Source organism: Botryllus schlosseri, chromosome 5, assembly GCF_051294905.1.
Source record: "Botryllus schlosseri isolate E-star chromosome 5, Bs_hap1, whole genome shotgun sequence".
NCBI classification, from domain to species: domain Eukaryota; kingdom Metazoa; phylum Chordata; class Ascidiacea; order Stolidobranchia; family Styelidae; genus Botryllus; species Botryllus schlosseri.
Window position 1 is genome coordinate 13,441,128 of NC_137240.1, and position 142,583 is coordinate 13,583,710.

Genomic DNA, 142,583 nt, shown 5'->3' on the forward strand with positions numbered 1-142,583 from the left:
GGCATTCATCATTGGTTTATTAGCAATTTTATTGGTTCAATACACCACAAAAATGCGATACAATGGAAAGATAGCAAGGTTTCGAAGCGACTTGGAGTAGTCTATTGAATCAGGCACCCACCTTGGCCTAGGCAATGTAAAGAGGAGGCATGCACACTGAATGAAAAGTAAAGAAGATAGTATAGAAAAAGGCAAGCAGCAAGAAATGGGGTGGCATGTCTTGGAAGGCGAGGTCGATAGGTCAGTCGTGGTCCGGTAATCTTGAGAATGGACTAATATTCAAGATTACATTCAGTTCGAAATTTATGCTGGAATCATCAGATCATTGTGTGGAATTTCACACGATATAATATGAATACGCAGATTTACAATGACAGTTATATTTCGGGGAAATTTATTCAAGATATCTCCAACCTGAGGTGCCGTTCACTGGCTGTAGCAGCCTATGCATGATGCGAAGGGATATTGGAATCTCTTAAATATTGAAATTATGGTCATTCAAGAATCATATTTGGAGCGCTATTTATCTGATATGGTGAATTTTGAACTTGCCTCAAAACGTACAACTTCCGCTTGTATGGGCATGGGCAATTCCCACTGCACAGTACTTCTGCAACAACTGCCCCCCATTTCAATGACTACCGCAGATATATGTTATTTGCGTATGTCACATTTACAAAAAATAATGCTGCATGCAAGTCATCATCTGTGTCTATCTATATGTGACGCGTCACTTTCCATCCCAGGCCGTTGCAAGCGCAGGAGACCCAGTAGCAATGCTATATATATTGTTATTAATTGGCGACTGGCCACATTTCGCGCAAGTCGAACTTCAACGTATGCTAGCTTAGCTATTGGCTACGTTTTTTTAGTGGACTAAATGTTCACTCAGTCAAGTCAGGCAGTCGTTTTTTGAAATTGTTATCAGATCAAAACGCCACAATATTGCGATATAATTAAAGCAAAGATAGGAGGGTGTTGAAACGACTTCAAGTATATACACTATACAGTCTTTTATACAATCAAACATCCACCTTCGCGTAGAGCAGTGTGTTCCTGACCTTATTTCTAGCGCGGACCTCTAAATTTCTTTGAATGGATGCATATGGACCCTTACCCCCTAACCGCAAACTTGGGAAGCTGCAAAAAAATCATTACTTTCGCTAGTGAGCGGTGAGAATACAGAACAAAATATAATCATAAGTCAAAATAAGGACCGATGTTATAAAGGTCCCCAATGTAGTTTTGTAACTGTCGTTTTAATTAACACTGGTCTTTATTCACGGAGCCCTTAAAACTCGCCCGCGGACTCCCAAGAGGTTCACGGACCCCAACGTTAAGAACCCCTGACCAAGAGACAGGCACAGTGGATGAAAAGTACTGACACCAGGGATATCTAGAACGTCTATAGATATCCCTGAAAGACACCATACTATTTCCTGTGGTCAATTTGTCATTTAGGTCTACTACGACGTCACTGTGTTGGGCACTATAGTGATTACTACAATATGGTTTGATCATTAATATGTGTCGACATTTTTTCTCACACAAACTGGTTTGAATTCATGATAAGATTTGTCGGGCATTGGTTGCTCTGAAAAACGCCGTCGGAGACCGTTGGGGTGCTTTAGTGTAGGGATAAGCAACGAGCGGGTACGGAAATATTATGCGAAGGTATTTCGGGGCCAGCCCCTATCGCGCCAGGACACATGAAGGCATGGAGTTTTGGCGGGCATACGGCTGGATATGGATATAGAAACTTGGCCGATATTGACCGTCGTTGGTTGGCCAAAACTTTCGATATTCATATATCCGGTCGTCGAAATGGTTGGCGCCGAAGAGTCCCCTCCTTGCAATCTGAGTAGACAGTAGTACAAATGCGACCCCCATAGGACAATATAGTACCCCAATTTTAAATAGCGTGGGCCAGACATGTTTCATAGAGCTGCGTTGCGTAGAATTGTTGTCTGCGCGTTCGTGATGCATGTCCGTGAAAATGGCGCATACCAATATTGAAAATGTATTTTCTTTATGTGTGAGGCTTGGGTCGCGAGATGGCATTAAAACTCGGCTTTGCGTCGAGGTCTAAAAGTTTATGAACCACTGATCTAGAATTTATTCAGTTAGGTAGGCCTACTGACTGTGTGTCGACTCGAATGTACATGGGCGCTGGGCAATAATTGGGCATGCTCGGCGATTGTCGGATAGCCGTCGAGATCCTCTTCCACGTGTAGGACTATATATGGTTCGGCGTGTAGGCCTACTTGATTGAGTGATGTCCTTTCATGTAATTCGTACTGATCATATAGCAGTTGGGCGACGAGGACGCGCATGTGTCGCACTCACTAAACACAGACACTAATAGCCCATACCACTGGTTCTCAATCGGGGTACCGCTTGAAGATGAGGTGGAGGGTCATCGTGGTTGTCATATAACAAAAACCAAGGACATCCAAATTCCAGCTTCCAAAATCTTTCGGTCATGGTACTGGAAGTGCTGGAGTGCCGCGAACTATCTTCCATACCAGAGGACGCCGTAAGGTCAAAAAGGTTGAGAACCGCATATATTCAAGTTCTTTTTTTCCGGTTATAGGAATCCATATTTTGGAATAAATTTCCACGTGTCCATCCCATATAGAGGCCAAATTATCCTTTTTTCGTTGCGCTGAAAAACGGAGGCACGTCTCATTGTATCGGTTCAACTCTTGGCGGTTGGTGTGACGCTTTCCACAGAATGTGATCGCCGAATAATTTCTTCGTAAAACCATTTTAGTTTGTTTGCAGTTTTTTGATATTACAATTTCGAATTTAGCAAACCCGGATCCGAGAGATTGCTCTTCCCACTAGAAAATTATAGAGCCTACTGAACCCCGTTATCTTCAATCAAATATGCTACCTCACATCACATAATGCCAAATGTCAGGAAGGTCGAAGGTCGGAGAACTCGCCTCTGGCTACGACGGGGCTTTGAAAATGCCATAGGGCATAGGCCAAATCACGCACGCCAGGAATACAAAACATACATCGCATGTGACAATGAAAAATCACTTTTAAACCAACTTTACATGAAATCCACGATGTTTCCCAGAATATCGAAGCAATACTTTGCGAACGAAGTTCCTTATCGACCTCTATCAGTCGTAGATTTCTACATTTTACGCATTTTTTTTACGCATTCCTTGATGTGAATAGGTTTCTACACTTTCCTCATTCCTTCATACAACCAAGATGTAAAATAGAGGAGTATGGTGTAAATTTGTGAGCATGCCATGAGTGGTGACATGCATAAGCATTGAGCAATGAACCCTCAACATTGAATCTGATATGCAAATGAACGCCCAAGTCATGCACGACCATTTTTTCTGGCGTTTTTTTGGAATGGTCAAATCTTGAATCAACCGATGCCTTGATATGACCGACAGTTCACATTATAAGATATATTTGTATGTATCTTTAATCTTCATATAAATATAAATGAACATCGTTTTGTTCGCCGCCCAACCCAACATGTCAGACTGTCTTTCGAAAGCGCTGCGCGAGTGGTGACGTAGTTACACAGCTGATTAGTATAACAAACGTATTGGCGCCGGCGCGTTCAGTTTGGCGCGCGATACGGCATTGGGCGCAACTCTGTTCTTGGTGGATTCGCGGATTGCAGAAGCTGTATTACAAGAGAAACAGCGGTTTGAAGGTTGGATTTGCCTTGGATTGATAGTTAATACCTCTATAGACTGTGGTGTTTCAATAAATCGCCGAATGCATGTGCATTTCTGCTATATAGTATCAATGTTCCGTTGCCACAGTACTCCCATGTTTCTGTACTGCCCGATTCGCAAAAAATGTATTCTTATAGCATGTTTCGAGATATTTTTGCTTAATAGTCTCAGCATCATGTGTGCTTAATGTGATACCACCTGAAATAATTGATGCCATAATGAAACACTTGCCTGACGGCCCTGACCCAACTCACTGCATTCACTGAGCAATGGGCATCCATTTTGCATCAGATGTAGCAGCAATGTCATAATGACGTATACGTATATTTCTTGCAGGATATTGGCCTTGAGAGGCTGCATGAAATTACACTGTGGATCAAAATACAAAGATGAAGAGTTGCAGGTAAAATAAAATCTCCTGAAATTTCTTGGAGTTCACATCTGATAACATTTCTTTCTTTCTGTCGATTGCAGAGTTCTCAAGTCCCTGGACCGGCAAGCAGAGCCTCTAAAACCCAACAACTCGAGGAAAAGGCACCGTTCAAGCGAAACGACTGTCACGGCAGTAGAAACTATGTTTGATGTTGCACCTGAAAATTGTGCTCCTCAGCCCAAAAAACCAACGCGATCCCGGGTAAATATGAATTCATCATACCGACAACACACTCCAAATGAAAAGCACAACCAAAATTGAGTCATGATTTGAATCGTTATGTATTTATCACAAAACTGGGATTCATAACGGCTATATATCATGCATAGTAACACCTACCCTCGACCAAGATACAATTTCAACTTGTTGATTGTAATTACAGTTTACATCTAGCTGTTCCTGCTGGTGGATCATTAACCTAGTGTACCCACCAGTGCTAATACCACAACAACTTGCATTTCTATAAACCTTAATTTCAGAAGTTGTAGGGAGAATGGATGCTATCCATTTTGTGGGTCCAAATTGCATGCATGATATCATGCTGTGTTACTGAACTCTGGTTGACAAGTTTTAACATGAAATTCCGCATGGTCTCTGTTATCAACTGAAATAGCCAAGCTAAGCAAGGAGGGTTTCGGGTCTTCCTAAAAAAGCCTGTACCATCCAGCTTCTTGATACTGTAGTTGCTTCTAAAAATTGCTCAGCATTGCCTGTGTGTTTGTATGTGTGCGATGTTGTCTACTTGAAATCGATCATTGTATACAGTAGTCTCGATTTATAACCGTAAATAAGACATACTTCCTTGCGGTAATCGTCAGCAGCATGTGCAATTTGCTCATCTCATGACAGACACTGCTCATTTCAATACATAATTTGACCTGTAGTGATTTGTATGCGATGTCACACTATAAGCGTCGCACATGATTTAACCTAGCTTCTATGTTTGTTTAATAACCAATGTAAGTTTCTGCTGAAAGCATTAACAGTTTCTAAATAATCTTGGTTGTTTCATGTCGGATGTCTATCCGCTAGTGTTGTAGTTCCAATTCAATGAAACGGATAATAACCATTTACTGGTCCGACTATATAGCCTACATTATGCCTGCAAATTGAGGAGAACTTTGTTGCATTCGATGATGATTGCAGAGATTCTATTCATTGTGTCATGTCCATTATTTGTGATTTCTCAAAACTAAGAAACAGGATCTCAACTTATTTTGAACGTTCATTCATTTGTTTCTCCGGGCAGTCCTTTTTTACGTGTTTTAACACAGTCAACTAACTGTTAAACGCCGTGTATTTCCATTAAGGGTTACTCGGAAGCGGATGATGAATTACAAAGTATATTAACGCCCGCCAAAGAAAGTATAGCCGAGCCTTGCGATGATTACTTAAATCTAACCAAAGAAAAAGATATGAAGCACGTTGTTCAATACACGTTTCGCAATATGATGATTGGAGATTTGAAGCCTCAACCGACTAGCGAACCACTGCCAGAGTTGAAGTAAGTGCAATGATTTGATATTGGTTCGTATATTTTCTTGATATAGATTACTTGCCCAACAGTATAGTTAGTGAACATTTCATTTTCAAGGCGATAGATTGACTTGTGGCAATTCAGCAGAAGTCTACTTGAACTGAGCAGTGCCTAGAGCCAAAGTCTGTTGTTGAGATGAAGGAAAAGGGTCAAAACAACTGGGGTTCAGAAGAGTGCTTCCCTGCTAGTTTAGGCCCAAGTGGTGCTGACAAAGTGTGGTGCTGCCATAATAATTGTTCAAAACTAACCCCTTCTAAGCCTTGAGCATACTGACGTCTTCACATTACTATGTCTACGTCCTATATCAATTCTAGTTTTTCTGGTCGTTGACATTGCATTCGAGTATCAGAATCAGTTGAATTAACTCGTATGTCTGCTTGGTGATACCGTTGCCTGCTCCGAGGGAGTATTGGACTGTTGGCTTGATGTACTGAATTATCAGAGCGGTATACTTCTCACTGATTCATTGTAACATTGAAATATGGTTTCTGGAGTTTGATGGGGCGAGAGTCTACCCGGCACCTCTATGTTGACAACTTCTTTGTGATAGACTGATAGAGGCAGGGAAGATAAGATGTGTGCAGATTGTACAGACATGCATGAGTGTCTTGCGCAGGTGTAGTTTAGTATATTTCGATATTATTGACAATGTGCAGAGGCAAGGTAAGGTGAGTAATGTCAGTGTTTTTTGCATGAATTCTTCGCCGAACTTTGTTTGACCCAATACATCGGCGGGATCCTTCGAAACGATCGCTTCCGCCGCGTAACTTCGCGCATTCGGCGTTCGCGCGCAAAACGCAGATCCGAATTTGGCGCTCGGTGTTTTCGCATTTGCGATACGTGCGCCTTTGGACGTCTGGCGCCACCTTCCGGAGCGGACGCGGATCTCGTGTCAGCGCCATCGCGCGGTGATAGCGCGACGTAAACTTGCCGCCGCGACCTGTAGCTGCTGGTCCGGCGTGTTTTGCGACGCCCACGCTTTGACATATATTGATCTTTCCTTATCGAAAGTATGATTGTCCTATTATCGGAATCTCTCAGCTTTCGCAGTCATGGCACACGCCGACTGTCGCTCCGAGTTGGCAATTAAGTGTCATGCTTCAAGTCTGGTAGTCGTAACAATTTTTCGAGTAAGTAATTTATATGCCCCCTTTCACTCAGATCTGAACTATCAACGAGATTTATAGGTTCACGCATTTTTCCCATCCTGGATGCATTGAAATCTGGATTGGTGGTATCGCAGCACCCAAAACATGTCGTATATATCTACGCACTTTCGCGGAAATAACGTTGGTGATCAAAACACAGCGTTGTCACAAAGGGAAATGAGATGTCCTATGTATGGTCGCATTCGCAAATGACAAGCTACCTTGTGTGGTAGTGGTATATACCTGGAAATTATTTCTTGATGGTCCTATAAAACTTGTACAAATTTGAACTTTACATGTCAACCTAAGCTCTATTTAGTCATGAAGGTACTGGATTTGGTGTTGGATCACTCAAGTACTTGATTTTTCCGCGTGATCACGGCTAGGGAGGTTAAATCCTACTCATTTGCGTATAACGTAGTACAGCTGTCTTCTGCGATTTTCCGCACTACTCAGCTGTGGTCAAGTAACACGGCACTTCGCGTAATCCGCATAATCCTTTGAAGGTATAGTTATTCGAATTTGCATGCGTAACAGTTGCGAGACTGCGAAAAGCTGTAAGAAAATGATTCAAAAACAAATGTCGAAACGGCCGGTTATATTACGGGAGTCGTGTCTTCCGGCGAATTGAATACGTCACCCGATCATCGGAACGGCTATTTCCGAATTCCTTTACACCCGACGCGATTGTTTATCGACAAAGGCTCAACGATGTACGTTGGCGATTTAATCCCGCTGTCTCATTATGGCTGGAAATGTCGGTTCCAACATTTTTATCTAGTGCTCCCGCGGACAGCGAATATCTCGCGCCGGCGAGTTAGTAATCGATTAGTACGGTCGTCGGGAACACCACGCAATTTTGACCGTTCCGTGCGAGAGAATCGCCGAAGTCGTAAACGTCATAACGGTTGATGAAAAGTGTCTCAAGTTGTCGATTTATGATACGAGGACTTTCTTGTTTTCCAGTCTTTTGTTTGTATACGTTCAAAGACCGTTGTCCTAGTCCGGGCTAGCCCCAGGTTTTCTGTTGAACTCGGACGTAGGCGCGCGACACGCCTTAGCGGGATATGCGCGAAGCTGCAGTTTGATAGTACTTCTTTAATGATTGCTAATTGCTTCCGGATACGCGCTTGATGTGCGTTTTACGTCAATATATCATGTTACGTCATGTATCAACCTTTCTCGGCGATGCTTAGCCCTGGCACACGGCATGTGTTGCGTAGTATTCGGATTTCGGACCGACTTGTTTTTCAGTTCAGTTTTATTGATATTTTCATCCTTTCAAATCCCACAAGATTACGATAAAGTGAAACGATAATAAAGAATCGAAACGACTTCGCGTAGTCTCCAATCAACACGCACATACCTTGGCCTGGAACATGCAAATGAAACGCATTCTCGCTGAATGAAGAGATGCCCACTGAATGTATATTAGCACAAGATTACATAAATGGACATGCGATGAAAATGAATCGGCACTTGTCGGTAGTCGAAATGTCAGCGTCGTCCAGTAATGTCAAGCTCGAACTAGTATTTATTTTTTGCACTGATATATATATATATCAATAATGATCAATGATCGGCGCTATCATTATTTTAATTGCTCAAAAGGCGCGATGTTCGTACAAAGACATAATGTGCTGTAATCAACAGATAGGACATAGGAGGATGCCGAAACGACGATGCCAGGTATATCAATCAAACAACCACCAAGACCTTCCGATATCAAATATATCATTATACATCTGCCCAGGGCTCAATCTGTTCCAACTTCGTGAAATGCAGTGGCATCGATTACGCTTGCACGGTCTGATATTTAAAATACTACCCGGAAGGTTGCGGATCGGTAGGGTTGAGCTCACCTTCGTTTTTCCATCAAGTAGTCTAAATGCGAATGCACTTTCGTTAGATTTGATACTACGAATCGGGTGTTTACCTCATCCAACCCGAAACCGTAGCGGCTACCGACCACTTCAAAATATGATCGCCCGCAGATGTTTAAAGGGCCGGTTGTTAAATACCCATAAAATTCGTCCTCTCTTTTCTCCGGGCAAAGAATAATTGCATTGTGCGCTCATCAAGTTACGGTTAGCTCGCGTTTGTTCGTTGGACACTTCCATCTCATTCAGAGGGCGGTCTTTTGTTTGGCTGCATTGTGAGCGCGCAGTGTCGGCCTTTTCCACGAGTGTGTTGACTTAACGGCACCCTGTCGGGTTTCCCAAGACTCGGCATTGCGATGTTTAATCGCCGACCGAACTTTTCTCTCGTCCGGTGAAGCGGCGAGTATCATTTTTTCCGAAATGCCAACACACACATATTAGACTGTTATCTTGTAGCGAGACCATTAGTCGTGCGAATCTAACCGTCGTTTCGTGGTTGTTTCGTCGACGTGGGTTACTATAGCCGGCTCGCGCAAAAGCGAAGGTTAGCGGATACGTTAATCATGATTATGCAAAACTGGATACACTCGAAGACTTCGTCCGACAGTCTGCTGATTCAAAGGTGAAGGCCGTTTTGAGGCAGTGTTTACAGTTTGAGCTACCTGGCATTTAGAAGACGGCCGGATTAGGCTATTACCATCAACTTCAACAGCGTTCCTTATGCAAACGCATATTTTTCTTTCAGTTGGGCTGACTCGCGCGAGCTATGGAAAGGCATGGTCAGCAAGGAGATGAAATACCAATGCGATAACAAATATATGATCAGACATCCAGACCTCCAACCAAAGATGCGTGCAATATTATTAGACTGGCTTATCGAGGTACCGTCGCGCCGTCTGTTATTATATCTTGTTTTGGGCTAACGTTGTCGCTTTCTCAGGTTTGCGAGGTATACGCACTTCACAGAGAGACGTTTTATCTGGCCACGGATTATATCGACAGATTTTTATCGAGAGTGGAGCAAATCAGGAAGAATCAACTGCAACTCGTCGGAATTACTGCACTTTTCGTAGCTGCGAAATTGGAGGTGCGTTCTTGGAAAGTTGCGTCAATATATTGTGGACTTTTTCTGAATCTATATTCTCTGCTTCAGGAAATCTACCCTCCGAAACTCGCCGACTTTGCATACGTCACCGACGGCGCATGCACGGAAGACGATATTTTAAAGCTGGAGCTGCTCATGTTGAATAAACTGAGCTGGGCGCTGTCGCCCGTAACTGTAAACTCCTGGCTGAATGTCTACCTCCAAACTGCACACCTGTCGTTCATGTCAAACCCCGAGAGCACATTCGTGTTTCCCCAATATCCGCAACATACTTTCGTGCACATCGCGCAGGTACAGTTTTAATCGCGACTCTCGGTGCGTGCGCGCAGAATTACCGTGTTTTTCATGCGCTTACAGCTTACCGACCTTTGCGTGTTGGACATGGAGAGCTTGGAGTTTTCTTCTGGAGTGATAGCGGCATCTGCGTTATATCACTTTTCTTCGTGCGAGCTCGCCACCCATGTGTCCGGGTACGAGTACAAGGACTTGGCGAAGTGTATACATTGGATGGCGCCGTTCGCGGTGACCGTGCGGGACATAGGGCTGCAGCCGGTGAAACAGTTTAACAAGGTTGACGATTCCGACGCGCACAACATACAGACGCACGCCAACGATGTGTCGGCATTGGTAGGTGTTTATTTGGATTGTTTTGTGTTTATCTGCCCGAATATTGAAACTTGGTGTTAATCTGCCCGAATTTTGATATTTTGTGTTGTAGAATTTACATATTCCGGACGTTATCTGCTTGAATTGTTTTGTATTATTAGCTCGAATTATTCTCTTATGTTATCTGCTCCAATTTGAATTTTTCTACAGTGGTATCTGCTCAAATTTAGGTTCCCGGTGTTATCTGCTCGAACTCGTATATTTCCGGATGTTATGTACTCTAAATTCATTTTTCCCGTTGTTTACAAATGCTGCTGATTTTAGGAACGGGTGTACGAAAGAAGGCAGAGGCATTTGACGACCTGCTCTTCGCCTACGGAAATCGCGGGGATCATAACGCCTCCCAAAAGCAATCAGAAACCGCCTGTGGTGGAATCTTATCAAAACCGAGCTGGTGTTAACAACTGCTGAGCGCATCATGACGCTTTACCTCAACCAAAGGAGCGGCTCTGAGCCTTACGGTTTTGCGTAAATAGAATTGCGTAGCCGCCGACAGGGGTCCCGGGGTATTGGACCGTGTCGCGCGGCAGTCGATCGTGGAAATTGATTGTTACGTGTCGGACTTTATTGCGGAGACACGCGGGTGTGCCTTGTCGATTCGCCTCGACTTACTGACCTATGCTGCTACTACTGTTACTTTTACTACGGCCGAATGTGCCGGGAGAAGGCACTGATTTTGTTTCGTTTGCGATGTTTTAGAATCCCTATTTTGACCGCTTGCTGCTATTATACGCACCGAGACTTGTTTTTATGAAATTTATTAATATATAAAATCTGTTTTGGTTGGATTTTAAACTGAGCTTGTGTGGTGATGGTGAGAACGGGATGTGGGTTTATGGTTGTCATCTTCAGGCACTGGAGAATAACATCGAGTTTTTCGCATTTCCGTGTTTTGGGCCTGGGATTTCGTAGACAGCTACGGATATTTTAAAAGTGCTTGTATTGATGTGCGAGGTGTGATAGCATTGGCGAAGGGTGTGCCTAATGCAGAAGTGAGGTGCCAGTTTCTCGAAGCGCTTTAACCCGACTTATTTCATCAGCTGGACATTCGAGACCATTCGACCAGACTTGTACAACTGAATAGTTATAATGAAAGCGAAGTGTCTCTAATCTAATTAACGAAATTTTTCTATGATCTAATTTTCATGAACATGTGCTACATAAAAACTATAGAGAATGAACTCCGGTTTCATATGAACTGAACTTGATTAATTTCCAAGTTTTTTCGCGAATTCAGTAATTATAATCTAATTTTAAAAAACTATATAGGTAAAATTCTTATCTAGTTTGGAGAAAACTGTCGTGATTAATCTAATTAGAAAAAGCAGGGAATTTTCTAGTTGTACAGATTTGCATAAGACGTACGAGACATAGGAATTAGTCGAGATAACCATTTGCGCTCCGTTCATCCAAACAGGTATACTAATACTGAGGATTTACAGATCACTGGGCTGACGAGGGTGTCGTTATGATATCTGTGCAAACGATATTTTCTCTTCTCTGCGTCATTCAGTCTCCATGGATTTTCAGTATAGACGCCACATGACATGACCGCTGGTTGACCAAATGACCAGTTACCACCGATGTAATGAACGTCGAAGCCTAGAAATTAGAAACCCGACCGCTGCAGCCGCGACTCAACCTACATTCTTTCTCCCCGCAACGTTAGCACTATAGCCAATATGCTGCTGCGACGGCGACGCTATACTACCAAGGCTACCAATACTACCGTTGTTAGGTTTGAGGTTTTTTCTTGGCCGGAGCCGGATCAGTACTTTTCACTAAGAATAGGACAGCCTTACCTTCATCCACCCTCGAATCAATAGTTAAAGTGAATCGTTCATGGAAATAAACCACATGTCCAAGTTGGCATAATTACTTCAGATAAGGGTTGGGCTTGATCTTTGAGTTTCCTGTTTGCATTGTTTCAATCAATATTCAATACCATCCTGTGAGTAGCTAATTGTTATCGTAGTTTTTCGGATCTCGGTTATTTCTGGAATCTGGCCTACGCATCGGACCGGAGTCGGACCAGATGAGCTTTAAAAAACATGATCGGAGTAGGACCAGAGAATTTGTCGCTATCCGCTTCGCACTACCATCTCACGCCTATGTTACCGCAACTGACGTTCCAGGTTAGTGGGTGTGGGAGAATCGTGGTTGGATCAGTTTGCAGCAAGTGCTGCATAGGCTATACATTGTGGGTGAAGAGCTCTTCATTGTTACAACTCGTAATGACGTGACTCAAACACATACGTCTGCTGCAGGGAAGGGAGTGATCAATGTGACTTGATAAGCGAGGCGTAACTGACAGACCATATGAACGTCACAATCGATCTGGACAAAAAAATATTTGTTTTGCAGGGTTAGGGGAGAAGTCTGCAAGTGCGGGAATTTTTGATTTTTAGGGGAAATATGAATTAGGATTGTAAACTCTTTAATGGTGTAAGATCGCTATAGGCCGCGGTCGTATACTGGCGTCAACCCTGGGCAAGGGCATGTATCGTAAGGAATACTAAATATTCAACTGTAAACACGGACGTTGGAATTTTCTTCATACTATCATATATCACGATTAGGGTTTCTCTCGTGGCCGGAGACCTCAGATATATGAGTTATATTTCAGTGCCGCTATTATATTCTCAATGTAACCCGCATTAAACAGTTTCGCATTGGCGTTTTCGCTTCTGTGAATAACTAGTTTTTGGTCAATTTTTCCGAAAAACTCTGAACTCAATATCCACTTTTTTTCCTTTTCGGAATTGCGTGTCAATGTCAGCGACTTGCTCGCATAGTGACTAGAAACCACAACACCGCTATTAGGTGGTTATAATGTGACATATGAACATACTCGACATTTGTTGTCTAGAGGGCTTATTTAAATGGAATTGTTTGATAGAAATGTGCTCTATCACACGATCGAATTTTTGCTCTAAGCGGGCCGGATGAAATCATCTGACGGGCCGTGTGTTTGACAACCCTGGCGTACTCAGTTATTAACAACCATACTGTATTTCATAATCATTGCGTCGCTCAAACGTAAATCCGCAAATGGTACATAAGGGTTCTCAGGTGAAAAATTACGGCCGTCTCATTTAATTACTGCTCATTGGAAGTCTATTTTCTACACGAATATACGATCCTGCCGTGAACAGCTCCGTAGAAAAACACAGAAATACTTCGCGTGTAGTGCTTCGATGGTGCAAGCCAGTGACGAGCGGACTGTAATATTTTTCGTTCCAAGTCCAGTCCTGAAAATTTTCAATTCAGTCCTAGTCCATCCTGATCCAAAAATCTTTTCAAAATTTTCTGTCCAAGTCCAGTCCTGAAAATTTTCAATTCTGTCCTACTCCACCCTGATCCAAAAATATTTGCCAGATTTCCAGTCCAACTCCATCCTGATTCAAAAGAATTTCAAAATCGAAAGTACAATTCTAAAACTGAAAAAACAGAAGGACATGTTAGGTCGGTTATAAACACTGCACATCAAATTCGTTTCAATTCCAGCTTGTAGAAGCGAAGTTATTACAACACAAGAATTTTCAATATACTAAAAAGCATACACATTTTTTTATAGTGGCTGCCCGTCCCTATAAAGTTCTGTAAGAAATTGGTCCTTTAGGCTGCAGAGAGAAGATTGTACCACCACGACTTGGTAGAATTCGTGCTCTTCTACTAATATAGGGTTGAATTCAACTCAAGTTAAATCAAGAAGTCTACAACAGTGAAAGTGGCACGAATATAGCATACGAACTATAGGCAAACTTTTCCTATGGATCAGCAAACGTAGTATAGTATCTCAACTCGACCTAAATCCATGTCTCCGAGAAAGAGAAACACATGTCGTAGCCCAGATGGATTGTTAACATTATACAAACAGGCTGTTGCACTTGCGCCACTTGTACTCGGCACCTTGACAGCAGATAAAGTGACCTGGACCTAATGTTTCGATATGCACCTATATACGCGAACATCAATTCCATATTTCTGCAATTCTAACATCAAATTATTCCTTAGGTCCTCGTGTAAACAGCACTTGATAAGATCTACGGTAATGTGCTGTTTACAAATTTACATTGATTGCTCTGGTTGAAGAAATTCGAAAGTGCCATACGGGCATCCCTAAAAGACGGAACAGCGGAAACAACGGTGCTAACCAGCATGAAAAATTGAAAATGTGCCACAATTCAGTAATTTGGCTTCTAAATGCGTCAATTGGCAACACTGGCAATAATTCGTCTCTCCGCCGCCCCTCACTTCTGGTTACGAAACCAGCGTGCCCGAGTCCGGATTTTGGAATGCTCAAAATCCAAGTCCAACCTTTTTTTTAAAATCACAATCCGGTCCGATAACAACGAAAATAACCCATAATCTCGATCCTGTCCAATGCTCATCTCTGGTGCAAGCAAACATAATTGCTATAGTTAGCCTATATCATGCTCTTTACAACATGTACTTTGTGACATTTGTCTTGGCTTAGTGGTGCGAAGATTCGTAGTCAGCCAGCAGCATTTCCACAAGCTACACGAGACAACTGACTGTGACTAACAACGTCGACGGCTGGTACAATATTTCCGAGATTCCGCCGTCCGGTTTCTTAGGACGGAGTCGTTGATATGTTCGAAATGCCTACAAGTGCTTCAGTCGGCAGCAACATCGGTCTGGTGTAAATGACCATTGTAGTCGAAAAACTCTATGAATACCACAAACAACAGCTATCACAAATGTGGACAGGCCGTCCGTACCAAAATTAACATCCCCGGGCACACCGACTACAACTGGCGTCAATTACTTCTCAATTCGTTAATTATCGATACGACGCCGTTCGTGTCTAAATCATTTATTAAACAGTGCCGGTAAAAATCCGCCGCGAGCAGCAAATATTAGAACACGACAATGGATTGCTCATGAACATGGGAGCGTCAGCTCAACGAAATGCGGCCAACCAAACAGGTATCGATCGCGGAGATTTGGGGGACGGTAACCGACAATTAACAGACTCTCGGCGAGCAAGTTCAAGCAAACATGTACGATCTTCACGCGTTGCAAGCTTGGCCCTCTGCTTCCGCCCCTGGTGTTTCTGGCGCGCCGTTCGGCGTGTCGTCGGCCGTTTCGAGGCCGGGAATCTCTGCGACAAAAAAAAAACGGAGGTCAAATGATGACTATCCGCTTACTACAGATTAGTCAGAGGTCAGGCGAAGAGGCAAACTTTGGGTTCTAAGGGACAGGGCGGGGATATCAACCAAAGGTTGTCAAAGCAGCCATCGTTGATATTCATATAGAATTAAAGGGGTACTGCACTCTAAAAATGATGTGGTCTCAAATTGAAGGGAAAAACGAAATGTAAATTTTGGCCGCAGCCGTTTTCTTCGGAACGCCACTGTAATGGAGCTGCAATTTATTGAAATTTCAATAGCAACTTCACGGTCCAGCAGTCACGCAGAGATCGAACTTTATATAGTTGTTAGCCGATGTTATGAAGGAGATACGTCGTACACGCCAAGGTGGTTTTGGTTTAGATACCGGGTTCAACGGAAGATGTTCAGTCAGGAGATTCATGTCAAAATCGGGCCTAGTGCATTCTACTTCTTTAGGACATAGGGCATGTACGACATATTTGCTTCATAACATCGGCTGACATTCCATTTCAAGAAGTAGCAATATTCAAGAAAAGAAGTAACTTTCAGGGTCATTTTTCCTAAAATCTTAACCACTTGCTCAAGTATTGCAAGTAGACAATAACCTACTTTTCAGTATTTCAAAAAATAAATTACACTATTCAGGGATATCGGTATTTAGATATCCCTCACTTTGTTACTGACAACCTCCGGTCTATACTCGAGCTTACGGGTTAAAGTTAGGTCGGAGTCATAAAGTGACATGTTCAAGTCCGGTTATTCCTTGCGTTGCATTGTGCTCAAATACCGGGCAACGTTATAACAAGATGGCGTTATAAAATTCAAATATTGTCACCGACACAAATTTCCTTTCCCAGTAATTCCTGTCTGATACCTGAATAGACCGAGCTATTGTCACTATAAACTACGCATAGCAGTGTCGGGACCAATTCACAACAGCAGAGTCAGAAGCCACGGAAAATTTAAACATCAAGTCCAGTCGCGAAGATTTTCAAAGAATCTCGACTCAAGTAAAACCACGTAAAATATTTCAATTTCAAGTCAACAAATATTTTGTGTCGTCGATTCAACGTGCGGATGCAGATTTATACGCATACTGGGTAGACATCTCCAAGCCTGGTTGCACGCCGTTTCTAAACTATTAGGATGATTTGAGACGCGGGTTATTTATGCAAGTTGTCAGAACCAGTAACATCATTCAAGTCATTACAGGGCAGTGAGTAGAGTTAAATGAAGTCATTCAAAAATTATGACTCAAGTCAACCCGAGACTGCAGCCTAGTAGTAAACTCATTCAAGAGAAAAAATATGTCCGACCACATAAAGCTAGCAGGGTTGTAACTAAGTCACAAGGTTACGAGTCACAAGTCACTCTCACTTTTATAGTTTTGACTCGCGCCAAGTCGAGTCATTTTCAATTCGTCACCAAGTCGAGTTCGAGTCATAGTGTTGTGACTCGAGTACGAGTCCCACGTCATTATGCTCACTGTTCAGTTGCGATTTCAACCAACTTCTTCAGCTCTGCTCGAGTGATTTAGGATGGCTCGCATTCATGATATATAGTAATTTTCTCAGTCTTAACAGTTTCTCGCACTCTTTTCCAAGTACCAGGACTGATAGACGAAATACCAATGATGTAGTAACTTTACTATTCTTTGAAGTTACAATGAAATGTCTGTCTTGAGTCATATGACTTGGTTCGACTCATGCAAAATGACTCGAGTACAAGCCGACCAAATAAACAAATTGACTCGAGTCGATTCGAGTCATCTTACACATTTCAAAAATGACTAGTTTCAAATCGAGTCACAAAAAATCACGACTCAAGTCATTGCAACCCTGAAAGAAAGTATGTACAAACTCTTTGATTGCTCGAAGCAATAAAAGCCTGGGGAAAGGCACAGGAGAAAAATAATGAACTATGTCTGGGTAAGTCGGCGTAGGCCTACTGATAAAGGGTCTGTACAAGCGGAGAACAGTCTCGTACCGTCGTCATCACTGTCATCCTCGTCATCATCTTCATCGCCCAAATCTCCAAAGTCGGCAGCTCCAGTGCCCCGTCCCATTTGTGCCATCATCTGAAACCATTCGAGGAAGCGGCATTAAAGAAGGCACGACCATGACAGATCGCTCTCGGTTACCTGCGACAGGTCCGGCTGTCCCACATTGGCTGGCATTTCGTCTTCTGACGATTCGTCGGAGTCTTTCATTTTGTCAAAATCAACTTTCAACCAGTGTTGCTGCAAAGCGTTTCGTAATAAGGCTCGACGAAATTGGATATTGTTATGGCGACTTGTGTTACCGCGCACCCATTATTTCAACAACGCCGATATTCAGACTTTGATGGCTATTTCGGTGTAATATCATCACTCCGACCAGATTTTAATCTTTATTACAGAAACAGCACGACACTAGCTTTTGATTGAGACCAGCTTTTTTGCACTCGGGTCGCAAACTATATATAGCAAAATCAATTATGCTGTTTTTAGATTGCTCACCAATAAAAAACAGTGTTTGCTCGAGCGTAACGTAATGTTAGTGACTATAATTAATAGAAATCAATACATCCAACAAGCATTGCACTGATTATTACGTTTGACTGCACTTTGGCCTTAACGTACCGCAGCTGGCGCAGCCCAAAATGTTTTCTATGCGGCAACAACAAGCCTGATCGATCATATCCCATATGCAACGTAGAGGTAAGTAGAGTCGCCATAAGAATAAGAACACGGGCTGTTTTTGACATCCCTGCTCAGTGCTCTTGAAACCATGTACCATGATACGGCTGTTTCAAATTTTAATTGTAATAATATGCAAACCTTGGCTTTTGTTTCTAAAAGTCTTGGCCAAAATGGTCCTGCTTCTTTTTTGACGACAACCACAGTAATGAGTCTTGATGTTTTGTCCCATTTGCTTGCCTGTAAAAATGAAAACAAAATGATTACAAATCACACAATCTTCAGTTACCTTCGCACAGCGATGAAGCAATACTAAATCGATAGGCATGATTTAGTAATAGAAGTTATTACTTTTCAAAGCAACCAACTCTAGTCATTAGGAGATCCACACATCTCATTTTGTATTGAAAAGCATAGTATTAGAAGAGCTTTGGAGGTACAGAACTTCAATATACAATTGAATAGTATATTCATATTGAAATGAACCCGAATATTTTCGGCTGACACTCGTCAGGGGTAATCGTCAGCAACTAGTAGAGCAGTGGTTCTCAACCGGGGGTCCGCGAAGCATTTTCAGGGGGTCCGCGAGACCGCGAAATTTTCAAAATGGTGGAAACATTTTTTTTATGATTTGGGAAAACACGAGGCAGTTTAACTTTATTACTTTTAAAACTTCATGACTCACATAACCAGATTGGCCGTCTGAGATCAAATAACATATATTGCAAACTCAATTTACTTGCCAATAGCCTACTAATACAAACATATTGCTGCTTAGAGATGTTTTGTGGGGGTTTGTGCAAAAATAGGAAGTTGGAGTAGTAAGGTCCATCAGGGTGACTTCGAAGTATTTGCAACCATTCACATTCTTTTGTGACAGTGGTTCTCAAACTGGGATGAGGTGAAAACATCTGAAGGAGGGCGCAAAGCCGCGGTCAACGAAAAAAAATTTTTGCGCGTAGATCATTAGATTAGTACTTATTGCTCTGTGTATAACTTTTCATTTCATATTTGACAATTCTCTCTTCGACAGCCATAACCCTCCAGCCTCCATGCCATCAAATTTTCCGCTGGGCTTGTTAGCATTCCGATTGTTTTATCACTAGCATGAGATCGATATTTGCACAAGACAGATAACGGTTAGTCGATAATCGAGATAAATTTGATCTGAAACTTGGGGGTCCGTGAAAGTCCCAAGGGGGTCCGCAGAGACAAAAAGGTTGAGAACCCCTGTAGTAGAGAATTGGAAAGAACATTGTATATCAACAATCGTATCACAAAATATGACGTCACCAGCATGAAATTTTAAAAGAGAGAGCGTTCAATGTACTATTTTTAGGTGATACACGAACTCCTTTTGTTGACAGAGTTTTGGTTGGTGTATTTTGATAAAAGTCGACTCCAAGGCACACAAATGGAATTGTGAACGGCCCCGCCCAACGATTCGAAATCGGCCGTCTCGATAATTATTCGCACAAATCGGATTATCTAACAGATGTTTGCCGATGGCAGAATTAATGGCCTTTGATCGATCAGCATCAAGTTAAGGGTGAGCTTTTCACCGAGCGTGATGCACAGCACAGCATAGCTACCACTAAAACTTGGTAGAAATTTGCAGCAGTATATTAAGAATACCATTGTCGGTTACCTGGGTTGTAATGACTCGAGTCGCGATTTTTTGGTGACTCGACTTGACTCGAGTCATTCTTTCCCATGCGTATAATGAAATAACTCGAATCAATTTTTGTATTGACTCGACTTTGACTTTAGTCATTGCGCATGCCTCGAACCAAGACATATGACTCGAGAACTTCGAAGAATAGTAAAGTCACCACATTATTGGTATTTAGTTTATCAGTCCGGATACTTGGAAAATAGGGTCAGAAACTGGTAAGACTGGGGAAAATTATTGTATTATGAATGCGAGCCATACCATATCACTAGAGCTGAGTTGAAAATAGTAGGTTGAACCGGACTGAACTGAAAACCGAACACAATGACTTGGAATCCGACTCGAATCAAAACACTATGACTAGGACTCGACCCTCTAATAGCTGACTCGGACTCGGAATTGGCTCGGTGATGAATTGAAAATGACTCGACTTGACCCGAGTCAAAACTATAAAAGTGAGATTGACTTGTGACTCGGTTACAACCCTGATGATTACTGCCACCATTGGACAATTTATTAGCCGAATGACATCGGTTTCATAATTGCGGCATGTACCCAAACCATACGAGTAGTCAATAGCTTGGTGCAAATCACTTTCACCACGTTTACACACTGATCCTATAGCATCTGATGATGTTGAAATAAAGATCTGCCAACAGAAACCTATATGCTCTTTCAATCGAAATTAAAATATGCTAGAAATGTTTTAACACTGGCAACATATATAGACAATACAGTTTTTAGGAACACAGCTGTAATGTAAATTCGAATATAGATCATTTTTAGTGCCAGTACATATACAGACTGATACAGCTATTGTGCATGAGACAAATAATCAAATGATGAAACTTCAAGAATTCAGGCATCGATATTCAACAAACTAACAATGCGCGTGTGCGCTTTACAGTCAGACAGTTCGATGTGGAGAAGAATCAAAATTATATTATTTAATTTTGAAAATTGTGGGAAAGTTTGTTTAAAAGTGGCACAAAGAAATGAAGCCAAGTGTATCATAATTAACAGTTTGACATTTCCAGTTCATTTCAGCTACTAGAAAATGATACAACTATACACACATCACATTCGATTTGTTTCGATATTAGAGTTTGATTCAAATTGGCTGCGATTTGGTTGTGCTCATTGATCTGGTCAGCTCCATGAGATCAAAACCAAACAGTAGCAGTAGCTTATATAGAATGACACTTACCTCAGGATCAATATCTTTCAACAATTGAAGATCAGCTTTGTAAGCTTGGTTTGCAATGCCTCCTGTGCATGTGAATGTTATACTGCGTTCTTCAAATTTCATTTCTACACCTTTGGTGTCCTGTACGTTAAAACTCAGCAATATGCGATCTTTGGTCTGTGCCCAGAGAGTTGGTGGACAGCTAGAACAAGAAGTTTGGATGGTTTACGGTCGGTATATTCCGGCACGTATATCATACAATATGCATTCTACTTACATCGTTTTGGCTGCGTCTCCCATAATTTTTATATTTTAGGACTGTGGACTTGGATAAATATTTATATTGCTATACTTTTGATTGTCTAGAAAAAATGTGTCAATGCTAATGGAAATTTGTTCAACAGAATGGGTTCAACAAATTCAGCTAAATCTCATTTCAATTACAATGATCTAAGCGAGATTGAATGGCCGACAACCCTCGTCCTCACATGGTATACGACAGTTACCATACTACGCTCACGAGATGGCGGTGTTGCAAAACCTGTGACCAGCGGAACAAAATTATTATGGAAGTCATCGAACCGTTCATAATTTGAATTATTGTTCGTCTGCAAAAGTTTTACATGCCGTCGAAAAACTGAAAACATGGGAAAACAGAACTTGAAATTCACCTACATCGATCTGAAATTCACATAATCCACAAATGCCAGCCTTGGCCTCTCCCAACCAAATTGTTATGCGAAAAGAAGATGTCTAACAAATTGACTACACAGCTTAGTATCGTCTTTAGGTGTTTCCTAATCTAAGGCAGGGCTCGCTAACACGCGGCCAGCAAACTGATTTGAGATATCGGAAGAACGATTGATAAAGCATTCTGAAATGCTTAAATTGAATTCGTAGTTTAAAAATATTGTTGTCGTTGTTCAATACAAGCTATTCTCCGGTATCCAAAATTACTATTCCTCGCGAGCTGATATGGCTTCGGCGATAGTAATAGTATTCCATGGAGGAATGATTAGCTGATATGAATGGCCGTATTTTCTTGACGTGCAGTGGCCCAGACACTGCCTAACTCAGTGGTTCTTAACCTTTTTTTCTCCAGCGCCCCCTTTCAAAAATTGCCTTAGTCTGGCGCCCCCCCCCCCCCCCCCGCCCAATTTTAAGTACTGTAGTAAAAAACAATGGGTAACTGCCTAAGTGGTGAAGTCCGTTTTCGGATTTGGACTTTAGTATTAAAACACTCGACTAACTAACGGTATAATTGTATGTGCTATTTTCGGGATCAAATCCAGGTTGTTATAACAGCCATCGGGTAAGGCCTACGGGCTCATAGAATTTGGTTCGAGATCGCTGTAGACATCCCGAATTCTTCTTTTGTTTTGTTTTATTGCTTTGTGTGAATACTACATCAACTACGAGTGTAGTGGAGATTTCCTCACATTAATTTTAGTCCTGCGCCAAACTCTAAACTTTAACATGAATGCAGGGCCGTAACAGCACTTCGTCAGCCCCCCCCCAAACGTTGGTCTTGGCCCCCCACAGGGTGATAAACCTAACTTATGGGGGGCATCGCCCCCCCAGACCCCCCTCAGGCTCTACGCTTTTTACCGCTACCTGACACCTACATTGGGTGTCCGTTTAGTGTGTCAGCTTTACTCGGCTGACCGCGCGAAGCGCGAAGAAATTTCTATAATTCATGACTGAATCGGTCAATATGATCGGGAATTGCATATATATTGCTATTAGTTTTTACCCTCTCTCTGCTCACGTAATCTGATATACCGGTAGAGCTGAGTGAGGTGTGTTTGAAAAGGTAGGAACCCTCAATAATAGTTAAACATCTCCGGGTGTATACCCGTTGACAGGAACGAAACAGCACTTCGTCAGGCCCCCAAAAAAACTTGAGTCATGGGCTTCCATTAGGTGATAAACCGCCCCCCCCCCATCACGTTGTTCACTTTTACCACGAAGTTATAGTGGTACCGTTTCGTGAGCCAGCGCCATGCGCGAAAATTTTCGATAATTCATGATAAATCGGTCAATAAGATCGGGAATTGCATATATATTGCTATAAATTTCTTGTCCTCTCTACTTATATTTACCGGTATAGCTTAGTGAGGTGTCTTCGAAACTGTAGAGCCCGTAAATAATAATTAAACATATTCGGGCGGGCGTACCTGTTGGTATGACTTGGTTACATGATGTTATTTCGTTACCTCCTGTCTGCTATATCAAAAAATATAGAATCGCCCAAACGTACTAAACTAAAAGTACACACGATTTCAAATTGGTATTTCTTCATTGCCATATAATTTTTCTCTGCGGGATGGTATTTGTCTTCTAAGGTTCAGGTTGCCAAGACATTCGGCGCCAGTCATTCAGGCACCTATGGACAATCACTATGTGTAATTTGTATATATAACGAAGTTTTAGGTCAGTATAAGGGCAGTCCCTTTCGGCAGAAGTTTTCTCGCTGCCGATCGTTCTGGCACACTTCTTGGAGTCGCATATTGCATGGTCTAAGATTTTATACGTCTTGGTTCGTCGTGGCGCGGTAATGGTCAACGCTTATATGCCCATTTCTATAAATGTTGCGTATTTTTTCTTGGGGGAAAAGTACCCAATAATAAAGAAATTTGGCAACTTCAAATCGCGTGCAGCGCGAAAAATTATTGAAAAAGTTGCACAAATTTTCAAAAAATACTCTATAATTTATGCTAATTCAGGAAATAATTTTGGGCCCCCTTCGAGCTCGCCCCCCCCCAATTGGGGGGTTTGGGGTGCGGCAGTTACGGCCCTGCATGAATGGGATAACAACACTAAGCAGTATCATCCTTTGTGATACGATGAAGAAATATTCTGACGATTTATTTAGTATCTCTCAAATACAAGTATATTTAGGTAATTATTTTGGCCAAAAAGCTCCAAAATATCTTTAATGTACAACGGGCATCACTCTCAAAAGCTGCAATGCAGCCTACAGTGCCTTTTCGATTTCGACACGCAGTGTGCTGCAGGACAAAATACCTAGTTTAATTAGTTTTGTGGAAAATAACGCGAGCTATCAGTATAAGTATCAGTTAAATAATATATTTTCATCATTTCAAAACACCACAAATCTGCGATACAATGAAAAGATAGCAGGATGTCGAGAAGCAAGCGTGACGGGAGTGTTATAACGGGGAATTGGCAATCCAAAAGTACTCCAAATTACTTTTACATGAATTAAAACATGATCGCTGGATATTTCGCAATGAGCGCAACGAAAAACGTGATTCCACAGATTTTGTCGAATGTCAGTTTGCAATGAGAACTCAGGGATATATAGGACATTGTTCTACTATATAATCATATGTCCGTTGTAGCCTACACCATCTACTGCGAGGCCATTTTTCTTCAGTGCCCCCCCCCCCCATACCGCCCCCTGAACCCACCGCCCCCCATTTCGCCTCCTGAGCGTTTCCGCCCCCTTCAAAATCCAAATCGCCCCCAGGGGGCGCTGGAGGCAAGGTTAAGAACCACTGGCCTAGCTAAAGCGAGATGCTTATAGAAAACGACTTCGAGCTTTCCCACATGATCAAGCTTTACGATGGGATGGATTCAATGCAAATACCAGCTAATATTCCCAATAGAGATTCTTTAGTCGCTGAAAAGTGTTGTAATGGATCGTGCGCAGCTCATCTCCTGCAATATGGAATCGTAGTATGGGGAAGTGCATGCAAAACATTTTTGTACAGAATTCGAACCCTGCAAAACCATGCGATACGGCTGATCTCATCTGTTCCTTACGTACCAAACTATCGCCTTACTACCGTAAGCACCGAATTTTGCAAGTTGACAAACTATATCGCTTTGAAGTATCAAAAGTCATTCACAAATATTTTTCCAATAGTTTGCCTCCTGTGTTTGAGGACTTTTTCATACCTGCCAAAAATGTCCACTCCCACTACACGAGATCCTCGTCTAAAGGAAATATCTACTTACCCCCACCCAATAGCAACCTAACTAAGAGATCTATCGACTACTCGGGACCTATCATCTGGAATGCATTACCACCACACATCCGTGAATTGCCTTATAATAGATTCAAAAAAGCCCTACTTGATCACCTCTTGTCGTTACAATAACACTGTTGCCCTACCTCGCCCAGACATTGCTTCATTGATCATTTGCTACCATCGTTTAATTTTTCTTCTATTTTATTTTTTTAACTACTGTAACCTTTTTTACAGCCAGACTGCTTCGAGTCAAGTGTACCTGTTTGATGCTGGTGTGATCAGACTAGATGACCTTCACGGTCTTATCGATCATTCCTATCTAACACCGAATACTGTGCAAGCATATTTTCTGTACCACCATCACTGCCGTGTGTTATGTATTTTGGTTGGATGAAAATAAAGACTCTCTCTCTCTCTCTCATATTTCAAAATAGAATGAAAGTGATGATCAATTGATCATGATATTTTTTATTTGTATTTCTTCGCTAAAATACTATTTCTTTTGTGGTAACTATGCCTGTTGCCCATGTTGGAGAGCACAGCGTTGTACTGACGTAAATTTATATAAACGTGGCTGTTATACTGTAAGGTCTATTTTACATCGATATTGAACTCGTGCGGCCCACAGTCTTTACGAAATTTCAAAAGTGATCCGATACCCGTTTTGAGTTGACAACCCCTGATCTAAGGGCTAAGGCTAATTGGTCGCAATTAGGGTTGCATTTAAAACAAAAATCACTTTAAAACATGTTTTTATTGTTTTTTAGCCATTACGTCACGAATATTGAATTGTGACATCACAGTGGATTGGCATTGAAAATTGATAATATAGGGTAAATATGGCTCCTTCGACAAAAAGGGCTACCGATCACTGTCACAAACAGACCAAAAATATTTTGAACCAGGTCTACATCGTTATGCAGCATTTTTACGGTCGGCGGTCATCATCATCATCAGAACACCCTTTCCGTACCAATGATCTATATCTACGAGCAAAAGCTATTGAACCGACGACGATTTGGAGTGTTCCAGTCACCCCACATCGTATACGTCGACTATTTTGGGTGCAAATCGTCCGTAGGCTCATGCTACATGGTTTTTCGGACGAATTTACACAATTATGGTTTGAAAAAAAAACGTATGTTAAAAAAAACGTGTTTCAAACAAAGTGTTTTGAGGGAGAGGGAGATGATATTCTTTTTCGCCTGCACCATCGAGATGCTTTGACGACGGAGCTGCGATACGGCCGTGTGGTCATCCAGTCTGCGCCCCCGTTTTTTTTTCTCCTCCATGCTATCCGTGATTGCTGAGCGCCTATAGCAGGATAGCTGCGGATACCAATTTTCGAGTCTTTGGCATGACCCGGCCGGGGATCGAACCCACGACGCATAACCATTACACCATAGTGTCCTATATGGTGTCGACACAGGCAAATCTCACGCCTCAGTGAAATTGTCACACGTCACAATTTCCATTTGGCTACAGGCAATTCGACAGTCATTTTTGACCGGCTTGCCGAGCATTAAATTTGGTAATACGGTTATCAATCGAAAGCTGACTCTGCACTGATTACGAAAATATAAATTTTATTCCGCTCGTGGCCCTGGAACTCCCACAATCAGCCTCGAATTTTTCATTGTTATGGAGATTGACATTGGGACGCAACAATGCTGTCTGGCTCTTTTTCTCTTGGGCTACTCTCTCGTTTCGCCAGACAGCATTGTTGCGTCCCAATGCCAATCTCCATAACAATGAAAAATTCGAGGCTGATTGTGGGAGTTCCAGGACTACACGCGGAATAAAATTTATATTTTCGTAATCAGTGCAGAGTCAGCTTTCGATTGATACCCGTTTTACCAAATTCAATGCTCGGCAAGTCGGTAAAAATGACCGTCAAATTGTAGCCAAATGGAAATTGTGACGTGATACAATTTCACTGAGGCGTGAGATTTGCCTGTGTCGACACCATATAGGACACTATGATTACACTATCTCGCTCGGAACACCGTTTGTTTTAAATGCAAGTCTAGACGCAATGAATTACAGTCAAATTGTTATTGAGTTCATAATAAACCAGCACTCATAAATTTTTCCATTCATGCATTAGGATTCCGATAATAGTACACATTAGTTGAGTACTTTCCATCGCATTTATTTCAATTTCTTCCATAATGCTTTCCATCATGAAATAATGATCTTACCATTTAACGCATCACCGTAACATTTCAGCGAAATGGGCAAGAGATTATTTCTAAACTAATAGATCCCGCATCCTCCTCACACCCTGCGAGTCAAAGTGAGTTCGTGTGCAAAGCACTACCCACGACGAACAACACCGCGTAGGCCTATACTCGTGACCCAACAATTAGAAGACTTTTTTTCGGAAGGAGCATTCATGGGATGTGTTGGCTAATAAATTATGCACTCGAGCGTGGAAGGTGGAAGTGTAGGTTACGAACCTTGAACCTCGGCGAAGGCTATAAATCTATAATGCAGGTTGTTGATTTTGGACTATTACTGAAACGTGATGTTATTCTCTATGACGTCACAATCATATCCACAAAAAATCTTTTTCCCCGCATTCGCCAGTGCAAGTCGGGTATAGCGTGCTTTTCGAAAAAAGTCAAAGGGGCGTGGGCGGTGTCATGTAAAAATCTTGCGACGATACAGCCCCATACTGGGAGCGCTAGAGTGAAAATATTTCATGATGATGCTCCATTCAGTAAGAAGGCGGCTACGCCAGGTAATTATCCGAAATTGTGTCTTTATACAATCTAGCAGTATAATTAGGTGAAGGAAATAGTATTTTGAAATCCCATCTCATTAGTATAGGTTTTACATCAGGTATAATATGATTCTGCGATTGTATTATACATCAAGTTATTCCATTATCAGCCTGGGAACGAGTAATTGGAAGTTGGTTTACTCAGTATAGTGCCTACAAATGTTAGTGTTTATGCGCTTATCAATAGCGCTATTGTCGCACGATAAGTTGTGGGACTCTTTCAGTCAACGCTTGTCGACGGCTAGTTTCCATCAAACAAAGCACTTGTCATTTACCCTAACGCCAGGTTTACAAGCGTAGCGCAATAATGGAAATCTGTAGTGGGAATTCTGAAGCTATCGTGTTGTCATGTATCGAGTTGGTTCGCTGAAGTGTGGTTTATACCGTCGTATTTCTTAATGATTCCGACGCCAACTATACTGAGGTATCAGGAGAAGCGCCGATCTTTGGATTGGATTTAATTGTAAAACAGACAAACCAGCGTTTAGTAGCGATTGCGATATATTTTACTCCTAAAATGTCTTCATAATCGCTCTCACTATATATAGTGAATTTTCATCTCAGTTCTTAGTTAGGATTGAATAATTGACAGATCTGATAGTAATGGAGGTACCATTTTAAGGCCTATATTAGTAAACGTAAGCTAATACAAACTAGGTATTTTTATGGAGGAAAATGCATTTGCACATATCATAGTTAAGTCCAATTTAGCAGGGTTATATTCTGCCCATTACTGAAATAAGTGCGGATGAGCGCGTAGAAACGATACCTAATCACATAAGCACCCTGCGCAGACTCTGATGGAAGACTCACGACAGAATCTCATTAGTCTTCAAAGAAGATTGAAGTATTTGACGCAGCAGCAATTCACATTCATCGCGGCTTTGGACAGATGCCGACAACAGAATTTCGAGCCCTCGAAATCGATATCTACAGTGTCTCAAGTGAGTATTGCAGAGATATGGGGTAGAGTCTCTGTAGATACTGAGACAGACATGAGACATGCTATAGTGTTCTGAGACCAAACGCCGCAGCGGTTCGCAGCATACATAGCTACGTTGCGAATATAGATGATCCAAGTATATGCATGACTCCCAAGAGACTTTGCATATGACCGGATTGCGATAAAGTTAAACACTTTTCATGGCTTGCTATTGTTTCGTTTTGGAAAAATTGAATCCGTCATCGACTGAGCATCGCCCGGGAGTTTGGTATGCACATTGCACATGCACAGCTATACAATTGTAACGGTCATTGGTGATTTCTGAGTCCACAGGTGACAATAGGATCGCATTTAAAACAAACGGTGTTTTAAAACACTTTGTTTAAGATATGTTTTAAACAAAGGCATTTTTTAAAAGAAAAATTGTGTTTTTTAAGTTTTAAAATTCTGCCATAATTGTGTAAATACCAAAAAACATGTTGTATGAGCCTACTTACAATTGCCATCCGATATAGTTGACGTATATCGATATGGGATGGTTGGAACCCTCAAAATATAGTGGGTTCAACGGCAATAGTACAAATATTTCGTCAAAGGAGCTATATTTACCCTATATCTTCAATTGTCAATGTCAATCCACTATGACGTCACAATTGAATATTCGTGACGTCATGGCTTAGAAGAAAAAACAATAAAAACATGTTTTAAACAAGGGCCTTGTTTTAAACATTTTTGTTTTAAATTGATTTTTGTTTTAAATGCAACCCTAGGTGACATGTACTATTTTTTTGGTTTTTAAACAACAGCAACAACAACAACGTTGTACACTATACATGTACTGTACAATGTACTTGTACATTCAGGCGTTGTCAATACCATTATGGGATCGAGTTATATAACGGTAGTAAGGTTCAAAGTTATGGTTTTTGTACATGTCATCAACTGTCGGTTGTCGGATGATATTTCCAAACTCACACTGTTCTGTATAAGAACTTTATAGACTTTATCAATTTAGAACTTTCTCAATGAAGGGTTAGGGGCAGGATAGGGCATATACAGCTTCATAAACGCTTATTGATGTTCCAACAAAAGTCACAGAGAAACGAACAATTCTCATCAAGGTACAACACTACAACGATGCCGTCACGGATAACGCAACGGACAAGCGAATATTTGCAATATTCTTGTCTTTGATCTACGACTTGGACGGGTTCAGACGAAGTTTGGAGAAGCTGGCCGGCAAAAGCATCGATGGCAAGCTACAACAGGTGTTTCGCATGTGGAAGAAATCATTACATCCTAGGCAGGTTCGTATTTATGTAGTCTCTTCCGTGCATCTGGCCCACCCTACGCTACCTATCCAAGGCCATGTGCGCATTTTGAAAGACTTTAACTAAGTATATGTAGGCTGAACTATTGTTGTAATTTATTGCCTCGTTATCTAAAGAATGTATAATTGATATTGATGAAGGCACTGGAAGCGTGTCGGTAATTAATACGCAACACAAAAAGCAATGGCCACCTGGTCAATACGTGAAACTTAAGAAATGAATCATTGTTGTTTTTCCTTGGTTAAGTGCTACGAACAGGATGTTTCGATATAATTCCAGGACATATCGAACGTCAGAGCCCGTTTTCCAAACGATCAGATCAACCACTTGAGCTGCAACGAAGCCAAGAACCACTTTGGCGGCATAGTCAGCCTGGCGCCGTTCGCCGTTGACTGCGCGCAGGAAGCTGTCGAGCGTCTGGAGGCGTTGTCCAGCTCTTACGATATTGTTCCGCGTGAGTACATCACAATAGACTAGACGTCCCATCACGTGATCATAACAATGTGTAGATTTCAAGCGACATAGCAACAACGAAGTGCCCGCTGTGGCACTGCCACAGCGAATATATATCCAGCAGACCGTCTTCATATCTGGGCAGATATATACATGGACGTGTTTCGTGTTTACGCTATATGCTAGGGCTGCCATACGTCCGGATTTCCCCGGACATGCCCAGAATTTCCCTGTTCTAGCTGCAATATGACTAATTGTCCGGAATTTTGAAGGCTTGAAGTAGGCTAAAAAAATCGTAAATCAACTCAAACAATACTATTTATTTGAAATTTTTTTTGGTCGAATAAAACAAAATTATGTCATTATTGCACGGGTAGCCTATGTATGTGAACGTTACCCATACTGCATTTCATGGTTTGACGAATAAAAGAATTCTCGCTTAGCTCTGCGCGCGTGTCACCAATGTTTATCGTTGATCTTAGTATGGGGATCACCACCCTCGCCAAAAATGCAAAATAGATAAAATTAACCATCATTTACTGAAATAAGTCTGGGTCACAATTTGAAAACGGTATTTTCCTTGGAGTCGGTTAAGGCCGTTTAGATCAGGGGGTGTCAAACATCCGGCCCGCCAGACGATTTAATCCGGCCCGCGAAGCAATTTTCAGTAGATTGTATAATGTTGGTATTATCCGCATATTTGTAATTATAATGTTGAGATTTTTTTGTGGGATAGGCTACGTACTTCCATCACAGGAAATTTTGATCATGTTCGTAGGCCACGCCAGAACCACCCGGCTGCGGTGTTGCGCTGATTAACCGAATCACTATTCAATTCAAATTTCAACGTCCGCATTTACAGTCAAATCTTTTGTATCTCACAACGCATATGTGGGGTTAACGCCAGATTACGACTAAAAGGGAAGCATAGAAATATGCCAACTTATATCGTCGTTAGCGCCTCTGTTTTAGCGGTTCATAACTCTGTTCGGTCAGCCCATCACAGCACATTTTGTCAATTCCATTGTGCACGAATAAAGGTATGCTAAAATAGAACCCCTATGATCCGTGATAAGATATAATGCAATATACTACTATGCAGATATGCGTGATAATAAAGTATTCATGTGGAAATCGAGTACATGAGGGGGAGGAGACAATTTGGAATAAGTTGTGAGTCCGGACCGCGAGCGATTTGAAGGTTTGAATTGGGGCCCTTTCGGTCATTCTTCGTGGCAATTTCGCTCGGAAAAGTGATGCGAGCATACCCTAAAACTATTTTCTTTTTTACAAAACCCAAAGTGTAAAAAGCGAGTATAGCTTTGCCTAAATACTGATCATTAGGCTACAAGTGCAAGTAACGCTAAAGACATAAGCATCTGAGTAAGCAGTGCAAGTAGCTATAAAACCTACTTAAGTACTATGAAAAAGTACCTAATTACTGACCGCCTCGTGCAGATTGGATCCTGCGTCACCAAAACAGAGTGCGACACACCCCATGTATGTGGTATGTATCTGAGGGTGGACTTTCTACGTAAATTTATTTTCCTTCTCTCTCTCCCCCTCTCTCGCTCCCCCTTCCTCTCTATCTCTCTCTCTCCCGCGGAAAATATGAAAATGTGCAAATTAATATGACGTTTTCAACCACTTCTTGAACTTGAGAAAATGGACCATAAATATACGTAGTTGAAGTATTAAATGTAAATTAAAACTTGCGTGACTATATATTGAGAAAAAGTGCACACTGTTACTAAACGTCTCTCATGCAATCCGCAGCGAGTTACGGGTACGGCGAGGAAGCACCAGGCCAACATCGGCTGCGATTCCGGCCACATTCCGCTAAACCGCGCTCGACCACGCCTAGTTGTGACATGCCGCCAGAAGGCGACGGAAGACGGATCACCACGCCGATTCCCAGAAGGCCGCAATCGTCCTGCCAGTCGAGAAGATCATCTTCATCTCTCTCCCAGGCCTCGTCTCGCCGTTCGACGCGTCCCCAGTCCTGTAAACCATCAAGACCCGTGTCTGCGCACCCGACGACCTACGTGTCACAAGCAGTTCAGACGACGAATTCGATGGCCGCTGGCGAGAAACCTGGCAAGGCTGTTCAGACCCCCAATTACCTGGGCAGCACTTTGAAGCCGGACTTAAACTGGGCACATCAGACCGTATCGGAATCTGAAATGAGAAAAATGCTGAAGAGCAGAGGGAGCGTCGCGTCGAAGCCAGGATGGAGGCCCTGAGTCTGCTTCTTGTATTCTGTGACTGTATAGCTGTGTCCGTTATTTGTAGAATATGAACTATTTTCTTATACCACGTGACTTTTTGCGCTTATATACAATGGTCCAACGATACCTTCGACCGTGGTTCATAAAATTCGCTCAGTATGTTAAAATCGGTAATGGAGCTTTTTGTTCACTGATGCAAATCAAGAGTGACATAAATGGCAATTGCTGTTTTATTTCACACTTGGATTCGCGAGTTTTCTCTTGGAAGAGATTAGATCAGTTCTTTTGCAGAACTGGGTTGGTATGTCTGGTTGTATTTAATGATCCGCCAGTACTGTCAGTTTTAGAGAATTACTCTGAGCACTTTTAAAGCTGGAGCCATAGTCGAAATATTTCTTGAGATCAATCGCACGCGAATCATGTATTGATTCGTTTATATCGTCGTTGAAAGGCTATGGGATCGTATATATCAGGGGTCGGCAGCCTCCGGCACGCGTGCCATTTGTGGCATGCGGAATGAATTTTCAATGGCGCGCCGAATGATTTGACGAACACGACAAATTATAACCTTGTTTTTTTTGCAAAACATGTAACATATGTAATGTTTTCGAAATGAAAAAAAAAGCTCGTATAGACGACGGGGTGGTGCACGACGATTAGAGTAGTCCAATACGAATCCAGTATCAAATACAATTATTTGAGTCTCTAGTGAGAGACTATTTTGTCGTGCGCACAAATTGTACACCCCCGGACACTAAGATGTATTTTATCCCTGAAAATTATAATTTTGTTATCGCCATACGAATTATAGGAGTCTTGAAACCACGATAGGTCGTATCTAGGGTTGCATTTGAAACAAAAATCAATTTCAAACAAACATGTTTATACATATGGTACTTGTGGAAACATGTCTTTTAACCATGGCGTCGCGAACATTCAATTGTGACGTCACAGTAGACTAATATTGACAATTGAAAATTAGGGTAAATATGCCTCATTTGTCGAAAAGAGCTTCCGACCTATGTCTTACGGACCAAAATATATTTCTTGACTGGGTCTATATTACTGTATCATTTTGACGGCCGGCGGTCATCATCATCATCAGAACAGGCATTCCGTACCAATTATCCAAAACTCTGTTGAGCCGACAACGATTTCTAGGGTTCCAGCCATTCCATACCAGTGGGGAACGGTCCGTCGGCTCATATACCACATATTTTTTCGAAAATATTCATACAAGTATGACATAATTTTACAGACTTTGTAGAAAAAAAACATTTTTGTTCATTTAAAAATGGAATGTTTTAAAACACTGTTCAAAATATGTTGAAAACTGTTAAAACGTGTTTTGAGTAAAGTGTTGTAATGCATTATTGTTTTAAATGCAACCCTAAAAAACAATCGGTGGTATACTCCGCATATGGAACGAATATATATTATATATACAAGGAAAATAAATGATTTACCTTGTGGTTTCGGGAGACTCCACGGTCAACACAGTACACTTACACTATCTGTCATGAGCTATACTGTAGTTGGTTGATCAGATAGACTGATCGACTATTGCGTTCCGTTGAAACGTCAACAACGTTACAAACCTTTGGTGGAACACTGACTGACAGTTGAAAGATGAGGTTACTTATGGTAAAATGAAGTAAAGTTTTAGCTCTGCGACTGCGACCATAGCCTACACCGATGTTATTGTCACGGGATCATCGGAAAATTGCCTAATTTTATGAATTTTGTATGACTTTTGCCGCGCTTAGGATAGGTCGCAAATCTACGGAGTGGAAACTGCTTACGGTGGCCATAATTCGTGTATGACTTTACAGAAAACACACCTTCAACGGCAATGTTCCCTCTAATTTTTGACAAGTCTGCGCACACTCATCAACTCACTGCGCAGACCCTTGGACAACAGTGGATAACAACTAAAAAAGGATCATCACTTCGGATTTTTTGTGCGCAACTTAGATTTTCTGTGCGCAACTTAGATTTTCTGTGCGCAGAGACCTTGTCAGCACTGCGCAATTGCACACGTGCGCCGCTTAGAGGGAACATTGCCTATAGGTGTACGCATGATCATAATACGAAATTTCTGTGAAGAACTGATCAATTCGCGGAATTGTCACAATGCCTTTGTTTATGGTGTATAATCCAGGCTCAAACGAAGCTATTTATGATCAAGTTGAACAGGCATTGTTGTATTTTGGGGTCGAATGAACGACAGATGCACTTCAGCTGTTCCTCACCTGTATGAGGTCATAACGAGAGTGGTATTCGATTTCTCGTTTTACGTCTCAAAGTTGAATGCGGGACGCAAAATCGAATCACCTAGGTGGGCCGACTCGATTTTGCCTACCTCGGCAAATGATGCTGTAGAAGCCCGAGTGCTGCAGTATACCTTGTGAGTAGGGCTGGGCAAAATCGAGTACCTGAGTGATTCGATTCTGAATCACGTAATATGCTTCGAGTCGAGTCGAGTAATCGAGTATCACTCATTATGACGTCACAACAGGATGTACCATGTCGAAGTCCAAATATGAACCTTTTATGCCACCACAAAGAACGTAATGCCTGATATCCATCACATTAAAGACACTTTGGTATTTTTTCGACCATACCGATTTCATTGCACTTCTTAACAATGTTGGTGGATGATAATGACTTCGGAAATGTGTTATTTCCAGTAACGTTCGTAGCTTTAAACTGTGCCTGGTATGCTGAAACACGGCTAATCAAGGTTTCACGGCTTCCTCAGTGGAAAATAGTATCAAAACTATAATTCTCGTCAGTAAATTAACTTTGAGTTGCGAGGACCGTATAATTTCAGTACTCGAAAAAATCGTCTTTTACTACTCGACTCGAATCATTAAAATTACTACTCGATTCAGATTCGAGTACTCGAATCATTTTGCCCAGCCCTACTTGTGAGTCGTGGTCTCTGTGGTTATGAAATCCGCACGTGAGTTATTTCATGTAATCATAAGAGTGACTCTTTTTAGTGGGTTGGACATCGTATCAGCCGGTCGCATTTGCAATCAGAATACTGGGCCGCTATAATATGATATTCCTCCGGCGTAAAGTTACGGCGAGCAATAATCGAGATATTTTAAATCACAGTAACAGCTACTGAATATTCATTTAGCGATGTTCTATAACACTATAATATTTCAAAACTTGTTTGTGGTATGGTCATTGGTCAGAATGGTCACTATCGCTTGTCCACAATAACTAGTGCACCCATATTTCGGTATTGTGAGTCTGTGATCTTCCAAAATCCACTAAAATAGAACGCGTCTAAACGTCAATATAGTTAGTGAAACAATATGAAAAGCTCCATTTCAGGTGGCAATGAATGCAGCTAAACTTACCCCACCCATATCAAATCCGTACTAAAAACAGCAACACCACACATTCATATATATTCCAAACATGCTTCAGAAACCATGATAAATTCTTTCCTATATATCTTACCCATTAACGAGCTTTATTATTAATATATATTACAATAGCAACAAGTAATAATTATCTGTAAGTATTGTACAACAGAGTCAAGAGTGATGCTCACAAACCATAATAGTCGTAAAAACAAGTTTTGCAAAAGCACAGTGTGGACTTGTAATGAACAACACAAGCGTACAGTAGATCATACATATTTATTAAAGGTATTCCCATCTTCTCTCTAGTAAAATATTTAAAACAACCGTTTTCACGTCATCGTTTCAAAATTCTTTGCATCACATATTCACCGTTACCCGAGTAACGCCTCTAACATCGACGTCATCGTCGGATAGTTCTTCATCGGTTACTCCAGCGTGCCCGTTGTCAACTTCCGTGAACTTGTCGTTATCGAGTTTATGACCTTTCAATGACCTCTCCGTGGTGTTCGGTGTGTTCGGCGGAGGTTGAGAGCTTTCTAAAGCAGCCCTTTCTTCAGTATCGAGCCCATTGCTCTGCGGATCTCTATGGTTCTCGGAGGAGGATTCCTTGATGGCTTGTTCGCTACTTCGCTGTGCCGTGTGGGGCATGGTGGCTTCTTCATCTATACAAAGTTATTGCGATAAATAAGGGACGGTTTGTAGTATATATGAACAAAAGCCAACAAAATATGTCTGGATAGTTGATGGTATGAAAGAATAACATCGAAGAAGACAGTGACATCGGGAACTATAGGCCGAGGTGGATGCCAGTTCAAGAGACCCCAACTGGTTGGTCGTTCGGCATCCCCATATCTGTTCATTACATCGCATTGTGTGTTTTGTATATTGCATTGTATGTGTGTGTCTTGAGCAGAAGAAAATATAATATGTCGATTGATTGATTGATTTCAATCAAGATTGATTGTATGACTTCGCATTCATGTAAATCAATTACTAAGCCTTGCTTGTGTGGTTCAATTCATCTACCTCCCCCTTCTCAACGCGGCTGGGAGGTTCAGAAGGCTTTGGGAAGTAGATTTTTCAATAACTTGAAAACTGGCCCGATTTTGACACCGAGTCACGAGTAATTTCCGGTTTCTAATAAGTCGAGTTCGAGTCAAGTTATTTAGGACAGTGACGCGAGTCTGGTAAAGTCATTAAAGCGAGACTTTGAGTCACCTCAACACTGAAATAGGACTACTTATTTACCATGGCCCAATTGGGGATCATTGATTACGTGCCTCTGCCCCCATCTCTAAATTGGTTGGTCACGTTCTGCGTCGTCGCATGCATCAGCATTCATCATAATATACGGAAGTTAATATGAAACCCTCTCATATGTCGAATACAAGTGCCCAGTTACCTTGCTTTATCGACCTGCTGCTCCACTGTGTCCCAGAATCTTGCACCGAAATATCCGGATGCGCAGAAGACGGACGGACAGTCGACTGTGTATCGACGGTAAGGTCCTGAGACACCGTCGCGTCCGTCGCTTCCGCCTGCGTTTCCCTCTCTGAAGGCGGCACGCTCGGAACGTTGACCGTGATGTCGCTTTTCTGCGAGCTGTGCGACTTGGCTGATGTCAAATGCGACCTACCCGGGCTCTTCAGCACGCCCAAGTCTCTGTAGATGTTGTGGATATTTTTGTCGATGTTCAGCCTGACTTGATCGCCTTTAACGCCAAGTCCAAACGGGCCTGGTCGGCGATTGCCATCCTGAGACACCATAGTCAGTCCTGATCGTCTGCCGGCCTGCGTAGTAAACGGCGATATGTTCGGCGACTGCAAAGACGGAGTGGGTTGGCAAGAAGCGAGATTCTTTCTCACAGAGCGTGGCAAAACGAGAGAACCACCCTTTCCCGAGCTTCCACCCAAACCACGGCCCACGATTCCTTTCTCGTCTATCTGATCGACGCGTTGCTCCGCACTCTGAGCTGCCAATTCGTGCATGTAACTATCGTACATCTTGTTTCCCGTTAAAGAACTCCTGTCGCTTTCCATTACTGGGCGATCGCGGATTTGCAAGGATTGCGTTATTTGAATGAAGTCCGCTGTTTTCATTGCAGTAGCCGTTGGAGAATTGGGAGCTCGCAATTGGAGAGACGGTACTGTGAGACTGGTATCGGGATTTTCGCTGGGCGCCGGTACTGAAAGCTTGTACGGGGATTTAGCTGTTTTTGGTCCGATGCCGTTGTGGTGCAACAGTGGCGCGCGGCTGGTTTTGGGACGGTTTTCAACGTGTTCGGAGGCGTTTAGACTCGATCGGTTCGGGGGTTTGACTCCTAATTGGTTGGGTGACCCTGAAACGAGTGGAAGTCGATTACTTAATCAATATTATAATTCTTATCACATACAATAATATATGAGCGGTAAAAGAAACACAAAAGCAGAGGTTTAGTCAGGAACGAAGTACTTCTAACTTCTCTGAGTACTCAAGTGGGCTGCTCTGGTTCAAATATCCACGGTCTGGGAAATACTAATTTGCCTATAGTTGTGCTGCTTACTCAAGTGGTAACAATTTTAAACTGCTTTTACTTCTAATTGACACTTCCAATTACTTTTTACACTTTTGATTTTGTGAAGTGGAAAGTATCCGAATATTTTTCGGTATCGCGAAAAATACTGTAAATTCTGAAATTCTTATCCAGGATTAGGAAAAATCAACAGCTAAATTTAAACATTATGATTTTATCAGATGAATTCCTCTCATACAAATACTATATTATTGAACGCTGCAGAAATTTTATGAATTTGTATGACTTTGCTGGGTGAACCCAGGTTGAATAGATCCCTATAAATCGCAAATCTACGGGTGTAGGCTACACATGGTTGGACTATCGGATCGTGAAGTTAAATTAAGATTAAATATCCCTATAAGGGTGTATAGGGTGTTTTTGCTTATACCATCTTCGTAGTTGTTGGCATGCACTGTGTACATTATTAATTTACAGTGTCGCATTTCCTCAACTAACATAAGTTGCATTTACGGAGTCCCGAAATAGCCACATGTCCGATGATTATCCAGCTCTCAGCAGTAATCACAGATGGTCTAGGGGTCAGGATTCCTAGCTCTCACCCAGGCTGCTTGGGGTCGATTTACGGTCTGGGCATACCCTTTTTCTCTTAGATATTTTAACTACGATCAGCAATACGTGAATTCAAATTGGGCAGCACTGGCGGATCCCGGATAGTGTAATTGCTTATAGTATAAAAAAGTAGCCTATAGAAGTTTTTTTCCGTTCTGCAACTATATAACCTACCTGGCTATAGTTACGGTTATGAGATATATATCGAAAACTGTCCAGTTAGTAGAACTTAGCTGGGTGGAGATGGGCCGAAGTACGCCCCTATGGACATCAATTCCACGGGGTGGAAATTGCTCACGCTAGCCTAATAGTGAGGGTGAATTTAGAGAAAACACCCCTCTAGAGGTGTAGGGATGTTTTTGCTTCTAACATGTCTGGAGGCCTGGTTGTGTTGTGTGAAGCTTCATATTACAGTGTTCGAAGTTGTTTTACTGAATGTTGGAAATAGAGATCTGCGCGATTATGATCCCGCTGATGCTCGCAATGACAGATGGTCTAGGAGTCAGGATTCCTGGCTTTCACCCAGGCTGCCCCGGTTTGTGAAATTATTGCTATTTTATGAACATACCTGAATAAAAATCATAAAAAAACGGTTCGATTCCCGGTCTGGGAATACTTCTCGTCTTAAATACGAATACGATCAAAAATGCACACTGGCGCACGAGCAGCTCAGATAAAAGACCCCGTACGGATACTGATATTAAGTACATGCTTTTCTCATCGTTTTTTTAAGATCAACAATACCTAAATTAAGATTCGACAGCTCATTGGCAGATCGTATGGAAGGCTCGGTACGGTTACTGACCAAAATACCTGACAATATCAAGTTTCTTGGACGCTTTGCACAATTAAACATCAACACACCGAGCAGTACAGAAGCAGAACTTACGACGGAACACGGCCCATGTTCCATCGTGAGCATTTTATATCATTTAATGCCTCACCGATAATGACCCGATAATGAAATTTCTACTTCCACTCGTAATTACGTAGCAGTTTGCGGCGCTACTGATTAGTAAAACTGACCACTCCGATCACATCCACCCGGGATCGAAAATGGTATGGTATGCATGCAATGAGTATTAAAAGTACACGAACGTAGCTCAACTCAGAACAATCAAACGCTCACCCTTGGCGTCATCGTATACGAAAACAGATATAGGCCTTGAGCTCCAAGTCGCGGCTTGAGGATGCGTCTCGCCAGCGCCGTCATCTTTGTCTCCCGAGCACTTTGTATCGGTGATTAAGCCTGTCAATGAAGTCCTCGGGGCCGTACCGTTTGCGAGTTGAGCTTGAATGTACGGCGTGGTCGGGGTGTTGTAAGGTGAGGTGAGGTCGCTGGACTTCAAATCAGTAAACCGCTAAAAATACCGGTAGGTACCGTCTTTGTGAGAGTAGAATTGCGTGAGATTGTATAGGCCCACACTTGCAATATATATTATACAAAGTCAACATACAAAGTATACAAGGTCCTATATGCAATAGACTCAGTGAGTTACAACTACACGAGTGAAAAGTTTTCACCAAAGAATCACTACAAAGCATGCCAGACCCGAGCATTCGCTAAATTTACACATGAATCAAGTACACTCCTCAACCTCTATATACTCAAGCACTATACCTTGAAAGAGTATATGGGGTCTTCGGTTTTTTATAATTTCCAGTCACAAATGATCTTGTCTCAAATGATCAGAAACAGTTATTGGATGTGTAATGTATATTAAAATTTCCAAGCTTGAATATTTCCAACATATAGAGCTACCGAACTATAATATAAGATATTGTGCTATGAGAAATTGAGCATTCATATATGGAACTGCGGCTGTGACTGGACAGTATGCTTACTTATACGCAGAGGTGGTCAGTAACGGAGTGCTTTTTCAAAGTACGCGTGTTGCCTACTTGCGCTACGTTCATTCATCTACTGACAATTCTATACTTGAGTACCAGCGATCGCTATTTTGACCACCTCCGCATATACAATGATTGTGGCTATATACCGTGGACCAAACATACCTGCGACGAATGCAGAATCGATTCCCCGGCAGAGTCCACATCAAGTCGGGTGAAATCCAGCGATTCGATTGGCTGTTTAGTTCTATAGAAAAAGTATATCCGATCCATCTCAGTTCGCGCCATTTTGCGATTACAACCTCATACCCTTCGTCCGCCGATTCGGTCGCTGTCACTTCTGCACTCTGTTTCCTTTGTGATTCAGAAGAAGGGACTATCTGGTTTTCAGTTTCTGACCTCGCAGCGTTATCTTCGACTCCGTTTTCGCGAACTGGAATCATTTGCGGGAATTGTTAAATACGCAGGATTCTACACGGAAGCGTATTTATGCGGAAAGAAATGCAATTGAAGTTTTTCTCCGCATCATTATAGGATGATTAGATTTGCGACGAAAATAAATCATTTTCCCTTGTGTTTCGGTAGAGTCCATAGTCATTGGTCAACACAGTCCACTTGAATACACTATCGATTCTATACTATTCTGTTGCCGGTTAATCCGATGGGCTATTGCGTTTCGTTTGAAAAGTGAACAACGTTTCGAAGGTTTGGTGGAATACAGGGCACTTTTAATGAAAGTTGGGGTTAGTTCTGGTAAAACAAAGCATACAAGTTTTCCGCTCTGCAACTATCGAATATACTCTGTTTTTTTTTCATGGCCAATTATAATAATAATACTGTATCATTGAAAACTGCTGAAATTTTATGAATTTTGTATGAGTTTGCTGGGTCGAACTTTGAAATATACCTCGATAGGCCTCAAATATACGAGGTGAAAATTGCACACGGCCGCAATATCGCGAAGTTGAATTGAGAGAAAAACACCCCCATGAGGGTGTATAGGGTGTTTTGCTTATACCATCTTTGGATGTGTGGATGTGCACTGTGCATGTTATAATGGAAGTTATATTTACCGAATGCCGAAATGGGCAATTCGCGGTTGATTTTCCCCCTCACGACATTGACGACAGTAATCCCTGATGGTCTAGGGGACAGGATTCCTGGCTCTCACCCAGGCGGCCCGGGTTCGATTCCCGGTCTGGGAACGCTTTTCTCGTCATTTTTCAAATACGATCAACAATATAGACTTCACATGCACACTAGCAGGTCAGATAAAAGACCCCGTACCGATACTGGTCTGAAAGTGTCCGTTCCTCACCTTTTTTTGCGATCAACAATACCTAAATTAAGATTCGGTAGCACATTGGCAGATCGCATGAAAGACACGGTACGGTTACTGATCGCAATATCCGATAATACCAAATTTCTTGGACGCTTTCATTACGGCACTCGCTGCACAATTATACATCAACTACACACCGAGCAGTACAAAAGCAGAACTTACGACGGAACACGGTGCGTATTCCACCGTGGGCACTGGGCATTCTATTTCTGTTAATACCTTACCGATAATGACCCGATCCCGGCTTATTCTGTGAGTCAGCGTTCGCGCGGGAACAATCATGGAGGGGAACGAGTCTGGAGTGACTTGCAACAAGTCGGCGAGATCCATTATTTTCCGCCCGCGAGAACTGGAAGCTGATGTCTGCCTGCTATTATCAGCGGACTGCGTTCTGTCCGATCTAAATCAGAGTGATCCGAATTATCACAAAGCGTCAAATCCAAAGGCTTGCGTATTTTGCGTAGTTAGCAAATGAGGTGGTGGAATACAAGGCGTATAAGAGATCCGTGTTCAACGTGGATTTACACATAGTCAGAAGTATCGTCATCGAGGGGACTGATTTCATATTGCAGATCCAGTACGACACAAATTAAAAAATTAAGGCAGGGCAAAATCGAGAATCAATCATTATAAGGTCATAATAGTATGGGTGATGTTGAAGGTTCTAACTCTGATATGCACATTTTATGCGACCACAAAGCAATTAATGCCAATTTTGCGCCAGCTCCACTAACATACGGAGCTTTGTACTATATGTTTTGGGTGCTGTGATACAACCAATTGAGGTTGCGAGGCTTTACAATCGCTGTCGTTTATCAGCAGCCCGCCGGTTCATTCAACCGGTTCATTCAACTGACAGGAACGCGTTTTCGCATTATGATGCAGCAACAGATAACATCGCACATACCAATAACTTGATTCACAACTCGGGACACCTCGGGTCGCGCGTAACCTCTACCGCGACTTTACGCGTCCCGATTAACATTTTAATCGGACGATTAGTATTCTCACGGATCAGCTAACTTTATGCGCCAGCATACCTGACCGATCTCGGCGTCGACATAGGAGGCTTGTAGCCTCTCGTGGAATCGATGCTGAAATTGACAGAGTGCGCAGAACGTGCCGACTTCCTCTTGTCCAGAACAATCGGATACTTGAACGAGGAATTGAGCGTCGCGGAAGGTAAAAAGTTCCGTTTTCCGTGATTGTAAACGACCGGAAGGGCCGACGAGTCACACTGCAGCGAAAAGGCAAGTGATCACAGCATTGACGGATGTAGTAGACCTACTTTCGCAAGGTGTGATGCTGAATGGTGAGGAACTTGAGGGTGATCGGCCGTGACCAGGTGGCGCGAAAGGGGTCAAATGGTCCATATTTTCGACGTGGACATTATTAGCTCATAATTGCTCACTACGTCACAATAGATCTGTGACGTCACTAGGCCAAGATGGATGTTAGATTAAGTAAACTTGGTCGTTTTGACGTCATCCTATCTGTTCATTACACCGCATTGTGTCTTGCGTACCGCATTGTACATTTCGTGTTTCATGCGGATGTAAGTATAAACTCATGACGTCTGTCTTACCTTTTGCAAAGCGTTAGCCGTCCCTTCCCGCCCCTTGACAATTTTATCGGCCTTTGTCAACTCATCCTCCCAACAAAGCGGCACTATCACTTCCTTTAAGGAATCTTCTTTCGTCCTCGTGCTTGCGCTGGAAGGTAGCAAAGCTTCATTCTTTTTCCCCGACTCATCGCCTTTTTTAAGCCTTCGCAGCACGGACAACTTCTTGTGTCGGGAGTACGACACCCAAAATGTGGGGTTAACATCCTCCAAAACGCGCCACACATCGCTGTCCTCGCCGATGTCGCCGTTCTTAGTATAAAAGTCCGTTTCCACGCCCTGGCTGCGAAGATAATTCTCCAGCTCGTGCGAGTCGTAAGATGTCGTCGACGTGTGTTCTGAGCCGTCCGCGAACGGGTCGCCCTGTGCGTGACGCGTGATACGTTCGAGAAGCTCGACGCGACGCTTGGTAAGGGTCGGTTTTTCGCGGTCAGACGATTCGCTACCTTCTGCATCGGACATCGACGATGCTTCGCTGTTGGATTGCCTGTTTGAGGTTTCTGCTTCGTCCTCGCTGTAAGGTGACAGCGAATCACGAAACGGAAACGATGTCATTTTGATGGCTCGGCAGTGATCGCAGTGATGAGATGTGCTTATTTATTATGCTGCGTTTATTATCAGAGTAACCTCACCTTTATTCATGGAATATACAGCGATAAATCAATAACAATATAAGTATTCTTATCCAGCAAGTGTATAGCTGTAGCGGGTCTCTAAATATGGCTCATATGATTACAGAAACGTTTAGATAATGTGCAGCGAACGGGAGATGCTGTACAGTACTTTGTAGACGTCGGCCCAAGTGTATTTTTCAAATCTGGAACCGATTTCTACTATATTTCGGGGGGTTGCCCAACATATGAGCATGCGACACAATGGAAAACGATATAGTTCAGCATGGGACACTTCAGCATTCGTCACTTTAGCATGTGACTTTATAACCCCAAAACTTACCCTAACCCGAAACATAGCCCTGAAATTAACCCTTATATATGTCCTAACCCCGAGCCTAAACCTATAACCAAACCACAAATCCAACCCTAACCCACCCCTAACCCATAGTTTAATCCACATGCTCATGTGTCGCATGCTGAAGTGTCACGTGCTATAATGTCGCATGCTTATATGTCCACGGACCATTTCGGGGTTCGTGCACAAATGGATTGGACTATTTGGTTGCAATAAAATCTACTATAGATTTATATATTTTTTGCGTATTGATATTTGTGGAAAAGCATTAATCGAGCATATTCCAAACTATACTTCCATCAATGGTGAGGATAATTCAGTTCAAATTATCCATAGAGTATAAGGTATATAATATATATGATATCTCTATATATGAAAGTTCCAAAGGTATCAACGTGGAGAGGTGGTCGAAGTCTTCATCGTTCGCACTCAAGTAGAAGTAGAAGTAACGTTGTAAATTTCCACTCACGTACAAGTAGAAATGGAAGTAGTATAAAAGTAATGCCTACTCCACTACTCCATAGTACTTCATTACTGACCACCTTTGCGTAAATCGGGAATCACAACATAATGTATTATTGCACAACTCAATACGGTACCTACTCTATTCGAATTGGGTCGTCCGACGAGGTAATAGTATCGGCATGGATTCTTGAACTGTCCGGTTCTTTACTGTCGCTCGCTTTTTCGTGGGCATCTTCGTTTTCATCCGGAGACTTGATATGGAGATCTACCTCGGATTCCGACGCCGATGATACGCCGTCATCACAATCGGACTCGTTGTCGGGCGTGCCATAGTGCCTCTTGATTTTCGCCGCGAGTTTTACCGGGATCAGCGACGATATGTCGGCTTCGCTGTCGGTGTCGGAGTCTTTTTCGGATGATTCGTCTCCGTTTTCCGTGTTCTCAAGCTGAATGTACAGCAACTAGGCGTAATCGCTTTACGTTATGAACTAACAGCCTTGGTCTGGGAACTATTATTTTTCGGTATCCGCAAAAAGACTGAACAGTAAAATTCTTGTCTCGCATTTAAGAGGAATTGATATCCAACTGTGAACATTAAGATTTGATCAAACCGACTCAGGACTTCCTCCGTAATCCCAGTGGCTCACCCAGGCTGCTCGGGCATGATTCACGTTCTGGGAAATACTATCTTTTTCGTTATCGATAAACAACGTCAAGGAAAGACATTGTTTTCGGGTAATGTAGGCTAGGGTCATATATAGGAATTAGAACACACTACGGACCCAACAAAGTTTTTATAGTGCAATTCAATGATAGATTCAACTTCCGTAATCCAAATCTCACATTTAGAGTATTTCATACCTGAATTTCAACATCCAGATTTTACCACTGTTTTTATTTGGAAGCTGATTTTCAATATAGTATTCGGTATCGCGAAGCAAAATGCTGCATATTTTATCTTGTATAATTAAGAGCAATTCATCTACGAATTTGAACATTCTCATTTCGACTCACAGTTCATATTATGCAGTTAAGAATAATACCGTTTATTAAATGACAATTCCAATCGGCCTTCGGGATCCCGTACGACCTTCGTGATCCCAGATGGTCTAGGGGTCAGGATTCTTGGCTCTCACCCAGGCGGCCCGGGTTCGATTCCCGGTGTGGGAATTTATTTTTATCTCGTATCGATTTGATATTGAAATTATGAAACGACAGAGACTCTTCGGAACTGGCGCGAAATGCAAGAATGTTTGACAACCACGCAACATCGTAACCTCATTTTTATAGATATTCGTTTATGAGCGCATACATTGGATTAATACGCGACAATATATTTTTACCCAATGTTTCCTCTCTTGCAAGCATGCCACGAGAGTTTAATAGTTTTTCCATTGTGTCACAATCAATGTTCCCTCTAATTTTTGACGAGTCTGCGCACACTCACCAACTCACTGCGCAGACCCTTGGACAACAGTGAGTAACGACTGAAATGAAGGTCATCAATTCGGATATTTTGTGCGTAACTTAGATTTTGTGTGCGCAGAGACCCTGTCAGCACTGCGCATTTGCGCACATGCGCAGCTTAGAGAGAACATTGGTCACAATCTGAAAAAGTTTTAACCATTAGTGTCGTTAATACAGAAATTCTCAACTCACATTTTAGAGTATTTCATATCTGAATTTGAATATTCTGATGTCGGTTCAGAACTAATATTATTATACAGTTAAACCTTTACCCCAATACAGTTATTTATTTGTCAATTCTCACCTATCTTCGTAATCCCAGATGGGCTAGGGGTCAGGATTCCTGGCTTTCACCCGGGCAGCCCGGGTTCGATTCCCGGTCTGGGAATGCTCGTTTTATTTGTTATCGCATTAATAATGAAATTCTGAAACGAGAAAGACTCTTCGGAATAGGCGGCGAAACGCGAGAATGTTTGACAAGCACGCAACCTCGTTTTTATATATATTCATTTATGAGCACATCCAATTGATTAACACGCGGCAATCTATATTTGAACCAATGTTCCTCTCTTGCACGCATGCCACGAGAGTTTAATAGTTTTTTCCATTGTGTCAGAAGCTGAAAAAGTTGTTACCAGTGCCGTTGATACTCAAATTCTCAACTCATCTTTTGGAGTATTTCATATCTGAATTTGAACATTGTGGAATGTTGTCTCACAACTATTATTATTATTGTATAGTTTACCTTTACAGCAATACAATTATTGATTCGGCAATTCTATACCATCGTCGTAATCCCAGATGGTCTAGGGGTCAGGATTCCTGGCTTTCACCCAGGCGGCCCGGGTTCGATTCCCGGTCTGGGAAATACTATTTTTCGCAATCGCGAAACCAGTACAATGAACAATGTACAAATATTATTTTTACAAATTTAGTCTCGCACATATCCGAAATAGAACACACCGCGAATCCCAGTACATTTTTATAGTGTAATACCATCATGGATTCTACAATTCTACAGTACTGTGCCCGGATTTGAATCCCGATCTGAAAAATTCTTGTTTACGACAGCGCGAAAAAATACCACAAATTCAGAAATGAATACCTCGCATTTAATGGCAACTCATATCTGACTTTGAACATTATTATTGTACCTCACGTTGTTTGTTGTGCAATTCACACCAATGCAATTATGTTCGACAATTCTATCATGCATCTCCGCGGTCCCAGATGGTCTAGGGGTCAGGATTCCTGGCTCTCACCCAGGCGGCCCGGGTTGGATTCCCGGTTTGGGAACTGCTTATTTTATTTGTTATCGCATTAATAATGAAATTCTGAAACGAGAAAGACTCTTCGGAATTGGCGGCGAAACGCGAGAATGTTTGACAAGCACGCAACCTCGTTTTTATATATATTCATTTATGAGCACATCCAATTGATTAACACGCGGCAATCTATTTTTGAACCAATGTTCCTCTCTTGCACGCATGCCACGAGAGTTTAATAGTTTTTTCCATTGTGTCAGAAGCAGAAAAAGTTGTTACCAGTGCCGTTGATACTGAAATTCTCAACTCATCTTTTGGAGTATTTCATATCTGAATTTGAACATTGTGGAATGTTGTCTCACAACTATTATTATTATTCTATAGTTTACCTTTACAGCAATACAATTATTGATTCGGCAATTCTATACCATCGTCGTAATCCCAGATGGTCTAGGGGTCAGGATTCCTGGCTTTCACCCAGGCGGCCCGGGTTCGATTCCCGGTCTGGGAAATACTATTTTTCGCAATCGCGAAACCAGTACAATGAACAATGTACAAATATTATTTTTACAAATTTAGTCTCGCACATATCCGAAATAGAACACACCGCGAATCCCAGTACATTTTTATAGTGCAATACCATCATGGATTCTACAATTCTACAGTACTGTGCCCGGATCCGAATCCCGATCTGAAAAATTCTTGTTTACGACAGCGCGAAAAAATACCACAAATTCAGAAATGAATACCTCGCATTTAATGGCAACTCATAGCTGACTTTGAACATTATTATTGTACCTCACGTTGTTTGTTGTGCAATTTACACCAATGCAATTATGTTCGACAATTCTATCATGCATCTCCGCGGTCCCAGATGGTCTAGGGGTCAGGATTCCTGGCTCTCACCCAGGCGGCCCGGGTTCGATTCCCGGTCTGGGAATTTATTTTTATTTGGTATCGAATTGATATTGAAATTCTGAAACGATAGAGACTCTTCGGAATTGGCGCGAAATGCAAGAATGTTTGGCAACCACGCAACATCGTAACCTCCTTTTTATAGTTATTAGTTTCTGAGCACATACATCGGATTAACACGCGACAATATATTTTTAACCAATGTTTCCTCTTTTGCAAGCATGCCACGAGAGTTTAATAGTTTTTCCTTTGTGTCACAATCTGAAAAAGTTTTAACCATTAGTGTCGTTAATACAGGGAATTCTCAACTCTAATTTTAGAGTATTTCATTTCTGTTCAGAACAAATATTATTGTACAGTTAAACCTTACCCCAATACAATTGTGTATTTGTCAATTCTGATCCGTCTTCTTAATCCCAGATGGTCTAGGGGTCAGGATTCCTGGCTCTCACCCAGGCGGCCCGGGTTGGATTCCCGGTTTGGGAACTGCTTATTTTACTTGTTATCGCATTAATAATGAAATTCTGAAACGAGAAAGACTCTTCGGAATAGGCGGCGAAACGCGAGAATGTTTGACAAGCACGCAACCTCGTTTTTATATATATTCATTTATGAGCACATCCAATTGATTAACACGCGGCAATCTATTTTTGAACCAATGTTCCTCTCTTGCACGCATGCCACGAGAGTTTAATAGTTTTTTCCATTGTGTCAGAAGCAGAAAAAGTTGTTACCAGTGCCGTTGATACTGAAATTCTCAACTCGTCTTTTGGAGTATTTTATATCTGAATTTGAACATTGTGGAATGTTGTCTCACAACTATTATTATTATTGTATAGTTTACCTTTACAGCAATACAATTATTGATTCGGCAATTCTATACCATCGTCGTAATCCCAGATGGTCTAGGGGTCAGGATTCCTGGCTTTCAGCCAGGCGGCCCGGGTTCGATTCCCGGTCTGGGAAATACTATTTTTCGCAATCGCGAAACCAGTACAATGAACAATGTACAAATATTATTTTTACAAATTTAGTCTCGCACATATCCGAAATAGAACACACCGCGAATCCCAGTACATTTTTATAGTGTAATACCATAGTGTCCTATATGGTGTCGACACAAGCAAATCGCACGGTTCAATGAAATTGTATCACGTCACAGTTTCCATTTGGCTACAGGCAATTTGACGGTGATTTTTGACCGACTTGCCGAGCATTAAATTTGACGAATCGGGTATCAATCGAAAGCTGACTCTGCACTGATTACGAAAATATAAATTTTATTCCGCTCGCGGCCCTGGAGCCCCCACAATCAGCCCCCAATTATCCATTGTCGAGTACATTGGCAGTGTGACGCAACAATGCTGTCTAGCGAAACGAGAGACTAGCTCAAGAGCAAGGAAGCGGCCGAGCGACGAGAGTGGGATCAGCTGACGTCGCGGCAATAGCGATGTGCAAACGCGCCACAGAGAAACGATGCGCTGTTGATACTTTTTCTATGCGTTTCGGTACAAGCGAGCACACACCAGCGTTTCCTTGACTAGTAAGGGTAAAACTGCGTCCACAGAATGTATTAGGGCCCTACCAATTTTCGCGCAATATCCTTCAGCTGATAAAGATATGTAGGCTACGTCTAAGTAGTCTACATTGGATATGTCAGATTATTATGATATCGATTGCCTTAGCCCGCTTGTTGCGTAGGCTCAAGAGACACGTCGCGCTGTTGATGGCGGGTGTCGATACTTTCTATAGTCGCTTTTATGGTTAAATGTGAGCAAGGAGCATTGAGCATGAGCATACATTACAAGCTTTTATTTGATCCGTATGGGTAGAACTGGGTCCGCGAATGCAGCAGGTAAAATGTTGATTGTTGAATAAAGTTTAACAGCAGGAGTGTCGAATTAAACTGGTATCGCTGTCCGGATTCAATCCGTTACTAGAAAGCTTGCGGGCCATACCTGCCAAATGATTCCAAAATGTTACCACCAAATTCATACCTGTTTTTAACTGGAATATATCTGATATCACTATAAACGTTGACGTTGGAATTTGGTTTAGCATTTTTCAATCACCAAATAGTTTTTTTGAATGCCGGGGACCTTTTGCGTCAAAAGTAATACAGTGGTATCACAGATGTTTGAATTATATTCATTCTGTAGCCTGTATATATATTGCTAATGTAACCTACGTAAAACGGATTTGCAGTATTTTTTTCGCATCTGTGAATAACTGAATGTCCATTGTCCATTCGGCCCAACAGAGTTTGCACTTTTTCGCCTTCTCGGAATTTGGCAAGGTCACCGACGTGGTGCTTACGGGGACTAGAGTGCAAACTCAACACTGTAGTTGTATTACTACAATATGATATATTTACATTATCTAAATTTGCTGTCTTGAGTGAATCTTATTACTTGAAAGTATATTTTTCCTACTAGAAATATCTCTAACAGCTGAAGGATTGCGCGAAAATTGGTAGAAACCAAATACATTCTGTGGACCCAGTTCTACCATTACAAGTCAAGGAAAGGCTTGTTTGTGCTCGCTTTTAGCGAAGCGCATAGAAAAAGTATCAACAGCGCCACGCATCTCTGGAGCCCTACGCAACAAGCGGGCTAAGGCAATCGATATCATAATAATCTGACATATCCATTGTAGACTACTTAGTCGTAGCCTACATATCTCTATCAGCTGAAGGATATTGCGCGAAAATTGGTAGGGCCCTAATACATTCCGTGGACCCAGTTCTACCCTTACAAGTCAAGGAAAGGCCGGTGTGTGCTCGCTTGTACCGAAACGCATAGAAAAAGTATCAACAGCGCAGCGTTTCTCTGTGGCGCGGTTGCACATCGCTACTGCCGCGACGTCAGCTGATCCCACTCTCGCCGCTCGGCCGCATCCTTGCTCTTGAGCTAGTCTCTCGTTTCGCCAGACATTATTGTTTCGTCACACTGCCAATCTACTCGACAATGAATAATTTGGGGCTGATTGTGGGGGTTTCAGGGCCATGAGTGGAATAAAATTTATATTTTCGCAAGCAGTACAGCGTCAGCTTTCGATTGATACCCGATTCATCAAATTTAATGCTCGGCAAGTCGGTCAAAAATCACCGTCAAATTGCCTGTAGCCAAATGGAAACTGTGACGTGATACAATTTCATTGAACCGTGCGATTTGCTTGTGTCGACACCATATAGGACACTATGGTAATACCATCATGGATTCTACAATACTGTGCCCGGATCCGAATCCCGATCTGAAAAATTCGTGTTTACGACAGCGCGAAAAAATACCACAAATTCAGAAATGAATACCTCGCATTTAATGGCAACTCATATCTGACTTTGAACATTATTATTGTACCTCACGTTGTTTGTTGTGCAATTTACACCAATGCAATTATGTTCGACAATTCTATCATGCATCTCCGCGGTCCCAGATGGTCTAGGGGTCAGGATTCCTGGCTCTCACCCAGGCGGCCCGGGTTCGATTCCCGGTCTGGGAATTTATTTTTATTTGGTATCGAATTGATATTGAAATTCTGAAACGAGAAAGACTCTTCGGGATTGGCGGCGAAACGCGAGAATGTTTGACAAGCACGCAACCTCGTTTTTATATATATTCATTTATGAGCACATCCAATTGATTAACACGCGGCAATCTATTTTTGAACCAATGTTCCTCTCTCGCACGCATGCCACGAGAGTTTAATAGTTTTTTCCATTGTGTCAGAAGCTGAAAAAGTTGTTACCAGTGCCGTTAATACTGAAATTCTCAACTCATCTTTTGGAGTATTTCATATCTGAATTTGAACATTGTGGAATGTTGTCTCACAACTATTATTATTATTGTATAGTTTACCTTTACAGCAATACAATTATTGATTCGGCAATTCTATACCATCGTCGTAATCCCAGATGGTCTAGGGGTCAGGATTCCTGGCTTTCACCCAGGCGGCCCGGGTTCGATTCCCGGTCTGGGAAATACTATTTTCCGCAATCGCGAAACCAGTGCAATGAACAATGTACAAATATTATTTTTACAAATTTAGTCTCGCACATATCCGAAATAGAACACACCGCGAATCCCAGAACATTTTTATAGTGTAATACCATCATGGATTCTACAATACTGTGCCCGGATCCGAATCCCGATCTGAAAAATTCGTGTTTACGACAGCGCGAAAAAATACCACAAATTCAGAAATGAATACCTCGCATTGGCAACTCATATCTGAATTTGAACATTATTATTGTTTGTTGTGCAATTTACACCAATGCAATTATGTTCGACAATTCTATCATGCATCTCCGCGGTCCCAGATGGTCTAGGGGTCAGGATTCCTGGCTCTCACCCAGGCGGCCCGGGTTCGATTCCCGGTCTGGGAATTTATTTTTATCTGGTATCGAATTGATATTGAAATTCTGAAACGATAGAGACTCTTCGGAATTGGCGCGAAATGCAAGAATGTTTGGCAACCACGCAACATCGTAACCTCCTTTTTATAGTTATTAGTTTCTGAGCACATACATCGGATTAACACGCGACAATATATTTTTAACCAATGTTTCCTCTTTTGCAAGCATGCCACGAGAGTTTATTAGTTTTTCCTTTGTGTCACAATCTGAAAAAGTTTTAACCATTAGTGTCGTTAATACAGGGAATTCTCAACTCTAATTTTAGAGTATTTCATTTCTGTTCAGAACAAATATTATTGTACAGTTAAACCTTACCCCAATACAATTGTGTATTTGTCAATTCTGATCCGTCTTCTTAATCCCAGATGGTCTAGGGGTCAGGATTCCTGGCTCTCACCCAGGCGGCCCGGGTTGGATTCCCGGTTTGGGAACTGCTTATTTTACTTGTTATCGCATTAATAATGAAATTCTGAAACGAGAAAGACTCTTCGGAATTGGCGGCGAAACGCGAGAATGTTTGACAAGCACGCAACCTCGTTTTTATATATATTCATTTATGAGCACATCCAATTGATTAACACGCGGCAATCTATATTTGAACCAATGTTCCTCTCTTGCACGCATGCCACGAGAGTTTAATAGTTTTTTTCCATTGTGTCAGAAGCTGAAAAAGTTGTTACCAGTGCCGTTGATACTGAAATTCTCAACTCATCTTTTGGAGTATTTCATATCTGAATTTGAACATTGTGGAATGTTGTCTCACAACTATTATTATTATTGTATAGTTTACCTTAACAGCAATACATAGCAAGCAAAATATCTCGTGGCATTGGTGCACTCTATCGCCTGAAGAAGCTGGTTCCAATATCACTTCTCCTACCTGTTTATCATGCGCTCGTCCACTGCCATCTTACATATGGAATAACAGTGTGGGGCTGCTCTTACAAGAAGCATATCAACAAGCTCCAGGTATTACAAAACAAAGCCATTAGGATTATATCTAATATACCTGCACGTAGCAGGGTCAGTCCTGAATTTAGAAAATTGGGCATTCTCAAGGTCTCGGATTTGTATGAATTTGAAATTGTAAAAATCATGAAACAATATAATGAAAGAACATTACCTGAATATTTCAACAACTTTTTTCAATGCCCCAATTCAATTCACCATTATAACACAAGATTCTCACAGAATCAGTCCCTATTTGTTAAATTGAATTCATCAAGACTGTCAAGAAATTCCCTATCTTATATAGGTTTGAAACTTTGGAACAATGTACCAACTTTGTACCGTACTCTTCCTTATCATACATTTAAAGCTCGCTATTGCAAATTTATATTATCCAAGTACTAAGAAGAACATATCTCATGACCACAGTAATGTTGTTTGTTGTTTTGATTCATTTAATATGCTACAATAATATTACCACTGTGTACATGGGTCAAATTGTTATTTTCTGATCACACTGTTAACTATGGTAACCGTCCTTCACTAGTGTTGCTGTCTTTTATTTACTTTTGTTTATTTCGTTACTCTTTGCGGTGCTACTTGACTGAGAGAAAAAATTGATCCATATTATAATTAATACTGCCAATATGCTTGGGTGACTCCGGCCTAGAAGACTTCGGTCATATCGGGTCTCCCAGTCTATACCGTGCAAATTATAGTGAGGAAAAAATTTAAAAAATGTATACTATTGGACGTGAATGTTTGTGGACATTGCCTTTACTATATTTCATGGTTGACGAATAAAAGAACTCTCTCTCTCTCTCTCTCTACAATTATTGATTCGGCAATTCTATACCATCGTCGTAATCCCAGATGGTCTAGGGGTCAGGATTCCTGGCTTTCAGCCAGGCGGCCCGGGTTCGATTCCCGGTCTGGGAAATACTATTTTTCGCAATCGCGAAACCAGTACAATGAACAATGTACAAATATTATTTTTACAAATTTAGTCTCGCACATATCCGAAATAGAACACACCGCGAATCCCAGTACATTTTTATAGTGTAATACCATCATGGATTCTACAATACTGTGCCCGGATCCGAATCCCGATCTGAAAAATTCGTGTTTACGACAGCGCGAAAAAATACCACAAATTCAGAAATGAATACCTCGCATTTAATGGCAACTCATACCTGACTTTGAACATTATTATTGTACCTCACGTTGTTTGTTGTGCAATTTACACCAATGCAATTATGTTCGACAATTCTATCATGCATCTCCGCGGTCCCAGATGGTCTAGGGGTCAGGATTCCTGGCTCTCACCCAGGCGGCCTGGGTTCGATTCCCGGTCTGGGAATTTATTTTTATTTGGTATCGAATTGATATTGAAATTCTGAAACGAGAAAGACTCTTCGGGATTGGCGGCGAAACGCGAGAATGTTTGACAAGCACGCAACCTCGTTTTTATATATATTCATTTATGAGCACATCCAATTGATTAACACGCGGCAATCTATTTTTGAACCAATGTTCCTCTCTCGCACGCATGCCACGAGAGTTTAATAGTTTTTTCCATTGTGTCAGAAGCTGAAAAAGCTGTTACCAGTGCCGTTAATACTGAAATTCTCAACTCATCTTTTGGAGTATTTCATATCTGAATTTGAACATTGTGGAATGTTGTCTCACAACTATTATTATTATTGTATAGTTTACCTTTACAGCAATACAATTATTGATTCGGCAATTCTATACCATCGTCGTAATCCCAGATGGTCTAGGGGTCAGGATTCCTGGCTTTCACCCAGGCGGCCCGGGTTCGATTCCCGGTCTGGGAAATACTATTTTCCGCAATCGCGAAACCAGTGCAATGAACAATGTACGAATATTATTTTTACAAATTTAGTCTCGCACATATCCGAAATAGAACACACCGCGAATCCCAGAACATTTTTATAGTGTAATACCATCATGGATTCTACAATACTGTGCCCGGATCCGAATCCCGATCTGAAAAATTCGTGTTTACGACAGCGCGAAAAAATACCACAAATTCAGAAATGAATACCTCGCATTGGCAACTCATATCTGAATTTGAACATTATTATTGTTTGTTGTGCAATTTACACCAATGCAATTATGTTCGACATTTCTATCTAATATCTCCGCGATCCCAGATGGTCTAGGGGTCAGGATTCCTGGCTCTCGCCCAGGCGGCCCGGGTTCGAATTCCGATCTGGGAAATGCTATTTTTCTGTATAGAGTGAAATTATCCATGCCGGCACAGGTAGGGTTGCTTCTTCATGAATCATGCTTTCTCAATATCATGAAATAATATGATATCATATGCGGTCGAGAGGTATATATATAAGTCAAATTCTACACTTCCACTATTCCCGTAGTTGCAATAAGTCGACAACTCACCTTCAAACTGTGTGAAAGTACCTCCCCATTGCGCGCTACTCTCACTCCCGGGCTTGCGTTGATGTGTCGATTCACACTTTTCCGCTGATTCGTTTCCAGATGATAATACTTCCCGTCTAGAATACAAACTTCGTCATCACAATGCCGCAAAATATCCTTAACAGTGAAGCAAGAATATGTGGCGGCGCATCCTGTTGCATTTCAATAATAAATTCATATTTATGCCTGAAGATTTTCGGCTGACACTCATTAGGGGTCACTGTCACCAATAATGCGAGCATTCAAAAAAATACGTTTAAGAACAATCAGTATCGCTATTATTCAAATGTATTATGAGTTTCTGTACGCAAAAGCGTCTCTTTGTGGCCCACTGCATCATGAAGGAGTTTGTGCTCGACGAAATATCTACGGTAAATAATCTAAATATCATGTATAGCCTATTTGTACCTTTAAACGGCGTGAGGATGGGTGGTTTCTTGGGTGGTGCGCTGTGGTCGTATCTCAACCAGTTAATTGTCGGCGCGAACTGAGCCGGTGCTCCCAATGTCCTTTCGAACCTGCACCCACAACATAGCGGGCGTTATAGGCTTTGACATCTATCGCGCGAGTGTTATAGTATGCTTTACCTCGGCGGTGATGCCTGCTCGGCCTTTGGCACTGAGTCAGCGGCATCCTCCCAACTAATAACTTTAACATTCTTGGAGCCATTCCGCGCCAGTTCTTCAGTATTTGTGATATCGGTGAAAAACGTAGTCGGAGTCGAATTGGACACCACCCATAGGTCTTTTTCGGATACCTGGGCAGATTCGGCAATGGTAAAATAATCTGGCGTTTACCACGAGATCGAGAGAGTGCTTTCAATTTATGGGTGGAAAATAGATGCATTTTTCAGATTACCCCCATATTGGAGGGTGCAAATCAGGCCACCGGTGCTTTGTGGTAACACATTTTGCGATCACACCCATTCGAATTGGTGAAAACGAGTAAAATACACCACCAATCCCCATGAATACATATCCAGAGGTGGTGAAATTGCAATGGTCCCTGTTGGTACGCAAAGTCGTAAATTTTTTAAAATAATAAGTATTCTAGGCCTGGTTTTGCCTAAAAAACTGAAAACTATGAATCCAGGGCGCCCAAGGGATGTATCCCAATATAGGAATTGTTGTGTGTTTGACTCAGGTATATATAGAACTAGTTTGACTATACATAACTAACAACCACAAGTTAGTTATCTACAGTTCGACTAGTCTTCACACATTAGAGTGGGGGTGAATAGAAAATTATGCACCCCCTCCATCCAAACATGATACATCCATGATACATGAGTTACGTTTACAGCACATGCGCTGGTATTTCATCCCTCACCTTTACCGTCATGAAAGGTCCGGGGATTTTTTCGCTTGATTTGAGCCGATTTCGCCTTCTACGGCTGTAGGAGGTTCTGGCCCTTTTCGAGCTTGATACAGACGTCCATTTGGCGCTTTTCGTGGCCGATCTAGGGCCACAGGATCTCGTTCGTCCGGTAGGCGGTGCGCTTTGTGACTGGTTGAAAAAGTGCGAATGGTGCATAAGATTTACGATTCGAACTATATACTTCTGCCTGGGCGAATATGAAATTGGGATAAAAGCTTTGGGATTAAAGGAATTGCAGCTTGATCTATGGGGCATCAGGTCGAAGAGGATGTGCGATTGAAATGCCGTATACTTGGTCGTTTCGACAGCTTCATATCTGTTCATTACATTGCACTATTTTTTCCTAGCTTTTGTATTGCATTGTACTTGATATGTTGTAAGTAACCAGATGATAATATTTAACATATGATGATGATGTTGGTGTTGAACGTACAAACGTCATCTTCGAAAATCTATAGCCTAAAAGATATTTGTGCCCAACTCAAAACAATTTATGAGACGAGTTAGGTCAAAATATTCTTTCTGTGAAACAACTAGGGTTGCATTTAAAACAAACGGTGTTTTAAAACGCTTTGTTTAAAACATATTTTCAAGTAAGGCCTTTTTTAAAAAAAAATTGTTTTCTTTTTTCAAGTTGTAAAATTATGCCACAATTGTGTAAATACTTTCCAAAAAACATGTTGTATTAGTCTACGCCGCTACGGACAATTACCACCAGGTATATCCGACGTATATCGATATGGGATGGATGGAACCCCCAAATAGTCGGTTCGACAGATATAGTATAGAGATTTCGTCAAAGGAGCTATGTTTACTCTATATTTTCAATTGTCAGTGTCACTTCACTATGATGTCACAATTGAATATTCGTGACGTCATGAATTTTAAAAAACACAAAATAAAACATGTTTTGTTCTAAATAGAACTTTGTTTTCAATGCAACCCTAGAGACAACGTTACCGCTAACCATGTAGCGCATTATACCAGTAGAGAACATATTTCGCCTGTAATTCGAAAGATTATTGCAAAAATATATCTCGGAGGAGGTTAAGGTAACATGATAACATGATAAATTCAACAGTTTATTATCGATCGTTGTTTGGTTTGGAGGTGAATGGTCGATGCTGATAAAATTCGCACAAAAGGTAGGAATCTTGACCCCTCTCCCCGACTATTCGGGTGACGGGTCATATCACGACCGGGTCGAGGTATCAGTCGAGGTAATAAGCGTCCGCAATAGTGATTGCAATACTCAAGTCACGAGACCGGAGAAATCAACTTCACCATTTTGGCAATTTGAAACTAGAAAATCGGATATTGGTCTCACTGTTCAATCGAAACTATCTGACAGTGACTCTCGACTTTGCAGTCTGATAGATCCTCATAGTCTATGCAGGGCTGACAGGCACCATAGTGTATACAATGTATACTATACATATTAGTTATCGTAGACCACGGGGGTGACCTTTTTTTAGTCATCAACCTTCTGTAAGAGGCCGTCACGTTACATGTTCAAAACTGAAAGTGGGCCAATACCATAAACGATAGGGAGAGGGAACCACTGATATCAATTGATTAGAAATAACATCGCAATCAGATGATGAAGTGGATGTGGAAGTGGAATTTCGAATCGATTTGACTTGTCATGACACCCCCACGGACTATAATTAAGTGTCTTGATCGGAAGAAGAACACGATACGGATTTTGAAGAGTGAAATCGACTAATCTCTGCTATAGGGCTTATACGCGTTATAAGTCACACACGCTTGGCGTAACTTCCAAACCACCCATATATTTACCTTGAGATTTCCCCAGCGCATTGTCATTGGTTTGTTGACTATTTCGTCGGTGACCTCGTCCCTAACGTCCATCGAGCCGACCTTGATCGTTGGTGAGGTAAAGGCCAATCTTTTTATAGATGCCTGTGGCGTGTACTTTGACCGAGATTTCGGCAGTGATCCCAACTGCCGGCGTATCCCTGACGATCTACCGCTCGTTTGAGACGCCGATGTCGCTGGTCGCGACGGTATCGTTGGTCGCGAGCTCTTTAGCGGTGCCGTGGAAGATCTGCGATGGATTTGATTGAATTCGGTCATTTGCGTCACCGCAATAGTTATCGAGAAGTGTAATGTGGTAGCTGGGCTATCGTGTGAAATTCTGAAAACAAATAACCCAGCGTTGTAACCAAGTCACAAGTCAATCTCACTTTTATAGTTTTTACTCGAGTCAAGTCGAGTCATTTTCAATTCACCACCGAGTCAAGTCCGAGTCCAAGTCAGCGAAAAGAGGGTCGAGTCCGAGTCATGGTATTATGACTCGAGTCGATTCCAAGTCATTGTGTTGACTGACCAGTTTTTCGGTTAAAGTCTTAAAGTCCACTTTTTATAACTCTGTTTGGAGATATCGAATGGCTCGCATTTATAATATACTAATTTTCCTCGTTTTTAGCAGTTTCTGATCGCATTTTCTAGTACCAGTACCAATAGACGAAATCCCAATAGTGTGGTTACTTTACTATTCTTCGAAATTACAATGAAATGTCGGTCTTGGCTGTCTGAGTCTTGAGTCATACGACTGGTTCGAGTCATGCCCAATGACTCGAGTCCAAGTCGAGTCAATACACAGATTGACTCTAGTCGAGTCATTTCTGTATTTTGAGAAAATGACTCGAGTCCAGTCGAGTCATCATAATATCGTGACTCGATTCATTACAACCCTGAAATAACCTTCGCGACACCTGTGGTATTTTATGTTTTGTCTAGTGTGGTTTAGGATGTGAATTTTGCAACAACGGTACCAAAAATTTGATTTTAAAGATATCTTCAATCATCATCGTGTTACAATAATTGCGCAACGACCTATAGTTTGCGTGTTGCCAACTTCAAGTATGTGCTTTGTTATTATCTATATCGGGGGGGGGGGGCAATTATTTTTTCCAAGGGGCCAAATGAGAAGCAGAAAATTTTGTGATGGGGAGAGCTAAAAGTTTAAACTATATTCTGCGAAAGAAATGTGCGTTCCGAAGAAAAAAGAATTATAAATGGAATAGGCCTACATAGCAGCCACGGAGATCTGAAGTACAAATTATTTCGGAATTGTATGCAGTGAATTACACTCTTTACATAGGCTACTATAAGTGGATGTGTAAATATTCGGTTACGAATATGTGAAAATTACAATCACTGACCACTGACCAGTGACCATGCAATTTGTAATGCAACAATGGTACCAAACAAGGTTTGAATTATAAATTCCACTAAAACACGCAAATTCCACATCAGTTTTGTTGGCTTTTACATTAGGCCCGATTTTGACATAAATCTCCTGACTGAACCTCTTCCGTTGAACGCGGTATCTAAACCACCTTTGCGTGTACGACATATTTCCTTCATAACATCGGCTGACAACTATATAAAGCTCGATCTCTGCGTGATTGCTGGAGCGTGAAGTTATTGTGGAAATTTCAATAAATGGCAGCTCCATTACGGTGGCGTTCTGAAGAAAACGGCTGCAGCCAAATTTTTTTTGTCGTTTTACCCGTCAATTTGAGACCACATCATTTTTAGAGTGCAGTGCTCCTTCAAGCGTTAATGTTTTCGAATAGTATAGTTCACACCTTGTTTGTTGCCATTGTTACATCACGAATAACGCGGGGCCCACTATTAAAAGCGTCCTCAGGGATTTAGTTGGGTTGATGGAGATCGTTTTCCAAGCAGAATGAGGGATATTTGCAGGGCCGTAACAGCACTTCGTCAGCCCCCCCCCAAAAAAAACGTTGGTCTTGGGCCCCCCATGTGATGTTAAAAACCGAACCGAAAATTTTGGGCCCCCTTCAACCTCGCCCCCCCCCCAATTGGGGGGGGGGGTTGGGGAGCGGCAGTTACGGTCCTGGATATTTGTTCAGACAATGTCATTTTCACTGGTTACAGCATAATCACTTAGCGTCGTCCTGTCACTAGTCATCGCTCGGGCCTGTCCGCTGGAAATTTTCAAGTACGGGCCTGCGTGTTGACTTGTTGAGTGCCGAAGAAATTTGTGTAACCATTCGTGAAATCGGCTGACAATTTTTGGACACTCTCTTGGGGTGTGATTATTATATTTGTGTCTGCAGCAAAACACTAAATCAAAATCAACCACAAGTCATCAAGTTAACGATTAAAAGTTAACCAGCCAGCCTACTCGGCATTCCGCGATGGATGGAATACAACTCACACCGGGAGCGGCAAAGTATACTACCGCATGCCTTGAGTGTAACGTAATCTCATATCGTATGATATCCTTTTCAACATCGTGTTTATGGTAAATCATATAGTGCCAGCGATATGTTGAAGGTTCGTTACTTGAGCTCTAGAAGTTACTGTGTTGGCCTGTACGTACACAATGACCTATTATGACGGACAGTCTGATTGATTGACATGATTTAAACGTGCGTTATTAATCGTGAAGTTGATAGGTCATTATTATTATCGATTGATTGACTGCAAGTTACTCAGTCAATCGAGTTCCTTGCGTAGGTGGGAAAATGAAGTTGTTAACACAAGCGAAAGTCTGTTAAAGTACATCGCTCTCACATGCAGTATTTTGACAAAAGTAGTTTCGTTTTCACTACACTATCCCACTCTCCTTCAACAGGTTACCTTTCATGCTACTTAATCAAATATACTCGGCTAGTCATCTCGTTACATAGTCAATATTCAGACAAGTGATATCCACCTTTGCCTATACGTTAACCTTGCTAGAGGAGAAATTTGGGGCAAACCGCGGACGCGTATGCAGCACGCAAGGATCTGGGATATATATCCCTGGCAAGGATGTATAGAAATAGCTTCTTACTAATTCGCCTACTTCGTTGTCTGCCTCTGAATATCGTTAACTGCATTGATACGCTGTAAGAATCTGCAGTAATAAATAGTAATTACCTGTTACGTTCGGGAGTCCTAATAAGTCTTTCCAAATCCTCTTCGATCCCTCGGAAAACCGTTCCGGCCAAAGCCTGTGGTATGATCTTGTTTTCATTACGGTCTTCTGATTGGCGGGAAGTGTTGTTCAGTAGCTGATAAGATACATCCAGTAGCGGGTCTATGATGCTGTATTTCCCATCAATATCTCCAAGCATGCGCTAGAAAAAAAATCGTATTAATTGTAGATTGCACAGATAAAAGGTAGAGACTCTGGAAGACTCCGCTGTTGATCAACTACGCTACGTCTTGAATCGTTTTGATATCATTTCATTAGGGCTACGATGGAAAGCATTTCGAAACCGGATGAGTACGAACCAAGCGAGCCCACAGTCATAAATTGATAGGATTAGGCTTTTCCATTGTACACATTAATTTTGTTATTTCATCTATCCGTAATATAATTGAAAATTTGCCACTGTTTCTCAAGAAATAAGATGTCTCACTACGCTACTGATAAGCTGAAATACTTTCTACCGCGCAAGCCTAGAATACGTTGCAAACATTTTGTTGTTTTACCAGCAAAGTATTATACGCAATACATTCGCTGTTCATGAACACTGAACATATAACAATATCTAAAGAGCCATACAACATTACATACGGCTCCCAACTAACCTATGCCATGGCAACATAGTATCAAACTAAGAAACAAGGTTTGCTGACTTACTTTCTCTGTACTGGAATCATACATCATTAGTATGGTTCAGAAATCGGTTAAAAATGATATAGCTATAGCATTTAGGGAATATATCCACCAAAATCTTCCATCCAGATGTTTCACCTAGCTTCGAAACGCATTCCTAACAGAAACAGCGGTTAACGGTGACGTAGAATAAACCGTACTCAAACCGCACCGTCCGGGCGTTTAAATTGTAAACTTTCCAGGATAAGCCCGCTGTTAGGAGCAACAAGACTATCGAACGTTTGCAAACAAGCAATCCGGGATATCGACCGTTTGCCTTAGCTTACCTATACGCTTCAAGCTTAGGAATGTAAATATTGAAATCATCCGACGTACGCAGATTTTCGTATCTAAGTTTAAGATAAGAATTGGTGTATTTTGAATATGAGAAGTGTCAGTTTGGTAATGCACACCAGAGTTTATCCTAAAACAACACACGTATTAATATTGGTGGACACGTCACATGCATACCTGTTTGAATTGCTTTGGATGAGCTTTGGTAAAGGCATCCAGGTGATAGTCCATGGCATTTATAATTCTTTCCGTCATGGTTCAGCAAATACGTCCACCAAAATTCGCTAAAGCTTCATCGCGATTAACTGACAAGACGAAACAGAGGTGTGTAAGCGGATTTTACAAATAAACACGCGTGTTTCTATGCGCCATCGATATATACAAATATAGAGCTAAACAATTGCCAATACCAAGGGTCGAGGTGAGGACTCGTGCTACACTGATTTCAATAAACCAAACACATCTAGCTACCTGTCTTAGTTTGCCTTTATTCCCAAACGTCTATCTTCCGGCATGGTCCTGTCTGGAGCGCTATCCATTCACCGGCGCTGGGAATTTGATCTCCTCTACCACAACAAAAGCTATATCTCGATGTTTTATGGAAACAAAAGATCAGCCCTCCGTAATGTTATTCCATAGGCACTTCTTCCGAGTCGAACGAGACAAAACTATTGGATACAGCTTTTTAGCCCTCCCATTTGTTGACCGTACGCTATCATTCAGTGGCGTAAATCTGGCAGTTGGCAGGTGGCATTTTCTACGAATGCGGGGACTGTTTTATTTTTTTACAGCCGCGCAAATGAACAAAGCAGGCAGCTATTATGCGAAGCATGTAGTTTTGGTCGAGTAATCTACCCGACTCTACGCGCTGAATGATCTTATCACGAATTAAAGGAGTCACACCAGCATCACGCTCGTATCCGATTCATCAGATATATTGGTTTCCAACCTTTTTCATCTTGCGGACCTTCGGCCAATATTTGAGCTGATATTCCCCCCTTACAAAAAGCAGCCCGCGGCGACCAAAAAGAGAGCTTTTGTGGACGCTGGAATTTGTATTATATCATCACCATTCATGTTTTTACTGAAGTCGCGATCGTTTGGAATTATAAGTTATACATCAGGGCGACCACATAGATATTTTCATTATATTCTTTGTGTAACCTTAATATTCTCAATGTAACCTGCATAGAACGGTTTTGCGTTTTCGCCCATGTGGCTAATTAATAAACTTTTTGTTCATATACCAAGAAAGTCAGAACTGAGTGTGAACTTTTTTGCCTTCTCGGAATTAGGTGACGATGTCACCGACTTGCTAACAATAGTGACTAGAGCAGTGGTTCCCAACGTGGGCGATTTTGATAAACTAAGGGGCGAAAATACCAAAGGTGTGACTGAGGGCGTTGGGGGCGAAAATGTTAAAACGTACAGTGAGATATGGGGTAAAAAATGCACGTGTAGAAGGCTTACTCTACATGACTCGAAAAAAGGACAACTCTACGGAAAGAAGACGCGAAAACTGGTTGTCCGAGCACCTATCACCTCGGCAAATGGCCCTTTTTTAGTAAATTCACCAGCGATCAGAGTTAGGTGAATAAATTTCCTGATGGCATGTCCTCTTTGTCAGAGGCCTGGTTGTCGGGGCCTGATTGTCCATCCAAAAAGTCGCTGCTGAAGAGATTCGGTGTCTTAAACATAGAAGATATATGCGGAAACTAGAAATCGCCAAGTTTATGTATCAGTTCCATTGCGGTCATAGCCCCGAATATTTCAATGACTTCTTTACCTCGGAATATAAAGCGCACAATACGACACACGCGGGTCCACGTCGTCCAAATATCATATGATCGACCGGAAAGATCATCGCTCCATCAAATATGCCGGACCTGACGTGTGGAACAGTATCCCGTGGCCATCCGACAGTCGACGAGCATGTCCACATTGAAGTCGAAATCAAGCAATTACTACTAAATAAATACTAGTCCATTCTCAAGATTACCGGTCCACATGTCAAATTGTAACTAACCCACGACAGAGTTGCGTTTTTACTTTAGTCCAGTGGTTCCCAACGTTTTCCGACTAATCGATCGCCCTATTATCAATCTCGACACATGTTTTCGCCCCTCCTCCATATTTACGGATCATCATCATCATCTTTGGTTTATTAGCAATTTTATCAGTTCCATACACCACAGAAATGCGATACAATGAAAAGATAGGAAGGTGTCGAAGCGACTTTCAGTAGTCTATGGAATCAGACACCCACCTTGGCTTAGGCGATGTAAGGAGGAGGCATGCACACTGAATGAAAAGTAAAAGATGATAGTATTGAAAAAAGCAATCGACAAAATGGGAGTGGCATGTCATGGAAGGCGAGATTGATAGGGCAGGGTGTGGATTCACACCCTGCCCTACATTTCCTGTCTTGAGGAATTTTTCGTGAAAGGAATTCTTATTTGAAATCTCAATATTCCTCAAAAATGTATTTGATAATACGAGCACTTTTTCGTTTACTCAGAATTGCTTCGCGGGCCGGATGTGACCCATGGACCGCATGTTTGACACTCCTGCCGCTGAGGTTTGTTTCATCATTGCCACGGGTTGATTGGTTTCACTGTCAGTGATGCTAATTAAGTGGACTTGTCGGCGATAGTTTACTCTTATACCGACGACTTGATTATGGCGATACGATGGGTGTAAAATTTTTGGTATTGGTAAGTACTTGAACAGAGTGTGAGCGAAGCATGTTTGATATCATATAGCCTACTCAGCGACACACGCATACAAAGTAAAATGAATATACGAGGACATCGCGCGGGGTGTAGTCAGGCGGCTGGCCAATATTCCGACGCGAAGCAACAGAAGACAAAGCAGACTGCCGCTGCGATGGGTATAGCTTTGTTGATTCGTTACGGTTATGCTGTATCATCTTGATCCGGAGTTATGTTGGGTAATATGAGACGAATATGCCAATGAATTAACACGGCAAAGGTTAAGCATAAGCCTCAGCGCAGACGGTGGTGTTGCACTGTTGCAGTGCCGATCACGGGGAAATATAGCCAACTCAAATGCTGATATGGATATGAAGTCTGCTGTAACACTACAGAGATGGGCAGGCGTTTTTGATAAGCAAGGGTAAGTCCAAGTCGCACTTCAATAATACGTAGGTAGGCCTATCAAATCACTAACGCGGGCCAGCAAAGGAGTAGATGTCACTTGCAGATTTGTCTGTGAGAGATCTGTATATTAGCTAGGCCTTACGTACTGGCGAATTGAAAGCCACAAAGCCGGTATAGAAGTGTATGGCGAAGTTAACGAACTCGACATTGGTTCACTTCTCCGACTGCCTTTTACAAATTTGTTTGCTTCCGCCTTGAGTCTCCTTCGAACTGATATCTACGATTTGACTACAATATGCCGACGGAATGAACCTGTACCTGTACCCGCTGGAAATGACGTCTATGTTTACGCCCGTCGTTCATTATATTCACGTTGCAAAACATTAGTTAGAGTAGAACGCGTACCTGTATCTGTGCGTTCATTTTACATACACGATGAAGACATAGTATGATGTATTTCAATATTATCACTGTCTGAATAAAAACTCAAAGCTGCAATAATGTCCTAATCTCGTGGTCATCGGCATGAAGGTACCTTCGTTCAATCTCATGCATACAAAACTTACGACCATGATCAGAGGTGATCAAAGTAGTCATGTTGTGTGTTCCGATGTACCAGTTGAAGTAATGTAGTTGAATTCTAATCATTTACGAGTAGAAGTTTGTGTTTTCAAGCCATATCAAAGCCACAAGTAGAAGTTGAATAAGAAAGGTCCGAGAAGTAGGCCTAATCAAGTAAGTAGTTTTAAGAAGTAGATTGGAACAAGGAGTCGCTGATGTTTGTATGTAAATGGTCTCACTGGTACCATTTTCATTAAAGCAGTGGAGAGCATTAAAGCTGCCAGTTTGGTCTGAGGTATAAAATAGTTTGGTCTGTCTGGATCTGGAATACTAAACTTACACTTACTTTTTCAGAATGCATCTTCCCGAATTCAAGTCCGTAAGTAACCTTTCGCTGTATTGAAAAGTGATACAATGCGCCACTCGGGGTGGATTTCTCGTCATGTTTCATGATTCGCCACTTTCTACCATTGAGAATTCAGGCTTTGTCCAAGTGTCACTGGTGACATTCGAGCACAAACGACGATGTAAACACCCACGACGAGTATAAATGGCGCATTGAATAGTACATTTCACACCTAATAGTAAAAATGGCCGGATTGCAAAATATTCACATAGGCGACTACAGATAATAAGATCGAGGGTAAATGGTATTATTCGACAATATCTATTCCATAGGACTTTTATGAACATGCGGCAGTCTATAAGAGGACCCCAGCTCCAGATCAACTTCTTGAGGTTTCGGCATTTCAAAGATCGGTATAAAATAGCAGTGTCGAATAAATGGAAAGTATAACGCATGTCAGTAATCGTATTTATCCTAATTCCCGTCAATCCAATGCACTTATACGTTCTAAAATTATAACTTCGATTGATATCATGGTAGGGAGCAATATCCACTATTACAAATTCTTTTATACATCTTTGTTACGCATATCAACATATACCCCCCCCCCCCCGAGTAATTACGAAAACAACGTCATAGGAGGTTTGTCACTACAAGCCCTGCAAGTCCGCAAGTTCACGAATCGAACTGAAATTATATTTAAACCTGTATCATTTCAAAGCTACCATCGCTTTTATTCTGGAAAGGTCAATATATTTTTAAAAAGGAAAGAAAAGTGAGATTTCCCAGACCGGGAATCGAACCCGGGCCGCCTGGGTGAAAGCCAGGAATCCTGACCCCTAGACCATCTGGGATCACGAAAGAGTAGTGGATATGACGAAGCCATCATCGTAGTAGTCTAAAATGCACTAAAAAGTACTTACTGTATTCGTTGTGTGTTTTAATTTGAATATGTATCCCGCTTGATGGCTCGGAAAACGTCTGGTAGTTGATATTGTTTGGGTATGTTTCGGAAAATGATAACTTCCCAGACCGGGAATCTAACCCGGGCCGCCTGGAAGAAAGCCATGAATCCTGACCCCTAGACCATCTTGGATCACGAGGGCCGACTGGATATGACGAATGTATTATTGTAGTGGTCCAAGATGCACTACAAAATACTTACCGTATTCGTTGTGCATGTGTTCTGGTTTGGATATGTATCCCGCTTGATGGCTAGGAAAAAGTTTGGTAAATGATATTGTTTAGCTGGGGGAGATAGCGTAGTGGTGAAGATAAGCGCCTACCAAGCAGGCGGATCCGGTTCGATTCCCGTCGGAGGTTCATTTGGGCTCCTCTTCCCCGCTGTCGCCGTTCTTACAGCGACAAAAAAGCCCAGAAAAAATACCCGAAAAAAGAAAGCACTCACAAGGAATGGAAAGAACTAGTAGAAAGGGCCGCGGCTTCAAAAAGATCAACATCGAAAAAGAACTGTGACATCGGGCACTCTAGGCCGAGGTGGATGTTTGAGTAAAGGTTCGCTACTGATGTGTGTCGTTCGACGTCCTCCTATCTGTTCGTTACATTGCATTGTGTCTTATCGCCTTGTACATTGTGTGTAGCTTGTCCAGATGAAAATTATAACCAGGGCTTTGGAGCAGCCGTAAATTTGCATTGCTCCAGCTCCGGCTCCGGAGCTTTATTCTATCATAGATTAGCTCTGGCTCCAGCTCCGGAGCCGCATTATTACCACTGCTCCGGCTCCAGCTCCGGCTCCGGCTCTGAAAACTATCGAAGGTGTCTGTCTATCAGGGGTGGCCAACCCGCGGTCCGCGGGCCATATGTGGCACGCGAGAAGGTTTTGAGTAGCCCGCGAGCTAATTTCCCACTATATTATCAACACTCTGTTATATTATTGAAATTGAATTGCTCAGATTGTGAACTTGCAAGGCCAACCAAAAATATGATTAGTCTGACGCATTGGCAGATCCAGGGTCCAGTCACATTTTTAGTAAATCGTCGTACATCAAAATAAATTAATATAGGCTAGTAGTAAAATTTTTCTTCACGCTTCGCGTGTTTAATTGTCACATGATTTCTTTCTTTGTAGCCTACCCCCACCTGAAAATGAAAAAAACGCCTGATTTAGCCGATTGAGTCTAACTATATTCGTAATTACGAGAGAAAGTATTTTCGCGTTTGCGCTCGCAGAAAGATCGTCGCCGATGAAATGTAGGCCCAAAATGATTGTCGTATATCAGAGGAAGACTTCGATATCGATATGTGCAGATGCCGAATAGTCCTGTCCTTGCAAACTGACCCCAGCGGGTGGTATACAGTCGACCCGCAATATACCCAAGTAATAATAATAACTTTGGAAATTTTACACGCCTGGCGCGGCTAGTGGGCAGCGCACTCGTTCGTCAATTTCATGTGGCCCTTTAGCCGAAAAGGTTGGCCACCCCTGGTCTATATAGATTACTAATTTACCTGTAGGTTAGTTATCTATAGTAATCTAGAGTCTTTCAGCCGTCAGTAACAACGGATGCAGGCTTGTGACGACATAATGAATACTTGTCAAATGCCGATAACATCATAGTTGCACTAGAACGCACTTCACTCCGTGCCATTGCTGTGTACAGCATTAAAATTCTGATGCGGCGTTTTAACACTGGCACTGTAGTCGTTAACATTAAGCCATACATCTCAATTCAATTTTTAAATGTGCGATTATTATTCAACTGTAACTGTAGTAAGAGCAATATGGTCGGATATAACGACGAGATCAATAGAAACTCGATTTGTCCCAAATGGCCAATGGTTTGACGTTCGATATTGGTGCACTCGTTACCAGTACATCCGGTGTCGATCAAGTTTATCTGAATATAATATTTTCCGGTTCAAACAAATCGAATAATCGAATTAAACACTGCGCCATGCACACTGTGCCATGCACATTGAGCCATGCCCATAACGAATTAAACTATGCAGTATGCACATTGCACATTGCACATTGCACATTTACAAGTCACAGTGCCCGATAATCCGGGAATACTAGAGTATCAAGTAGACATCAAGAATGAATTAATGAAACAGATGATTACAAATTGGAAATCGCGTATCAAATCAGTAATTTGTCTCCAACATAAAATACCATGGGGTTTTGGGCTACTCTTTGCCATCCCCTATTTACGCTCAAAAATCCTTACTGGAGTGAATGACGATGATGTGCAGTAATGAATTCTGATTAGCATGCATAATTGCACACTCAATAACACTGTCCAATATCGCGGCCCGATTAGAGAACTATCACAAAAGAACGAGTATTTGCTTATCCGATTAATAGCAACGATAAGATGGAATTTCTCGGCTCGTGCTCATCATATCGACATGTGTAACGAAATCACGTTTTTATCCTCTCTCCCATTTCGCGTAATACATAGTGATCACTATTTTCGAACCGTATACAATTGGCCAACAAAATTGTGCTGATGATGAATTTGCGGGTATGCCGAATACCCACAATATTCACAGGCATATTTCGCATACCGAGGTTCGGCATTCATGTATGAAAATTGAACGTTGAACAAATGAATGCTCTGCTGTTAAATCCCCAGGAACATGGTTAGTTGGAAAAAGTAGCGCCAAAGAGGAAAATAGTCTTGATTTCGCGAAGGCCTGCTGTTGAATTATGTGAACTCAGCAGATATAGTTGTTGCATATATAATAGCATCTTATGAAATACGTCGGAGCCGGAGCTACCCCTCAAATAACTGGCTCCAGCTCCGGCTCCGGCTGAATATTATGTAGAGCTCCGGCTCCGGCTCCAGCTCCGGTAAAAATGCACGGCTCCTGGGCTCCGGCTCCGGGCTCCGGCTCCGGCTCCAAAGCCCTGATTATAACCCAATGTATTTTATTGCATAGCTATATTCCAAGAAAGAGATAACTCATCAGACCGGGAAACGGGTGAGAGCCAGGTATCCTGACCCCTTGACCATCTGGGAATACGGATAATTGTCGAATTAATAAGTATATTATTCTTAAATGCACAATAAAATTGTGATCCGAAATTAGAATGGTTAAATTAAGATATGAATTGCTCTTAAAATGCGAGATGCATTGATGGTCTTGTTTCGCGATACAAAAATAGTATTCCCGGATCGGGAATCGAACCCGTCGCCTGGGTGGAAGGCGGTAATCCTGACCCCTACTCCCCAGTTACAGTCTAAAACCGGAAACACTACTGCGATGAAACATTAAATGTCAATATGTCAGTTAGGGGCGCAGGTCTATAATAATTACCCTTTTTCGGAATCTCGAAGTTTGATTGCCCGGCGATCGTTACACGAAGAGAGTGCGAAGTACTGCATTTTCAACTCCTACATAATACATATATAGGAGTATGGAGAATAAATGAGTTTGTGAGCAGTAAATTGACCGCACATTTTTGTTGGCAGTGAAAGTTATAGATAAGGGATGTTTATAATTGAAGTGAATATACAGGAAACCAAAGCTGCATATCTTGTGTCTGGTCGGAGTGAATCGCAATCCATCTCCGGTCCAACTCCTCCGAATTTGAAAACAAAAAACGCAGGAACTCCGATAAGCCTACAGACGGCGAGGGTAAGGCCAATAAATGAATGACCAAATAGTTCAAATCCAAGTCGCATTCTGGCAGGAGTTGAGGAGAGCTCTATTCGGAGATGCTACGCGTACGTTCACAAAGGACTGGGAACAATGCCACTTTGAATTCCGTGACTCAAACTCATCGATTCCGTACGGACTTCGTGCGAATTTGGTAAGATAAAATAACTAATGAGATGCAGACAAATTTCTAGTCGTTTGATGAATCTCATATTGCGTAACAACCTGCCAGAATTATATGCAAAAGCTTAAGCCAGCTTAAGTTATGTGTCCCTTTGATGTTGCCTCCCAATAAGGACGCGGATGGGCTGTGGGATTTACATCCTTTACGGAACTAATGTGAACTCATGCTGTTGCAGGCCGGGCCCAGATCGTTGATTCTCTGCGTCAATGCCTACGTTATAAAGCATCTGTTGTCGAATATTACAGGCGACGAAGAAAAAATCGTTGGCAGATCGTACGTCCCATTTTCACGAAAATTAGCTTTTTCCATATCGTTTAAGCTTCTAATATTAGGCGACAAAGTCAAAAATCAAAGCGATTACGATAATACTTTCAGATAATATTGTGTATCCAATAAGAATATAAGTAGGGTATTTTAGTTTCGATATAATATAACACGGTACGTGCCGTGCTGACGAACGGGATACAGTTGTGCAGATAAATCAATACTTATACATACGTCTTTCAGAGGTCGCATGTATCGAAGTATACATATACTTTTTTAGGGTAATCAAGTAGACTTTGCCTATAATTGCATTACTTACTAAAGTAACTATGTTTTTCGACTGATTGCACTTTCGCCCAACACTTATGATTTTGAAAGGTAGAAAGTACTTTTGCGATAAGTTTGCATCAATTTTATGAGTGAAATTCTCATGAGAACCGCACAAAACACTGTCTGTATCATGGTAACTGAAAATATTTTTCAAGATTGCAACTATTTGTAGTGTAATACATAGATACATCTTGTAATTTCAAAAGTGACCGCCTAACGGCCTACGACCTCAACGTATGCGACCTCTACCAAATATACCTTTTGAAATTACTTACTTGAGTGTTTACGGTCACGGAGCTTTTATTTTTTACTTCTACTTGTAATTGAGTATATATTTACGCAGTACGTCTTCGTGAATAGCAGAGCTGACTATTAAAAAATATCAAGGCAAAAATATAAATCGTCTTATTCCTACTTAACTACCTCTGCTGTCATTAGACCACCATGTCCAAGCGCTACAGAACAAACAGACGCCTTGGTCGAGGCATTGTGTGACATCTTATGGAAACTGTCAAAAGAAGTAGACAGTTCGCCTTCGGAAGATTGTGGACGTCAAGTAATCATTTGTGTTCCCGGCAAAGTGGAATGTTTCGATACTCTCGGATATCTGTTGGCGGACAACATTATTGAGAAGGTACTAAAATGATAGACCTTGTATAATATAATATAAAATAAGCGTTGTCTTCATCCAGCTATGGTTGTATAGCTTCTACGAAATGAAAGACCTTAAAGTCTTCATCAGGAGAAACCTTGACGTTGTAAGTACACGCGCGGTCTTCCCTGCTCTTTTTATACTCTACTGATAACCGCGTTGATTCTTTGGGATGGGTGATTTGAAGTTCGATCGCCACGCCATACACAATTCTACACTAGGCTAGTTTTCTTGGTGGCAAAATACGACCCTTGCGCTTAGATTGTGGATAGCTAGCCTCATACATTCCTTTGGATTGTAACAATTTGGTGCTCAACTGCATATGTAGCCAATATCTATAATATAATTAAGAATAGGCCTGTTCGATTTGGCGTGGCTTGGGGAAAGGAGGCACGCTTCCAATTTTCCAACTCACGTATCATGGCGACACAGAGGTCGGTGCAAACTTCGAACCACCGAAATACACGCGACGTATTATTGGCGGATGCAGTGCTGAATACCTTGACATCATACGAATGAATCAATTGGATCCAATTTCATTCTAGTTTTGTGGTCAAGGTGGACAAGGAGCTATTCTCTTTGTATATAGCGTGATACTCACACACGGAACGCAGAACATACGTTCTGAGCTTGGAGACTGTCAACAGTCGATAATGACCGAGAATGCACGGCCAACACAGGTCAGAGCATATCACAAATATTACCTACAATATAATGTACCTCTCTGCTCTATACCATGATGGGCTTGGGCTTAATATATTGTATATATTACATCTTCGTATCACATTATCTTATCGAATTCAAGCGTCAATATTGCGAAGATATATAACTATATTATGATTAATTATGCACTGGTCAACAAAATGAGAAAACAAAATTTTCGCAGAACATCTAAGAGCCGTTTCTGGGGTTTTCGAGGTTGCTGATTACGAATATCACATTAGTTTTTCCAGATTGGCTCTTGTTCGGGAGATATTTATAGCCCTAAAAAAGCCCAAAATTACTGTATTTAACCTTGATTATTTCACTTGATAGGAAGAAAATCGTAGTTTTTTCTAATTTTATACTGCGCATAAATAGATAATTGATTATGAAGAACCCTCATGTCGTTCTCAGCCATTTTATCAATATTAAGTTGACCTGGTGCGAAATATTTGTTTGTCAAAAAAGCAGTTTGTCAAGCCTAAGAATTGTACTTTTGCACAACAGAAGTATATATGCCCCTGTATCACTTGGTCATTCTACCAAGATTAAAGAGGAGTATAAAGCTATAAAATTTGTCCTTAAAAAGCGTAACTACAATACTCATATGCGTTTGATTTCTTTTGACTCGTAAATGGATAATTTTCCGCTGAATCAACAAAGTGGGTATACCCATAGTGTCCCTATCAAACGAGAAGCTTAAATCTGGTATCTTTGATAGATTTCCGATTCGAATACGGATGAAAGATTCCAATTTCATATGAGCAAGGAGTTCACTGCATGGCATATATCAATTTTTAGAGGATCACTGATCACAAAACACTCAACTGCAAACAGTTGGTCCGAAAATTCGTCTCTGCATATGGAAAACTTGGAACGAGCATAAAAGTTCACGTCCTGTTCAGTCATCTTCATATATTTCCTGATGATCTTGTTGATTAGCAAGTGGAGAGGTTCCACCAAGACATCAAAACAACAACAGGAAGATATTAGGGCAGATGAGATGAATATATCATTGCAGACCATTGCTGGAACCTTTCGAGAAACTGCACTAAATTGCTTTCAGGCGAAAATCGTACAAGAAACAATTGTGCTTCATAATAAATGAATAATATTATATTCCAACTAATTATTTCAAATTTACAATAGGTGTTTGACGTAAAACTGGTTGAAATAATGCCACGTTATTTGAGTATCTATGTAAATACTTATATACATGACTGGCGTATATTTATGTACATGATATTCGTGAAAGTGTATAACTACGATAAATCTAATACCCCTAAATACAGCGCTGTGCTGTATTTTGATTTAAAAGAGTCTATTGTGTGTAAAAAGAACAAGTAGATTGAATTTCTAAACTTTATAGTGCGACAGAGCCGATTTTCTATCTAGCCATTATAGCGAAAATGGGAGATTTTGGTCAAAATAGCCCCATGGGTTATCTCCAAAACAAACGCCAATTTGAAAAAAAAAACTAAGGTCATATTCGGAATCAGTGCCCTTCAGACGCCCCAAAACCACTCTTACTTTGTCTACCTAAAAATATGTGTTGACCAGTGTTATAATTGATAAATGACAGAGAAATGTGCTTGATCTCATAATTCTTATTCGATTTCGCTCGTAACTATAGTAGGCCTACTGCTCCGCAGCTGCTACTATTCGTACATTTCTGTCTATTGTGGTAACAATCGCAATTTATGCGTATTATACCTTCGTACTATTCGAATAGTAATCACAACTTCACAAATTCACAGGCATTTCACAATCTCATTATAGCTGGTACAGCATCGTGTTTTTTGCACAGCGGCACCGTGCGGTACGACCGTTTAGGAAGAGACTTGCCTATCCCTCTTGTGGGGTTACACAAGCGAAGTGAAGTTGGATTTCTATTCTTTGACAAAACTGAAGAAGATTCAAAGAGAACGCAGGTATGAATACCCATGATATATGGTGATTACTAGTATAGCCCAATGAAGCTATAGATGTAATGACAGCTGATCATGGAATTGCTAATTGTATTTATTAGCCACTATGACGAAACGCAGGAGCATTTCCTTGTAATCAGAGGTGGTAACAAATTACTTCTACCTCTTAGAATCTCTCAAGTAGATTCTGCCTAGTTATACTATAGCGTATAGCCTATTACTTAAGTGGTTATGTTTTATGACTACTCCACTTGTACTTGAACAGTTTGTAGGCAAAATTACTCACCTCTTTTTACTTATTTTTTTTTTATAGTAGAAAATAATTTATGATAAGTCTGGATCGCTTTTACAAGAGAAATTGTCCGCAACTGGTTTAAATAGCACCTGTATCAGGGTGACCAAATATATTTTTCGGAAATTCCACCCGTATTTCCAGTGTTATCAGTAATTTTGTGTTGGATGTACCAATCTTCGACTTACTGCAACTACTTTCTTGAGTAATTTCCATAAATTCATTTTCTACTTCCGCTCCAATTGGTTTTGACATGTCTTCAAAATCGCTACTTCTACTTGTAATCGAGTATAATTTTCTTAGTACCAAAGCTGACATCTTTGACCTCCTCTGCTTGTGATTGTGCACAGGTGGGCTGCATGCTTCGCACACCGCTACAGCCGATATGGATCACAAAAGTTAACGGGTCCTACGGACTTATATTTTGTACGATGAAGGATTTGGTAGCAGACTGGAAGACGGAGCGGTACTTCTCGGTTCATTATTACATCGGTCACGACGCCCAAGTGAATCCGACATGCATTAGCATAGGTAAGCATATCACCCCTGAAAGCCATCTCGCATCGTGGCTTTCAATTTTTTTACAGACACAAGGAAGAAGGCTTGTCTCGATCCGAGTATGGAAATCTCATACTGGGATGACGAGGAAGAAAAAGAACGAAAGCAGCCATCACTGGAAAGATTGCTCGGAGCCAAATGGCCTGATGCATTGATTGATTGGAATGGCGAATCACCGTACTATTGAATCAGCAAGACATCAACCCCACCAAGTCCCGGGACATGTCTTTAGTCAGCGAATATCAAATAGTTGAGTGGTTTAAATAATGGGTTGAATAATACAACCATTTTTCATGACTATACTGCTATTTACTTTTATCACTCACAGAAGACCAATAAAAATGTGAGCACTTCGTTCTGTCCGAATGCAATTTTCATGGATTTTATCGGAAGTAGGTTGGTTATGTTAGCCACAGGTGAGCCTATAGTTCTACTCAGGACGTCTCAAGTTTTTTTGCTCTGCGTCTTCATTTTAGAAGTTGAATTTTTACGCGACCCCAGATTGACATTTACAGCTTAAATGCATATGAAATGTGAATGAAATACATGACATTGGCCAATGAAAGTACTAAAACAGCGGTTCTCAACCTTTTTTGACATGCGCCCTCCTTGGCGATGGTCAAAAAATTTGCGCCCCCTGCACTTATCGTCATGTCAAAAAGAGCACATAGTATAGTTTGTTTGTTTGTTTGTTTTGTGGTATTCATCGACTACTATGGTCATGTACACCAGGCCGATACTCTTCATTATTTTCCGTAACTGCCGACTTATAGCACGGCCCACCTCTAGGCTTTTTATAAGACACCTCTTACGTGGATGAGGTGGCGAGAACGAGCCTAGGTAAACCTCCAGCACTTGGGTATCGGAATTCTGAAGTCGACCTCGGTCGGACTCAAACCAGCACCCATTGGTGTTGCAGCCGCGGATTATACCACTGCGCTATCTTGCCACATAGTATAGTAGTAAATTAGCATAGTAGCATGGTGTACTTATGGCAGGCCGGGGCAAAGTGCGGCCCGCAGGCAAAGGCGGTCCGCGGAGCAATTCTGTGCGGCCCGCGAAAGGTTTCTTGAAATTCGAAATATAAAACCTACTTTTTAATGTTGCCGCGAGGAATAAAGCAATAGGATGTATAAACTGAACCGGAAATTCGTTTACTATCAAGCCCGTTCATTAACATGCCGCGATTACGCAGCCTATACGTAGCCTACCCTACCTCATGCGTAAACCAGATTCCAAGTAAAGTCAATGTAGCAAAGTATGCCATTGCAATTAAAATGACAAGAAGTCGCCAAACCTTCCTTGTTGCCATTGTCACATTACGCATTGCGCGGTCTGTGTTTCAAATTTTTACGTGATGCGTTTCCAAATCCCGAAAACAAGTCATTCGGTGCCCGTGATTTCTATGAGTCACGATCACTCGTAAATGATGTCAAAATAAGAAATCTAAAAGTCGAAATTCGAAGAAAGTTTGGAGAACTAATTTGCTTACTGGAGTCAGGGGTAAACCCGTCTTTTCAGTAGTTAGTGCCGAGCACGTATCCGTGTTGAAGGAGCATAATTTAACTCGGGTCTATGACAAAAACACGAAGACATACACTCGGTCAAGGTCCGCGAATTTCAGAAAAACTGCGAGCTTGGCTAAACAACCAAGCCATTTCGCCAAGCTGCACACTTCTCGGGATGTGTTGAATATTTTGTCCGAAAACCACGATGTCCAATTGTTCATAGGCCATATTTGACAGTGAAGAAATACCAATTTGGAATGGTGTGCGTCTATTAGTTTAGTAAGCTTCGGCGATTTCAATATTTTTTCACATAACAGACGAGAGGTCACAAAATAACATATGTAACGAAGTAATTATACCAACGGCCCTCCCAAATATTTCCAAGACAACACCTCACTCAGCTCTAGCGGTAAAACTGAGTGCGTGGGATGAGAGAGGATACAAAACATAGCAATATATATGCAATTACCAATATTATTGACCTACTGAATCATGAAAAAAATCCGTGCTTGGCGTAATTAGGGCATGAAACGTTACCAATTAATGTAGGCTATACAAGAAATTTCGTTCAGAAGTAATGTTAAAAACGAGTATCCGGATGGGGTCTGGTTGATAAAGTTTGGTTTATAACTCTATTGGGGCCCAAAAATACGTTTTTTTGGGGGGGGGGGACTGACGAAGTGCTGTTTCGGCCATCCCAAATACATTTTATTGTATTGATAGAAAAACGCAGATAGGGGTTTAAAGAGACTTCAAGTGTATCATGTTTAACATTGTTTCAAAATATGACGGCAACTAAATATTTTTGGTATATAGTAAAAAGCCGATAATGCAAGTCTTCTCGCCCCGACGAACTTGCGCGTAAGCTCTACTCCCGCATGCTGCGCGTGCGCACACACGTATACAACATACAGTCACTAAAATTTGACGTAGTGGGGAATTTCGGCAGACTGGGGTCATGGGCCACATTATCATGTAAGACGAGAAACCGTCCGCGGGCCGGACAAAATCCAGTCACAGGTCGGATCCGGCCCGCGGGCCGTATGTTGCCACTCCCTGTTTAGGCAGTGCAGTTCGCCAGCTATTAACAACAACTACCCAGCGCACCGAGCCTGGGCTACTGCCAAAGCTATGAAGCTGGAGTTTGTATTCGGCAAACTTTCTTGACTACGAAATATGTTTCATCTTCAACATTCGTATTCTCAGAATGGTTGTGAAACACATGTTTCGTCACAATTTATACAGACTTTGTCAATTTCTCGCGCCCCCCTGACAGACCACCGCGCCCCCTGGTTGAGAACCACTGTGTAAAATGAACGTACCGCTTCGAATATCAGTTGCCTTGATCAGGACAACCGACGGATAACAAATCATGAAAACAGTCGTCTATTGTGATGGATATGTCTGATGAGTTCGTAATCAAGGCATGCATTCGCGAATTGAGACATGTTTTTTCGTGATAGTGAGCAGCGTTTAGGTACGTTTCACCGCTGTAACACCAATTGACTGTAGGCTCGAGTCCACCCATTATATATGATTCGTTATCGTCAGTACTCAAACCAAGCTTGATTGATCGGATTACCCCAGGCAACCGAGCGTAATGGCGATACGTCCGTCTTCTTGATCAGTAGGCCTAGGTCGTGGATTCAATCTGCGACCGGGTCAGACCAAAAACTTGAAAACTGGTGTCTACGGCTATCTCGCTATAGGCGCTTTGCATCCATGGATATCAAGGTGAAGAGAAATGGCGGTAAAGACTGCATACTAGATGACCTTTCTTAAATTTCGTATCGCATCTCGATGGTGCAGGGGAAAATAAATCTCTCGCAGTCACCCAATCACTAGGGACCCTCGGATACCCTGTTGCCTCACTTGCAGCTGGCTGGACTGTGAGAGTGTACGCGAGACATGCAGTGCATATGCATTATGCAATCTGATGTCCAGCTTCAGTCGGGTCAGACTTGAGACTTGGTCGTGAAACTGGTATATCCGCGACCAGGCGATCGGCACTCCGGGATAGCATACATAGGAAAATGGTGGTGAAGACTCGAGAACCTAACCAACGACTTCGCATATCCACCTCGAAGAGGCAGACGAAAATTAAATCGATTCCATCCCTCGTAACGACGCGTGCGGACTGCTGAACTTTTTTACTCGACACTAACGTATCAGAATGCATTTTCGGACAGCCCTATTCGTACGACACTAAACAGGAACGAATAAGTGAACTATTACCGGCGTAATCGGTCTCCAAGCTTGAAGGCCCCACTAGTTTCAAGACCCAGTTGCGTGCCGACCATTTGCGCGATGACGTAGACACCCGGAAACTTACAGCCTTACATAACCTACCACACGAAAAAAAAACACCAACGGTAAACAGTTCAGAAACATATCTTTCGAGCCGATACCAATCTAAAATAAGGAATGAATCAGCAAGGGCATAAAAGCCCATCTACATCGACCGTGGACATCGTATAAGAGTTCACAAATCCATACTCGGCAAGCAGATAACAAACACAACCTTAAAATAAATACGAATCGTCACACTGGCAGGCACATTACTAAAAAGATTCTGTATCGTAGTAGCACCACGTAATAATAGCAACGGGTCGCTCACGACCCAGGACCATGTACACGATCATCACAGTCAACATGACTCCGGACAAAAGACGAGCCCCCAAGATGTCATCGCGAACCATAAAATTTCATTGATAGTTCGATCGACTGTCGTCGTAAAAACAGTGAAAAAGCGACTTCCCACCGCGCAGCCGTCCTCAGCCTCTTTGAAGAAACGATTTGTACACAAAAAAGCAGATGAGGTTGAAAAAGCATATAAATATGAAAAATATTTGATAACTATCGTTGCACGTATGTAAAATCGGTTTCGCGCACTGCCTAAAAACGGTAGGTACGTCACGCCGAAAGAACAGGTCCGTGGGCATACGAGCGCGCGACATAATAGCATGCGACACTTCAGCATGCGGGCCAAGGACAAGGTTCGGATATGGCAGGAGTTCCTAAACTTCTTGAACTGCACAACCATGGTCTCAATGTGGATCAACAAATTAAGGACAGTCAAAAATCAGGAGTAGCCTGATGATCTTGGGAAGCAGATGACGACTAAAATTGGTTATCATTATCACTTTCATCCTAACCACGGCCTCATTACTGTCTGGTTAAGTTGATGCCCCATAAGCAACCTGATGACTAAAGCAATATAGAACAGTGGTTCTCAAACTGGGGGGCGTGGAAGTATCTGAAGGGAGGCGCGAATCAGCAATCACCTGGAAAAAATTTCAACCTCTAATTTACAGTTATTGCTGTGTGAATACTCCGAATTTTGATTTTTGAGAACGCACTCATCAACAGTGATAACCTCCCATGCCATCAAACTATCCGTTGGGATTGTTAGCATTCTCGTCGCATTTTGCGATACGACGATAAGGGGTGTGTGAATTTTTTTACTATCATAAAGGAGGGCGTGTCCAAAAAAGTGTGAGAACCACTGATATAGAAGGTCCTCACTTTTGCCCGGCTCTTGCCATGGCCCGATTACCAGTGTGCGCAAGTTTTATTGTGTACTTTAAACATAGGGGTCTCGTGGAGCCCTTAAAACTACTCCGGGGAGCTTCAATGGGTTCACGGATCCCCATTTTAGGAACTCCTGGGTTCGGGATAGGGTTTTTGCAAGGTGCAATTTTGAGATTATGGTCGGTTTTGGGTTTGTAAAGACAGATGCTCGAGCATCGCATGCAAAAGTGTCGGATGCTCAAGTGTCATGTTTTATGGCGTCGCACGCACGGACGACGGGCAACGGACAGAACGGACACTAGCAATCGTCTCATGAAGTAGGGGGCTCTCGGTGGTACGCGGCGGCACCTCGGACATCAAAGGCGCCGGCGTTAGGTACATCTGGTACGGCGACTCGGCCGGCAGTTCAAAATCCAGGGTGCATCGATGGGTTGGGGTTCACGTTGTCGGGAAACGGCATGCTGAACGAATCGCCCTCGCCAGATTCCTGGGGCGTCCGCGGATTCGTGGCCGGCCCGCCGGAATGCACGGGCATGGGCGTCCCGCCTGGGTTTGTCATATTAGTGTTCATCGGCGTCAGGCTGCCAGGCGAGCTCTGTTGACGTAACACAAAGGCGTCTAATTATGAGCCTCTCGGCAGAGGTGTGCTTGAGTAGTCAGCGTTGGTGCTCGAGTACAGGTAGAAGTAACGCAGAAAATTTGTGCTCTACCACGTAAAAGTAGCAATTTCCAAGACAAAACTACCCTACTTCAAGTGAAACTAGAAAACAAAGTCTGAAAGTCCTCGAGTAAGTAATTTCGAATAAGCATAGTAGCTAAGCATTGGTTTCTACTATCGAGATTGCAAGATGATTCTTAGCGACTAATGCAAAACAGCTAACAACACTGAGATAAGTGGGCTATTTCATGTGGCTCCTCAAAATAATTTTGATGCGATGAACACTTTTCGCAAAATCACTTTTAAAATCAAGAGTGTTGGCCTAAAAACTATTGGCACGCCCCCTGCTACTATTTTGCGCGATGTACGGGGACAATCACGAAAATACACTTAACTACCGCGATACAGGGGCTGTTTCGCAGGGCTCTTCCGACGACATTGCACTCGTAAAAGCGATGCAATCTCAACAGAAAACTACTTTCTACTTATCACAAAATCAAAATTGCAAAAAGAAACCACTTTTGCCTAAAAGACTGTCAAGTACACACATACAGAAGTTTATTTCCAAAATAAGGGAAATAATTCAGTGAAATGGTGGCCAGCAATACCACCATTAGGCCATAAAATGAGCACATCACCTTATTTACACGTTAATACATAGGCCTAGATGAAATAATATGTATACGATATATTTGAATGTCATATGCACATTACATACATATATCCCACATACGTGTAGAAGTGGAAACAAGCATGGAATACTTGGGGTGAATATCAAAAGTCACGCTCAGCTGCTGTTGGGCACATGGCGCGTTATTATAGACTTGCCGGGGACCAAAAGTGTGTTTTTATAAAATCTGAGAGCGATAAAATTTTTCAATATTTTGCCTCATGCAGACTTGGACAACTAGAAAATTTTCGGCTTTTCTGAATTAGATTAGAATTAGAATTAGAGCTTCATAGTTTCTTTTTTAAATTAGATTAGAATTAGAGCTGCACAGTTTTTCCAAATTAGATTAGAATTAGAATTAGAGCTACACAGCTTTTTCCAAATTAGATTAGAATTAGAATTAGAGCTACTAAGCTTTTTCCAGATTAGATTAGAATTAGAATTAGAGCTATACTTAGTTCGCAAAAAGTTGGAAATTGAATGAAATTGTATATGGGAAATGAATACAGCAAAATGCAGTTCACATCAAATCACAGTGCGTGGTGCAAAAGGCCGTGAGGCGATAAGCGCTACACACTTTTGTCTAATAAACAACAACAACAACAACAGTGCATTCCCATAACATGAGAATGGTTAACTTCTGTACACCAAGCTTGGCTCGATTTTTACTATACTTTAATAAAATATTACTTCTTTTATGGTAACCGTGGGCATCGCCCATGTTAGTCAGAATGGCGATGTACTAACGTAAAGTTTTAGAAACTAGAATGTTGTTCGCAGACCATAAGCTACTCTAGCATCCTATATTCGCCATAATATCTACTATGACTGCACGGTGTAAGTAAGGCGATGTCGGCTTGGCACTGGATTTCCCTGCGCAAGCGGGATATTCTTTTCAACTCACTGCAATAGTGCAATAAACCTCGGACAAAGAGGTATTTTCAGGAAAACAATAGTTAGATTAGAACTAGAATTAGAGAATACGGACATTTCATAAATTAGATTAGAATTAGAGCATAAGAACATTTCACAAATTAGATTAGAATTAGAATTAGAGCATGGAAGCATTTCACAAATTTGATTAGAATTAGATTACTGGCATTTCGCTCTAATTTAGTGGAATTAGACAACTACAATTATCTAGTTGTCCAAGTCTGGCCTCATGGCCTTATCTTACCAAAAACATAACTTCATAATTTCGATTTTCATCAGCACCGGTTTAGTATCTTTTATTACTGGTAAAATGTTTATTAACGTTTTTCTCCATTGTAAAATTTTGTTGAACAGCTTCATGGTGAATCAAAAATTTGCATGACATGTCGCATAGTGTTCACTCAGGATTTTTGAAAAGCATCGAGACTTATGTTATGCTAAGAGTCGTTTGGCTTAGGTCTACATTGCTCTGAATTACAGAGCTTCACAGCAAAATTTTTGAAAAAATGACCAAAATTTGAAATTTCAAAATGAAATATCTCCAAGAGGGGTTGCACATATTCCTTCAAATTTTAGCATAACACAGCACTGTCCTAGTACTTCCTAAAGGAGGCGTTAGATTGAAAAAAGGGCTTCACAATTTTGAGATTTTGCATTCCCCGTGTCGGTGCATTTTTCCTTCTTAAAATCCACAATCTGCAGGGTAGAGCAAATTTTTTTTAGGTTTTTTGTGTGTAGCATAGCGACATCTAGTGACTGTGAAAATTTCATGGTGATGGGGGGTAGCCATCTGAAAGTTAGGTTTTTGACTTGCTAGTCCCCTCAAACCACCTTACCCTTGCTGGTGTAGCTGTTAAGTCGCTCATACACCACTGAATGAGGCACTAGGAAGAAGAAAGTTTGCGAAAAACCAAACTGCATCAAATTCAGAGGCAGTATCTTAAGATCAAAATAGAAAGAAGCAGTTAGATTTGGGACGAAAATTCTCATTAGTTTCTTACTTTTATGACTGTTGATTGAGTTGTTCGTGAATTTGATTGAGTTGAATCTATTAGTCAAAGCATTGCAATCTGAGATGTCAAGCCCATTGTAAGTTAGCTTATATCCTTGAAAATGTTAAGACGGAGGTGGACCTATGACAGCGTAATGCTTTCTTATTTGTGGTGGTCCACATTGCTATCACACGAGAGAGAAATATCTCGCCGAATCAACTAGTCGGAAACATACATGCATATAATAATACATACGGTCCTGCTAGTTGTATTCTATACTCCTCCTATTCTGACAAAGTGTTGTTGAGACTAGGCTACATTTGTTCATGCAATATTGGTTCAAAACAATGCACAGTACGACATGATGTAAAGGTAGACGGAGTCACAACGACCTGGCCGTCAAACAGCAATGATGACGTACTCCAAGTGGTGTGCAGGCCCGTGGATTCAAGAGTCGGCACTTTTTTCTCATTTTCAGGCTCCGCTTAACCAGTTACAGTCATCAACATTGGACACCGCTTAGCCAAGTGTTTCAGATTGATTTACGGGAGCGCGTTTTTGGCGTTCAGCGCCCGATCTAACGTAAAACTTTTGGTCTACGCCGTTCGTTTTTTTACTCACTCAGAAACTGCTACTGCCGCCTGACATCGAGCACAAACTTACAATGCTACTTGTACTCGAGCACCAACGATGACTACTTTGACCGCGTGTGTGCGAAACCTACCTTGGGCATTCCTTCCATCCCTTGTTCAGACGCCGAACCGTTCATTCCATTCAACATTGACATGCCAGAAGCGGGATTCGTCGGGCCAGACATCGGCATACTCGTCGGTGGGCCTGCTTCAGATTGAAACTGCAACGACGACGTGATATGTAAGCGAGTTATATTATAGATAACTAACTCGTGACTGCGCGGCACTGCAGGCACCCATAGAGGGCTAGAAAAATCTGTTTGCGAAGCTACGAGAAATTGCTAGCACTCTGATTGCCCAGCCGTGCCCATCCGTAGGTTAGTTATCCGTAGGATCTCAAGAGCGCAGTCTTACCTGGCCGGGCATTCCACCGTGGCCCATCGGTTTACCCGGAATCGGTCCGTAATCCGGATTCATTGAATCTGAAACGCAACAAGTAGTCCGGTAATTCAGAGGAGGCTAAAATCTGAGAGATGCTAGGGACGCCGTCAAGATAAGGTTACGTTAACTTGGACAATCGCATTACCCACGCATTACTGGTGATGATTTAGACCAGTGGTTCCCAACCTTTTTCGACTCATCGCCCCCTTTTCAAACTCCACACCGATCATCGCCCCCCAAATATTGGAAACACAAAAATGGGCAAACACACTAAAATCACCGTTGAGGTGACTAAAAAAAAGGTCAGCTTTTCGGCTCGACCTCGAAATTACACCTTTCCAGCTAAATTTTGGTGAGTTGACTAACAAGAAAGGTGATTTCTCCGACTTGATTCGAAAAGGACCGTAACAGCACTTCTTCAGCCCCCCCCCCCCAATACGTTGGTCTTGACCCCCTCTATAGAGCGATAAACCAAACTTCTGAACCCCTCAGACCCAACTCCCCCGATACTTCTTTACCGCTACTTCTCAGCACAAATTGTTGGACTCTTTAGTTAGTCGGCTAAATTCGCGCGAGGCGCGAAAAATTTCCATCATTCATGAGTGAATCGGTCAATATGATCGGGAATTGCATGTATATTGCTGTTAATTTTTTATCCTCTCTCTGCTCATGTATTCAGATTTACCGGTAAAGCTGAGTGAGGTGTCTTGGAAAATGTAGGGCCCGTAAATAATAATTGAACATATTCAGGCGGACCCGTTGGTATAATGACTTCGTTACGTAATAACATTTCGTGGCCTGTCTGCTATGTCAAAAGATATTCAAATCGCCCATACGTAGTAAACTAAATGATGCATACGATTTCAAATTGGTGTTTTTGCACTGGCAATTAATTTTTCTCTGCGACATGGCATTTTTCATGGGGTTCTGATTGGACAGGACGGGAACATTTGGCGCCAGCCATTTAGGCGCCTGTGGACAATTAGATATATATGTATATCATATATATATCGAAGTCGGTAAGCATAAAGGCAGTCCTTTTCCGCAAAGGTTTTCTCGTTCTGGCACACTTCTCGGAGTCGCATGTTACATGGCCTGAAACTTCATATGTCTTGGTGCGTCATGGTGTGATAATGGCTGACGCCGAGATGCCCATTTCTATACCTCATGCGTATTATTTTTTGGAGGAAGGGTATCCAATAAGTAAGAAATATGTGACTACGAAATGGCGCGCAGCGCGAAATTTTTTTGAAAAAGTTGCCTAGATTTCCAAAATAATACTCTATATTTATTGTTAATTCAGGAAAAAATGTGGGCCCCCTTCGAGCTCGAGCCCCCCATCTCAATTGGGGGCTTGGGTGTGGCAGTTACGGTCATGGACGCCAATATAGCCATTTCAACGCGCCATCGCCCCCCTATCGCCCCCTTCGTCCGTTTTCGCCCCCTTGGACCAACAAATCGCCCCCTGGGGGGCGATATCGCCCACGTTGGGAACCACTGATTTAGACAGAACCGAGAGACCAGAACACAAATACCTACTCACCTGGCGGACTGTTGTGCATGCCGGGTCCTCCCGGCTGTCCCATTGACGCAGGTCCCTGAAGCACACAGTTGAACGTTTTACGTGTAGAACACACGGCAACGACCACAAAGCGATAGAAAACTAGCAATACGAAAATCATGGAGAGATCGTTTCACTTTAGGACTTCAAAGATTCAATTCTCGATCTGGCAGTTTTCGCATCAAGTTAATATGTATTCAACAAGAATCGCCTCATTGGCTGGACTTCCAAAGCATCAAACACCAAGCTCAGAGCTGCATTTGTAACACCTTAAAGTTCCCTTACGACTCGAATTCAGCAATAATACTGCAATAAAACTTGAGCTACTTACTGACGATGCTACCGGGTTAGGCCATTGTCTGCCAGGCCTGAAAAAACAGAGACACATGTAAAAAATCTCATATTTAACAAAGCAAAGCCAATTACACTTACATTGATAAAGGAATACCGCCTGGACCCGGACCAGGCATTGGATTGTTCCCCAATCTCATTTGACTGTAAGGTCCCATGGACTGTAAGACAAGCGAACGGCATGGTTAAAACACAGTACAGTTATATCCCGGCACTTGCGTTACTCACCGCGGGATATTGCTCCCCCGAGGGACTCCAGCCAGCTGGATTCATCGGTGTGGACATGGGTCGGGGATGGGGCATTCTGTGCATGTTCATGATTTGATCTGAAAGGAATACGGCTAAATATGTCACCGCGGCGGATTGGGACAAGCAACATCACATCGCGCTGCCTGAAACAAACTCGGAATTTTTTCGATTCAAATTCATTCGATCACAAAAAATCACACAAGCGTGGAAGTTCCAATATCAGCGTCTAATGCGATTTTGATTGCAAAACACCGACAAGTCAAAAAAGATGGGAAAATCCATTCAATTTAGTCTCCAGCTCAAGTTTTCAAGATTTTCCCCTAAATTTAATCCAGGCGCCCTCCTGATGCAGTTATCAGAAACCATTCGACTCTTTTGAGTTTGCAATCCGGATTGCTTGACCGGGCCTCTGCTACCAACCACATCACTTGCAGGGATCAGTAATTAACCAATCATTATCTCCATCTGATTAGCTCTTCTATTCTGTTCGACTGTAGGGTGATCTATGTAGCTTGAAGCTACATTGGTTACCTTAACTTTAATAAGTGATAGTCAGTTCACGACACTACTATGCTCAGACTATTATTAACGAGACTAATGAAAGATGAAGTGAGAATCTTACTTTGTCGGTCCATTCCCGGTAACATTTGCTGCGGCCCCGGTCCCTGAAAGTAACTCTCACGAGTGAGAAACAGCCTTGCGGCTTCAAAACAAATATACACTCACGTGCATGTTTCTTGGTCCGGGTGTGGGGTATCGTGACTGCATGAAAGACTGAAAAATGTGTTACTGTTAATACAGGAAGCGTTTTCTTTAAGTTCAGTATTTCAAAAGATAACGTCCTGAGGATTTAGAGAACCCCATGTCCTAGATATACGGGCTAACCATTAGCTGTACCTTTACGAGAAAAGTCTTAAAAAGTCTAATTGCAGTGTTCAGGCCTCTTCTCAGCTTACCAGTCTCATTTGTAATCGCACATCTAATTTTGCAAGACTTTAGAGATTGCCGTTTTCAAGTCCAACACACCACCTGATCACCTATGTAACTTGCTTCGCAAAACTAATAGAGTCACTGCTACGCATTAGCTTTACCCAAATACCATCCTACCATTAGCGGTAATGCAGTACAAAAATTAAGAACAAAAATCAAGACCCCTCCCGAACCCTTCTTAGCATCGATAATACAAATGCATCGCAACACGCAGTGCCACACATATTGCCAGTGCATTCCAAGAAACCAGGAAATATCAAACTGTCATCCGGTTGCTATCCATGAAGAATAGGAACAGGCGTACTGCAATACTTTTTAGGAAACTATTCGCTTTGGAATACACAGGAATTTGTTCGGCTGTTAATTATTTACCTCTTAATTACTTCAATGAGTTGGCGGGGGCCCCTGACGTGGCTTACATCTAGATGATGGCACATTGCATTTATATTTTAAACTTTTCGTAATGCGACTACAAATTCTATTTGTAGAAGGAATTTTAGCTGTCTTGAAAATCTTTAACGAAAAAGCTGTCGCGTTCCTCCGACTACTTCCAAAGTTTGTGAATTGTATACTAAATATGCAGTTAGAAACAATAATGTATAATGTATAACAAACAAATGACTTCAAAATCAATACTAGAAAATCGCAATTGCACACATCTCTGGAGCTGGTGAGGCACTTCCAAGTAGTGTAGCTGGCGCCATGGTCTCGAACTCGTACAGAAAATGGGTAAGATTGACTCTATTTCCTAAAATAACACGGTTCCAATCTCCAGCACAATGCAGCGAGCCTTTACGCACTTGTCACAACCACGATTTTGAAATTTCAGACACAATCCGTGCATATCTGTGTCAGTTGTCTACCGAACCCTATTACCGCCCTTGCCCGAAGAACAAGTGAAACTTGAGATCGCAATAGAAACTCGACTTATTCGCGACAGTCATATGTGTTGCTTCAAAAACGAAAGTGAAATATGACTGACTCAAGTCAGAAATGCAGTCATGAGAATTCCCACCGGTGAAAACTGTAGTAAGGTATAATTACCGGTCTCATAATGCTGGGATTGTGGTGAGGAGATGGCGATGATGCAGAGCCAGGCTGAAAAATGAGAAACGCAGTGCAAATTCGTGCAAACAGTCAGAGCACTCCAATCGTGAAAACACTCCATGATGAAAATGAATTATTATTTTAATTTTTTTCAACAGTCTCTCGTACAGTAACTATTTAGCAGTAGGCCACCGTAACACACAAGTATTACCAACCATCAATGTGGGCACGAGATCAGGTCACAGGTCAATTTTAAGACATCAATCAAGCTGGACAATATTAGATGAGCTTTAACATAAATTGCAGGCATATATTTCATCAAAGGCGAAAGTCATAATGGAATAACACACGACAAAAGCTACTTCTCCGACGGTCACATCGATGCTATAAATACGAGGAAGTGAATATTCTGTCTTAACATTCCCGCTAAATGAAAGACCTGAATACAAAGCATTTCCAGAATAGATATGACATGCCACAATGCTATTATTGAGATTCAAGGAAACACTTTGTCAGCCCACGCATTAGTCAAGACCTTCATACGCAGCATATAAAAGCTATAGAAACGTGTCCAGTCTTAGTATACCAGACTCGAAGATTCGAGGTCTGTCCTGCTACAAATACCAATAGAGACTAAAATATTTGTGCCTATAACATTACACATGTGTTGTAGTTCATGAAAACAATGAGCTCATGCAAAAATCGGCAATTTATGACCAAACTACTTTTACTTGACAGATTGTCGAAATACCTTGAAGTTGCCCAGTCAAAACACGTCACGTACAAGTTAATATAAATCACTCGCACAGGCTGACAAAGTAAAAGCACTTTATCATCAACTATCTGTGGTTAGCCGGTTACCGATTAGTGTAAACGGTGCGGTACGATATTAAACAACTACTCCATGTATTATTTGCATTATCGTAAATAAATACGCGATGAGCTGCGATCAGAAAAAGCGCGAGAACCAACAAAGTTTCCAACGGAAAAATCCGGAAAGATCAGTTGCACAATAGCGGAGTTGAACAATGCAATTGTGTGCTAAACCAGTGCCAAGTATCAAATCAACGGCTGTATCGGGCAAAGGTGAATCACAAAATTCGGCACTCGAAAGATTTGCGCATACCGTGCAAACACATGCACGACGCCTCGTCAAGATTTAGTAGATATTCACAGCGGTACCCACCGGAAAAAAATTCGGACCCATCGGGCCGTTCATGCCGTCTGGCGGTCCAACTGAATTCAGCGGAGAAGGTGCGATTGTGGAGCTCTAAAAATGAGACATCAAATGTTAGCGACAAAGCGAAGCGGAAAAACGTTATCTCGTACGTAGTCGTGAAATGCTTTAGCTTCATGGCTGTGGTCGCATGTATCTCTCCTTTCCGGTGCGGCACAGTACAAGTCCCAGAAAACACTGAAAAATAGCAACATTTACAGTTTTACAGATCTGGCAGATTAAGCATATTTATATACATGGATAAGATACAACAATTCAAGCAACAGTTGCCTGACATTTGAGACTGCAACACAATGAAAAGCGACAGTAAAGCCTACAACACTTTATAACGCCAAAACTAACCCTAACCCCAACTCAACTGCAAAATTTAACCTTATCCTAACCCTAACATTAACCCACATGCATAATGTTGTAAGCCCGAGTGTGGACATTGTCCACGAACCCAACTTTTCAAGTTAAACCTTTAGATGTGAAAAAGATTCACCCATAAGCCGAACCAGGAACGTCGATATGGAGTCTTAATTGAATCATAAAGGTATGTAGGTAGAATTTCTACAACACTGTGGTTTTAATCTGTCTTTCGTGTCGATCTTCCACGTCAAGCTACCATCTGATATGACTTGGGAAGACATTGTTATTGATCAGGTCATTGTTGCAAAAAAGAAGTTATAGGCCTTTGCTTCAGTGCGTCAGTTGAACGAAAACAAAGACATCAGTCACAAATGACTATATTGGTATAAACGAAATGATGGGGTCAACGAGAGAAAATGGAAAAATTTCAGTATCAATTCTACGAACAAACAATAGATAAGCCTCCCACTTCCAGAAAAATAACATTGACCACGATAGATCAACGATTGTTGGTTAACAAATGCACGACAAAGGACGCCAGTGAGACTAAAAAATTGGTGACTTTCATTCAAACTGCGGTACGTGGCTGGGGAACTCCTACCAAGCCTGCTTATTCTCAGATTAAATCCTGTGAGAAATCGGGAGTGAAAAATGAGCGAATTTCATGGGAATTTCCTCCTCAATTTTGTAGGTTCATACACTCAAAACATCAAGAAGAGGAGGTGATGGAAATGGCATTTCATTTCTTGGGAATATAATCCAATACATACCATGTCACCTGACTAATACCTCATATTCCATGTAATTGTAACATTACCACCAATGGATATTAATTGAACAATGAACATGGATGTAACGTGAAGCTCTGCAGGACCCTATAACTGCACATAAGGGCTGTTAAACTATTTTTTCCAAATCACACTTGCATGGAGATTAAATAGCTAGGTTACCTGAAAAATGCTGAGGACTAAATGCATACACAATAAATATATACAATACATAGTGAATTACTGAAGAGTTTACCATGACAATTTGCTGGAAATCAGACAGCTTCATTGAAATTAGCGGACAGTGAGATGAAATACACTGACAAGTCAGAAAAAAGCCAGTACTATGGTACTTATTAAATCTTGCGTTCGACTTACAGAAGTGCCACATCATCCTCCATCCATTTAAATGAGGAAACTCAAGTCATCCCACAATATTATATTCAAGGAACCAAATGTCATCATTTGCTTGATAATCATCACCTTCCCCTATTGAATGATATTGTTATTTTCATTAAAACCATTTCATATCATTCTCGAGGTTTAAAGACGACTATGAAATTGTCTACCACATTGAGCCTAGTGGAACACCAATGCCGTTTAATACACTTTGACAAGAAGAGATTTTAGGCGACACTAAAAGACCCAATGATGATCAATGTGCTTTATAAGCATGGTAAGTTACCATTTGGTTTCCCTGAGGCTCGAAAAGTTTTCAAACATATAAAGAAGTAAAGTATTAAAGCGTAGGCTATGTGAAGTACCAGAAATGCAGTATACTGGCCTGTTGAGGGTTACATCTGATCTTTCTGTGCAAAAGAGCCCTACAGCACTAGTGTGCAGGAGTTCTAACGTTTAGCCATTAAGAATTAGTCTCAAAGCTTAGCCAACTCTTCGAAATATTAGTGCTTTGGCAACTTAACAATAATCCGTTTGATTTACTGCGTAACCAAACAGACGTGGTAGAAAACTGCATGATGAAATAACTTGCACGAAGGGCCCTCCCGGCAAGACAATTCTGCGCAAACCCCAAATTTCAGTTGTCTCAGTAATCTCATGGTCTGACAACTAATAGACTGAGTACAACGACACAAAAGGTACCGTATAATACAATATATATTGAGTCCGGTAATCGCTGATGCCCCCACAAAATATATAAGTTTGTACTCAATATAAAATAAATTTACTTCTACCCTGGAGAAGTCCGAGAGGCTACCATAAAAGCAAGCAAACAGCAGCAGCACAACAATAAACTTACCACCACCATGAATGCAGGAAGCCAGGTGGATCTCCTACAGCAATGTTCTTATCCCACCGAATCTGCGTAAGCACAAGAAAACGACTTGAAAATCATTGCCAGCGTAACCGAGAATACAACTAGCCTCCCCAAAATGTGACAGAAAGGTGTGCATTGAGTACTAGAAAGAGCGAATTCCAGCTCCCACTGGGATTTCGATTGCCGATCACACATTTAAAGGGTAGGATACCGTATGGTAACAAACCGTTTCCAGCAAATAGTTTATTGAAAATCAATAGTCAACGGTATTCCTGCGCAGTCAGGTGAGCACAGTAGACAGGGAAAAGCGACATTTACTAACTCACCTCTGATAAAAACATCTGAGCGGCTTTGGAGGCTCCAACATGAAGCAGATACTCGTACACATAAACAGCAAGCCTGAAATAATTAATAATTCAATGTCAGCTACGCATATCATCAACACAAAAGTCATGTTACTCTGCTACAAATATAACACTATTGGAACCGAAAACTGGGAATAACAACAAGCCATCCACGTGAGAACTTCTCATCGTAGTTTATAGTCCTGTTTTCGAAAAAACTTGTGGAGGTTTGTCAAGTGACTTGATAGCAAACGATAGTCGAGATTCGCAAGAAACGCGCAACAGATTAGAAAAGTTTTGCATATTTTGAATGGAAAATGGATCGTGAACCAGGATGGGGTAATAATAAATCTGCTTATCTGATCTCCAGGTTAGGGTTCGTTGTATCCTACCATAAACACAGATATTAAGGAGTTATATACATAATGACTCAATTAGACTTTCTTAATTTTCAAATTTGCAACCAATTTGGTTGAAACAAATGTCACAACCGAATAGTGGATGCATAAAACAATACCACAACCGTTTAGTATTACGGATGAAAAAAATGCCTAAAGGTGCACAATACCCAATTGCACATGTGTACAAGATTGGAAAGAAGTGCGAGCAGAGCAACTTCATGTCTTTATCACTGAAAGTTATCATCTGGCGATGTTATATTCGCGATAGTATTATTCAGAAATTGTAGAACATTTCTATTTTCTGGCTGACGATAACAAATTTCAACATTGCTTCCCATCTCTGATCATATCTATTTAATTAACTACCGTCAGTACTGTGACGTGGTTCAATTGATATTGTGGTTGCACAAGCTCTAGTGATGATACTAGTTTTTCTTGGACAAACATGTTTGGCGGAGTGTTGCCACATTGTAATGCTTCTGAACCGCAGTGATACAATGTGGACATAACATCATGTTCACGCTAGAATCCACTTCTTCATAAAATGATATGACCATTATTGTGTTTTAGAGTTTCATGAAGCTCTAACATTGCGCTATACATATTTTAAAATATTGAATTGCATCCATGATCCATCCAGCTAATGAACACTTTGGGCTACGATAAAATCAGGAAAATTCTTACCTTTCTCGGGCTTGTGCGTCCGAAGGGACGCTATTTCCTTTCGCCTTGCCATACATAATGGCAAATTAGTGGTGTAGAGAGTATAGATAAGAAATTCCCAAAAAAATCGGTGAGACGATGCTGTGCCGTGGCAAGGTTCTTCAAAATATTTTACGAAAGAATGTATAGAGTTGAAAATGCAGTTTGAGTGTGTAATTTCATTAGACTGTATGCTAAAACCTGTGGTCAACAAAAGGTTCAAACATTATTTTTCAAAGAAATACAGGTTTTTACAGTACTGGTGCGAAAACGCGAACAAAGTACGCTACCATACGCTAGTAGCCCAGTGAAGGGATCCATAATTTTGCTAAACGAACAAGAATACGTCAAGGTCAAGGTATAGTACAGCACTGGAATTTTGATATTTAGTTTCATTTTCAAATATAGTATGCTGATGACAAGTGATGAGGATGACCACATATGAACATCCTGAAATGAGTAAAATTATGTTCCTGTATTCAGTGAAATGACAATGCAAAAATTTACTGTCTTAACCTTACCATTGAAGATTGTGTAAAATAACCTATCATTTCTTACTGCTTTTCAGGGATGTCTTCCAACCCCACAATAGACTGGTCTTTGGAACATGACAAACCTATACATACATACCGTCGATACCGACCAGAGTGGAACAGGGGTTGTTTTTGGCAATAAGTTGCATGTGACAGTAGAGTTCATTGCATAGATTATTAAGGAAATAAAGAGAAGTTGCGAGCAGCATTGCCAACAATACCACACTGGCATACCGACTACCACAAGTAACAATTCATCTTTTCATCTACATTACATGATAAGATGCCACATGCGATTGCCCTTCCTCCTCAGGTCAGCTTAGGCAATCTCGCTCGGGTTGAAATGATAACAAAATGATTTTCTAGTATGTCGTACAATATCAGGGATATGGGATGCAGAGCGGATAAAGACATTAAATTTATACAACATGTATGTGTATACAATGTATCTTTTAATCTCAATGGTACAATATAAATATAATATTTATAGACAATATACGAGAGATGAACCCACCCTTCACATCATACATCACAAGAAAATCTGTTATGGAAATTGTGTTCGTTATCCATCACCATACTATGATTCATAGTATAAAACCAAGTGACCGAAACAATCCTTTTCTCATCTAACATTCTCAAATTTCAATATCGCTCGCGCTCACCATCAACATCCATAGTCACTACAGCCAGTAAAGTAAACGTACTACAACACCGGCGCATCATTTCGGTTACCGGACAATACCGGTATCGTCGAGAAGAGCCATTTATTCGTTCTTGCCATATCCATTTTTTGTCGCTGCGAGTTATTAGTAGGGCAAGTTTTAGCAACTTTTGCAACTTTTTTTACAGCTTCCGGCAGCTTCCTAAATACTCGTAAGATATGTAGAATGCTGTTTTAAGCTGTTTGAAGGAATCTTATAGTGCAACTTTTTGCAACTTTTGTCCATTTTTTCCATGCAACTTTTTGCAACTTTCTCGAATTTTCATGAAAGTATTTTCGATTTTGGTGAAATACACGGCCAAATTCGACTGAAACACCGTAAATCAGCACCGAAGTAAGGCTTTTACGGGTATTTCGGGAGCTGAGCCGGAAAATTGACCTTTTTTTTTATAGTAAACCGACCAAAATGTGGTCAAAATGCAACTTCTGCAACTTTTCAACTTTTTTCAAAAATAAATGCAACTTTCCGCGGATTTAACTGCAACAAAAACTTGCCCTAGTTATTAGAAATCACTTCATACGCAGCATCGGCAATAAAATATCGCAATAAGTCAGTATATTTGTATCTGACACACCAAAGTCTAATTTCCTGCCTTATATAGACCATCATCAGCTATCAATATTACTGAACTATTTATTGAATTGAATGTATTTACCCATCGACTCGACCTCGACCCATTTTCAATTGTGCAAAGCGAGTATCTTCGGAGACAGGAAAGCATGATAATACCACAGCCACACCATACCATACCATAGCCATACCATACCATGATAATCCATAGCCACGGCTATGATAAAACTATGAAGATATTTCGAACAAAAGCGTTGGGTTGTTGGCCACATTGATATCCATAAGAAAGTAAATCTCTTTTTTTGTTACTATGGCCAATGACTGTGTATATTGCAGCAAAATATCAACGACTAAAATATACAATGTCCAATATTCGATATCATGAATATATTGTCAAAGCTGTCTAGAAAATCGGGTACCTGTATTGTCGTTTTCGAGATTCCAACAGATGTCAAGTGCAAGGGACTCCCTGGATGATTTTGCCTCGATTCCAATGAGTAAAATCGTTAGAACTACTGCCTTGGATGATAAGATATTGCACCTGCAAACACTCATGTTTTCATCATGTCCCGACATTTTCGCCTGCCTTTCCAAAATTGCTACCCTGTCCCCTAGGCATGCTGAAGACAGGACCGTAACTGCCGCACCCCAACCCCCCCAATTTGGGAGGGGGCGAGCTCGATTGCCAGTGAAGAAATACCAATTTGAAATAGGGTGCGTATTTTAGTTTCGCACGTGTGAGCGATTTCAATATCATATGTAACGAAGTCATTATACCAACAGTTCCGTCCGCCCGAATAGGCTATGTCTAATTATTATTTATGGGCCCTACACGGTTTCCAAAGACACCTCATTCAGTTCTACCGGAAAATCTGATTACGTGATTACGTGAGCAGAGAGGACGATTAAAAAGATTGAGAGCAACAATTATGCAATTGCCGGATCATATTGACCGATTCAATCATGATTTGCGCGTTTAGAGGAAACAGCCGTCTTACCAAGCAGTAGGCCTACAATACATGTCGGTGATAAGTCGTGACAAAGACGAAGCCCCAGAAGTTCGATTAATCATCCTATGGTCATGGGGGGGGGGGGGGGTTGCAAGACCAACGTTCATTTTCATTTTTTTTGGGGGGGGGGGCTGACGAAGTGCTGTTACGGTCCTGGCTGAAGATAAGGAATTTCCAATTGTCCACTGCGATGGAATGTCGCCTATTCGTGGACTGTGTGTGTTTTTAAAACTTGACTGGCGACCGCAGCGAGTAGGAATAACCTTATTAATCCTATGGCTGCAGAATTCGAGGTACGTGTGGCGCATGTATCGTGGCCGAAATACAATACATTGAATAAACGCGAGTATATGAACCGCTTAGACGCATGTATGCGATTTGAGGGCATATCGATCGTTTTCAGTCGTAGAAACCCTTGTCAGTTTCAAGAGTCGAGTACGGAACAAGCATCGATATACGGCGAGAGAACCTTTTCTTCTCGGCCTCCATTATGTGGAACAATCTTCAAGTTTCTATTAGACTCTCCGACTCACTATATGTTTTCAAGCGCAAAATCAAAACCATTTTATTCACACGAGCGTTCAAACTACAGTAGTGTTCATTCTGCCCTACAACTATGCACTCCGTCTTTTATACATATCGATCTACAACAACCGAAATGAAAAGCCATACCCTAACCTAACTTTTTCCACACAATCTGGAGTTCGACTGGGTAGACCCGAATCCCCTATCCTCTTCAATCTTTATATGGACTATGCCGTGAGAGTTATCCTACACACATCGAAACTAGCCGATATCGCTTTCAGCCAGTATCATTTTCGCACACCGGACTATCCACGAGAAAACAAAAGGGACAAAAACTACCAAGGAACCGCTATCAACATATGGGCTTGGGCTATGCGGACGATCTGGAATTTTTGTTTCAAAGACTAAACTTCTCTTCAGGAAGGTCTAAAACTACTATCAGAAGTTCTTACTGAGTTTGGATTACAATTTAATGAGTTGAACAAAATCTATCATATTTAACCACAATGAAGAATTGGCTTACCCGACTTCAATCTGCTATCTGCATAATCATCATATTGAAAACGTGAAAACTTTTAAATACCTTGGGTGTATCATTCACTATAACGAAACGAATGTGGGGATATCCGAAATCAACAATAGGATCAGCTCGGCTGATGCAGCTTTCCAAACCTGTAAATACCTGCTTCGAAACTTCAGAATTTGGATTGGCACAAGAATAAAATTTTTAAATGCCTTTGTGCGAAGTCGACTCACATATGGCTGCAGTGTATGGTCTCTTTCGGAAAATCAAAGAAGTGTCCTGGATGTCTGCTACAGAAAATTTTTGCGAAAAATGGTACATGGAGGCTACACTCGAAGGGGAAACGATCACGCATTCAAAATTAGCAATCAGAATCATCTTCATAGAATCTGTCGCACTGAAGACCCCTCATCATTCATTGATCACCAACAAGCTAAATTTCTTGCACACATAATTCGAAAACCTAACGACAATGTCGTGAAGTCAATAACGTTTGAAGATGAAAGGAAGATCCTCTGCAGCGCTGATGAACAATGTCCTCAATCGGAACGACACCGATATCAGGACATTCTCAAAAGCAGCACTTTCACGGGAAATTGAATTTATAATTCAAATCTTTGATGCTCTGTTTTTTGATGGATAATACTTTCATCACCTCGGTGATGGTGCTCCAAGTCTGAACGCAGACAGAGCTAGACCTATATATATATATATTTATTTTATTGCCTCTCGTGTACAGCATCGCAGTGTAGTAATAGATATATTGTTATATTAAGTGCTCTATAAATTACATTATTATTACATCGAATTTCGATGCTCATGAACGGCACGAAAACGATGCATGACCCGTACTATCCCAAATTACTGGAACGTTTCAAAACCAAATATTTCTACTTTTCTTCGATTTTAGCTCGTACTACTACTTTTACCCGAGTTAACAGTGTTACCTTTAGGTAACGGAGTAGTACGAATGACTACGATGGCGATAGCCGGTATTTGGAGGACCCGGTGCAGGAGAGGACCACAACGTAGTTGGCGATAATGGCACGATATAAAAGTCCTTCCGACAGTGACGATCCGATGAATAGTTTGCCTGCGCCCAATCCTCGAAATACAAATTTTCTATGCTGCACTCAAAAGCAGTACGTGTTTCTTAGCCGGGGGGTCGCGAAGACGTTTTAAATGTTACACTTTCTTATTCAATTTTCCAAACACTTTATATTCTCAAGATTAGAAGAGTAAATGCACAGTCTTCTCCTCCAAATGAAATTGTTTTGCGCCCATAAGCGCCACAAGCCACGTTGCCGTGCTCACAATAATTCGTGAGCCAGATTTTCGTCACAGTCATATTGCGTGGAGCGTGAAACCAGATAGTGCGTTATCGTACATGCGTGAGATTGAAATTCATTCTTTCCTCCGCGTTGATCATGAAATGCAGCAATCCAGCCCGATTTGTCGTTATAATCAGCAGTAATTGCCGCATCGCAAGCTTCTCATAACCCTTTTGTGTTCGACTTATTCGACGAATTGCTGATTGGATACGCGCTTAATTAAGCAGATCGGATGGCGAGGAGCCTAGGTAAGCCTTTCACGTCTGTAATCATCTGTTACATACATGACCTCAACTGCCGTACCACAACCCCCCAATTTATGCATCGAGCTCGAAGAGGGCCAGAGGGGCCAAAATTATCTCACGAATCAACAGAAATGATTAGGTATTTGTTTGGAGAATTATTGAACTTCTTTCAAATTTTCTTCGCGCCCCACGCGATTTGTCATCGTTCAATGTCTTGGTTTTAATAGGGGTATACGCATCTCCCTAATAAAATAATACGCATAATATATGAAAATGGGCCTTTCGGCGTTGGCTGTTACCGCGCCACGACACACCAAGACATATGAAGCTTCGGCCAACATGCGACTCCGCGAAATGTGCTGCCAAAAAAATCGACAGGAGAAAACCTCTGCCGAAAGGGATGGAAACCTTTGGCCTAATTTTCCATTGGCGCCTAAATGGCTGTCGCCAAAAATTCATAGTATGCAATTGCCAATATCATTGACCGGATGCCATCATGAATTCGGGGGGAAATATTCACGCTAGACGCGACCAGATAACTGTCACGCACTGAAAACATAAAAACTGGCGCCCACGAGCAGTGGTTTAAACGTCAGACGCAATAGGGTATCTGGTGGGCCGCGCAATGAAATTCGCATGAAAAGTTGGTCGCGAACTGAAAAAGGTTGAGAAGCACTGCTCAAAAGCACACACCTGACGCACGAGTACAGCCAGTTTACCGGCAATCCAGACAAAGAGAAACTTTTTTACAAATATATTTTGGACAGCAGTCACTACACTGGTGAATTGAAAATTGTAGGGCATCTACATAAGCACAGTATTGTCACCATGTCTGTGTCACTATTTACCATAATGTCATGAAATGGACACACAATGAGGCATGATTTTCATGGGCAATGCAACATAGTCACACAGAGTCACTCAACAGTGTAGTGGAGATAGAATATTTGGTATATTCAGTATGCTACATATTTGGAATGAGCGTTGAAGAAAGTTTACACCGTTACCGAGTGGGCGACATTGAAAATAGCAGCACTGCACCTAAAAAAACGAACACGAATCTTACAGTGAAAAGTAACCATACGGCAGTGGCATCGGTTAATTCCCGATAACCTGCCGCCTTCTCATCGAATTACTCCAGCCCAGCCTGTCGTCATCTTGCTCGTGGGATGCGTGACCGCCGGAATGGCCCATCATGCCGATTCCGTGAATACCAGCAAGACCGCGCGCGTGACTGTCAGGGCTGTGAGAAAACATAAAATTACCCGCGGTGGATGGGTTAAATCCAGTAGGACTCGACGATTTAACGGGCGGCACACCCCTACCGCCAAAAGCACGGGTAGAAAAGTTTGACGGCGTCGTGGACAACGCTCTGAACTTTCCATCGTTCCTGAAAGCGTGCGTAGTGTTGGGCCGTAAGGCGCCGTCGAAAAATACCCGAGCCTGGTTTTTGTTATCTACTGGTGCCGCGCTGGATATACGATTGGAACGACACTGAATCCTACCGAATTCGACAGACGAATTTTCATTTAGCGACTGTAGTTGCAAAGGAGGTAAAACTTTGGTGTGATACAAGCTGCCTCCCGGTATAGCAGGGGCAGTAGGTGGCGGACTGGTGGGCGAAGTAACATGAATCCCGACCACATCCGGATGATCATCAAGTTGCGATAAACCTAAAGAGGAAAGCGGCATATTCCTGCCTTTAATTGTCCAATCTTTGTGTAATGTAACCGATGGTGTTTTCGAACGATCAATGAGTGGGTGCAGTTTGGAAGGGTGGAATTGTTTGCCCCTCCCGCGCTGCTTAGCGCTAGTCTGCCTACTCATAGTCAGAGGTATAAACTGGTTATAAGTCTGCGGGCTCGCGGTGCCGGGTAATTGCAGCCGCGATCCCGAGCCCCGAGGAAACGCAACCGACGGGGTGCTGATCTCCATGTTGGACTCATTCGGCATTGTGCCGTTAGGCCGGTCGGACCGTACCAACAATTCTTTCCGTCTGATCATCATGAGACTGTTGAGGGACGCAAAGTCGTTCTTTTGTTGAAAACGCCCGAACAAACGGCTTTGCCGAGCGCCCTGGTCGCTGAATTCTCTTGAAGGCGGAAAATTATCCGAACGGGACATGAGAAGACGGTCGTCGTAGAAATTGAAGTGCGAGTTCATCTGATCGTCTGAGTCGAAAGGCTCTTCGGCAAAGTTCCTCAATATTTCGATTCTACCACAAATCGAGCTGTAGTTGTCAAATAGCACCTTCCAAAACGATTTCGAAGTCTTTTTCGCTGCGTCGTTTCTGAATTTCACTTTCCTCAACGAAGAAATCAACTTGACCCAGGCGTTGTCGAAAAGCTGGTTAATAACCGCATCGCGAACGCACGCGTTTGGAGTGATCGGCGGGTACCCCAATCTCCTCCTTCTGGGAACATGATAGCGCTTAAACGTATCCTCCTCGTCCATGTCACGAAGATCAAACGCCAAGTACTCTTCTATCTCACCGTCCGACTCAAATATCTCTTCGTGGAGATGGCTAGAAGTAGATTGCCCCGGGTTATCGTCACGAGGCGGAATTGGTGTTATCGCAGACCCTGTTAACGAAATGGCAGTATCCAATTCATTGGCTGGATTATCGGTAATGGGTGTCGATAGAAAGCTGGAATCGGTGTCGCTAAGAAAACATTGGTATCCTTCATCTTTGGTTGGTAGAGCCTGTTTGCCTTTGACGCGTAAATGGGGGAATACATCCATCCATTCGCGGCACTCTTTCTGTAACAACGAGCTGCCCGATAACACGCTTTCGAACAGCATTCTTTCAATCGCGTGAAACATCTCTTGGACGTCGCGGCTTGTTTTGTGATCTAGCACGTCGTCGCCCCATGAATATATCGAACTCCTTTCTGTCGTGTTCCCAGTTGTGGAACTGTTGGCTCCGTACCAGTATCGCGACGATTCGGAATTGGACAAATCGTCCTCTCCGATAGGAATTCTCGGGGAATAATGATCGCTCGAGTCATCTTTGATAGTGGATTCGTCATCATCGTCTGACGAATTTGGTGAGAAGTTGTGCCCGCTGGGAAAAAGGCTGGCGATTCCGCCCTGGGGATACCTGCGTTCGTTAGTACCCCCTCTGGATATTCCCCGGATCTCTAGAGTGGCGTGCGGGTCCTGGGGAGTTCCAGAAAGTCTAAATCGACCCGCCATCAGGTCATGTTACAGCTGGTTTCAGAGTAGTGCGTCTCGGCCATGTATGGAAATATCGATTTTACGTTACATTATCACATCTTGATTTAAATACAATTTACATAATTATTCAAACAGACAGGCCTATTATTATGGCCTAAGATGCAAGACACAACTACCTGTAGACACAGAGTGATTACCGCGTCAAGCTAGACTAATAATACAAGATTGTGTATCGTATACATATATATTATATACTCCACAATCCACGAAATACTGGAATTGGTCGCACCAAGATCGAGAGGAAAAACCCATAATCCCTAGGTGCAGAGAACCAAACTACGCATGCAAAACTCGCAAAAGTACTTTCAAGGAACTGATATAAATTGAGGGATAATCACATAAATTTGGAGAACAAAGAAAGTGTATCTTATTTACCATTGCTAAATGACAGCTTACTTGGCATTAGCATCACAGTACATTCCTATCTGAACAGACTAGATGCAGGTGTGGTGTACAGCACAGATATAAATAACGTAATAATGTCATTATTTTAATGGAAATGGATGAAGAAAGACTGATATCCCATGGAAATAGTTTGGTGCAGTAAAATTATCACCTATTCTGATCATCAGAGTAAAATCGAATTCTGTAAAGAACAAGACATTTGTGCCCAATCAAACAGTTCCTATCCCATGTATAGCGAAATCAGCTGATGCAGCATATGCTACATGATATATATAGGGAGGTGCGGGAAGAGACAAAGAAGTGTCAATATTTATGCTAAAAATGCTACTAAATGCTGTGATCTACATTCTATTTGGACTGGATTTAGACAAGACCTGTCATGAGAAGATATACCGTACTTGTACTTGAAAATAATTCAATGTAATGGTCTACTATACCTAGGCCTACAGTACTTCTTTGTCAATGAGGAATGGGTACCACTGCATCACATTGCCTATGTTACCTTTGGTAATTGTCACAAACTTAATTACAGAATATTACATCCAATATAATTGACACATTTAATTACACCACAAAATCACTGATAATCAGTTTTACACTATACCCGTTCCATGAATACGATATCCCACCAAGCCTTCAATCCAGAGTGGAATTGGTGGCAAACGTCACGCGCAACTTTCCATTTAATTCCTTAATTATTCTATGGAAGAAACCCTTCTGTCACACGCAACTTATTGCCGAAAACAACCACAATTCCAGTCTGGGCCTTCATGGCATAGTACACCAAGTCACAATTCCTATACGACCAAAACCGATTTGAATGAAGCCAAATTCTATAACATAGCTTTTCGTCAGATGAATTGTGAAGCGATCGCATATTTTTATTGCTTCAGATTCATTATAGCCAACTAGATATTTCTAGAAGCAGTAAACCGTAGTATTAACCTATCAATATAATGGAAGACTGAATATGGTAAGCATAAGCAATATAGTGTGCAACTGTATACATATTGATATAGGTCTGCATCAATACCGCAAGTCACAACTGCATTGAAGTTATTTAGTGCTATTCGGTAAAATACGTGTAGTACGCCTATATTGCCAGACGAATTGGCCATAAAGTCAATATTTATATTTCGCGATCTAACGTCAGAAGACACGGCCAGGGCTTAATAATAATTTGTCCGCCGTAAAAATGGAAACTGGACTGCGGGCGATCTGTTCTACCGTTCTTATTTACATGGCTTACATTCTTACACGAGTTTACTGTTTTAAATTAGTATATAGTTCAAGAGGGTGATCATTCTCGCGATCTATTCAATATGTGTAACATAGCTATATTTGCGAATACGTGCAAGCCTGCAAGGTTCAAATTCAATCAATTAAATATCAAATATATATAAGCTTTACATCCAATTCAATTGCAGCTTACTGCGTAATAAAATTAGTCGCCGAAACAAGTCGTTTCAGAACCTCCCTGTATTTTCATTGCATCGAAATCTTGTGGTGTATAGACTGGATAAAAATTTAATAATAAACTGAACTAGACAATTATGATAACTATGTTTGAGAAATTCTACGAAACGGTCAAGCTCCACTTAGCGCGATGGCAACCGAACAGATTCTTTACATGTGACGTCATCAAAACATTGTGGTTTCGTGATCCCGAAAGTTAGGCTTTGTTTGAGCCATAGAAGTTTTCGTCGAACTATCAACAGTCAGCACTCATTATTCGCAGCAGCCGGAGCACTAGGCATATATCAGTTTCATGCTTACACTGGTCAAGTAACCCTTTCATCAATTAAACTCTGTTCGATCCTACGCACTATTCATCATATATCTAGCTAGGGTTACCATACGTTCTTTTTCAAGTTTTTGAAAATGTCCGCCGATGACGCCTAAATGTCCTCCTTTTTGAGATTTTGTCCACTTTTTTGGTAGCTTTGGTTAAATATAGGTCAAAATTCCAATGAGCACTGAAGCAACGCTCAGAAGGCTATTTCGGGAGCTGAGCCGGAAAGTTTACCTTTCTTTTTAGTCAACCAACCAAGTGGGAAAAATTTACCATATTTTCAAGATATCCCTCCAGTATTCCAAGTTTGAAAAAGTGTCCTCCTTTCCCGATTCCAAAATATGGTAACCCTTCATATATCGCAATCTTGTAGTGATTTGATGATATTGATCATAGCATTAATCTCAAAAGGTTTCGCTGGTATTGAACTGCAATAGGCTATATATACAAAAACTACGGAGGCCCGTAATCTATAGATACACTTCAAAAAAGTGTACAAGCCTCCAAGCTGATGGGCTTACCTTGCAGTCCTCCGCGTTTCTAATACTACTCCGATTTATACACATCGGACGACTTATGGCGGTAACCAGCTAGGTCTAGCTGCGGCCGCGACGCAATTGTAGTGACCCAAAGACTGCTACTGTCGCTCCTTCATGATATCATAGTGTTAATTTCTAAGGACACTATGAAGATATATCTGCAGAGCAATCGTGTTATGTTCGTCATACGCACCCAACGTCTCTCTAGAGGGGCTTCCACGTCTTGCATTCACCCGTGGATCGAACTAGTTATGTGCAATTGCACCCAATGAATTTAATCTCAACTGTCGATAAACCTCACTAATGCGTCCTGTCCATCGCCGCACCACACACCGATTCGACATCACGGATTAGTCAACCTCGCTATGTCTACAACTACAACAACGTATCCGACCTACCCTCCTCCACCACCCATGTTATGCAATAGTTAGTGTCAACTACGCAGCGTTCACAAACGAAAGCATGTGGACTGGTTTTATTTCATCAGCCAACCAATAGTGTGAAATCGGATCGCGGTTACAAATCGCTCATATTACGGACCAGAAACTCGAAAACACACCATACGGCTACCACATCCAAGGTTATACCATTGTAAAAATGAAATCCAATCCAAGTACAACAACGATACATAAAGTGTTGCTGCCATGACAGAAGATATGCCATTACTCGAGCAATCGAACAGAGTAAACGTAATCAACGTGCGCAAGTCGCGCATGGTAGTCAACAACTATTGCCAAGCATAGCCTCTGCTGCTAAAAAAACGAAGGGTCAAGTCTTTAGGTTACACGAGCTGCATGCATGTAAAGAAGATTACAAGCAGTATCTTTTTACGCAAATGAAGCAGTATTCTCTCTCACGATGGAGATACCTTAGCTGGGCGGATAGTTAAAATAATCAATACTCAAATCATTTTGGGTGCAATACCAAAATTAACTGGAGGCATTTAAAAGTGCCAGAGCACCCAATCTTGATGTCCACAAACCCAGTTCAACCAACACCGTGGTGTGTTCAACAGATCAACATAGCATTTCAAAATTCGGCGCCAAACCACTGTCAATTTGTCTACACATCTCAAGTTTGGTCATCATGAAACTGGCCGCGATTGTAATTCTGCCGAGTCGAGTTTCCAGTTGAGAGATATTTTTTTATAAAAATAAAAATATCAATAAGAAAGCAGAAGGAAACTTCATGGGGGTCGCGCAACTCAACGAACGCCACGTAACAACCTAAAAACTTCAATAAAAAGGAGGTATGCAAAAAAATGGCAGGGAGAGAAATTTGCCCGAAAAATATGATCCGTTCTCAGCACACAATCGGGGCACAAACACAGGGATAAAAATAGCCCGAAAGACGAACTGCATTCATAGCGGACGGCGGCAGCCTTAGGCTATCAAAAACCCAAGAGGTCGCTCTCGCAAGCCTTCAGTTGGAAAGATGGCCGATACTAAAAAGGTTTCGATAGAACACAGATACACAGCCTCTAGCAGCATAGCAACAATTGGAGAGAATGTAAGATTGCCTCGATTCCGAAAAGGGAAGAAAATCCAGACGAGATAAATCTCAAATAAAGCAAAAGCAGCACCGACTTCCGCGTCCTCCCGAGGAGGGGGAGCCTTCAAAAGAGGAAACGCACAATCAATACAAACGAATATCGAAATTACAGCATGCAATTCTGTATGTCACTAGCAGCAACTCCACCTCGGACATTTCCGAGCTGTTCACATGAAATATAATACGCAGAAGCCTAGCCTTCGAAGGATCCGCGGTTTTTCATGCCACCGCGGACCTTGCCGGGGCGTTCACCGTCTTTCGCTTTATTAGAGAGGTCGCGTATCTTCCTCTGAGCCGACTGAAAATACCGTAAACGAAAAGCGATAAAACCATGCAACTTCACCGCGCAATGAACACGAACCTGAATGGCAAAAAAGTGTCCCGATATCTTCACAGGCACTTCCTCCATGCCTTCAGTTTCGGATTGCCGCGGGATAATCACTTCGGAATTGGTTAGTCTTTGAAGTTCACGAACCTAAACGAATCAGCAGTTTTCGAGCGCAATACAAACAGCACAACACAGATAGCAGCTATCTTACGTTGCTACCCCCTTTCCCTATAACTCGGCCGATTATGGGGGCCGGGATATTGATTTCGGAAGTCAGTCTGCCCTCATCATTGCCGAAAAAGCCTTCCTGCTTCAGTTTGTCGAAGATGCAAAACTGAGACTGAAAAAAGAAGTCTAAAATTACAACAAAAAGACGAACGTTGATACTTGTTAGTGTGATGTGTGTTCAAGACACCGCAGTAGGAGTTGAATGGCGAAAGACGGGGTTCTGCAGCGTACGGCACGTAAAACAGTGTCAAGTTCTAATGATCTATGTAGCCGAGAAATGCATCAGCTTTGTCTTGAAGGTTTGAGGCAGGCACAAGGGCTAAAACACTAAGATATATATGTGGTAATGTCATTGAAAAAATTTATTCAATAACAAGAAAGTAGCTAGTGTTACCAATTCTATTGAGACGGCGGGCATTGTGATTTCTGGAAAGCCAAGGTGCACCCACAGATTGCATATCTCTAGCATAACAAAAAGCATCACCAATTCAACATGTTTACACATACAGAAAGAAGAAAGCCATTAAAAGGCCAGCTTTCAAACATTACAAGCACAAGCCTAACATTTTCATTTCATCATAGGAATAGCTTGTCAAGATATATATAACAGTGTTGGGATCAAGTCACTACCTTCGAGTCACGAGTCATTTCGAGTCATTGAACATTTTGACTCGAGTCAAGTCAAGTCAATCGATTTTCAAAGGTGACTCGAGTCAAGTCAAGTCACTCGATTTTTGGAGGTGACTCGAGTCAAGTCGAGTCAAGTCAAGTCAAGTCACGAGTCAAGTCACAATTCAAGTCAAATTGACTTTTCGAAGTATGAGACAGGATAACCTCATTGCATTTTGCTAGCTGTCTGAAATACAGATTGAGTGGGCATCGATTTTGAACCGATGAACGAATATAGAGTTAAATATGCACGTATAAGAAGGCGCTATATCTGTCACATATACGTAGAACAGCTAAACCGCAGTTTATAGTTACCAGACAAAATAGGGAATGGATACGAATTGATAAGATGCAATACATTACGCATTTACAAATCGATATAGACAATTCGAGCCTGCGCCAATGGATGAGGACAGTTTCAATCAAACAAGAAGTTTGGTTAAGGTAAAAACAGAGAACAGAAACTATTTTACTATACTAATTTACGACACCGTAAGCAGTAAGCTTCGATCACTTCGTTGCGGTCAATTTATTTGTGAGCGAACAATGGAGGCTCAAGTAAAACGTACGATCATTAAATGATTGGTCGCTCTCACGGGTTACACCAGCGTTTCGCGAACAATCCGAACATATGCAAGATACAGTGATTTTGATCCACACCAATTACTTGATGACTTGAAATTGACTAGTGAATTTTGCTCCGAGTCACAAGTCAATCCACAATTCCGATGGACCGAGTCAAGTCAAGTCAAGTCATTTTAGCAAAGTGACTCGAGTCAAGTCAAGTCATACGAAAAAGGTGACTCGAGTCTGACTCGAGTCAAGTCATGACTCGAGTCATCCCAACACTGATATATAATGGACTATCGACATGACACCGACCTTCCATTGACCTTCCGGCGTGCCAACAATAGTCACTTTACGTTCCTTATCACCATCACCGTTTTCAGGAGGAGATATCTTGATCGATGCGTTCGCGATACGAGACACGTTTCTAATGTGACTTCCCTTAGTCCCGATAATGGCGCCGACCGCATTCGCAGGTATGAAGAGAACACAGTTCTCGGTAACTTGCTGCTACGCAAACATCAAGGCGCGTTAGTGGATTTAAAAGCGTCGTAATCCAAATCACTCACATTGGAGACGGGCTGCATCGGTCCATAGGGCTGAACGGGTCCGTACATACCTTGGGGCGGACCCCCCATGAAACCATTTGGTGGTCCTCCCTAAATCATAAAATATATGCGGTTAACGCAGAGCGCCCCAAGACAGATAGTTAAAGCGGCTCGATTTAACAGTGGATGCGGAAATATTTCAGTTTGTTTAGTCGCAGATAGAAATGGTTTCCGGAAAAATACCGGTGGTGAATAATTCATAGCACTGCACATTGCATGCCCTTCTTTGACGTAGCATCGCCATGGGCAGTTCAGTCACATCTAGGACTTGATGATGGGTCACAATCAAACTGGCTAGACTTTTGACGGCACAAAGCTTTAATGCACATTCAAATGATACATTTGTACAGAAATATATTAAAACTCGAAGATTTGAGTTGCTGACACTAAGAGGCCATCATCAGCAAATGAATAATTTTAAAAGTACGACTAAAAATATTAGTGTACCACCAGCTATGACGTTACAGAGACAGATACAACATACAATGCAGGACAATCGTGAAGGCAGCTAGTGGTCGATTTCCAGTACGAGACGGACGCGGTTTGTGGATTATTTATGAAGGTGAATTTGAGTGCCAACAAAAACGGAAAAGTCTACGGCTTTATCCCAATATGGAAAATCTCTTCACAATAGTCTTTAAGCACAAGTGGAATTCTTCACTACACTACATGTTTGCTAATAGAAGATTTCATACAATCATAGCCATGGTCTGATTGTATTCAAGTGTCCGTAGATCAGTCAAGGATGGGATTTCCCCGGCAATGTAATGTCCCTTCTGGCATTTTCATTCTCGCTAACTCATAGAGGCTAACCTGGTATGCAGACTGCATGTCGTTTTCGTAACACGAGCGAAGCTTTTCCATGATGAGCTTCAACGCTTCCTCCGATTTTTTCAAGTCACCCTCGATGGTGATGGTACGCTCCGCGTTCATCATGCTCATATCGGCCATGCTGCTTTGTAACAATGCGGCGGTTAGGATTATTTCAAGCCCCGGTTGCGTTGCAATTATCTTTTCTCTACCAAGTCTTATTTAGCATAGGATATCAAGTTCAAAGAAGCACTCACTTTTGCTGCCAGTAGCCCATTTTCTGCCAGTAATATCCAATCGGGGGCCTGTCAGAGTCTCTGTAAAGTGTATTGGTGGTCAAAATAGTCGGTGCTGTAACATACCTCAAGTAGAAGTAAATATGAAGTTCTGAAAGTACTCCAGCAGGTATGTTGAGCAGATTTGGTTGACATTTCGGATACTTTTAGCGGTTGCTCGATGGAGGTCACTTGCAAAATTGCATCTTTGCGACAAACAGAAATCACTAATAAAACTACCAACAGGCGAAATCAGTTACTGTGATCTAAGGGCTCCTACGCCCAGTTGCTGTGACAGTTTCACCCTAACAGGGATGCAAGCACATCCCATAAATAATTCACACTTTGCAAAATCCCAAGTGCGAAAAATACACAGTTTAGTCAACAAAACTTTGTGAGTAGATGTGGAAGTGCTCCAAAAACAACCACTGGAGCAGGGAGTCTAAATAGGAAAAACCTACTTGAAGACACTCAGAAAAACTGAACTTCATTACTGCCCATCTCTGGTAAAGAGAGGGAGGAACGACACGCCAAAATTGACATCAAGCAGGGCGCTTACTTCGAAATGGAGATTTTCGTCTCCACCTTTCCCTGAACAGCCTTCAGATGACGGCCGTCCTTGCCGATTAGGCGTCCGATCAGCGAGTTGTGAGCAAGGATCTTCAGCGGCTCCTCGACATCATCCCATGTGCCGTCAGCTCTGTCGGAGACAAAACGAATGGAAGAACTAATTCAAAGCATAGGATTTATAGCTTATAGCAATCGGAGCATATCTGATACTGAGTGAGGCGGTGTTTGTAATAGTATCAAATATGTCAGCGCGACCCGAAAAACCAATGACAACTATATTAATGCTCACGACCAAACGGTTTGCCATAAGGCCCTGTAGAGCGGCAAAGCATCGGAAAATAAGGCGTGAAAATAAATATTTGCGAGTTGAAACAGCCAAATGGAAACTCGGACCTTATTTTCGTCCAGGCATAGGCCTAAACAGCAGACAAAGATGTTATACTAGGGATTAGTACAATTAGTACATAAAGTAGAAATCACATACATTGTCTATGGGTGGTACAGATGTAGACCGACCATGTTCACTGTGTACAGCATAAAGAGCAGACAAAATGAGACAGCTGTACCTATACGTGATGATCTCCAATAACTAAATTACGAAGCATCACACGAAGTGGTTTTCTTGGGGTAAGAAATGCAACCAATTTAATTCTGAATATGATAATTGAATTCAGGACACGACAAGTCGGTGATACAAAGTACTGATACACATTGCAATTAAGGCTGTCCCTGAACCAGAGGCAATATAGCCGTAAGTGCAATTTGAATAATGTAAAAAGAGATAAAATGTTTTTCTGATGAAATCTTTAACTATGGTTGAACAGCTGCGCACACAACTAGTCAGGTATGTTAAAGCGAAATTAGACCAGTCTCCACATCAGTCCGATTTATTGCACTTCGACATACCATGTTAATTCCACGAACGGCGCTAACACAACGTTACCCATCGCGTCTCGCTTTGAGAGCTATCCTTGATTGAATCATGAGATAAATAATTTATCAGACACTCACGTTCGAACGTTCCTATCCTCTTCGCGAACCTTGGCCAGAATTTTCACGGCGGCGCCGATACACCCTTCGGGAGACCCGTTGATGGTGACGGCCTTGTCGCTCGCTCCTGGATTTTCACGGCGATGAACGTCAATTCTAGGAAAACCAATAGAAAACCGTTTCACAGAATAACCCACGTTTTCAGAGTCCAAATGCATTACCTGGCATGAGTCTCCTGGGTGATCGCGCGAATGGACACTCCCTTTTCGCCAATCACGGCGCCGACATACTTACTCGGCACCAGCATCCTGAAGAAATTAGGACTATAGCATTGCACCAAGCAGAGGTGGTCAGTATTCAGTACTACTGACTACTTCCTCCTTTACTTAAACAGATTTCCAGCCAAATGGCTTTATCAGCTTTGGATTTTGCGAGGCAGAAAGTAATTTGAGATGTTTCATTTCTGGAGTTTGAATTTGCTTATTGTACTCTAGTAGAATTTTTGACGTTAGTTCATTTGAGAACCAACACTGTCTGCTTTAACCACCTGTATCACCGAGTGTACACTGTACAGTTTTGGTAAATACCTCGTCGGCAGATCAGGGTGTTTCGGTCCGGGGCGGTTCATGTAATTATTCCCATTGTAGGGTCCGTTGTATCCTTGGTTCCCGTAACGAGTCCCTCGTACTGCCCGGTTGGCATCGGCCGGGTCGGGCAGCAAATTCACCTTAAAACAACGAATAGGTAATGAATGACGACTTGGTGGCAAATATTTTGTCTGGACATGGTTGAGAATTAACCGTTAACAGCTAAATGCCTTCATTCTTGCTAAGCCGATAGAGATAATTTATTACCTCATCACTGAGCAGTAGTAGAAAGAAATAGTACTTTGTAGAGACACCGTACTTTTTGATGCTGGTTTACACAGCCTATTATACCTGCAAGGTCATACATCAGATCGAACATTCCAATCCAATAAATACTGTGCAGAGAATATAAATTATCTCTTTCCATATTGACACGAGATATCTATAGATATCAATGCTTTTATTTGGCTATGTTAGTATGCAAAAATAGTTCGAATTCATTATTTACATTTTACAAATGCAGGAAGTCTTTTCTCATTTTAAACAGATTATGCAGTATGCACCAAGGAATGTCAGTCAATAAACAAGGGAATAGCCTAAAACATAATACAAGCACCAATTCACGGCAACCAATATAACCATAACTAACCCAAGCCACAGTCAATTATTGATAAAATGTGTTACATAACAATAGCCTGGTTCAATTCCAGCCTACCAAACTCATTAAGAGAATCTTAAAGCTAAGCTAAGCACGGACGAGTAATTCCCTGTCAACATGCAAATATTTTTTAAATCCGTCTCCACACCCTCTCAGATTTTTCTCTAAATTTATATACAACTAAAGTATCTAGTTCTGAGTACAACGAAATTTATTTCGGACAATTTCGTTGAACCGCTCTCGAGTTATTGCAGTTTGAAAAATGATGATTTTGTGATTACTCAACCATGAAATTTGGCAACACAAAACCTGTGTATGATTGTAACTAATATAGCTCAGAGGTTACGTAGAGCAAAGGTTTGAATGTTATTTAGCAATAATTGCTGGTACATGTTCTTCATTTACCACGAATTTCCCCGCTTCACAGTATTGGGTCAAGGTTGAAAATGCGATTTCAAATTTGGCATATGTTAAAATCGGTGATGCATAACGATATTTTTCAACTCATCTGGTGCAATTCTATTTAAACCAAAATTCACAAGCAAGGTGTCATTTGAAAGCTGTTTCCAACTAGAATGCACAAAACTTAGTTTTATTATTGATATTTGACAGCAACATGGTTAAAAATATAATATGGTGCATAATGCAAAATAGGTCATTTTTTAATTAATTTTATTGATATTAATTCAGTGATTATCTGATTTTGCCATTATTCTACTCCTTATATGATAATGTGTTTCAGTAGATAATTATTGCCATGCTCAGAGAGTACTTTTATTTATTGCATGTGCATTATGCTTGCAAGGGTGCTTCTGGGTTTACCGACTATCAGTAATTCGAGTCAACATCCAAATAATATTTCAATTCGTCTTCACACCCTCTCAGATTTCTCTACAATATCATGTACAACTAAAGTACCCAATTCTGAGTAAAATAGAATTTAATTAATAACTTTATTGATCGGTTCTTGAGCAATTGCAGTATGAAGAATGAGGATTTCGTGCTTACTCAACCATGAAATTTGCGTATAATTATAACTGCTAAAATCATTACTTATACTGGCTGCATGTAGTAATGCTGGTAAGCAATGATTGGTGGTTAGGGCGGTTCAAAAATAACCTTTTTTCCTGAATCTTGCTGGTTACTTGATTAAATCGTTAGGTTGCCTTAAAAAACGACGCTCGCCAAATTAGAATTCATTCCAACCAATATTCGCGGATTTCGTAGAGTTTGAAAATTTTGAATTTGCCTAAAAATGCAAAAAATTTTTTTTAAAAATTTTTCTTCCAACCATATGAAATTAATGCGCTGTCTTCAAAAACGATGGAAAACAAATTTGACTCAATTCCAAGATGCAGAAGCGGAGTTATTCAAGTTTTTTGATGATAATTCTGGGATGATCCACAAATCAAGGATATTCCCAGAATTATCAAAGAAAAACTGAAATACCGTAATTTTCCATGTATAATGCGCGAAATTTTCACGATTTTTCGCCCTAAAATCGGGGGGTGCGTATTATACATGGGAACAACACGCTTGAAAAAAAATCTCCCTCGATAAAAAAAACTTGAAATCACACCTTTCATCATGTTTGTTTCCAATCGCACATCACTTTCAGCAATCGTGTCCAGTATTTCGTATTATCAGTGTAACACGCTGCCAATTAGCGAGAAGTGTGTTGCCAATTAACTAGAGTCGTCTGCACAGCACGCAATCTCCTGTTGAGTTGGTTTGCCGTTTGTACGCGAGCCAAATCAAGTCATTCATTGATTGCTGCACGCTCGCGCGGCAATTCTCGCTAATTCATCGCTTCAACGACAGGCCATGAGTGCAAAATATAATCGCTTGCGTAATCAGTCGCATCTCCAACAGGCGTGGTGTGCACGCAATAACCGTTGGCCTGAGCTATCGCATCTGACCTCGTGCGCAAGATGTCGCGTCGCCGGCATCGCAGGATTTGGCTGCCATCTACTATCGTATAGAGGCAATGCCGTTACTTGTGTATACCGATTAGCAATCGCATCTGTTATAGGCCTCGTGCGCAAGATGTCGTGTCGCTGGCCCGAACTATCGCGTCGCCAGCCTCGCAGGCTTTGGCTGCTCTCTCCTATCGTTTTAAGACAATGCCGTTAATTGCATAATGATTAGCGATGGTTATGCCATGATTGTTGAACGGTGACATCGCAAAACAGACAACATCGTATACTAAAACACAGCTATTCATGCACTGCGAATGCAGGGTGCGTACTATACACGGGTACAGGCTTTTTCACAGAAATTACATGCTATTTTAAGGGTGCGTATTATACATGGGGGCATACTATACTTGGAAAATTACGGTAACTCCACTTCTACGGCTTCGAATTGAGTCAAATTTGTTTTGCATCGTTTTTGAAGACAGCGCAACAATTTCATGGGGTTGGCAGAAAAATTTGAAAAAAATTTTTTTTTGCATTTCTAGGCAAATTCAAACTCTACGAAATCCGCGAATATTGGTTGGAATGAATTCAAATTTGGTGTGCGTCGTTTTTTAAGGCAACCCAACGATTTAATCAAGTAACCAGCAAGATTCAGGAAAAAAGGTTATTTTTGAACAGCCCTATTGGTGGTACATGTTCTTCACTCACTAGGAATTCCCCTCCGCATTACAGAATCAAGGTTCAAATCTTGATTTGAAAATTGACATACCAGTATGGTAAAATCAGTGATGCGTGACGATATTTCTGAACTCTCTGGCACGACTCTATCTAACTCAAAATTCATAAGTAAGGTGTCATATGAAAGCTGTCACCAATTAGAATCCATCAGAACTGGTTATGAATTGAATATAAGACAGGAACACGGTTAAAATTATACTTTGACACTTCATGCAGAACAGGTCATGCACTATTTAGAGCGCATCTTTTCAATGAAGTTTTATACAAGTGGCAGTCAAATATCACATGCAATACCAATTCAGCAACGTTCTACTCTTTCCAAGCTTCCATTTGACACATTCCTCGAAAAAATCGGTTTAAATAGAATTACGCTAGGCAGAGTTGCATATTTGTTACGCATGGCTGATTTTGAAAACATGATGACTTTGAATTGAAATTTGACCCCTAACCCCCATTAGTAAAGTTAAAAATTTAGGTCTATCACAATAAGCATATACCAAAATATCTTACTACAGAAATTTAAGTCTGCCCGGAAGCAATTTGATCGCTATAATGTTAATTACAATTAGACACAGGTTCCAAGCAGTTTAGCGTCACGGCGGAATGAGCACAAAATGTCAATTTTCAAATTGCAATAACTCTGTAACGAATTGTCCGATTTTCTTGAAACAAAGTTTGTTATGCAACAAATTTAATGCCTGATCGATGTGAAAATTTTCAATTTGATCTGAAATGGTGTGGAGACGGGCGTTTGCATGTTGAGAGGGAATTACTCGGGTGTCAGTTACGTGGTCCCTAAAAATGTAGCCATTACACTGATGCGAATCTATAAAAAATAAGCATGGCATTCAGACTTGATAGTAGGTTACATTACCTTCAATTTACTTCCCTCCACAGTTTTCCCGTTCAATTCCCGAATCGCCGCCTGAGCCTCGTTACGATTACTGTAAGTCACATTTACAGTTGCACTGTCACTCTCAGTCGAAACTTGCTCGCAGTTTTCAACAGCTCCATACTCAGCAAGGAGCTTATCCAATTCTTCCCAGTTCAAGTGTGATGGGATGTTACGCACTTGCACTTTCTTGCTTCTGAATTAATCAAGCATTACCGGCAGGCATGCAGATGTCTCGGCATAAGAAAACAATCAATAACATGATGCACAACGCATTAGGGCTGTTCAAAAAAAACTTTTCTTTTAGACTGCACTGGCTACTTGATAAAATTGTTAGGCTGGTTAAGAATAACGCTACACACCAACTTTGGTTCAATTCCAAACTGTAGAAGCGAGATTCTTGCAGTAGAAAGTTTTGAATTTATCATTAAAAAATTAAAAAATAAAATTTTACAATTTTTGTCGACCCCATAAAATTGCTAGACTGTCTGTCAGTAGAGATGACGCATACCAACTTTGGCTCAATTCCAACCAATAGAATTAAAGTTATTGCAGTAGAAAAATTTTTAATTCCATGATTTTATAATAAATAATAAAAGAGTTGGTCACCGTAAATACTATTTTATTCAAATCCAAATGTTTCTACTACAACAACTTCGCTTCTAGTGGTTGGAATTGAGTCTAATTTGGTGTGCATTATCTCTTACTGACAGCTTAACTCGATGGGGTCGACATTAAAATTTTGAAATTTAATTTTTCAATGATAAATTCAAAACTTTCTACTGCAAGAATCTCGCAACAATTTTATCAAGTAGCCAGTGTAATCTGAAGGAAAGGTTTTTTTTTGGACAGCCCTACTACGCATGCTACAACACCTAATAATTTGTCCAAAATGCATTTATTCTTCCTCACAAGTAAATACGCACAACAAGATGAAAGATTACATTAGAGTCCAATTGCTATGAAGCATTGTTGCATTCATTTCATGGTAAATTCTCGACAAATGGAATGTATAACATGCGGAGATACAGAACTGTGGACAACTTATAGTTTATAGGTCAGCTGGCAAGCTCATTGTAACCTATATTTGCATGACTACAATGAAGATACACAATTGATTTGAGTCGGGCTCTGTGAAAATGCAGCTTGGAAACTGAATCGTTAGGCAATACAAATTTGCAGAGATATTAAATCCTAAATTCGAATCCCTCATTGTTGCAGAAGTCTACACAAAGATATAAATTCAGTACTCAACATAAATAACATGGCAGACAAATATATAATATAAGTAGTGCAGACATGAATAGGGGGTTGGAAGATTTGTTAACATAATATAGTCGGCCTATGCAATAGGTTTTGGACATTTTCATTAATTTGATAAGTTGCCAACGTAAAATGTATGTTAATCAACCAAACCAAGCATTTCCCAAAACTGCACAAATGATTGTCGTAGAATGTTATCCTCACTGAGATCACAATGTTGGTATATGTAAACTACTGTCTATAAGCACTATAATGTCTATAGCCTAACGACTTCAAGACTTCTATAGCTCAGGAATAAGCTTCAATTTACAGTTGCATTGTGACAAGGTTACATTTGCCCTATGTCAGTTCAGTGCAGAAACTTTAGAGCTCCATTTCAATCATCCAGTATTATAACTATCGGCAAAGTTGAGGAGAATTTTTCCACATGCTCCATGCATAAATTGCTAACGTACTTCACTTAACTGACTGCAGCAAAAACACTCACCTTTGCTTGTTTGACCTCTGATTTCCGTAGTAGAACATATTCAGCTGTAATGATGGAGACCAAATTCGGTGATGAAATTTCAGTTACAAAGCACGGACCCAGATGAGTTAGAGAGAATTGCACAAATGTGCCGACTGTGTTCCTGACTGAAAAAGAGTCGGGTAAGCAAACCAAACCATCATGGCCACCACTTTTTGGGTTTCAAGTATTTTATTCATCCAATAATACACTGCTTGCACAAGGTTGCGATAATCACGTCTACAATTCGCCGTCTCACTTGCGTTAAACTTCTATGCCTATGACCGTAGCTTATATCACGACGATTGTCACCAAAAGAGGAATCGGGTTCCCAAATTACATGCCACCATAATGTACGCATAAAGGTAAATTAAAGCTGGACTTATACGACAGCTAAACCCTCGCGCGCCATTTTCCAATGAGTTGCTCATTTTTTCTCCAAGTGACCGTCTCACACGTGCGCAGTAGCAATGTATTTTTCATGAATGTTCGGTGATTCGCAACCGCCTGGAGGTATTCGCGAGAGATATTGAGCAGCGAGTCCTCTTACTACTATACGGATGCCGCGAAGCGAATGAGGCGGTGATGATCAATTTTCCGCCGTACACATTTCATTTCCGTAGCTACTGTTCTGTTCCGTTCATCTGTGATTACTGCCCTGGAACGTGGTGCCAGTATCTCGCAACGCAACAAAATGCGGCCGAGCCGAAGCCGACATCATGATCAGATTGATCAATTGATCGTGCCATAGGTCCGGTCACGGCAATATCAGTAGGTCAAGGTAAGAGGTATCAAAAGAAGCAGTAGGTAAATTCGTCGTTCGGCATTTATGCCTATTCATCCCACTGGATAGTTACAAACATAAATGGTATGTATCTAAATCATTGTTACGAGGAACAACCAGCGAACTGTATAAACATCATTTCGGAAGCAACCAGTCGTTGTCTTTGAGTCTTTAAGCAATGATCTGAACCTAGTCATTATGATCGATACAACAGCTGGTTATTCATATCTGGAGCAATCAAGGCTTAAACCTCCGAGTGGGTAAATGTGACTATCGCAAGATGGCGGACGTGAGTAGAGTAGTGACCAGAGATGAGCGGATTTGAAATTTCTATGTCCTAATCCAATCCAAATCCGAACCTTGAAATCCAAATCCTAATCCATAACTTTTTCATATTCAAGTCCATGTCCAATCCTAATCCGATTCCAACTGGAAATTCAGAAAAAATACTAATTTATGAAATGGAGGGATTCGAAATTTTTTTTTCACAACCAACGATTCACTTGATTCAAGATAACTTAGTAGCCATAAGTACATTATTAAATGATCTAAATAAAGTTTGTCGCCATTCGCCACACGACATTTCAATCTCCCAGAAAATAGTTCAATCCAATCCAAATCCTAATCCGTTCTGAAAAAAATGTCTAATCCAAATCCAATCCAAATCCGACAAAATTTCACAAATCCTGTTTTTTCAAAACCTAATCCTAATCCATGCTCATCTCTGGTAGTGACATGTGCATTGTGCATTATCTCGATTTATGCTATCAAATCTACCGTGGATTAGAGGTCGACCGATATTGATTTTTACAGGCCGATACCGATACCGATATATCGGCTCACTCACAAGGCCGATACCGATATCATAGGCCGATATTAATATGGAAAGAGCAGAGAACAATTTCACCAAAAATATTATATATTAGGCAAGATGGCACTTGTACATGCCACAGAAAGCTGAACAACAAACGAGAAAACTGAAATTGAAAAGAATTATTGCTTAATTGTGCACATTCGATGAAATTTGGGATAACCCAAAAAGCAAAATATGATACAGGATTGCAGATCAGTCCAGAAAAGGTTGATTGTAATGCAGGAAGCATAGTTTCTCTGCATGCTCACCCAGCTATACTCGTCCTGCAAGGGTAAATCTGTCATATATCGCCCTTTGCGTCGTCGATTTCTTGAGATTGAGAACAGGGAGCATTGAATTTCCGAAATTTTGGAATTTTTTTTAAATAATAATCGGGAAAGCTTTAAATATCAGCCTCGATAATCGGCCATGTCGATAATCGGTCGACCTCTACCGTGGATGGAGTGAGCTCACAAACCAGCATGAGTGAGAGCATACCACGTTACTTCGAGTCTTGAAGGTTTATCCGGGCTCTTCTTCCCCTGTAGGCCTATCTTACAGAGCCTTTGCAAAAAAGCGTCAAATATGGTTGAACACTGCCGGGCATTAAAACCAGTAGGACATGGTGGTTGTTAGATTGATAGACCGCACTTCGTCGTTTCGAGGCCTTCCTATCTGTTCATCAGATTGAACCACCGAGTGTATTGCAGTCCTGCATGCACAAAGGAGCCTTTGGCTTCCCCAACATTTTCGACTTGGGTATTGTGACGTTTTGCGGAGTTCCCTAAGCCGTCCGATTATTGCGGTCTGGCCCATCTCCCCCACACAAGTGGACTATCGTGCGCGCCCAAACGCCTCTCATCGTAACGAAAAGAGCGCAGTAGCATTTTTCCTGGGGATAAAGCATTCCACGCTGTATTATTATATGCACACATGGTTCCCACTTCCCAAGATAAGAATAATCCACAGAAAGTCACATGCGTAATTTACTTGATTAGAGTCACGTTTCATTTTGCGAATTTAAGTATTGAGCTAGTAATGATATGGGTCAACGTAACGAACAGCAAAATGGTAGAAAAGTATTCTCACACAGCATGGCATTTAATCGATAAAAACTACACGTGGTAAACTTTCAAGCCCCGATGGGTCGGTCTTGAAAATACGATGTCGATTCCCATTGCCTTGGAATTCCGATTCTATTGGGGTTAATGGTGTCTCTGCCCCATGTCATTCCGAAACGGAAACGGTGATCTAAATGTGAAAATGGGATAAAATGGATTACAGAAACAAGTCCTATCGCGATATAAGCTTTACGAAATTGACAGAACTATACCTCAAACGTACCGCACTGCAGGGGTAACATAATATTAACAAATAAGAAGCAATATATTATTGGGGGCCATAGTTCATAAGACCAGGGGTTCTCAAACTGGGGATCGCGCCTCCCTTGGGGGGCAGGAAAGAATCAGCATCAAGGTGACTTAGAATATTACCCGATCAGACCTAACTATACGTTGAATATTCTCACATAATCGACCGAAACAGCACTTCGTCAGCCCCCTCACCTAAAAAACAACGTCAGACCTCCAGTCCCTTCATTTCACGACTGCTGGTAAGCCGGAATTCATTGTCCAATGGGATATCGTTCATGTAGGCCTACGACATAATGGCGCGAAGAATTTTTCTGATGAGTGACTGAATTTTGTCAAAAAAATTAGTAATTGCTAGGGCGATATTTTTTGACATGCCAAAAAAGTCAAAGTTAGGTCAAAATTGTAGCGTCAGGTCAAAAAATGTCAAAATTATTTACGAAGTTAAAACTTTTCTGCAACCTGCATTTCGTCTGTATCGTAGATTTTGCACTGTCGGTGAGCTTATCATTTGACATTTGACGGCTTGCAGTCTACTTTTTAGGTTTACCGTCTTAGACGGCCCATTGTCTGCTCATAAACTCATTGTGAATTATAAACATTCAAATGAAACAAATAGGTTGACATGGTGTTATGCTCAACGTACCACAGCATCCCAACTGAAGCAAGACTGCGTGCGCATTGTATGATTCTTATATCAAGAAGCGCATGATGAAAAATTGTGATGTAGACACCATTGCCAGAATGAAGCAACACGGTTTGTCCCCAGCAGTGTACGCACAACTTCAGTGTTGACACTCAACAACTACTGCTTTTGAACGTTCTTTCTCCATTCTTTCCAAGCAGTTTTTTTAGGTAACAAAAAAATCGCCCTAGTAATCGCACATTATATAATCGCCCACGTGATCAGATTTACCGGCTGAGCTGAGGGAGGTGGTGTTATCGGAAGTTTAGGGCACGGTTACCATACGTAGGTTACTCCTTTAGGAGGATTTCTCATCCTCTTTCAGGTTTTTGAAAATGTCCTCCAAAGACGCCTACATGTCCTCCTTTTTGGCAATTCGTCCTCCTTTACATCTTTTTGAGCCAAATTGATGGATAGATTCGAGTGCAAATGGGCATAAATGACGCGAAACAGGAAATTCGTGGTTCGAACGGAAGTGACGACCGTTTTTTAGTCAACCGACCGCGAAGTGGGAAAAAATTTACTATTTTCTCAGGATTTTCCTCCGGTATTCTAAGATTGAAAATTTTGAAAAAGGGTCCTCCTATCCCGATTCCAAAATATGGTAATCCTAATGTTATGTTGTTAATTAATCTGCTGCATGTTGTTATTTCGTGACCTCCCAGCCGATAAAAGATATAGGAATCGCACTAAAGCACCAGACTAAACTGAAAGAATAACCTCTTTCGTGAGACGCACACGATTCCAAGATGACATTTCTTTGCAGGGTGCGTCATTTTCCCAGATAGCCAAGACAGGATTATTCGGTGCCAACCATTTAGGCGCCTATATGAACAATTGACAACTGGGCAATGGGCATATATATCTGTATATCGAAGGTCTCGGCCGCCATTCCTCGGTCCTTTTCGGCGCCGAAATGCCTATCTTAGACTAAATGGGGTAGTCATATTAAAATAAAGGCATTTAAAGAGCTTCTTGGAGGTACAGAACTTCAATATATAGTTGAATAGTATATATTCATATTGTAATGAACCCGAATATTTTCGGTTGACACTCGTCAGTGGTATAATCGTCAGCAACTAGTAAATCAAGCATGTATTGTAATTTTCATGTTTAATAATTCTACTAAAAAATACTCTATAATTTATGTTGATTTACTATTCGAGCTTCGAGCTCGTCCTCCCCCAATTGGGGGTGCTGTTACGGCCCCACATAGGGAGATCACACAGTCTGCCAGGGTTCGTATTCCCGTTCTGGATCAACGAGAATCAAGTCTTCACCTATAGCAATAGCGGCAATAATAAAATCAAAACCTCGTGTTTTTGAAACTGAAACACAGAAACGATTGAACAACCGCGTACGTCGTATGGATTGTATCGGACGGATGCGCCTACGGATGCGCAACTAAGAAATTTTTTACTGGCACGTACAAAAGAGCTTATCTTTCACTGTCAATCACCACGCGCCTACGATATTTTCATAATTTCATTGCGCTGTCACCACAGATGTGATAAAAACTTCACATTGGCTTGACGACATAAATATATTCGAAGTACAATTGACTTGATCCGATCCGATTCATAGAAAGTGCCCATAGTATACTTCTGTCCGCTCTGCCAAGCATTTATGATCAAACCTTGCTTGACTAAAGATCGTTAGCCTATACCATTGCGTGGAATATGGAGTTTGATGGGGATATGACTATAACCTCACGAATCATCCGACCAAGTACCGGCTTGGCCGTGAAATAGAGTGTTAGTTTGCGACTTGACATCAGGAATGTGTAGATATCGCTTGTTGACATGTATTTCAGTCCTAAAATGATTTCCTAGTATGAATGTCAACACGACCATGCGTGCAGGGTATTGCCCTATCAACCAGTCTTGTCACAACAAAACGTTCAGAGAAATATATTTTTGTAAGTTTATCGTCTAAATATCCTGTTATTTTATTTGGAAAGTTTCGCTGCTCAATACATGGCTCGTTGATATATTTTATGGATTTCAAATATTGTACATGAATAGACTCTTGGAGGTACGAAACGTCAGTATACAATTGAATGATATATATCCATATTGAAATATATCACTACTAGTTGCTGCGATAATCATCGACGAAAATATTAGGGTTTATTTCAATACCGTTGCAAGCTGTATGCCAAGAATAACAATAGGTTTGAGAGGTATATAGCCGATGTAGAAAGGAATTATACCAGGAACATATCCGCTGTAGCCCGGGAGAAGAGGCTTGTTGACGTGATAGATTTCGCCAGCAGGAGTGCGGAAGGCAAAAGCAGCCTGGCGGAAACGATCGAAGTCCTCCTGGTCGTACCATGTACCGCGAGACCGATCCGGAGTAAACCATCTGCGCATATCCCGACACCACGGAGTGTTTTGAATGAAGTTGTTTGTTATAAGCTGCAATGTAGTTTTAAATCTCGTTTATCCTGGTCTGGTCTGGTCCTATCAATATATTCAACCGTACATTACATGTCACAGAGCAAGGTATATCTATTACACTTCGAGTGCCAGATAATAAAGAGTATTGTCTTGTAAATTTCGTTTTAAAACTGATTCTAGCAAGATTGCATTGACATGGTTGAAAGTGTTGTAAAAATTGAAGAGAAAAAAAAGTGACCCCGACGTGATTTGAACACGCAACCTTCTGATCTGGAGTCAGACGCGCTACCGTTGCGCCACGGAGTCGTGGTATCGGCAGGAAGATTTGCACTTCACAACCCTAAATCGAGTAAATTCCGTTTGTTCATGTCGTATTCATGTACTGGTTAATGACATATGATATATGATGTACGTTACGATGCTCATTATCATATTCGTTACGTATGTGGTACATAGCATGTAGACAGAAAATATCATATCGAAGATTGTAAGCTAATATAATCCTGTATTGAAGGTTTTTCCTCTCGGCTCTCGAACAACCTTTCTTACGACAGCGCACAAGCACTATGATAGCTAATGTAAGTAGAGTAGTGTTGATCATATAATTATCAACAACTATAGTATCTATAACACAATCTGCATATCAGAGGTGGTCAAAGTAGTCAAGAAAGCCACTCAAGTAGAAGTAGAAGTTGCGACGCAAAACGAGTAGAAGTATAAATTTTAAAAGCAACCTCAAACTACTTCAAGTAGAAGTATAATTCACTGACTTTAAATCTACTCAAGTAAGTTAGTAGTTTTTAAAACAGTCCTAATTAGTTCACATGGACTGTCAAAAGCTGCAAATTGAGCTATGCGGAAGGTGCAGAGAGCTTGATGCGTATTGATGCATCCCGCAGTAGGTATCAATTTTCGACAGAATAAGCATTCGTTCGCATCATGGGATGCAAATTATAGTATTGATAAGAAAATGCGATACTAACCCTTTGTTTCCTCGAAGACCCCGTTGTAGAAAATATCGTGACATGACGCCATTACCCCATATTATAAGGTCCGTAATTTAGGCTAAGAGCAATACGGATAAGTTGTGTCAGATACGGTTTCAACACTTTGCGAGATTAGGATATAGTGGATCGTAAAACTGCCATTTAGCGTAGCTTTATTTTCGAAAAATAGAGGCATTACTACACTTGCTTTTACACTTTAACATGTATGTTCTGCAAACAAAAGAATTGAGAGTATATTTAGAACTCAAAGTATGATACTCGGAATTGAAAGTGAAATCCAACTACCACTGCTAAAAAGCGGAAAATATATTTCACGTCCTTTGTCCAGAAATTTCCGAAGGTGGTCTGCTAAAATAGAGGTAACGTTATAAAAAGCCGGATTCCACCTTTCCGGATTAGCAGGACACGTCATGGGCTGCTAGATTACGATATGATAGGTAATTGCTAGACTGCGAAACGGTAGTTTCAAACGCTATGGTGACCCATATTTACTGTGATGAAATATTTGATATGGGCGACGATGCGGTGTGCGCGGAACCACGTAATCCGGTACCTAAATTATATTCACTAATACTCTCATGATAGCATACTTGTCACTCCATAACTACTGTGCGCGAAGCGCAAAAAAGTTTAATTGGCTTTTATGAATATTAAATGTTGTTACTCCGTGAAAACAGCCCCGAAATTCCTCAGGCTATCTTTCTTATTGGAGGATTAAGTTACATCTACTTGACAAACTGAAAATAGCGAAAAGTAAATAAATAGATCACAAAATATTACGAAGTAGAAGTAGAGAAAAATCAGGTTTACTTGGGTAAGTACCAGAAGTAGATGAAAACTACTTGAGTACTTCGAAAAAGTAGAAGTAATTCGTTACTGACCACCTCTGCTGCATATCCAGATAAGAGATAAGAGGAGTACGAATACAAGATAGGACAGTACTTTTAAGTTGTAACTATTAGGGATGGTGTGAACCTCTGAAAGGTTCAGGTTCGTGTGAACGCGAACCTTTTTAAGAGGTTCTGTGTGAACGCGAACGTGAACCTCATGACGTCACGTGACGTCATATTTCTGAATTCAGCCCTACATTTCAGTGAAGTGATAGCCTATATTAATGCACACGATGCCTAGCGACGACTCGGGCCAGATGCTACAATACTGAAGTACATGTTGGCGGTTTAAAAGTCGCCAAATGCATCAACTGGGGCAATAAAATTATATAATAATCCCAAAAATCAATATCTTCCGTAGCTTTGCCAACAATTTCGACAGGGAAGTAAGGGAATATAAGTTTACGCCTTGACAAATGGACAATGTGTTCGGAGTCTGACTATTGCTACATTGATATTTACCCGAGTGGAAAACGGGTTTCTATACTTGCTACCGATATTACCCCATAAACAAGTTATAAAGCAGTAGCCAACACCCCAATCGCACGGATTTGGTATTTATGATACAATAAACGTATGAAATCAAGATTGACCCCGTACGCCTGCTAGATTTTTTACATCAGACAATGATATCAATTTCATTGATCGGTTGAATAAGCATCATTCGCTGACTATAACTACGTGTGGTGTATTTCGCTCTTGATGTTGTGTGGTTGTGGGTAAAGCTCATACCAGAGAGAGTCACTAAATATTCGAGTAAACTTTTGTAACAAAGCAAGTTAAATTTTTGAGATTGCCAAGGTGCGAGCTCGTTTAGTGTTGATTTTTTATGCTACCGGCACAATGTATATAGTGGCCCTCAGTTGAAATACAATACATTTCAACCAAAGATGAATTGAAAATTGTAATATATGAAAAAGGTTCACAGTGCAGAACCTACCAAGGTTCGTTTGTGAACGTGAACCTCTAAATTTCTGAGGTTCACACACAGAACGCGAACGTGAACCTCACGTTCACACCATCCCTAGTAACTATTGAAGCGTCAAGTTGCAAACTTGGTCGGTGGCCTGATACGACATGGATAATAAGGAATTCAGCATGCCAAAGTATTACGGAGCTGAGGTCATGCAATCATTGTGATGTTATAAACGCCGATGACGGCACAATAGCCTACTTCTATAGGAGAACTTAACGCGGGCAGCTCAAATTCCCACCGTGTCAATTGCATCTCGTTTCATTCCCATTGTTGCACAAATTACTCAGCGCACTGCTATCATTGCTATCAATCAGTATCAATGAGTCAATGGTCTATGAAAATGAGTCTATTAATATTATCATGATTAATATTATGGAAAAGTGGCACTTAAAACTGATATTGTTTTTTTGCGTCACGTTTAAACCCGCCTGCTATAAAACAGAAACTGGACTTTATATATCTGGGAAGTATATGTAGGCTATTTGATAACTGCAACCACGGACAGCCAAAGAATTTTCTAATGAGAAAGCAACTCTATTCCAATAAATAGTTTTCAGGCGATACTCAAATTTCAAATATCTTATTATTAGTGGCGATGCAGTGTTCCGGGAGAAACATAAGAACACAGATGGAACCCGGTACATCAATCTTGGTTAGGTGAGAATTGAGACGGCAGTATATAGTCAGACAGAAGATAAGTAACAATGCGGCCCCCGTCGAGTCTATAAATCTACTAGAAATGACATAAACATAAAAAAAATACAAACCCGTCGTTGATGGTCAACGTGATGTGGGTATCTGTACGATCCCTGGGCTGATTGAGCCCTGGCTTCCTCCAGAGGTTTTACTAATCGAAGACTTTCAGACGATCTGGATGAATTGATCCTAGGCAGCTTCGGTCGTTGGAAATTGCCCGATCCCGCCGACCTACTCGAAAGACAAATTGCTGGTTGGATCACACATATATCATAGTCCTATTCAAATTTAAAAGAGATAGGCTACGGCACTGATGTAAAGCCGTCATCAGCTATATTTTCCGGATGCTGGATGTGGGGAATCTCGGTCTCGAGGCTTCAACGAAGGGGAACATGCAGCATCGTAATTGTACAATGTACAATCACGTGCCCGAAACGTTGTACCCAGACCTACTGGCTAACAAAAATTCGAGTTAAAATAATTTGACAAGCAGAATCAATGACACTAAATTACGCAAAACCACAGGGGAAATGCACTCATAGCTCATATCCAAGATGGTTACATGTCCGTTTGTTTTCCCTCGTGAAATTTTCAGATTTTGGATATAGCGGGTGCCGAATTCAGAAGCATTGCTTGCGGATGCGGACGGAACAGGTTTCCCACCGATTCGCCAACCAACGCAATGATTAACTCGTCTAATAGCACCATCGCTAGACAGCCAGGCTTCATCCGCGCTGCAGACACGTTGCCGTTATGCTTGGTTTATATTTCTACGAATTGCGGGAAATGCGATTGCACACCGGTAACTGCCCATGATGGTGAGTAGGTAAGGCTGTCTATTGGACATGAGAACCTTTTCCTTCGACTAAAAAAGTTACAGCTTAGTGAAACATACTTGGATCTATCTTTGTACACCGGGCTGACAGTCACGTATATGCTCTGAGAGGCGTAAGGATGCCCAGGAGCCGCATAGTTCGGCATTTCGGAACGCTGCAAAACTACCGACAAAACCAAATTCTGCAATACTGTAAAACCAAAACGGATTACCAATGAACGTTTAAGCAGGAACGGTTACGCGATTCTTCTGCAACTCGCCAAGCCTTATAGACATGATCCCTTCCCTCCCTATGCTCGCTACAACATTCTAAAATAATTCATAACGTAGATAACCTCAAAGCTTTCGGTACATGTCAGGGTGAAGATATCATGTGTCGCTGATTCAATTGAGCGCGTGCGGTAGGAATTATTACATTGTTTGTCCAACAGTGGAACCTATTGAAAGTACGTCTTTCATCATGTCAGATATTGCCTACAAAATTGTAAGAATACAGCAGCCTGCCCGGCAAGAGGGTTACCACGTTTTGTCGAAAGGAACTATAAACTTTTAGCTGGGTATAGCCTGAATATTAATATATAAACAAACGTCCAATATATTTACTGGATGAGTTACTCGGAACTTCAGAAACTGATTTCAAAATGATAAACTATCAGAAACACATTTCGAAAGCATGCGAAATCCATATTTATAAGGGATGCGTATAACAGACACCTGACGTAGGCGTAATCGTAACTTGGTTCTAGTCTAATATGAAGATGCATATATTTATATATTCAATATATATAAGCTTCTGATGTTTATATGAATGTAGAAATATAAACATTACGAAATAGGCTCAACATTACACGCAAAGTTCCGACGATTAAATGTGAGTGATATATGTATCTATGTACTATATTTGTACAATAATATGCAGCCTCCAAGCCCTCCATATAGGCAACAATATTTACCAGGCGTATTCGCGACGTTCACATTCAAGGTTTGCATCAAATCGAGAAATTTAATAATTCCTCTACAATTCACGATATCTGTCGCCGATATTGAAGTCGAGAAACAATAAGATTGGATGACAATACTTCTTTTGTGTTTTAATATAACTTAGGGCTACCTATTGTCATTTTACCGCCTCCGCGTATCGCCTTTATTGACCGAAGATTTCGCATTGTTGTATAATTACTTTCGTAATTTGAACTGATGTTCTTTCTATCTTAAGTCGATAAAAATCTATCCCGTCTTTGTACTGATACATACCGGCACAACCAAAACGATGTTAACAATATCTATGGCTAGTCACTGTATTCAAACGCAACCAACTCTCACAACATGAACGAGTTTCAGCGACACGAGACGCGGAGAAAGATTATAAGCATCTGCAATGTGCAACGTGCATTGTGCAATGTTAAGCAGGTGGTACCGATGAAGTGCAGATCTAATGAGATTGATTTGTTTTTAAATAAACCTTTTATGATGTAAAATGAGCACTGTAAACCATAATCCACAGATATATAGTTAGATGTAGTAAGGGAATGAGTTCCGGGGTCTAGTGTCGACTCTAATGTCAGAGGTTACACCCCTAAATTTAGTTTTTCCATGATATTGCGTTGGCGATTTATGGAGGCTCAAAAGTTCAACTGACATGCCGTATTCCGTGTTACATTATTATCGACTACAGAAGGAGTATGAGTCTAGCTATGTTCGACAAACGCCGGTATGGGTACATGCCCAACTCTTAGTCGCAGTCGTTCTAGAAGTATTCGAATTCCGTTATGCAGTAGTCCGTGTCTGTGATCGTACAGTTCTAGTTATCGATATGCTGTCAAGTGAACATGGCTTGTAGGCAATTTGTTGCGTTCGGACGGATACAAAGCGAGCACATCATTTGATGGGACAAATTTTAGCCTACCAACATTGTGACGTTTGCCCTTCTCGCAAGAGCTCACAGATATAGGCTAAGCACCTGCTCTTCTATTCGATATTACTGGGAAATCAAACAAAATTATAAGTAATATAAGAGTTTCGTACCGCTGCCACCACACACAGACACGTATATCAGTTTATGTAAAGCTAAATTATATCCACGGATTCCACGGGCACGGTGACGCGGTCAGTTAGTCGGTCATTTACGCATAATAATGATATACTCTGTCTACACTGGGAGTGGGGAAGTTCTGGGAATAACTATAGGAAAAGTTTGATGAAACAAAATGTTGCGTTGTCGACATCTAGTGATTTCCAAAAAGGTGCTAGATTACTACACGATATACTATATGCGTCGAGATAGTAGGTCGCATTTGACCCGTAACTGGTCATACGATGCTGCCTCGGTGCGTTCAACTTCTTGTTTTGCAATATGTCATGCCTCGTGCTGGACTATTTCTGTCGTGCTGGGAATATCTGCGATATGGATACGCAGACAATTGAACGACATTCCGGCTGGATCATTCTTCGGACTCGTGGGGATTGCTACCTGGGGCTCATTTCCGGTATGCAGATGCAGTTGACGCTCTTCATTTGTAGATTTGACAATTTGGTGATTACAGTACGCGTTATCGTCCATATTCTGCGTGGCTGCTGCGAAGCGCAAGACTTCCACAACGGTCACGTGGTTGTGCATAATGTCCGTTGCAAGCTTGACTTGTTCAATATGCATTTTCGCTTATTCGTGCATGTCGATCGTCATTGACTCATCGCTTGGGACCTCAACCAGATTGGTAAGTGCTTCTCATACACATAGCGTGTATTTTTTCGAAGACTGGATCCATATAATCTACAAATTAGCGCAAGATTAAAACAATTACAAAAAAGATAACGAGTCTGTCATTATGTAGTTCAGAATGCTAGATTGCTGCGGTTTCAATACATTATTACGGTCACAATGGCATCTTCTTTAATCAGCATTACCATTACAACTTTGTAATCAAGTGTGCTCGTCTTTCCTTTCCAGTACCGTAGTTTTATGTGTGGTGTAAGGATCAGCTTCACCTTGGTTCGAAATTGTATGGACTTGTCATTGTTCTGTTCTGCTGCCTTGGATCTTTGCTATGAGGGGGCCTATTATTTATCAACAAAATTGCTGTCGTTGATGTTTATTATTGTGATTCGGTTTCGGAGCGTTTCAAGTTGACCTTTAAAGGTACGGGTGCGGCTACTAAATGACCTGAACTTTACATAATATCGTCCCATTAGGATCACCAATCTATGATGTCCTGATTTGTCATGATGTCAATGATTTACTATTGGTCATGGTCACCCTTTCTTTGCTGAATGAAAATTGAATCGGCTTCACGGCTGCATAAGATGACGGCGTAACCAGGTTTAAAAAGCAATGAATATTGTAGGTTACAATCCAGATATCTCTTTAACAACCTCGTCCGATAGCGCGGTTACTTCATATCGTAAACCCACTAAATCCCTTTCGCTATTTTCATTAGTCATGATGCTGCATGGTTATGTATGCTACATAATCACGAACGTGCACCTTCATATCGTTGATCAGGTAACGGTCGCCGCGGTTCTCTGCGGGATATCACTTGTCGAAACAATAACCGCTTTACTATGCTGTATAAGTTGCTGCACCGCCCTTGGACGCGGTGGGAGAATAGGCATTGTAAGTACAACGATTTTCGATATACTATATTTTACAGTACAGCCAATATATTCAAAAATGACACCGTTGATTCCCAATTAATCTCAATTACATAATAGCTTTAGTTCGTTTGTCAGGGGGATCGCGTTGCAGCAAAAGGCATTTGGGATAACGAAGAGGAACCCCACGTGACGGTTATGGCACTACCGGCGGGACACGCATTGGAGTTATTCTACGCCATGTACAAGTAGGAGACTGTATCGTATCTATAACATAATGCAGGGCCCTATACATTATAATCAAAATGTTGCGTGGAAATTCTTGTGACTACATTGAATACCTTGCTGTGGCGGCGTTTTCCTCGAAAAATTTTTCGGTTTGCAAAATCAGAGTTGGGATTCCACAAGATTTGTGTCTATATTTCGTTTGTAATTATAGTTTTTCTAGCCGTATAAACTGGTTGTAACATCATACCGCCATGGGATAGTACGGACAATGGACATGGTTTAGCAACTCAACATTAATCCTCAGAAACATCAATGCAGCAGTCAGTTCAATACTTCGATTGCTTCTTTGAGCTCCATGCCATACAATGTGTGTTAGCAACAGAATCAACTTTACATTACGAGTGGTTCTTGGGTCGAGTCTCAGCTCTGCCATATTTCAATGTGTCGGAGGTTTTCTGGGCTCCTCATCGCCGATCCCGCTGTACTAACAGTGTGTTGAAAAGCCAAGACACAGAGTAAGCCACGCTCTCATAAAGTCGGCAGCCGAGACCCGAAGGCGGACGCATGCATGATGTTGAAGATACTGAACTGTTAATGAAACTGACCTGTACCAATATCTGTATCGTGACGCACAAGGCCTAAACGGCGATAAGCGTCACTGTATAATACCTGTATAATAATAATAAGAATAATGATAATAACATCACCCCTAGGCAGTCAATATCTCCTCGCGAGGTCGTCAAACAGCAGGGCGTATTCATCCTCGCCATGCTGTATTCTTGAACCGACGTTGAAGTATATGTTCTATGCATATGCATATGCATAGTGCCGCGACGCTGATAGAACAGAGATTATATATTGGTCTATGGCAGGGACGGGCAACATACGATCACGGGCCGGATCCGCCGACAGCTGTCTCCTTGACTTCAACAGCTAATACATTATACATACATTGGTAAATTCATTGAATACTGTTTTGGTTTCTATGCTTGAAACTTAAAATTTACATGAAATACGATTAATCCTAGCATATAGGTAGCTTCATTTCTCCATAACCGGCCCGCCGACCGGAGAAGTTGTGTGCCCCTGGTCTATGGCCTAGCTAGATGAACTGCAAATAATCATTAATGCGTAAACTTGATTCTTTTCAAGGCCGCATTTGAGTACTTCTGGAGGACTTAGAAGCAATGCTGAAGGTTTCGATAGAGTTAACCGACATTTTCCTGTCAGTCGCCACCAGTCCTACGGTAAATTTACTTCAATAGCAAATTGGCCTATATATCGAATACAAATATTGCGATCCTAGATTCGAGAACAATTAAAACGGTTCATATGCACAATTTTCTAATTCATAGAATATTAGCTATTGTGAATTACGGCATTTTCCAGATCAGATTATAAAAAAGACAGTGCTATCTATAGCTATGGCATGTTTTTGTATCTATCTTCACAACAGTTCTGCCAATATATTCCCACAGTGATGTGCATTACATGTAGTGGAATATATCGCGTCAAAAGAGCCTCAATAACGTGTGAATACGATTATTGGTTTCATTGAATATATATTTCTATGTACAGCGCATTGTGCTGTTCCACATACTAAATTAACGATGAATTTTTAACGAAACTGTATACGTAGATTAGGCTACTAATGAACGGGTAGCGCAAATTCAAAATAACACACGTAACATTTTCGTCAGCACATCGACATGCTTTAACGCCACAAACGGATGGGGACGAGGACGGAGTCATGCGAGAATCAAAACAACGTAGCAGAAGGTCAAGACGCTGGGATGGGGCTCCCGACGACAAGGATCAACACGATTTTGGCGATAGGTAATTCCCAATTCTAACATAACCATTCCATAGAATGCTAGAGCGAAGTAGCCCGATTGAAAATGTAGAGGGCACAAAAATCAAGGATATCTAGAACTCTAGATATTCCTGACAAAACCTTAATGAAATGACCACTCGGATGTATTGTTCGCATCTCGTACCCTCCTGGGCTACGCCAATGAGAATGTTAGTTATATCTTGTAGTCAGATCATACTTATGAAATGATGGTGTAGCTGTAGCCGACAAAGCATATTCGGATCGCGTTCTGGCTTCCAGAGGCTGTATAATACAGTATAGTTCTATAGTGACATCATCAATATTGCGACTTGAGTGCAAACTTGAAATAATTAGAGCAACGTAATATGTTACCCTTTTCAACGATAATCAACAATATAGTTACGGTTAGGGTTGCATTTAAAACAAACGGTGTTTGAAAACACTTTGTTTAAAACAAGTTTTAAATAGTGTTTAGGAAAAAGCCGTTAAAAAAAATGGTGTTTTTTGTAAGTGGTAAAATTATGCCATAACCGTGTAAATACTTTACAAAAAACATGTTGTATGAGCCTACGGACAATTACCACCCGATATAGCCGACGTACATCGATATGGGATGGTTGCAACCCTCAAAACAGTCGGTTCAACAGCAATAGTATACATATATTTGGTCAAGGGAGCTATTTTTAACCAATATTTCAATTGTCAATGTCAATCCACTATGACGTCACAATTGAATATTCGTGGCGTCAGGGCTTAAAAAACATAGAAAACAATTAAAAACATGTTTTAAATTCGGGCCTCATTTTAAACATGTTTGTTTTAAATTGATTTTTGTTTTAAATGCAACCCTTGTTACGGTGAACCAAGCGTTCATAAGCTGGTCATTGGCTATTAATTAAATCTCCAGGATGTCGTATTCTGACCAGAGATGAGCATGGATTAGGACAGTGGTTCTCAACCGGTGTGCCATTTACGTTTCGCAAATGTACCGCGAGGGATTTCTTCGAAACTTTTGAAATTATGCGATGGTTAATTACATCGACAATGCGGTACTGGGCAGGGTTTATTGTCAAACAAATCATATGAAATATGGTATATATGCGCAGACCAAAGTTTCAACGAGATCGTAACAGGCTATAGTTATGTGGGCGCAGAGGTAATCGCTAAAGTTCAAATCAACGCACGGAAGCGGAGAAAGTAATTCTCGCACTAGAATTGTAAAATAATCATTGGGATCAAAGCTGCGGAAATTGAAAATGATTCCCGTGTCGAATGATGCCATTCGTAGACGTATTTGTGACATGTCCGCAGATAAGGAAGATGCCGTAATTTCTTCTTTGAAGCTGAGTATATCCTACTTGAATGATCCGAAAAGGTAAAAGTACTTCGTCAGAGACCCCGTCTGTACGACTGTGGGCCTGTGGGGGCGGCTAAGTATGCTGGTATAGTTCTCAGGTGCCGTAAGCCAAAATATGTTAATATTATTTTTATTATTAGTATGGTAAAAAGTGGTAGCTGTGCTTATCTCCCGTAAGGGTCTGGTGCGCCATCCAAAATATGTTGAGAACCACTGTGCTAGTGTGCCGCGAACTATTTTTCATTTGCAAAGGCTGCCGCGAGGTCAAAAAGGTTAGGAACCACTGGATTAGGATTAGGATTTGGGAAAACCGAATTTGTGAAATTTTGTCGGATTAGGATTCAGATTTTTTTCAATGGAATAGGATTAGGATTGGAGTTACCGATTTTCGGGGATATCGATGTCTTGTGGCGAATGGCGACAAAGTTTTTCGTCCTACCAAAGTTACTTCATAGGCCTACATTGGCACTCATTATGCGTTTTTTGTCTTTTTAGAGAATAATAGGCATAAGATGTAGGCGTTCTAAGAGGAATTCTAAGTTAATATCGGATAACGATTAGGATTAGGATATACAAAATGTCTGGATTAGGATTTGATACTACGGATTTGGATTGGATTAGGACATATAAATTTCAAATCCGCTCATCTCTGATTCTGACCATCACAATGAGACGTAACCAATGATTCAGTGCATTATATGACGATGGAATCTAGTAAATTACTGAATGACTAAAGCAGTGAAGTGCTTTACGGAGTAAACAATTTGAAACGAAAATATGAAGCCACGAGTTGCTCATATTTCTCACGCTTCTGCGTCATTATCGATCAGGCGTCGTCCAGCACTGAATATTTGCGTACCGTGCAGTACAGCCTGTTGAAATCAAACCATATGCAATTTCGCAGCAACTGATAACTAGACTCACGTTCATGAGAAGATATATGAAATATGTTATTTGTGATAAACAGATGTCGAAGTGGTTTCCGCGAGCTTCATCGACATCAGGCATAGTCCTGTTTTGCTTCCTGCTGCAAATTTTTCTTATAGATCCTCAGAAGTGATTGAATCTCTGAAGCAAGATGAAACGAAGACGGACGAAGTCGGCGACGACAACGATGCCGAAGCCAACGAAGACTCGAAACAGACCAAAGATCAGGCATCGAAAGGCAACATCAAGTAGCACAGACGTGTTCACTTGAAAGAAGTATCTAATTGACACGGAGCAATAGTTCGATGGCTGATTCTGTGCATATGTGTAAGCATTTTATCATACTGCCATCCAATACTACGGGGAATCTTCGCAAAATCGAGAAGCACATGCTATGCACATTTAAGAATGACCCTCCTATCTTTTCATTATATCGCAATCTTGTGGTGTTTTTGAATCGATGAGTATTTCATAAATGACTCACTGGCTTGCCAAAGTTAGTACATATGATTAAATTACATTGATTTCCATGCGTGTTTGATAATTGTAAGGAATTGTAGATAAAGGATAGGTGTTTCATAATAATCGGCCAATTTTACAGTATTTTAATCTCATTTTGTCGTGTCTATTATGGCATCACGGTGAGATTGGTGAGGGGTGTTCTTTAGTTTTCAGCAGGGCTTCGGAGCAGCCGTAAATTTGCATTGCTCCAGCTCCGGCTCCGGAGCTTTCTTCTATCATACACCAACCAAAACTCTGTCAACAAAAGGAGTTCGTGTATCACCTAAAAATAGTACATTGAACGCTCTCTCATTCGAAATTTCACGCTGGTGACGTCATATTTTGTGATACGATTGTTGATATACAATGTTCTTTCCAATTCTCTACTAGTTGCTGACGATTACCCCTGACGAGTGTCAGCCGAAAATATTCGGGTTCATTTCAATATGAATATACTATTTAATTATCATACACTAGCTCCGGCTCCAGCTCCGGAGCCGCATTATTACCACTACTCCGGCTCCAGCTCCGACTCCGGCTCTGAAAACTAACGAAGGTGTCTGTCTATATCAGGGGCAGGCAACCCGCGGCCTGCGGGCCATATGTGGCCCGCGAGAAGGTTTTGAGTAGCCCGCGAGCTAATTTCCCATTATATTATCGAAATTCCCTGTTATATTATCGAAATTGAATTGCTCAGATCGTGAACTTGTAAGGCCAACCAAAAATATGATTAGTCTGGCCGCGACACTTGGGATGTTGATGACTAAAAGAACAGTTCCGACGCATTGGCAGATCCAGTGTCCAGTCACATTTTTTGTAAATCGTCGTACATTACAATAAACTAAAAACGTAGTAAAATTTTTCTTCACGCATCGCGTGTTTAATTTTCACACGATGTCTTTCTTTGTAGCCTACCCCCACCGGAAAATGAAAAAACGCCTTATTTAGCCGATTGAGTCTAACTATATTCGTAATTACGAGAGAAAGTCTTTTCGCGTTTGCGCTCGCAGAAAGATCGTCGACGATGAAATGTAGGCACGAAATGATTGTTATATATTAGCGGAAATCTTCGATGTCGATGTTTCCAGATGCCGAATCGTCCTGCCCTTGAAAACTGAGCCCAGCGGGCGGTATACAGTCGACCCGCAATATACGCAAGTAATAATAACATTAACATTGAGAATTTTACGCGCCTGGCGCGGCTAGTGGGCAGCGCACTCGTTTGTCAATTTCATGTGACCCTTTAGCCGAAAAGGTTGGCCATCCCTGGTCTATATAGACTACTAATTTACCCGTAGGCGGGTTATCTATAGTAATCTAGAGTATGTCAGCCGTCAGTAACAGCGGATGCATGACGACCTAGGTGCCGCCGTGCCGGCTTGTGACGACATAATGAATACTTGTCAATTGTCGATTAACATGATAGTTGCAATAGAACGCTACTCCGTGCCATTGCTGTTGTACAGCAGTGTTGGGATCAAGTCACTACCTTCGAGTCACGAGTCATTTCGAGTCATTGCACATTTTGACTCGAGTCAAGTCAAGTCAATCGATTTTCAAAGGTGACTCGAGTCAAGTCAAGTCACTCGATTTTTGGAGGTGACTCGAGTCAAGTCGAGTCAAGTCAAGTCAAGTCACGAGTCAAGTCACAATTCAAGTCAAGTTGCCTTTTCGAAGTCTGAGTTATGATTAAGTCATTGCATTTAGCTAGCTGTCTGAAATACAGGTTGAGTGGTCATTGATTTTGAACCGATGAACGAATATAAAGTTAAATATATACGCAAGAAGGCACTGTGTCACTCACATATAAATAGGACTGCTAAACCTCTGTTTATAGTTACCAGTCCAGATAGAGAATAGATGCGAATTGATAAGATGTAATACATTACGCATTTATAAATCGATATGATACAATTCGAACCTGGGCCAATGATTGAGGACTATAAACTATATTCGAATTCCGTTTCAATAAAACAATAGGTTTGGTTAAGGTACAAACAGAGAACAGAATTTTCTTTACTATACTAGTTTACGACAACGTAAGCTGTAAGCTTCGATCACTTCGTTTGCGGTCAATTTATTTGTGAGAGAACAAGGGAGGCTCAGTGAAAATGATTGGTCGCTCTCACGGGTTACACCAGCGTTTGGCGAACAGTTCGAACATATGCAAGATACAGTGATTTTGATCGACACCGACTACTTGATGACTTGAAATTGACTCGTGAATTTTGCTCCGAGTCACGAGTCAATCCACATTTCTGATACGTCGAGTCAAGTCAAGTCAAGTCATTTTAGCAAAGTGACTCGAGTCAAGTCAAGTCATACGAAAAAGGTGACTCAAGTCTGACTCGAGTCAAGTCATGACTCGAGTCATCCCAACACTGTTGTACAGTATTCAAATTCTGATGCGGCGTTTTAACACTGG

General features: G+C 41.4%; 10 protein-coding genes and 17 non-coding genes across 34 annotated transcripts; 19 read left to right on the forward strand and 8 right to left on the reverse strand.

Moving 5' to 3' along the window:
* Positions 1-3,550: 3,550 nt before the first annotated feature.
* Positions 3,551-11,280, forward strand: LOC145439083 (G1/S-specific cyclin-E1-like). The gene is made up of 9 exons (XM_080316559.1): positions 3,551-3,691; positions 4,053-4,119; positions 4,191-4,350; positions 5,460-5,653; positions 9,460-9,595; positions 9,655-9,801; positions 9,868-10,110; positions 10,177-10,446; positions 10,750-11,280. The coding sequence occupies exons 2-9, from the start codon at positions 4,106-4,108 to the stop codon at positions 10,894-10,896; spliced, it is 1,311 nt and encodes a 436-aa protein (XP_080172685.1). The 5' UTR covers positions 3,551-3,691; positions 4,053-4,105; the 3' UTR covers positions 10,897-11,280.
* A 4,029-nt stretch (positions 11,281-15,309) lies between these two features.
* On the reverse strand, positions 15,310-78,284 carry LOC145439088 (prostaglandin E synthase 3-like). Its single transcript, XM_080316564.1, has 7 exons — positions 78,274-78,284; positions 21,436-21,522; positions 21,180-21,360; positions 18,442-18,540; positions 17,764-17,862; positions 17,610-17,700; positions 15,310-15,613 (listed from the first exon to the last, which is right to left on the reverse strand). The coding sequence occupies exons 2-7, from the start codon at positions 21,456-21,458 to the stop codon at positions 15,522-15,524; spliced, it is 585 nt and encodes a 194-aa protein (XP_080172690.1). The 5' UTR covers positions 21,459-21,522; positions 78,274-78,284; the 3' UTR covers positions 15,310-15,521.
* Positions 27,739-33,134, forward strand: LOC145439085 (uncharacterized). The gene is made up of 5 exons (XM_080316562.1): positions 27,739-27,899; positions 28,736-28,885; positions 30,006-30,191; positions 30,495-30,669; positions 32,445-33,134. The coding sequence occupies exons 1-5, from the start codon at positions 27,861-27,863 to the stop codon at positions 32,909-32,911; spliced, it is 1,017 nt and encodes a 338-aa protein (XP_080172688.1). The 5' UTR covers positions 27,739-27,860; the 3' UTR covers positions 32,912-33,134.
* Positions 36,303-65,035, reverse strand: LOC145439084 (uncharacterized). 2 transcript variants are annotated; one of them, XM_080316560.1, is made up of 17 exons: positions 64,910-65,035; positions 64,616-64,743; positions 63,421-63,620; positions 60,301-60,568; positions 58,453-58,629; positions 57,711-57,880; positions 57,532-57,641; positions 57,085-57,200; positions 45,790-46,097; positions 44,182-44,731; positions 43,637-43,833; positions 42,821-42,996; positions 41,564-41,687; positions 41,420-41,501; positions 40,533-40,764; positions 37,682-38,617; positions 36,303-36,941 (listed from the first exon to the last, which is right to left on the reverse strand). In XM_080316560.1, the coding sequence occupies exons 2-17, from the start codon at positions 64,691-64,693 to the stop codon at positions 36,637-36,639; spliced, it is 4,029 nt and encodes a 1,342-aa protein (XP_080172686.1). In that variant the 5' UTR covers positions 64,694-64,743; positions 64,910-65,035; the 3' UTR covers positions 36,303-36,636. The 2 variants fall into 2 exon arrangements, with proteins under 2 accessions (XP_080172686.1, XP_080172687.1); XM_080316561.1 differs by lacking the exons at positions 64,616-64,743; positions 64,910-65,035 and adding an exon at positions 64,130-64,321.
* Trnae-cuc (transfer RNA glutamic acid (anticodon CUC)) lies at positions 42,388-42,459 on the forward strand. The gene has a single exon. It is a non-coding gene; the product is annotated as a tRNA-Glu (tRNA).
* On the forward strand, positions 46,750-46,821 carry Trnae-cuc (transfer RNA glutamic acid (anticodon CUC)). The gene has a single exon. It is a non-coding gene; the product is annotated as a tRNA-Glu (tRNA).
* Trnae-uuc (transfer RNA glutamic acid (anticodon UUC)) lies at positions 47,914-47,985 on the forward strand. Its single transcript has one exon. It is a non-coding gene; the product is annotated as a tRNA-Glu (tRNA).
* Trnae-cuc (transfer RNA glutamic acid (anticodon CUC)) lies at positions 48,343-48,414 on the forward strand. The gene has a single exon. It is a non-coding gene; the product is annotated as a tRNA-Glu (tRNA).
* On the forward strand, positions 48,823-48,894 carry Trnae-uuc (transfer RNA glutamic acid (anticodon UUC)). The gene has a single exon. It is a non-coding gene; the product is annotated as a tRNA-Glu (tRNA).
* Trnae-cuc (transfer RNA glutamic acid (anticodon CUC)) lies at positions 49,252-49,323 on the forward strand. The gene has a single exon. It is a non-coding gene; the product is annotated as a tRNA-Glu (tRNA).
* Trnae-cuc (transfer RNA glutamic acid (anticodon CUC)) lies at positions 49,713-49,784 on the forward strand. The gene has a single exon. It is a non-coding gene; the product is annotated as a tRNA-Glu (tRNA).
* On the forward strand, positions 50,193-50,264 carry Trnae-uuc (transfer RNA glutamic acid (anticodon UUC)). Its single transcript has one exon. It is a non-coding gene; the product is annotated as a tRNA-Glu (tRNA).
* Trnae-cuc (transfer RNA glutamic acid (anticodon CUC)) lies at positions 52,728-52,799 on the forward strand. The gene has a single exon. It is a non-coding gene; the product is annotated as a tRNA-Glu (tRNA).
* Positions 53,206-53,277, forward strand: Trnae-uuc (transfer RNA glutamic acid (anticodon UUC)). The gene has a single exon. It is a non-coding gene; the product is annotated as a tRNA-Glu (tRNA).
* On the forward strand, positions 53,611-53,682 carry Trnae-cuc (transfer RNA glutamic acid (anticodon CUC)). The gene has a single exon. It is a non-coding gene; the product is annotated as a tRNA-Glu (tRNA).
* Positions 54,072-54,143, forward strand: Trnae-cuc (transfer RNA glutamic acid (anticodon CUC)). Its single transcript has one exon. It is a non-coding gene; the product is annotated as a tRNA-Glu (tRNA).
* Positions 55,528-55,599, forward strand: Trnae-uuc (transfer RNA glutamic acid (anticodon UUC)). Its single transcript has one exon. It is a non-coding gene; the product is annotated as a tRNA-Glu (tRNA).
* Positions 55,949-56,020, forward strand: Trnae-cuc (transfer RNA glutamic acid (anticodon CUC)). The gene has a single exon. It is a non-coding gene; the product is annotated as a tRNA-Glu (tRNA).
* Positions 56,427-56,498, forward strand: Trnae-uuc (transfer RNA glutamic acid (anticodon UUC)). The gene has a single exon. It is a non-coding gene; the product is annotated as a tRNA-Glu (tRNA).
* On the forward strand, positions 67,028-78,363 carry LOC145439086 (inactive ubiquitin carboxyl-terminal hydrolase MINDY-4B-like). The gene is made up of 11 exons (XM_080316563.1): positions 67,028-67,573; positions 68,473-68,497; positions 72,947-73,066; positions 73,122-73,241; positions 73,447-73,544; positions 74,304-74,499; positions 74,558-74,623; positions 75,063-75,197; positions 76,977-77,150; positions 77,790-77,970; positions 78,027-78,363. Exons 1-11 carry the CDS (start codon positions 67,515-67,517, stop codon positions 78,182-78,184), a joined length of 1,332 nt encoding a protein of 443 aa, XP_080172689.1. The 5' UTR covers positions 67,028-67,514; the 3' UTR covers positions 78,185-78,363.
* Positions 69,247-69,318, reverse strand: Trnae-uuc (transfer RNA glutamic acid (anticodon UUC)). The gene has a single exon. It is a non-coding gene; the product is annotated as a tRNA-Glu (tRNA).
* Positions 78,364-81,878: 3,515 nt separating the features above from the next.
* LOC145439100 (single-stranded DNA-binding protein 3-like) lies at positions 81,879-97,827 on the reverse strand. 2 transcript variants are annotated; one of them, XM_080316580.1, is made up of 15 exons: positions 96,621-97,823; positions 95,518-95,590; positions 95,174-95,235; positions 92,890-92,974; positions 92,747-92,830; positions 91,558-91,611; positions 90,250-90,297; positions 90,146-90,188; positions 89,503-89,600; positions 89,356-89,435; positions 89,255-89,291; positions 88,906-88,960; positions 87,336-87,403; positions 87,014-87,142; positions 81,879-83,631 (listed from the first exon to the last, which is right to left on the reverse strand). In XM_080316580.1, exons 1-15 carry the CDS (start codon positions 96,674-96,676, stop codon positions 83,443-83,445), a joined length of 1,161 nt encoding a protein of 386 aa, XP_080172706.1. In that variant the 5' UTR covers positions 96,677-97,823; the 3' UTR covers positions 81,879-83,442. The 2 variants fall into 2 exon arrangements, with proteins under 2 accessions (XP_080172706.1, XP_080172707.1); XM_080316581.1 differs by lacking the exon at positions 91,558-91,611 and having other exon boundaries at positions 96,621-97,827.
* A 5,009-nt stretch (positions 97,828-102,836) lies between these two features.
* Positions 102,837-105,408, reverse strand: LOC145439089 (primary cilium assembly protein FAM149B1-like). Its single transcript, XM_080316565.1, has one exon. The coding sequence runs from the start codon at positions 105,290-105,292 to the stop codon at positions 103,196-103,198; it is 2,097 nt and encodes a 698-aa protein (XP_080172691.1). The 5' UTR covers positions 105,293-105,408; the 3' UTR covers positions 102,837-103,195.
* A 3,799-nt stretch (positions 105,409-109,207) lies between these two features.
* LOC145439090 (insulin-like growth factor 2 mRNA-binding protein 1) lies at positions 109,208-121,389 on the reverse strand. 4 transcript variants are annotated; one of them, XM_080316570.1, is made up of 13 exons: positions 121,211-121,389; positions 119,443-119,653; positions 115,254-115,393; positions 114,888-114,974; positions 114,688-114,822; positions 113,666-113,806; positions 113,089-113,148; positions 112,835-112,976; positions 111,983-112,072; positions 111,729-111,923; positions 110,161-110,289; positions 109,983-110,096; positions 109,208-109,919 (listed from the first exon to the last, which is right to left on the reverse strand). In XM_080316570.1, exons 1-13 carry the CDS (start codon positions 121,246-121,248, stop codon positions 109,815-109,817), a joined length of 1,587 nt encoding a protein of 528 aa, XP_080172696.1. In that variant the 5' UTR covers positions 121,249-121,389; the 3' UTR covers positions 109,208-109,814. The 4 variants fall into 4 exon arrangements, with proteins under 4 accessions (XP_080172696.1, XP_080172695.1, XP_080172692.1 ...); XM_080316569.1 differs by having other exon boundaries at positions 111,729-111,920; positions 119,443-119,656; positions 121,211-121,388; XM_080316566.1 differs by having other exon boundaries at positions 119,443-119,656; positions 121,211-121,388.
* A 2,449-nt stretch (positions 121,390-123,838) lies between these two features.
* Positions 123,839-132,005, reverse strand: LOC145439092 (uncharacterized). Of its 2 annotated transcripts, none has more exons than XM_080316573.1 (4): positions 131,784-132,005; positions 130,960-131,122; positions 127,133-127,337; positions 123,839-124,116 (listed from the first exon to the last, which is right to left on the reverse strand). In XM_080316573.1, the coding sequence occupies exons 1-4, from the start codon at positions 131,867-131,869 to the stop codon at positions 123,998-124,000; spliced, it is 573 nt and encodes a 190-aa protein (XP_080172699.1). In that variant the 5' UTR covers positions 131,870-132,005; the 3' UTR covers positions 123,839-123,997. The 2 variants fall into 2 exon arrangements, with proteins under 2 accessions (XP_080172699.1, XP_080172700.1); XM_080316574.1 differs by having other exon boundaries at positions 130,960-131,119; positions 131,784-132,003.
* Trnaw-cca (transfer RNA tryptophan (anticodon CCA)) lies at positions 127,554-127,625 on the reverse strand. Its single transcript has one exon. It is a non-coding gene; the product is annotated as a tRNA-Trp (tRNA).
* Positions 132,006-132,877: 872 nt separating the features above from the next.
* On the forward strand, positions 132,878-140,185 carry LOC145439091 (uncharacterized). 2 transcript variants are annotated; one of them, XM_080316571.1, is made up of 7 exons: positions 132,878-134,209; positions 134,267-134,437; positions 135,223-135,333; positions 135,438-135,559; positions 136,692-136,786; positions 137,240-137,375; positions 139,777-140,185. In XM_080316571.1, exons 1-7 carry the CDS (start codon positions 133,931-133,933, stop codon positions 139,907-139,909), a joined length of 1,047 nt encoding a protein of 348 aa, XP_080172697.1. In that variant the 5' UTR covers positions 132,878-133,930; the 3' UTR covers positions 139,910-140,185. The 2 variants fall into 2 exon arrangements, with proteins under 2 accessions (XP_080172697.1, XP_080172698.1); XM_080316572.1 differs by having other exon boundaries at positions 132,883-134,209; positions 135,450-135,559.
* Positions 140,186-142,583: the final 2,398 nt, after the last annotated feature.

Bases quoted from the DNA above. Each gene is read 5' to 3' on its own strand.
- LOC145439083 (XM_080316559.1), top strand. The intron at 5,654-9,459 runs GTAAGTGCAATG...TTTTTCTTTCAG, and splicing joins GAACCACTGCCAGAGTTGAA to TTGGGCTGACTCGCGCGAGC. The intron at 9,802-9,867 runs GTGCGTTCTTGG...TCTCTGCTTCAG, and splicing joins TCGTAGCTGCGAAATTGGAG to GAAATCTACCCTCCGAAACT.
- LOC145439088 (XM_080316564.1), bottom strand. From the start codon at position 21,458: ATGGGAGACGCAGCCAAAACGAT. The intron at 18,541-21,179 runs GTAAGTGTCATT...TCATTTTTACAG, and splicing joins TGAAAGATATTGATCCTGAG to GCAAGCAAATGGGACAAAAC. The intron at 17,701-17,763 runs GTAACCGAGAGC...GAATGGTTTCAG, and splicing joins GACAGCCGGACCTGTCGCAG to ATGATGGCACAAATGGGACG.
- LOC145439085 (XM_080316562.1), top strand. From the start codon at position 27,861: ATGATGATGCTCCATTCAGTAAGAAGGCGGCTACGCCAG. The intron at 27,900-28,735 runs GTAATTATCCGA...CACCCTGCGCAG, and splicing joins TAAGAAGGCGGCTACGCCAG to ACTCTGATGGAAGACTCACG. The intron at 30,670-32,444 runs GTGAGTACATCA...TGCAATCCGCAG, and splicing joins CTCTTACGATATTGTTCCGC to CGAGTTACGGGTACGGCGAG.
- LOC145439084 (XM_080316560.1), bottom strand. From the start codon at position 64,693: ATGACGGAAAGAATTATAAATGCCATGGACTATCACCTGGATGCCTTT. The intron at 58,630-60,300 runs GTAAATATATGG...TTTTTCAACCAG, and splicing joins TGCGCTGGGGAAATCTCAAG to TCACAAAGCGCACCGCCTAC. The intron at 44,732-45,789 runs GTAGGTACCGTA...GTCACCTTACAG, and splicing joins GACGACCCAATTCGAATAGA to CGAGGACGAAGCAGAAACCT.
- LOC145439086 (XM_080316563.1), top strand. From the start codon at position 67,515: ATGGATATGAAGTCTGCTGTAACACTACAGAGATGGGCAGGCGTTTTT. The intron at 67,574-68,472 runs GTAAGTCCAAGT...TTACTTTTTCAG, and splicing joins GGCGTTTTTGATAAGCAAGG to AATGCATCTTCCCGAATTCA. The intron at 77,151-77,789 runs GTATGAATACCC...GATTGTGCACAG, and splicing joins AAGATTCAAAGAGAACGCAG to GTGGGCTGCATGCTTCGCAC.
- LOC145439100 (XM_080316580.1), bottom strand. From the start codon at position 96,676: ATGTATGGCAAGGCGAAAGGAAATAGCGTCCCTTCGGACGCACAAGCC. The intron at 92,831-92,889 runs GTACGAGATAAC...TCTCATTTTTAG, and splicing joins CTAAAGCATTTCACGACTAC to AGCTCCACAATCGCACCTTC. The intron at 89,601-90,145 runs GTAAGATTCTCA...TATTCCTTTCAG, and splicing joins ACCGGGAATGGACCGACAAA to ATCAAATCATGAACATGCAC.
- LOC145439089 (XM_080316565.1), bottom strand. From the start codon at position 105,292: ATGGCGGGTCGATTTAGACTTTCTGGAACTCCCCAGGACCCGCACGCC.
- LOC145439090 (XM_080316566.1), bottom strand. From the start codon at position 121,248: ATGTTCTACTACGGAAATCAGAGGTCAAACAAGCAAAG. The intron at 110,290-111,728 runs GTCGGTGTCATG...TTCTTTTTTCAG, and splicing joins CGCCGGAAGGTCAATGGAAG to TCTCAGTTTTGCATCTTCGA. The intron at 109,920-109,982 runs GTTCGTGTTCAT...CGGTATTTTCAG, and splicing joins GACACTTTTTTGCCATTCAG to TCGGCTCAGAGGAAGATACG.
- LOC145439092 (XM_080316573.1), bottom strand. From the start codon at position 131,869: ATGCCGAACTATGCGGCTCCTGGGCATCCTTACGCCTCTCAGAGCATA. The intron at 131,123-131,783 runs GTATGTTTCACT...TTGTCTTTCGAG, and splicing joins GTGTACAAAGATAGATCCAA to TAGGTCGGCGGGATCGGGCA. The intron at 124,117-127,132 runs GTATAATTCCTT...TTTCACATTTAG, and splicing joins CTACAGCGGATATGTTCCTG to ATCACCGTTTCCGTTTCGGA.
- LOC145439091 (XM_080316571.1), top strand. From the start codon at position 133,931: ATGTTGCGTTGTCGACATCTAGTGATTTCCAAAAAGGTGCTAGATTAC. The intron at 134,438-135,222 runs GTAAGTGCTTCT...ATCGTTGATCAG, and splicing joins TTGGGACCTCAACCAGATTG to GTAACGGTCGCCGCGGTTCT. The intron at 135,334-135,437 runs GTAAGTACAACG...TAATAGCTTTAG, and splicing joins GCGGTGGGAGAATAGGCATT to TTCGTTTGTCAGGGGGATCG.